This window comes from Eumetopias jubatus, unplaced genomic scaffold, assembly GCF_037043125.1.
Source record: "Eumetopias jubatus isolate StellerSeaLion01/CBP00866 unplaced genomic scaffold, mEumJub1_p1.0 scaffold_3, whole genome shotgun sequence".
Classification (NCBI taxonomy): domain Eukaryota; kingdom Metazoa; phylum Chordata; class Mammalia; order Carnivora; family Otariidae; genus Eumetopias; species Eumetopias jubatus.
The window spans coordinates 60,567,024-60,669,003 of NW_028274809.1; the positions used below are offsets into that span (position 1 = coordinate 60,567,024).

Sequence of the window (101,980 nt, forward strand, 5' to 3'; positions counted from 1 at the left end):
CCACAAAGTGACTGGCTGGTTTCAAATTAATGTAAGCTGCTTGGGAGTTAGAAACATATTTCTGTGGGTTTGTCTAGCATATTTTGGTTTTGCATTTGGGGGTAGTATATTATTTTCATGGCCAACAACTTCACAAGCATATTTAAATTCCCAGCTCAGTCAAGCTACATATTGAATCTTTTATTAAATCTATTCTAAAAAGTGGCTATTAATGGCAATATATTTGCAACTAGTCTTTTAGCCTTTAACTTCCAATTTTGCTTTCTGAAATGTCATTCTCTATAGACTGTTTTAATTATTAAGTTTTCAACTTATAGTTGTTCCATAGTTTTAAAATTATTTCTTGTTAAAAAAATAAAATAAAATAAAATTATTTCTTGTTTACAAATGTCATTTGCAATTTAAGGAAAGAGTTATAAATTACTTTATTGGCAAGTAATTTTTAAAAACTGAAAAGTTTTGGGCGCCTGGGTGGCTCAGTTGGTTAAGCGACTGCCTTCGGCTCAGGTCATGATCCTGGAGTTCTGGGATCGAGTCCCACATCGGGCTCCCTGCTTGGCGGGGAGTCTGCTTCTCCCTCTGGCCCTCTTCCCTCTCGTGCTTTCTATCTCTCATTCTCTCTCTGTCTGAAAAAAAAAAAAAAAAACTGAAAAGTTTTGAACTATTTCTACCACCTTTTCCCAAATATATTGTGAATATTATTTGACAGGTTTGTCTTTTTATACCCCATTAACTAATAAGTTTTCCTTCAACCCTGATCATCTGCAACTGAGGCAAAAGTAAGTTTTAATTTGTTTAACTTTTAATAATACCTTTCATCAATCATTATAACAGAAGGATAGATTACAAAGCTTTTCGGAGTAGGAGCTCTAACTCATAGACTTTCGTATTCCTTTAAATACTTGGTTTATTTCTGATAGTTTACAATTTTAATACCTTTATCCATTTTATTGTTTATTATATTTGGATAGATAAAAAGTCTATCAAAATCCACCTTTATTTATCGTAGCTGAGCTTTTCTATTTTCTCTGTATATTAGCCCTATTTAGTTTTAAATTATTACATCATCTCCATTGCAACTAGATTAGCACCAGTGAAGGTGTTGGATTTGCTCAAAGATCAGCTATTTTTTTAAAGAGATATATACATATAATTTTTTCAAAGATAGCCTATTTTTTAAAAACTTATTTATTTTAGAGAGAGAGAGAGCACACAAATGGGAGAGACAGAGGGAGAGAGAGAGATTCTCAAGCCAACTTGGCGGCGTTTGATCTCGTGACCCTAAGATCAGACCTGAACAGAAACCAAGAGGCAGAAGCTTAACTGACTGGGCCACCCAGGCGCCCCTCAGCTATTTTTTTATTCAAGAAAATTTTCCTTGTGGCTTGGTGCTTATTCCTAGGAATTATTGTGGTGGGCTCTGTTTTAAATGTGATGTTGTCTTCCTCTGTAGGAGTGGCCAGTCTGACCCTAAATTTTCACTTCAACAATATAGATTTGGTTAGCAACATGTTCCAATAGGTAACAACTCTTTCATTTTAAATAAATGCCTTCCTTTCCTTTAAGTACTTTTATTCAAACTGAGGAACTTTCTCCTACTAAACAGACATTCTTCCCTTGTAAAGTAATGTAAAATAAACATTTTGAGATTCCTACTTAGAGAAACTTCAGGAAAAAAGAGAGCAAAGTATCAGGGGCATAAGGTGCTAGAACAAAATATGAATTTGTAAATCCTTATGTCCAATAATATTGTTAAAAGAACTTGGAACAAACTGAATAAATAGATGTAATAGTTAAACCAACTGCAGCAAGAAAGCTCATTATAGTACTATTTAACGTAGCATTCCTTATCAACAATTTCCATTTGCCACTCCTCTTTCCTCATTTCTATAAACTTGGATACTAAACATAAATATTATGATTAGTGAGACTGGAGAAAAGGAAAGCCTCCTGTTAGATCCAACACTGAAAAGTTGAAAGAGGGTGGAGAGGGGTTACAGAACTAAGTGAGATTAAGATAAATCTTATGTTGTTAGCCTTTTTTTTTTTTTTAACAAGTATGCCTGTAGTCACAAACAAAAGAAATATACTTAAGGTTGGGGTTTGGGGTCGCATTGACCATCTGTAAGATACTAGAGGTTAGGGACTACATGTTATTTTTTGTATTTTTTACAAGCAGGACTATGTCTGGCATATAATAGATGCCCAGTAAACGTCTGTTGAGTGAATCAATCTGTGGTTCAATATAGTCATAATGGCAAAATTCGGTTTTAGAGACATTATTTTGGTTCAAGGTAGAGGTACTACTTAGGCAGGACTTGCAATGTTTATGTAGGGGCAGATTGGGCCAGGATTCAGTACCAGTCCTGTCAAAGACAAATGGATTGTTTTCCATATGCATTTGTGCCCCACCTCATTGTACAAAGGATTTGGGTGATGAGGAGTGTGGAGCGAGCCTACTAATAAAGCTTTATAATAGGACAAGAATTACAAATATATTAAGCATATTCATCTCATGCCAATTTTTTTTTTTTTAAAGATTTTATTTATTTGAGAGAGAGAGAGAGAGCACATGAGAGGGGGTTGGGTCAGAGGGAGAAGCAGACTCCCTGCCGAGCAGGGAGCCCGATGTGGGACTCGATCCCGGGACTCCAGGATCATGACCTGAGCCGAAGGCAGTTGCTTAACCAACTGAGCCACCCAGGCGCCCAATCATCTCATGCCAATTTAAGGACATATTTGTCGTTATGTTTCCTTAGGTTTTCCCCAGAGTGCATGGTCCCCCATCTTTTTTATTGTCAGTATTTGCCATTTGTTGTAATTCATTTATTATTATTATCATCAATGGGACATGTCATTCGATCCGTCGAAATCTTGCTTAATCTGGATCCCAAGCGTTCCTTTAAGTCTCAGGAGAAAACGACTTTGGCTGAAGTCGGTGCCCAAAGCCACACCCACTAAGAGGCCTTAAGAAACCTGGGGCTTTCCCGGCGGCGACTCAGCTGTAGGCAAGCACGCTGCGCGTCGGAATCCCAGGGCTGGCACTTCAGCATTCCCCGTGGGAGGCGCGTCCTCCTCCCCAGCGAGGCAGGCCGCCCACCCCGGTCCAGCTCCCTTTCTGGCGGGGATTCGGGGCCCTCTTCCCGCCCCGCCCCGGGCTCATTTGCATAGGGACGCGCGCGGCGCCGGCGAACGGGAGGGCGGGCGCGGCCGGGGAGGCGGCGCGCGCGCGCCCTGACAGCTGGGCCTTGCTCGCTCACTCGCTCGTCCCCGGCTTCCGAGCACAGCATGGCGGTCAAGGTGACTCCCAACTCTCTGCTGCTGCCTTTATTGCATAAGAGCCTTTCCGGGGACCTTGCCTTCAGCCCCTCACCTCTCATCATTTTCTTCGTTGCCTGGTTCTTAGATAGCGTATCCTGGGGCTCCAGCTTGCGGGTGGGAGAGCTGTGTGCGGCTTGGACCGGAGGGAGAGGATGCCCGGCTGGGGGAGGGGAAGTAGGAGGGATTATGAGTTGGAGGGGTTTCTGAGGACCACAGGTCGGAGAAGGAAGAGTAGTGTCCTGCTCTAGATGCATGGGTTTGTGAGCCCGGACTTGGCGTCAGAAAGGCAGTAGGAGGAAGTGGCATGTAAAGCCGGGGATACCTAAGGCATCTGTGTTTTGCAGTGGGGGAGGGGGTGAGTAATTGAGTAATTTGGGGCTTCAGTGGGGCCTGGGACAGTGGTTGGCATTTGTGCTGCAGGTGGCAGGATGTCCAAAGTATTTGGAAACATTGTCGCAGCTTTCATATTTTAGCTTGGGTGGAGAAAGAGAGGAGATAATTATTTTCTGGATTGCTTTACATGGGGAAGAAAGGCTGCTAGGCCAGGCGATTAATTTGGGTATTTCAACTTTCCCGTTGCTCTGTTCTTGATGGCCTCTTGATTTGGAGGTGGGTGGTGGCTATTGTGTTGCTAGTGGATGTGGACTAAAGTAAGAGATTGATCCTCATTGCCTTCCCTTTCCAGTCCAGAGGAAGTCTGGGAGATTTGCTATATATTAAGCTCTTCACACCTGTACTTCCCCCCTGTAGTCACAGATCTCCAATTTGACAGGTGTTATCAGTATTAGTTCTTTTGGTTTGTTTTAAACCAAACACCCTTATAAAAGATAAGAGCATTGATTGTTAGCGTCTGAGAACTCTAATCTGAAGAGATTATGTAGTCTCTAGTAAAGCATTAACTAGCTTTATTTTTTCTTACAGGTGCAAACAACCAAGCGAGGTGATCCCCATGAGTTAAGAAACATATTCCTACAGGTAAATTGGCTTATGTAGCGTGCTCTTTTATTGGGACCAAAAAAAAAAGATGTAAATTTAGTGCTTTTCAGGCCTTAACTTTCAGGATTGTTCTATTTTCATTTATTTTTAAAAACATGGATAGACAAATATAGCTTGGACTTTAAGGTTTGAATAAAGATTTTCTTTTTTATTAAGGTTTGATAAAATATTTTCCTCAAAATATTTTTTTTAACATGACAAAGTATGTGAAGAACACTAAAAAGAATTTCTGGCTTCCCTTAAGCACTATGATCAAAATTTTATTTCAAAATGTATTGACACTCTTGTGTAATTACTAGGTATGGTGATTAAATTTCTTTCTTGAAAGTTGCAAGTTTATAGTTTTCCTCCTTGTAAGCATTTATGTAATTTGTTACAGAGATAAGAATATTATAGTTATTGTTCATTTGTGTCTGTCTTTTCTCCCTCTACTTATTTATATTCATCAGCTTTTAAGGTTTGTTACAAAATGTTACCGTCTGCAATTCTTGCAGAGATTCACCTGCTAAGTTTTTAAGATCAGCAACTTGGCTGTAGACTTAAAAAGTTGGCTTAGTTTTTTTGTTTTGCTTTCTTTTCTTAAATTTCAGAAGTTCCTTAGGCAGGAAGTTGTACTTAAAGAAATAGACGAAAAGGGAGACAAGCTAAGATGTTCCACCAAATATGGTGTTTTTCTCTGAAATATTCTTTTGAAAACTTTCTATTCTGGACCTACGTTCTTATATAGAAACTTTGACCTTGGGCAGGTCCCTGCTGGGTATTTGTTTCCTTTGTAAAATGAGAGGTGATCTCCAAGGTTCCTTCCAACTCCAGAAGTCTATGATTCTATATTAGGAACAGATTCTAACATATGCTGATTAGCCTGGAATAGATGACATTTTTATCTGAGGCATGGATTGCTGAAGCTTTTGTTGGGGAGGAGGCTGCCTAGATGACCATACGTATGTGTAGTTCATGAAAAAGAATTAGCAAAAAATTGGAATCTTAAATTTTACAAAATCTGATAAAGGGAAGCATCATTTCCAGAACATAAGTAATTGTAATAGAAATGATCTATTTATGGCTTGAAACCTTTATTCCTCACAAGTGTTCTTGAAAATAACGGAAAAATATGTCAGTATTAACCGCACCGTATACTTAGTTGTTTTGTGAAAAGTTCGTGTGATATAGTTAATTTTTTCTAGATTAAGTAGATATGGAAGAAATCAGTTGAAAGATGCATGATGTAGTGAAGGTGTCAGGAACGTTGGGTTCAATTCCCTGACCTGCCTCTGATTGTTGTACCTGTAGGCTACCTGTCTGGCTTTCTGGGCTTCACCTTCATATGTGGGATTCAGTGGGGCATCAGGAAATGGAAATTGAGGTCCTTTCAGCTTAAAAATCTTAGGGAGGGGCGCCTCGGTGACGCAGTCAGTTAAGCGTTGGACTCTCGATTTTGGCTCACGTCTGATCTCAGGGTCGTGAGATTGAGCCCCATGTCAGGCTCTGCTTTCCGTGGGGAGTTTGCTTGAGTTTCTCTTCCTCTTCCCCTACCCCCTGCTCTCTCTTTCTTTAAAATTAAATAAATAAAAAAATTTTTTTTTTAAGATTTTATTTATTTGACACAAAGAGACAGCAAGAGCAGGAACACAAGCAGGGGGAGTAGGAGAGGGAGAAGCAGGCTTCCCGCTGAGCAGGGAGCGCAATGCCAGGCTCCATGTGGGGCTCGATACCAGGACCCTGGGATCATGACCTGAGCCGAAGGCAGATGCTTAATGACTGAACCCCCCAGGCGCCCCTAAATAAATAAGTCTTAAAAACCCTGTGGGGAAAAAATCTGTAATTCTGCATGGATTTGGTTTTTTGGGGGAGGGAGGATAGAAATATAAGGAGAGAGCTGGGACTATGCCTAGCTCTTTGACTTTTAAATCTTATTATCTTTTTTTTTCTTAAAGATTTTATTTATTTGACAGAGAGAGAGACACAGTGAGAGAGGGAACACAAACGGGGAGTGGGAGAGGGAGAAGCAGGCTCCCTGCTCAGCAGGGAGCCCGATAAGGGGCTCGATCTCAGGACCCTGGGATCATGACCTGAGCCGAAGGCAAATGCTTAATCAACTGAGCCACCCAGGCGCCCCATCATTATCTTCTTTTTAAAGATTTTTATTTTTAAGTAATATCTACACCCAGTGTGTGGGCCTCGAACTTAACAACTTTGAGATCAAGAATCGCATGCTCTACTGACTGGGCCAGCCAGGTGCTCCCTTACCATTATCTTTTTACACATTATTTTGGATGATGACCTTATTTTTATATTGAAAAATTGAGGAATTCATAACAGTGTATTTAGCACTAGTTATAAAGCATTGACCCAAGAATTCTTGATAGATAAGAGATCATAGACATTTATCTTCAGCAGCTAGAAATATATAATAAATTTAGTTGAATCAATTTGAGAACAGTTACCAAGTAAGAGCAGATTTTTTTTATTCCTGTCTTGAGTACTTCAAACTAGTTACTTGAAGCTATAGGACATTGTTTAGAAACAGTTTTATTTTAGAAGCATATGGTTTATTAATATTTTAGAGATAATAGGCAAAAATATATACTAACTACATATTTCTTTAGCATTTAATATATTTACCCAAAAAATATTTACTAAGGACTGTTTGCTGTGTGCTGTGTGTGCAGTTGTATTTAGTTTAGCAATAGACACCTGTTGAATAATCAAGAGAGGATTGAGCCAAGACGTGAATGGTAATGGACATGTGACTAACTCCTCTCTCAGACCCATTCAATTTCTAACAGGTTGTGGTTGAGGGAGTCAAGAATAATGAAGTCAAATGCATAGCCTCTGGAAGAGCAATCAAATTGGCTTGCCTGGATCAAAGTGGCTGTAATAATAATGACAATGGCTAACTTATTGATCATTCTGCGCTGTGCTGGGCAATGGCCTAATGCGTTAAGGGTATTACATTAATTTTCCTAACCACCCTAGGAGGTAGGGTTAGAGTCCCTGTTAAATAGACAAAGTTAAATGACTTGGTTAATGTCATTTAGTCCTTAAGTGGTGGAGGCTGGATTCCAATCAAACTGCAGAACCTGTACTCTTAACCCTTACACTAAATCACTTGTGGGTTCTCAAAATGGGGGGCAGGTAATATTTTTTAAAAAGATTTTATTTATTCTTTTGACAGAGAGAGATAGCGAGAGCAGGAACACAAGCAGGGGGAGTGGGAGAGGGAGAAGCAGGCTCCCCGTGGAGCAGGGAGCCCGACACGGGGCTCCATCCCAGGACCCCGGGATCATGACCTGAGCCGAAGGCAGACGCTTAACAACTGAGCCACCCAGGCAGGGGGTGTAGAGGTATATGAGGGGCTAATGGCAGCTGTGTTTGTTAAAGGAAAAAAATCTGGTTACTTAGGTGATGAAAAAAAAGTGCCTTTACACTGTAACTACCTAGAACCTTTGGCCAGTGAGTTTGGATTTGAAACAGTAGGGAGGCACTATGGGTTTCTGGGTGGGCAAATTGAAGTGGTGAATTCTGAAAGCTCTTTGTGTATGTTGGATAAGGTGTGGAGAGGTTGGAAGTAGGTAGGCAGATCAGCTAAGAGGCTATTGAAATAATACATGTGGGAGATAATGATCTGGAGTGGCTGATGGCTGGGGAAAAGGAAAGGAAGGACAATACCAGGGACTTTGTAAGGGATGAATCCATTGAATTTGGTATTAAATATAAAAGTAAAGGAAGAAGTAGTGAATCTGGATAGATGTTAATTGATAAGGCATCCATTTTGGGAATTTTTGCCGGGGGGGAGCAGTTTAAGTTGGGTTGTTAAATAAATATGTCCCAATACGTTAAATCTGTCAAGTTTGGGGAGAGACAAATTTATACAGGTGGTAGATAAATCCTTGTGGTGATGGGATTAAATATAAAAGAAGCAAGACCAGGAATAAAGGACTGATTTATAAGTGATATCCACAATTGAAGTGGGAAGGAGGAAGAGGAGAACTAGGGAGAATCGTCCCAATGGAATTTGAAGTAGTTTCAAAAAGATATAGTCAAAGATTAAAATACAGATTATTGTTATTAGTATAATTTAGTTTTGGTAGGATTTTGGGGCCGCTTGAGTTTAGGATCATTTGAGCTGTTTAAAGACTACAGAGAATGTTTAATTTTGAATTTTGGAATACAATCGAAAGCTTTTTTTTTTTTTTTAAAGATTTTATTCATTTGTGTGTGAGAGAGAGTGCATGTGCACGCACGAGTTCGGGGAAGGGTAGAGGGAGAGGGAGAAGCAGACTCCCCGCTGAGCAGGGAGCCTTATGTGGGGCTCGATCCTAGGATCCCAGGACCCGAAGATTGTGACCTGAGCCGAAGGCAGATGCTTAACCATCTGAGCCGCCCACATGCCCCTAATTGAAAGCTGTTTTTTGTAAAATTTAGATTAACTCTCTAAATCACCAATACTCATTTGTTTTTGTCATCAGCAAAATATTCCTCTTTGAAAGTGCTGATCTCTCTATATTTAATGGAATTATGTGTGCAAGTTTGTGAGAAGGGCTTTATAAAAGTAAAGTGCGTTATCATTTTGAATATAGGGAAATAGGTTTATTTTTTCTGTGTTCATTGCCTCTCAAATTTTGATGAGCTATATTTTCAATTAAAAAAAGAACAATAGTATTCACTTGGATTCTGTTTTTTCTTGTCCCCTACAAGTTCATAAAATTGGAGCACAATAAATGAATTGGTATGTGTTAGATTGGGCTATAATTTTACAACCGGTTGTCAAGTTAAGATCTTACTATTACTATCCTCACAACCGTCATTTCTTGATTTATCTCTTCTTTTACCTCTCTCACCCACACACTATCATTGACCCAATTTCGCCACATCAGAAATACACAGTAGCAAAAGGAGACAATAGAAGCAATGAAGAAGGAGGTAAGGTGAGGATAACAGGAATGTCACAGCCTGTTATAAACCTGACAAACTTCAAAATGAGGAGTTAATCTAGTCTATGCTTTGTGGCAAAGTAGGTTTATCAAAAACTGTTTTAAGTGAATTGTTTTTCAAGGTCTCTCTTTTTTTTCAGTGGGTAGACTTTTTGTTGTTTATTTATCAAGGTATGGTACGGTAAAAGCAACACATGTTGAGACTGTATCATTGCATGTTAGACTAGAAACATGCTGCAATATAGAACTCAAATATTATTTCCATCCTGTTCTTTTTCTCTTATTTATTTATTTATTTATTTGAGAGAGCAAGAACACAAGCAGGGGGAGGAGTGGAGGGAGAGGGAGAGAAACAGATTCTCTGCTGAGCGTGGAGCCTGACATGGGACTCGGGCCCAGGACCCTGAGATCATGACCTGAGCTGAAGTCAGATGCTTAACGACTGAGCCACCCAGGTGCCCCACCCTGTTCTTTTTCTCATTGTCACCGATGTAAAAATGAAGATCATATCCCATACAAAAATTATGAAAATTCATTTTCTTTGTTATTTTAGAGAAGTGGAAGAAGATGCTGCTAATGTAAAGCAAAGAGTGATTCTTCCTTAGGGATTTTATGATAACATTTAATTTTTAATTGAAAGAAATATTCTTTTTTTTTTTTTAAAGATTTTATTTATTTATTGGACAGAGAGAGATAGCAAGAGCAGGAACACAAGCAGGGGGAGTGGGAGAGGGAGAAGCAGGCTTCCCGCTGAGCAGGGAGCCCGATGTGGGACTCGATCCCAGGACCCTGGGATCATGACCTGGGCCGAAGGCAGACGCTTAACGACTGAGCCACCCAGGCGCCCAAGAAATATTCTTTTATTCAATAAATAATTTGTTTACGTATTGCGTATTTATTTTGGGCAGTAACCTGGAGCTGAGAAGGGAGGTAAGGCAGGACTTTTAGCAGGAGACACTTCTACTTTGTTGGAATAGGCATTAGGGCTATGTTTTCAGAAGCATGGAATGTGGACTACAAATGATAACATCTACTGAGGCTCAATGTGGAGGAAAAAGGTGCTCTCATAGGGTATTTGTGGAAACAAAGACTCTTTGGAAAGCAATTTGGCGATAGTTTAAAATAGAAAGAAGATACCATTTGAACAAACAATCCTACCTTTGGGATATTTATCCCAGAGAAATAAAAATACTTATAAGAATATATATATGTACAAGGGGCGCCTGGGTGGCTTAGTCGGTTAAGTGGCTGCCTGCAGCTCAAGTCATGATCACAGGGTCCAGGGATCTAGTCCTGAATCAGGCTCCCGGCTGAGCAGGTAGTCTGCTTGTCCCTCTCCCTCTGCCCCTCCCCACTGCTTGTGTGGGCATACTCGCATTCTCTCTCTCTCAAATAAATAAAATCTTAAAAAAAAAGAAAAGAATATATGTACCAGGTTGTTAGTTGCAGCACTCAGTTGTTCCTTGAGGAAAAAAAAAAGTAAGAAACAAGAGAAATGTTATCAAAGGGGAGTAGTAGAAAAATTGTGGAATAACCATCCCATGGAAAATTATGCAGAACTGGAAAGAATGAGTTAGGCCTATTTCAGCTGATTTAGAGAGATTTCCAATGTACTATTAAGTGAAATAAGAAAGATGTAAATAAGTGTATATAGCATGATTATAGTTTTCTGAAAGTCATTTTGTATATGTTGTATTTATATTTACACATATTTATGCTTATAGAAGAATTAGGGGAAAATAAAAACAAAGTCTTGATGTATATGTATTAGATTTTGATCAAGTGAATAATTTAAAAAGAATTTAGCAGTTCAGAACTTGAAGTTAAAAGAGGACTTCCCAGACTAAATTGGGTTGAATAAACCCAGTATGAGACACACAAAAGGGTATCTAACTGATTAAGTTTTTACCAGTTCTTTATAATGTGGGCATTGAAGATGATAGCCTTTATCTTTAGTATATTATTATTTTTAAAAATTTTATTTATTTATTAGAGAGAGACATAGCGAGAGAGGGAACACAAGCAGGGGGAGTGGGAGAGGGAGAAGCAGGCTTCCCGCTGAGCAGAGAGCCCAATGTGGGGCTTGATGCCAGGACCCTGGGATCATGACCTGAGCTGAAAGCAGATGCTTAATGACTGAGCCACCCAGGCGCCCCTATCTTTAGTGTATTAGTACTTGCCATAAACTATATAGAGTTTTTATAAAAAAAAAGGGGGGGGTTAGGCATTAAGGGCATACTCATACCATAGATTTTATCCTTGAGCTAACTGAAGGATTGAAAAATAGTTGAAAAGATGAGAAAATTAGTTTTATTAAATGCCATGTTGTGTTCTATTACCCATCAACATATTTTTAATTGTCTACCATGTGCCAGGCTAGGCATTGTGCTAGGTTCTACCTTTATAGATTTTAAAGATTTTTTTAAAAAATGTATTTATTTGGGGGGTGCGAGAAAGCAATCATGAGCCAGGAGGAGAGGCAGGGCGAAAGGGAGAAGCAGACTCCCTACTGAGCAGGGAGCCTGCCGTGGGGCTTGATCTAGGAACCCCTTGATTTTGACCTGAGCCAGAGGCAGACACTTAACTGACTGAGCCACCCAGGTGCTCCTACCTTTATAGATTTTAGATAGAGGATTTTCAGTGAAGGTAAAACCTCACATTCTAGGTTGCGGTGAGATAGACAATAGCAAAGCCCACAGACTTGGAAAAAAAACAAAAAGCAGCTGCAGAAGGTGATAAGTCTGATAAGGAAATAAACAGAATGATGGAGAAGGCCATCATTTTTCAAGGGGGTGGTCAGGAAAGACCCCTGAGGAGGTGATATTAGAGATGAGACTAAAAGGTGGGTAGAGAGAATTCTGAACAGAGGGCTCACAAGTCTAAAGGCCTAGATATAAATAAGGGTTTGTATGTTCAGCAAACAGAAAGGAGGCCAGTGTGCCTGAAGTGTCAGTTAGTGAGAGAGTGAATGGCCAGTAAGAGATGAGGCTGAAGGAGAGCCATATCAGGCATGGCCTTGTTTGCAGGCCACAGAAGAGTTTGGATTTTTTTTTAAGAGTGTTGTTGAAACTGAAGGTCTTTCACCTTGGAAGTGGAATAATTCAGTTTACATTTTGAATAGATCATATTGAAGTAGATCATATCGATCTATTATGTAAACTTTCTTATACATTTCTGTGCTTTCTTATGCATGACTGCTTTGAGTAGACTGTGAGTCTTCCTATTTAATTTCCTCCTGTCCCTGGGGTTCTTAGACTACCTTGAGTGAGGCATCACTGACTCCTTTTCATCCCAAAGGCCAGTAGCTGGAGCCTACGAGGGCTTTGTAGTCTGACCTGGATTTGAGTCCTTATGTGCTGCCTTTTTGCTGTATGACTGTAGGCATTTACATAAGCTTTGAGTCTGTTTCCTCATCTGTCTGAGAAGGGATAACTACACATAGTGCATAGGGATGTTATAAAGATTAACTGAGGTAATTTGTAAATGATGCCTGACACATGGAGCTTAGTTCCTTGTTCCCTTCCTTTTCTTCTAAGATGAGATGAAGACTTTTCTTTCCTGAATAAGATCCGAGTCCCTTGTCTTTCCCAGATAACTGTGCTGGACCTATAAAGTGACTAAGATGTTAATATGTGTTTATGATTATGTATGTAATCAGCTAATTACTCACATTCTTGAGACATACACCTGAAGATCTTTACAAATCCCCACATTCAGAAATACCACCATAAGAGGTGACTTCTCGCAAGTTTATAGGTTCTGAGAAGAGATATAGCCATGGTCTAAGATTGAGAGACTATGAAAGATGTGTGCAGAATTGTTTTTGGAAACTTCAACTGCTCAGTCTGGACCAGAGAAGGAATAATAGTCCAAGTAGGCTCTGAAATACCGAGACACAGACCTAAAAGACTTGTAATTCATTCTTTAGTGTGTAACTTAAAAATCATTTCCTTGTGCTGTCCAGCTCTCTTTTACTTAATATTACTGAAGTTTCTGAAGCATCATTCACTGAAACCAGTGCCATAGCCACTATTGGGCTTCCAGAATGTGCCATTGCTTACTTAATCACTATTATGTGTCAGGCACTATTGTAAGTATTCTATACAAATCTTTATAGTTAATCCTCAAAACAACTCTATAAGATAGGAACCATTAATATTCCCATTTTCATAGATGAGGAAACTGAGCCCTAGAAGGGTTAAGTAACTTGATCAAGGTTATACAGTAAATGGAAGAGACTTGCTTTATGTATTTCAAAGCAACTTGGCTTTTCTCGTTAATCTTGTTTGGAGATATGGGTATGTTAGTACATACAGAATCATCTCATTCTTTTTCTGTCTTTTAAAAAGACTTTTTTAATTATGGAAAATTTTAAACCTGTATAAAGCTAGAGAAAATAGTATAATGAATTACCATATATCCATTACTCAGCTTCACCAACTGTTATGGCTAATCTTGCTTCGTCTGTATCACAGCTGCATTGGATTATTTTGAAGCAATTCCCAGACATTGTATCACTGCATACACAAATACTTTAGTATCTCTAAAGGAGATGACTCTGAAAACCATCAAACCATAATTCAATTATTACAGGTAAAAATATTCCTTACTAATGTGGATTTACATTCAGTGTTGAAATTTCCCGGATTGTTTCATTTTTTAAAGATGCTTTATTAAAATCAGGATCCAAGCCATGTTCATACATTACATTTGGTTGATCTGTCTCTTAAATCTTTTAATATTTTCCACTCCCTACCAGGATAAAGGTCCTTCTATCTCTGTGGCAAAAATTTTGGTATTTAATCAAGGTTTACCAACATTAAAGCATTCTGTCCCCCTAGGAGCTGCACCTTGATTGTCAAACGCGTGATTTGCCCAGGCTTACAAATACATATGCTCCTTGTATGTTCCCATGGTTACTTAGACCAAGAGATTGAAGTATTATTTTAAGAACAATGCAAATTAATTATACAACTTAATCTGTCCTGAGAAGCATTCTAGTTTGAGTTATTGAGTTCTCTGGGGTCATTATTTTATTTCCAAGGTTTTTGGCCATTTTGAGGGGAAAATTGTTTTGGTAGACCTCGTTTATTATGGAAGTTTCGGTTGATTTCAGTGATTAACAAGGGTCTTGTACCTCCATGCTCTGTTAGGACTTGCATTGTTTAGTAGCTGACAGTAGGACTTGATATAATGGACAGTAAAAATACATATACTGAAGCAAAAAGAAAAATAAGCACATAATATTTCATGGAAACGAGTTAGAAACCAGACTTTTGGAGAACTTTTTTTGTAAAATCAAATAGAAGGTTTGATTCTAGTGTTTGTGAAATATGCAACAGAATGTGCTAGTTAAAATTAGATGGATGGGACACCTGGGTGGTTCAATCAGTTAAGTCTCTGCCTTTGGCTTGGGTCATGATCCTGGGGTCCTGGGATTGAGTTGTGCATCCGGGCTCCTTGCTCAGCGGGGAGCCTGCTTCTCCCTCTGCCTACCACTCCCCCTGCTTGTTCTCTCTCTCTCTCTTTCTCTCTGGCAGATAAATAAATAAAATCTTAAAAAATAAAATTAGATGGATAAAATTACTTTTTCCTAATGCATGTGTAGTTGATTTTAGTAAATATCAAAAAAATTTTGCATCACTAATTAAAATCTTTTAAAAAATTGGCTGTATGTGTTAAAAGTATTTTTTCTTACTAAAATATTACTTATGATAGATGAATTCCACATTGTACTGTTGTAACAGGGTTTGTGTGTCAGACCCATTGCAGTTTGCTCCTCATGGAGAGTGCTCGTGTAATGAAAGGGCATATATTCCTGACTAAATTTGGCTTCCGTTAGGAGGAAGAACAGTAAAAGTGAAGGACAGCAAGAGGATTAACTTTGTATGCTCAGCTCTTCCATTGTTCATGTATTCATTTTTATACATGGGAAATGCTTTATGTGATATCTGTAATTACCAAACTTTGTGACATTGTCATTTGAGAGTTGCTGAAATTAAAAGGATACTGAGATCTAAAAAATGTCAGTTCATCTCAGTTGGAACAAAGTCATGGAGCAACAGTGTGTTTTAACTCATATTACAGCCGCGTGTTGGATAAGCAGAGATGAGGCTGGCTAGACCAGTTAGGACCGATGTGGTAAACCCAAGAATAGTGGAAGCCATCCCCAAGGAAACCTTGGTTTGGAGGAAGATGAAGAGTTAGAACAATAACTCCTTCATGCTTGGGCAAAAGCAGAATAATTAAATAATCAAAGGAGGGAAATTGGGCCCCTATGCTTTTCTGTGTTTCTAAGCATTTTAGAAGAACTACAGTATTTCAATATGCATTAGTTTTACAATTTCCAAGTACTTTGGTGTTCAGGATCTCATTTTTTCCCTTACATCAAGACAGCTATCTTTCTGTATTGTTTTATTAGAGAAGAGGCTCAAAGAAGCTATGTTTCACTCAAGAAATCACACAGGAGATTAGAACTCGTTTTCTGACCCTGGTTTCGGTGTCCATCATGCTACCGTCTCTGAGCTATGTGAGGGTAGGAATTATGTTTTTGTGATCTTTGCATCCCTAGTACCAGGCATAGTGTCTACCACACAATCGGTACTTGATAAAATTTTTTTAAGTAAATGCAAAATGACCGGAAGATTTGAAATTAGCAGATTTTAAGTAGTGCTTCTAAATATATTACCTTTGTTTTGGTGTGCATACCTAAAAAGAAAATCCTTGATACAGCTACACTTTTTAAAAAGTAACCAGCTTTATAGTTACAGCAGATCAGAATTTTTCTTTATAATCTCTGGAAAGTCTTTTAGACATATAAAATATCAAAGGATCTATTTGTCTTTGAACTTAAACCATTTTAACAGGTAATTTGTGTTGTTTAGACTATTTGGGTTTTTTACTCATTTGTGTCATTGAATTTTATGTTAACCTTCTTTTCCTCCTTACTCAATAGAAATTTAGGATTGTGTGAAAATTCTTTGTAAAGTCTGCTTTATAGTAACCTGTGATATAGGTTAAAATTTGGTAAATAGTTAAAGGAGTTAGTTACTACTATCTAACTTCAGTCAAGTGAGACCTTGATATGTTGATCTATTGGCTTGGTAGGCAAAACATTTCTAGATAACATGATCTCATTTGGAGCTAGAGGTAGTTCAGTGTAAGTACCATAGTGTAAGTACATATATCTATATGTGAAACCCTACCATCTTTCATCAGCAATAAAGATTCTAATCTTTCATTAAGATCCATTTTATTTCTCAATCGTCAGAATGTAAAGACTTTTTCAAGCACATGTGAACTATACTCAATGTAAATTTAAATATTTCTGGAAATGTCAAATCTATGTGCACTTTTACATTCCAAAACTTGAATTGGATTTGGAAAAAGTTTAATCAAGAAAATAAGTCACTATTTTTGTTTGGATACTGTCAGCTACTTCTTGTCAATGTCTTTCATGTGTCCTTGACTTCCTGCCCAAGAGGGATTTACAACTGCTTAAGAGACATCTTTGAAATGGCAAATGATTAACTCTAAAGTTATTTGGAGTATGGATATAATATTTGGTCAATTTCATTTAAAGTAATTTTGGTTCACTCTTTGAAATGACAGGAACAAAATGGAAATGATACTATGAAACGAATAAGTTAGTTGATAGATAAAATTTTTAGCATAACTGTTAGCATGGGAGACCCAAAACTTTGTTTTACATTACTTTTTATTGTTTTTAGTATAAATATGTGAGTCATTTTGGTTAGCAGGAAGAGGTCTCAAAATGGCTACTTAATCTTTTCTGATTTCTAGCCTTTTGTGTTACTCAAGACCATGTTTACTTTGTTTAAAACATTATTATCCAGTCAATTAAAATAAGCATTGAAAGTAATGAAGCTGTTTAAAATAAATGGGTCATTCTTATTTTAAAAGTATTTAAAAATATACTTTTGGTTTAAATATATCATGTGTTTTTAAGGTACCTGCTTTTCTTTGTTAACATAATATCTAAAATGTTTTAGCATTTTGACTGACTGTGGGTAGATTCTAGTTTCAGTTCTATACTCCCTCTTCTGTTCTGTCTGTTCAGGCAAACAGACTCACTGACATTGCCAAGTAATTGTCTCTAATTTAATGAGTTAATTAGTTAACTGTCTCCTGCAAAAGTCAAGTACTAACTCCTTATGGATGAGAAGAGTTGTTTTTTTTCCCTCTGAGCTATACACTTTATCTTTCAGTTCAAATCAAGTTAAAATAGACTAGGAGAGTTGGGGAAAACACTAGCAAAATACCTCAGGGTAAGTGATTCTCTGGCATCATTTATAACCCCAGATACTGGCAAAGCCTGTTCCAGTACTTGTCAACAAAAGCATTTGTTTTCCTTGTTGGCTGCTGTGTCCTTGGTTTGTGCTAAGGCTGCTTTATTTCCTGATAAAGTCAAGAATGTTGTGAAATCCTGGTGATTCTGTAAGTACAGTATAATTTCTGTGTGTGTGTGTGTGTGTGTGTGTTTGTGTGTGTGTGTGTGTTCGTTCTGTGTGTAGTGGTGGTAATCCCGGCAGTCAAATTCAGGTATTAGTGTTAGATGTGAGACACCTATGTGGCAAAAAGAAATGGAAACTTAGTTGCCACATTTTGTTAATACTAACTCTGAAATGTTTTCATATTCTCTTATTTGAAAACTGACATCTGATTAAGGAAAGCAAGCAGCTCTCAAACCATTGGAGAGAGAACAAAGATCTCCATAACCCATCTCTAGTATTTTTTTTATTTTGTACCTTGTGTTTAGTTCTTCCTTCTTTTAAATTTTCATAGGAGTCAGACCCAGGATTCCTTGTCAAAGGACGTGAGCATTCATATAGTTCTTTATATATGATGTATATGTATATATATTGCTGAGTTGCTTTTTTAATATAAGTTGCTTTTTTAAATGACTGAATTGGAAAAAAGCAAGATGTACAGAACAGTATCTATATTTATGTTACCATTTGTGTAAAAAGAAACGGGTAAGAATATTCATGCGTATTTGCATGTATATACATTATCATGTGTATGCGTATATCTTACATGTGTATAATCATTTATGCGTAAAACATCTGGAAGGATATATAAGAAATTGATTGCCTCTGAAGTGAGGTATTGAGTGACTGGGGATAGAGGTGTTAGAAAGACTTTTCACTGTATACCCTTTTGTACCTTTTGAATTTTGAATGGTGTGACTGTAACGTTATGAAAATCATTTTTTAGGGCGCCTGGGTGGCTCAGTTGGTTAAGCGACTGTCTTCGGCTCAGGTCATGATCCTGGAGTCCCGGGATCGAGTCCCGCATCGGGCTCCCTGCTCAGCAGAGAGTCTGCTTCTCCTTCTCACCCTCCTCCCTCTCATGCTTTCTGTCTCTCACTCTCTATCTCAAATAAATAAATAAAATCTTAAAAAAAAAAAAAGAAAATCATTTTTTAAAAAAGCCATTAGCAAGGGGTGAAAATACCCATTGTTTTCTTTTTTTTTTTTTTTAAGATTTTTATTTATTTATTGAGAGAGAGAGAGAATGGTAGAGAGAGAGCACGAGAGAGAAGAAGGTCAGAGGGAGAGACAGACTCCCTGCTGAGCAGGGAGCCCGATGCGGGACTCGATCCTGGGACTCCAGGATCATGACCTGAGCCGAAGGCAGTCGCTTAACCAATTGAGCCACCCAGGCACCCAACCCATTGTTTTCTTATTTGCACTCCCACCCCCTTGGTTCAGGCCTCATCCTCTTTCATCTGGATCTTCAGTAGGGGACACTTGGTCTCCCTGCCCCCAGTCAGTTTCTGACCTCTCCAAACCATCTTTTCCCTTGCCACCAGAGAGAGCACAGGTTAAATCACATCTTTGTCCTCCTCTAAAATTTTTAGTGGCATCCCAAGGTGCACAGAATGGAGTTCAGACTATTCAGCTTAGCCTTCAAAGTCTTCTATCATCTGGTTTCAAACTGCCTTTGTGGTCTCACCTTCTGTATGCTATCTTTGTATATATCCTCTCTTCATTACCATTTCCTTTTCAACTAACTCTCTCCCCCCCAAAAAGGAAAAAAAGTATTTTAAAATTTCTATATGTGTTCACATTTTCTTTTTTCTTTTTTAGCCTGAAAGACCCTGTCTGTTTGCAGTTAAAATTGAATTTTATTTTCAAGGCCTATTCTGAACGTTACTTTCTCCTTCCTACTGCAGCCTCATTCCACCTGTTCTTAGAATGAACCACTCTTTTTTGAATCCCATAGTATTTCCCATACAGTTGTTTGGCACTCATGTTCTAGTGAGTTGTTGACTTGTCAGTGTCTTTATTATTCTATTTTTAGACCTTCTTGTGTTGATTCCTCTTTTCAATTGCAGTAGTCTTCCTGACATTGTGCCTTTCCCCACTCCTGCCTATTCTTAACTCTGTTGTTTTCTGATTTTGGTAAAACATGTCAGATTTTGAAGAACACTGAAGAACAAAGGGCAAAAGAAGTAGTTGACAAGAATTGGTAGAATCCACTCACTATTAGTATTAATACTATACAGTTTATTTTTTCTTTATCCTATATTCGCATACCTATTGTTTTGAAATGTCAAAGATTATTTGGTCTTCATTTTATAGATGTGTGATATATCTAGAAGCTTGGGAGGAAAATGGAGTTGTTGAAGGACTCACTGAGTTAGTGGTAGGGCCAGGACTTAAACTTAGGACCGTTTCGGGAATGACATTTATAGCATGTAGAGAGAACATGACTTTATTTTGAGGTGATATTTGTTAGTGTTTTTGGTAGTACAAGCTAGTAAAAACGTGTCTACCTTGGGCTACTTCTTGTGCAGGCTAATAAAGCATTGGCTGTGATAGCCTCTGTGGTATGTTTTAGAATATGATAAAAGAAACATGTTTAATTCTTTCCTTGTTGAAAGAGCTGGTTGCTTGGTTTAGTCAGATTCACAAATGAGAATATTTGAAATGCTTAACCAAAAAGCAAACCAATAGTCCTTTGCTTTGATCCTTTCTATCTCTGTCTTGTTTCCCAGAAGCAACCACTTCTAACTCTTAGCTATTTATTGTGGTATTTCCCTTCATATTTCTATACTGCTATTTCTAGACATTATTGACTTCCTATGATAGTAGTTGAGGACTTCCTTATACTTCTTCCTCCTTCCTTCTCCCTCCCTTCCTCTCAGTATGTTTATCATTGTTATTAAATTAATATTTGTATCTATATTAGTATGACTATAAATACTGTTTATTTTGAGCCAAGTCATGTATTATATTTCCTGTTTTTGTACAACAAGAATACCTTTTCATAAGGTATTCTTTCTAACTTTCCATTTACTTAGCAATTTGTATACCTAATACCAATTCATTAATTTAACAAATATTTACTGAATGCCTATTGTGTGCCATTATTCTTGGTGCTTGGGATACAACAGTGAACAAACTAGACAAAGATTCCTTCCTTTTTTGGGAGATAGACAATAAACATAATAAAGAAATAAAATACGTAGTGTGTTAGAAAGTGATAGGTGCCAATGGGGGAAAAAGAGCAACGTATGGGGGGTTGGGAATATAGGTGCAGGCATGGGTTGCATGGGTAATACTAAATAGGATGATAAGAGTAGATCTCATTGAGAAGGTGACATTTGAGCAAAGATTCATACTCCTCCCAGTGTTATTTTTCATATAGCCAAATGCCTTGGATAATTTAACATTCCATTTTTCCCAGTGGCTTTCCTTCTTGGAGCCCTTTGTCTGCTCCCTGCCAGGACTATGAACTCTAGAGGCCTACAGCACAGTTGTTGTCCTGGGATTTCTCTTGGCCACTTTCCTGGGTTGGATCATCTGATTCCTGGATCCCACATCTTCCTCTGACTTGGTTCATGCCCTCTTTTTGATGGAGTAAATCTTCCTATAACTTCCTGAGAAGGCACATGATGAGAGAAAAAATATTGAGAACATGGATATCTAAAGTACTTTTATTTTATTTATTTTTAAAAGATTTATCCATTTTAGAGAGAGAGTGAGCATGCATGAGCAGGGGGAGGTACAGAAGGAGAGGGAGAGAAGCAGCGTCTGCGCTGGCCACAGGACTTGATCCCATGACCCTGAGACCATGACCTGAGCTGAAACCAAGAGTCGGATGCCCAATTGAGTAAGCCATCCAGTCACCCCTCAAAGTACTTTTAACCTACTCTTACAATTGATTGAAAGTTTGGCTCAGTTTAGAAATTTGGGCTGGAACTCATCTTAGAATTTTCAAGGTCTTACTGCATTGTTTTCAAGCTTTCAGTGTTTCTGTTGAGGAAGCATTGATGCTTGTGATGCATAATTCTTTATAGGTGACCTTTTATTTTCTCTCTGAAAACTTTTAGGATTTTCTCTTTATTCTGATGTTCTATAATTTTATGATGATGGGCCAGGTTCTGATGTGGGTTTTTTTTTAAATTTGTTTTAATATATTGTGCTTGGCATTTACTGATCTCTTATATTCTTCAATTCTGGGAAAATTTTTGATGTTACTACTTTGATATTTGACTGAAGTAGCTAAATTGATCAGCTGCAACCCAAAGAGAAGAGCTTTGGTTGTTCATGTTTGATAATGCCATAGTACATAAAACCCTTAAAATAATGAGGTATTTATTTGATAGGCAGGTATTATTATTTTCTTTGTGAAAATTAATCACATAAAAGCAGAATATATTTGCTTCTTTTTTCCAGCTACTGGAACATAGAACAAATACCTGTGATGGAAGGTCATGTTTTTCTCGTTCATTTCACTTTCTGAGGTTTGGTAGTCTGTCCTGCACCGCTTCCCTCCCCTCCCCGCCCAGCTCCCCACTATTGGAGGTGGAAAGCCTCTGGGAGTTTACAGGTGTCATCTTCTCACTCTCAGGTCTTGGTCACCTCGGTTGCCCTTTCACCTGTCTTCGTCTGTCTTGTATTTCTTCTCTTACATATTATATGTTTCATTGAGATAAAAGTCACATAACAAAATTCAACCATTTTAACCATTTTAAAGTTTACGGTGCAGGGATGCCTGGGTGGCTCAGTCGTTAAGTGTCTGCCTTCGGCTCAGGTCATGATCTAAGGGTCCTGGGATTGAGTCCCGCATCGGGCTCCCTGCTCAGCAGGGAATCTGCTTCTCCCTCTCTGTCTGCCTGCTGCTCCCCCTGCTTGTCCTCATGCTCTCTCTCTCTTTCTCTGTCAAATAAATAAAATCTTAAAAAAAAATCTTTAAAAAAAATAAAGTTTACAGTGCAATGTCATTTAGTATATTTACAATATTGTATGGCCATTGCCACAATCTAATTCCAGGACATTTTCATTGCCCCCCAAGAGAAATCCCATATATGTTTAAGCAGTTACTCTCATTTCTCCTTCCTCCCGGTTCCTGGCAACTATGCCTCTGCTTTCTATCACTGTGGATTTGCCTATTGTGGACATTTCATGTAAAAGGGGTCATACAATCTGTGGCCTTTGGTATTTGGCTTCTCTAACTTACAGTGTTTTCAAGGTTTGTCCATGTTGTAGCATGTATCAGTATATTAAATCAGGCTATGAGTATTTTTTACTATCCAGAGAAAAGTCCTGTGTTTATTATCTTTATTATGATTTTGATACTTGCCTTTAATTTACCTTTCCACAAACATTTTTTGGTTACAAGATGTTGAATAATTTTAATTTTTAAGTATACATTATTTGTTTTTTAGTATGCCAGTACTGAGGTTGATGGAGAACATTACATGACCCCAGAAGACTTTGTCCAGCGCTATCTTGGACTGTATAATGATCCAAATAGCAATCCGAAGATTGTGCAGCTCTTGGCAGGAGTAGCTGATCAAACCAAGGATGGGTAAGAACCTTTATACGTTTTTTGAAAATGAATGTTCCTCAATACCTTACTAGAAAATAGTAAACTCTAAGTTTACCTATAACCATCTGGAATTTTAATATTAATAAACCATATCTTTTCTTAGAAGTTTATAAAAAGTGTTACTTCTTGCCATTATCAAGGATTTGGCATAATTAGCATTTCTTTCTTGCTTGCTTTTTTTGGGGGCGGGAAGAAAACTACACGTATAAAACCATATTTTATATTGAATAATCTGAACGAATGGTTTTCAGATAACAGTGTATTTCTTTCACTCATACAACAAATACTGAATACCTTTTATGTTTTAGGCAATGTTCTAAGGGCTAGAATTGCATGAGTGAATAAACTAATAAATGTAAAAGCAATATACAAATTTAAAAGAAACTATAGCATGTTAGGTTATAAGTGCTATGAAGAAAAATAAATCAGGGAAGAACTTAGAGAGTGGTATTTATTCATTTATTTGTCTCCTCATTTATTTGACAAACATTTATTGAACAACCACCATTAGCCAGGCACTGTTGGGCCTTAGTAATACAAGCGTAAGTAAAATGGGGTTCTTGGCCTTAAGAAGAAATTCATGGCCTAGTGAGAAAGAGGAGGAGTAAACAAAGAAAATGATACTTTGGGAATAAGGTGCTATAATAAAAGTATGTAAAAGATACAAAGGACACCCAAGAAAGCATGGTTAACTCTGTTTTAGGTGATCTAGACAGCATTGTAGAAGAGGCGATACTTGAGTGAAATCTGGCAAGATGAACAGGAGATTGCTGGTGGTTGGAGAGGAGGGAGGAGAATTCTAGGAAAGGGAACAGCAGTGGTATGAAACATCAAGGGGAGTGTGCGTGTGTGTGTCTGCATGTGTGTGTTTTGGGGAGTGACATTGGGGAAGTTGTGTTAGGGGTACCTTGGCGTGGCTGTGGTGTTGCTTTGTTGCTCCTGGAGCTGTGGTTGGAGTGGAGCTGGGGACCTTGTGTGCTAAGTTTTGACTGTATCCTGAAGGCTCGTGACTTAGTCTTGGAAGTATTTTTAGCCTGGCAGTGTGTGGGTGTGTGCAGACACAAATAGCAAGATGCATCTTACTAGAGTGTCAGTTTACTCAGGGGAAAAAGCACACCATTTTTTTATTAAAATCAAATATGATTGTATTATGGAGCAAATGAATTATTTTTGTGAATTATAAGGAGAATTTTGTCGTGCTTTGTGAGTTCCAAGCTACATCCTCAGGCCTTCAAAGGCCCAGGTTCTTTCTCCTACTTATAGAGGTAGTTGTGTGAAAAACTAGGCAATGAGGAGTTGTTAAAAGTTATTTCTATTACCAAAGATATGATCAGATTTTAGAAAAATGGTAGGTGGGAATAGGGCAAGACTTGCATGCAGTGAAATCCATTTAGGAAACTACTGTAGTAGTTAAACTAGAAATGTTGGTATCTAAGTTGTTTGAGTCCAGTGTTAGTATTGTATTTTCCCACAGAATCTAGTACAGTGCATGAAATCTATGAGTATTTTGTATCTTAGATAAATATTTTATATAATTTATCAATAGTAGATATTGGGGAACTTGTATACATTTTGTGACTGGTCTCTAAAAAAGTCAAATGAGGGGCTCCTGGCTGGCTCAGTTGGTAGAGCATTAGACTCTTGATTTCAGAGTTGTGAGTTCAAGCCCCACATTGGGTGTAGAGCTTACTTAAATAAATAAATAAATAAATAAAGTTCTAAAATTTAATCAAATCAGCTGATAAGTTACTATGGACTATTCAGTCATTGGATTTCTCAGTAGTGATTAGGCAGTAATACATATGAAAATCAATTATTTTTAATCAGAATTCATTCTTCAAAAATTTTAAAGGTAACATATACATTTAGATCTTTTAGAAACTCTGAGAGCATTTATTGTCATTAATTTGGCCTGAGACCTGCTTTCAGAGTACTCATATCTTTTCAGATGCTTCTTTTGTGACCATTTGCTCTGGTCCATCTCAGTAAGTGTATTTTTTTTGAAGCTTCATGTGGTTCTCCCAGACTCAGGTGCATTGTTAATGTGGTTGAGTGGAATCAAGGGTTTAAGTTGCCAGAGTAGATCAAAGATGGGTTTTGGTTAGTGAAGTATCTAATAATGTTGATAATGTTCACTTAAAACAAACCTGTTTCTCTTTGTAAAAGGTAAATCTTTTTTTCCCCCTCCTCCTCAATGGTAAATCTTTTCTATTTCAGATTTTAAGAACTTTTTAAACTTACTTTTTTCCTCTCTTTGGAATGAGTCAGATTGGGATTAGATAGGAAATCTGATTCAAAGAGTTCAGAAAAATTAAATGAGTTTATGAAACATATAGGTTGTTTCTAAAAGCAGAGAAAGGTGGAATTTTCTAGAAGCACAGCAATTCTTTTTTTTTAAGGGGGGATAGGAGCAGAGGGAGAGGGAGAAAGAGAATCTTAAGCAGGCTCCACACCCAGTATGGAGCCCAATGCGGGGCTTGGTCTCACAACCCTAAGATCATGACCTGAGCCAGAATCAAGAGTTGGACACTTAACCCAACTGAGCCACCCAGGCACCCTGAAACACAGCAATTCTTAACCTCCTATTCATGACTTGTCTTCAGGGGTTCCTGAACTTGCTGAAATATAATGCTAAAAGAGAGAATTTGTACCTGCATTTTTCTGGGGAGAAATTCCAGGTTTTCAGGAGGGGGGTTTATGAATTCAAAAAAGGTTAAGTATTCTTGTTAACATTTCTTTAATACTTGTAATTCAAGAGAATCAGAGCTGTTTAATTTATTCCAAGTAGTCAACCCTTGCTCATTTAACATTTAAGGAAAATGAGACCTAGAGAGGTTGATTGATTTGCCCAAGAACATCAAATTCTCTTTTTAGTCCATTTTTCTTCTTATAATCATTTTTTTAAAAATGTTCTCCCCACCACCACTCCTTTACCCACTCCTTTATCCAGAGCAGTGATGAAAGAATAGAATAGTGCAGTTGGTACATTTTTTTTATAGCCCTGAGAGATATTCATTGGTTTTACTGTAGTTTTTTTTTTTTTTCTTAAGATTTTATTTATTTATTTGAGAGAGAGCATGAGTGGGATGAGGGGCAGAAGGAGAAGCAAACTCCCTGCTGAGCAAGGAACCCAATGCAGGGCTCCATCCTGGGACTCAGGGATCATGACCTGAGCCGAAGGCAGATACTTACCAACTGAGCCACACAGGCACCCCTCTATTGTAGTTTTTCGATGAGAATCTTATAGGTACAGATAATTTGAAATAGCATCACATAATATTGTTTATAATTGCCCAAGACCCAATCTCAATTAATAGAACTAGTATAGGCAGGCCTAAGTGATTTAGTTAATAAGCATGTGGGAAAAGCAGGTTTAGGAGTAGTGAATACCATAACTTTTTGTGTTCTGGACTCCCCCACCCCCTGCTCCATGTTTTCTTAGCATGTAAACTGCCCCTTTTCCTCTTCCCCATTCCCTTTCCTCCAATAGATAGTAAAATAAGCAGGAGTGTTTTGATATAGGTGTTTGCTGTGCAAAGCCACGTAGAAGCAACATTTTATGGTATAAATAGCATGATGGATTGTCTAAAACTAAAGGCCATTAGCCAAGTATTTGTGAGATTGTGGCTTAAACTTTGAAGATGTGGTTATATAATGAAAAGCAAAATGATATTATGCATTAAATGCAGATTTGGGGAACTGTTATTGTGCAATCTGATCTTAAATGTTTAGACAGTTGCTTGTTTGAAACTAACTTCTAGAATTGTAGTTTTTATATTTAGCTCTAGTCAGAATTTCATCTGGAGGCTCTATTCTATAATGTGTAAAACTTATTTTCTCCCAGTTTTTCACAACTGTTTTCCTTTAATGTTCTACATACATATAAAAATATATTTCTTAAAAGATTGATTTTAGAGACAGAGAGAGAGAGAGAGAGAACCAGGCGGCTGGGAGGGTGGAGGCGATGAGGAACAGAGGGAGAGGGAGAGAGAAAGCCAAGCAGACTCCCCACTGAGTATGGAGCCAGATGCCGGGCTCTGTGTCAGCACCTGAGATCATGACCTGAGCCAAAACGAGTCGGATGCTTAACTGACTGTCCCACCTGGTGCCCCAAAAGGAAAGTATTCTTCATGCATATAGAAAAATCTTTTATACAGAAATCTCGGTTGTTCTAAAAATTGCAAAATTGACATATTAATATTATGAAATTTTATTAGTTTCCACTTGGTAAATTTAAAAGGAACTTTGTAGAAAAATTTAAAACATGCAATTCATAAAATACATTATTTCAGAGTTATAAAATGAATATATGTTCTTTGTAAAAAGTCAAGCAGGAGGTATGGTAAAAATTGAAGGTGCCACCTCATCCTCATTAAAAGAAAACAAACCATTTATTAAAGTATGAACTAAGCAATGGTTTCTTCACCCCAGAGTTAGTGGCTTGTGGTTTGCATTTGTTCTGCTTAAGTCTTGGTCAGGACCTTCCAACAATAGGGAATTCATTGCAGGATATGGGGAAAAGAGCCTTAAAAATTATTCTGGAACATGTTTGCTTTATGTTCACAGATAAACAGGCTTTTCTTGCTTTATGCAAAGTATAGTTACAATATCATGTGGTATAAAATGCCTGTGGGCTAAAAATAGATAAGGGGCATATCAGAGAGACGTTGTCCATGCCCCCCACTCCCTACTTCTTCCCAGTATTTTATAATGAAAATTCACTTATATACTTACCATAGTCTACCATTAACATTTTTCTGTGCTTCCTTTTTCATATATCTATCCCTCTATTTTTCCATCCATCTTATTTTTTCACACATTTCAAAGTAAATTCTAAATATTGATACTCCTTAAATATTTCAGCATGCATATTATTAACTGGATTTCAGTATTTGTTTTGAGTGTTTTCTTTAGATGTAAAATTTACACACAGTGACAAATATAAAACTTAAAGGTACATTTGTGGAGTTTTGATAAATGCATATCCCTGGGTAATTTCAGGTGACTTTTTTATTGTGTTAAAATATATATAATGAAATTTACCATTTCAACTATTTTTAAGTGTACAGTTCAATGGCATTAAGTATGTTCATTTTGTTGTACTACCATCACCACCATCCATCGCCTCCATTGTTTTCATCTTCTCATACTGAAACTCTGTACCTTTTAAACAATGAGTCCCTGTTTTGCCTCAGTACCCAGCCCCTAGTAACCTCTATTCTAGTTTCTGTTTCTAATGCATTTTACTATGCTAGGTATTTCATATAAATTGAATAATGTAAAATTTGTCCTTTTGTGTTTGGTTTATTTCACTTAGTCTGTTGTTTTCAAGATTAATCCATGTTACAGCATGTATCAGAATTGTATTCCTTTTTAAGGCTGAATAATATGAAGTGGCTTATTTTTAAGTTGCTGTTGCTTTTGTGTTTCTTTTTTTTTTTTTAAAGATTTATTTATTTGAGAGAGGGAGCGTGCACAACTGTGGTGGGGAAGGGCAGAGGCAGAAGGAAGAGAGTCTCAAGCAGACCCTGTGCCCGGAGGGTGGTCGGGGGGTTGTGCTGGTGGGGGATCTCACCACGCTGAGATCAGGACCTGAGCCAAGATCAGGACCTGAGTCAGAGGCTTACCTGACTGCACCACCCAGGCACCCCTGCTTTTGTATTTCTTAATTGACCTTTCTTCAAATAAATTGCTCTGTGTAACAAAGGTAACTGTGAGTATTGTGGATTGGCTGTGTATCCCCCCAATACCTTCTTATAATGTCTACTTAGTACAAACACCAGGTACCCTTTCTATTTTTCATCTATAACTTTAAATTTGGGGAGGGGGAAGGAATACATAGACTGAATTGAAGGCAGGAATTGAGAATCTTCCACTGACTTGCTGAGTTTCTTTGAGCATATCACTTGACTTTTGGATTTGCCTTTTTGAATATACTGATAGAGAAATGTGTATATATATATATTTATTTATTTTTGAAAAAACATTTATTTATTTGAGAGAGCGCACGTGAGCGAGGGGGAGGCACAGAGGGGGAGAGAGAGGGAAGAGGAAAGAATCCCAAGCAGAATGGGTGTGGAACCAGACTTGGGGCTTGACTTCATGGCTTGAGCTGAAACCAAGAGTCTGAGGCTTAACTGACTGAGCCACCCAGGCACCCCAAGAAATGTAGATATTTCAAGTCCACAGACTTTATATTTTAGACAAAGGTCTACTTAGTTGGAAACCTACATGAGGGTGGGTGTAGATAACTGATGGGCCCTGGTCTCTGTGAAGAGGCGGCTTCTGCTTTGGCTCCAGGGGGCTGGTGCTACGTGGGATGAGAAACCTGTTGCCCACACTTGCAGTTTAACAAGGGAAACCAGAAAACTGGATATTTGTGTGAAGTACTTATTATGATTTCCTAATGTTGACAACTAATGTAACTAAAAAAATTATACTTTGCCTGCCAAAGAAAACGTGGGGGCCAAATTCCGTCTGCCAGCCAACTGTTTATAACCTTTGCTAGTTAAGGAAAAAGTCTTTTACCTCTTCTCATAAATACAGAAAGTTTTGCTACTGAGTATGAAAGGTGTTTGAAGCCTACATATTCTGTATTTCAGGGTGTTTGTATTTTTGATGTTAGATTCCTGAGGCTGTTTTGGAAAAGCCAAAGTGTTATGGATTGTGTTTTTTAATCCATCATCAGCCTAGTTACTTTTTATTTTTTAAATTACTCTTATAATCAAAAGAAATAATGCTAAATAATAAAAATTTCAAACATTTCAGAAATACATACTGTAGAAAATGAAGGCCTTCTTTAAGTCCTCCCCTATATCATTATTTTATTTGTGTTATATATTCTTATTAAAACCACATAATACTCATTGCTTTTTCAGGGTGTGTGGATGATGATACCTGATATGTTATAACTTCATTTGTTTTTACTACTCTAGAATTTGTGTAATGATAACCACACTTTTGAGTTTTATTATAGTTTTTAGTAGTACACCAATGCATGAAGTGTATTATGACTTGTGACCTGATAAAGTTTGATTATTATTCTTCCCAGGATTTGTTAGTCAATCAAGCTCCTAATTTCACCAAAGATTCTTCAGCAGGGGTGCAGTGAAGGCATAGTCTTTAGTGTCCTGAATAATATCACCGCAAAGGCCTTTTCCTCAATAAAGGGAAAAGGCATAGAATACACCATTGCTTTGGATATGATGTAACTTGTGTAACTTAAACATATTTCAAAGTATTTTATTTAATAGAAAATGAAACTTTGAATGTAAAATATGTCCTTGATGAGTGGGGGCATAAAATGAAATGTAAAATGTAGTCATTCCTAATACTTTGTTGAGAAATATGGCTCTCTAAAAAGCCTTGTATTCTAAATTGAGTTTATTCAAGAATATTTATAAATTCCTATCCTGAATCAAACCTGTGCTCTGTGACAAGCCTACCTTCTTGCAGGGAATTAGACTTTATTTTTTATTTTATTTTTATTTTTGAAAATGATTTTATTTATTTACTTATTTGTCAGAGAGAGAGAGTGCGCACAAGCCGGGGTGGGGGGGCAGCCAGCAGAGCAGGCAGAGGGAGAAGCAGGCTCCCTGCTGAGCAAGAAGCCCGATGGCGGGACTCGATCCCAGGACCCCGGGATCATGACCTGAGCCGAAGGCAGACGCTTAACCAACAGAGCCACCGAGGCGTCCCGGGAATTAGACTTTAAACAGTGAATTACATAATTACTTTAATAAAAATTTTGCAAGGGGCACTAAAAATGTCCAGTGTGTTGCTGTAGGGGTGTGAAGGGTATGTAAAGTCATCTGGGGATTCTGAGATGGTTCTCTTGAGGAAATGATACTTGAGCTGAGCTATGTAAAGATGGGTATAAATTAAATGGGCAAAGGTTTGGAGATGGTGGGATGAATCCAAGGAGAATGAAATGGTCCTGAGTGGAAAGAGCATGGATTTAAGAATGAATGGGTTGGAGTGCAGAAGAACAAGGGGGAGGTGTGCAGAGATCAGATCCCGAGGGACTTGGAGCCATGTTAAAGATTAGGTCTGTTCCTTTCTATAGGGTGACTGTAAATGTGTTGTCTAAACCAGGCCATTTGAGAATAAAAGGCAGCACCATTACTAATATAAATAAGTAATTAAATTGGTATATGTATTTATATATTTATAAAAACAGATTTTTTTAAATTTTATTTCAAGGACAATGACCATTTAATGTTTATTTATTCATGAGACTCAGAGAGAGAGAGAGAGAGAGAGAGAGAGGCAGAGGCAGAGAAGCAGGCTCCCCGCCTAGCAGGGAGCCTGATGCGGGACTCCATCCCAGGACCCTGGTGTCATGACCTGAGCCGAAGGCAGATGCTTAACCATCTGAGCCACCCAGGCGCCCCTAAAAACAGATTTTTATAATGCTGTTACTTGGATACTAGTCACTTACCAATAGCAGCAACAGGGTGTGGGATCTTTGCAGCAAGCTTGCTATGGAAGATGACTCTAAACTAGCATATGCCAGTCTGTAAGATCATTGAAGGTGGGGTGCCTGGGTAGTTCAGTTGGTTAAGTGTCTGGCTCCTGATTTTGGCTTAGGTCATAATCTCAGGGTTGTGAGATTGTGCCCCAAGTTGGGTTCTGTGCTGGGGGTGGAGCCTACTTGAGATTCTCTGTGCACCTCTGACCCCTACTCATGCTCCCCCTGCCAAAAAAAAGATCATTGAAGACAATTTTAGTATAATTTTGACCACTGGCTAATTTCACAACCCTGAGTATTCTAGGACTCAATATGTTTTAGTTTTCTCCCCTTTTGTTTTGAATTTTCCTTTAAAAAATGTATTTTCTTTAAAAAAATTTTTTTAAGTAGGCTCCATGTCTAGCGTGGAGCCTAACACAGGGCTTGCCCTCATGACCCTGAGGTCAGGACCTGTGAGCTGAGATCAAGAGTAGGATGCTTAACTGACTGAGCCACCCAGGTGCCCCTAAAAAATGTATTATTGACATTTCAAACATATAAAACAAACTAGTGTAGTGAATTCCCCAATATCCTCATCACCAAGTTTTAGTAATTATTAAAATAATTATTAAGTTTGTTTTATTTATACCTCTTCCCATTCTTTCATCCCCTGGATTATTTTGAAGCAAATTCCAGATGACATTTTTTGTTTGTAAATATCTGGGTATATCTCAAAAAGATAAGAAAAATTACCAAACAAACCTCCTCAAAAACATTAGTATCAATGTCTTAATATCATCAAGTATTTGTGTTATATCATTATTACCATTTACTAATTTTCTTATAAATTAAAAAAAAATTTCTTTGCTTAAATTCCCCAGAATCCAAATAAGATCTGTATCTTGTAATTAATTACTATACATTTTAGGTCTTTAATGAAGTTCTCCTCCATATCTTCTTTCAAAGGTTTTTTTTTTTCAAGTACAGAATGTTCACCCTGTAATTTCCTACAGTCTGCATTTATGCTGATTGTGTTTCTGTGGTGATGTTTTAACATGTCCTTTGTCCTTTGTATTTTCTGTAAATTGATTACATGGAAAGCAGTGGGTCTTAACATGGTGGGTTGGCAATTTGCAACTTGGTGGGTAGAGGCCAGGGACGCTACTAAACATGATATTGCCCGGGAGGCCCCTACAACAAAGAATTATCCAGCTTAAAATGGTAGTGTTGAGCGCCACAGTTGAGAAACTATGATCTAGAGACTTTATCAGCTTCCGATTTAATTATCTTTGGTTTAGTTCTTTCTCTTTTTGTGATTTTAGGAGTGATTGATTATTGCCCAGGTCCATTAATTTATTAGGGACTCACAAAAGGGTAGTATTCTAATTCTTTCATTCCTTCCTTCTTTCTTTATTATCTGGAATACCTCTATAAAGAGAAATTTCCCTTTTTCAATTATTTGGTTACCTTGAGCTATAGCATATATTAAAGGCAGGTTAAATGCCTGATATTTTCCTTTTCTTTACCAATCAGTAACATTTTATATTTTATTTCAGATTGATCTCCTATCAAGAGTTCTTGGCATTTGAATCTGTTTTATGTGCTCCAGATTCTATGTTCATAGTGGCTTTCCAATTGTTTGACAAGAGTGGAAATGGAGAGGTGACATTTGGTAAGGAAAAAAAGATTATAAAGGATAAGTGAAGTCAGTAAGGCTGGTCCAGTCTTTAAATGCTAAATCTAGTAACTGCATATAGATTGCTGCTTATTCAGGAGCTAGTCAATATTAATTTCCTAAAAGAATTTACACAGATAAAATTAAAATGGTGTATTTTCTTCAAAGCTTTAGACTGTTGCAAAAAAGTAAGGAACCTAGGAATGCCTTGCTCATTGAGTCACTGACACTTTTACATTCCTAAAATAGGTGGTGTAAAATTTTCTTGTTCTGGGCTAGCCTGGGCAAAATTCTTTATGAAACAGACCATGAACAACATGGAATAATCATGTCATTCTTCAAGGAATTTTTGGGTAGAGAGTGCAGAGCTTCTCAATAGCAGTTTGGAAAATTGCTGCTTTGTCATTGTAGCACCAAGAATGGAACTGAAGGAGGGAGCTGAGAATAGTTAGCATTCTCTAAACCCCCATTATAGTTTTTTGATTTTAGGAAACAAGCCTAGTACGTTGAAATTGATATCTGTCTTAAATGTACAAATTGATACAAATCCTTTGGTAGGCACATAATTTAGCACAATGTCATTGTTTGACAAGCATATAAACTAGAATTTCTATTTGTAGCCATGTGTTAGTTTTTAAAGATGCTTATTTGTGGAAGTTAGTTTGTGTTTAAAGTATCTGCTAATTTTTCTGACAACAGGCTTTTCAGTAAATCAATGCAGTGTTTTCAAGGATCTTGAACTCTCTTCCCTTTTTTTTACATTTACATTTTTTATGGTAGTAAACACATAAAATCTTAACCATTTTTCAGCATGCAATTCAGTGATGTTGAGTATATTCTTGTTGTTGTGAAACAGATTTCCAGAACTTTTTCACCTTGTAAAGCTGAGCTTGAGTCCTTTTATGGTGTGAATTGGCATCAATATGTGATAGAAAAACTCTTGAAAATCAGGGTTTCCCTGACTATAGTGCTAAATATTTATTCACTGCAGTATTTGTTACATAAGAAGCATCCTTCAGTTAAACTCAAAGGAAGAAGTGTCACTGCCATGGAAAGAGAGAAAGTATAGGTATTCAGAAGAACTGGTGGTGCCTTTACTCTGGTTTTAGTGGGCATATTTTCTAGCTTGGCATTGACTGTTTCCTTTTGCCCATTGACCCAGTTATTTTCTGTATAAAAAGATTTTCCCAAATAAATACAAGTGCAGACAGAACTTCCTTAGATTTTTGCATCTCTCTTGGCATGCTTCCTGCTTTGGTGCAAGCTCTGGCCATTCTGCCTCCTAAAGAAGGTTGACTTTCCCCAGAAGCACCTAGATTCTATAGTTTAATGTATAAAACCTTTATCATCTCATCATTCAGCATTTACCCTGGACCACTAATCTGCATTTTCTATTTTCAGTAGGTACCACATATTCTCACATGTCTCACTTCCAAATGTTGTGCAGCAGTGCTTGGGAAATACCTTGATACACGTATCTGCATTAAGAACAGCATACCTGTGCTTCTAGCATGTGTCCATTGTTTAAGAATTAGATTTTCCTAAACCAAATTGTGGTTTCTTTTGTCCCTCCTACCTTGATATCTTGGTTCTTTGTGTCTCCTCAATTTGATTGCTTTTCCCAATTTTATTTTAAAAAACAAGTCACTCAAGTCATTTCATCCAATAGAATAACAATAGAGACTCATGCCAGTGTTGATTAGTAGATTAAAATGAGTATAGAAAATAGCTGAGAGGTTTATAAACATATTTATTTCGTGCAAATGAAAGCTTGTAGTTATTAGATCCCAACTTTAGCATTTTAAAGATCTTTTGTCTTCCCCAGACTATGATGTATGAGTTAGAATTTTAAGAAAATATAATTAAGATTAAAAGCCAAACAAACCAGTTTGCGTTGTTATAACACCTGATATGAACTGAAGAACATACAAACCCTCCAAAACTCTGCTGTCATTCTTCTGCTTCATAATATATAGAGAGAAAGATTCTTACGGAATGATAGAAAGCTGAACGCCCTTTCAGCATTGTTCTTGGAGTCCCTGGCCAGCTGGATGGTTGTCTTGATGTTCACATATTTCCTGGAGACCATAACCATTTTCCCTTCCTGCCTTGCCTCCCTAGTTTTGAGGATCCATTTTGGACAAATTTTCTTAAATAAAAATCATAATGAAGGAGAGGAAGTTTAATTTTATATTTTTAGGAGGAAAAGCATTGAAACTGTTACAAATGCCATTTAACAAGATTTCTAAGGCCTACTCATTACAGGCTGTTCAAGACGACAGAATTTCAGCATAAGGAAATAATTAACTTGGAGTTTATTTTTATAGGATTTTGGATCTGTGATAAAGGTCAGTTTTCATGTTTGTATCCACTTAATAAAATGAATTATGCTTATGTATTTATAGATAAATGCTTAGGTAAAAGGAAATTTTAGATCCATAGTAACTCTAAATTCTTTTCACTAAATGGCCTTATGTTTTCTAGTTTGGAACTTGTTTATAGTTTTCTCTTGAGCACATCAGGAGAGAAAGGTGGGAGAGAATATTGGATGCCGGGTGTAATGGAGTGGGGAAAACTGTTATGCTATTGATATCTTGTGGACTATGATGATGATGTTATCTGTATATTTGTATATATTATTCTCATCTGTGCTTTTTTTAGATAATGCTTTTTAATACACATCAGATTAGATACTTAAACTGTGTATGTTTTTGGAAGTATATAAATAGAAATATTGAACAACTTGAGTGCTGGAAAAGTTTTGTTTTATTTTTTTAATTGTTAGAGATGCGTCTACTTTGGGGGAGAGGAGTTACATTGAGACCTCAGTAATCCATTTCAGAATATGAAAGCTCAGGAGAGGGTTCTGGAATTTTTAAAAGAGTGAATAAAACCATTAGTTGTTTCCTCTTCGATGTTCTTTTATTAAAACTTCTAATGCATGCTGTGGATAATTACTTATTGGCTTGTGTATCTGTTACTGCCTGGTGGCATGAGCCTTGTAGAGGCCGCTGCATGACTGGTGTTTGCTAGATACATTATAAACTTGCCTTGGTGTCCCTGCTAGCCACTAGAGTACTGGATATTCTGCTCGATAGAATTAGGTTAAGGTAACCTGGATAACCAGTATACTACATTGTGTTCTCAGTAGCTGCCTTGCATTTGTCCCACATTTAAAAAATCAAAGCCTATTGGTTTAACAAAGATGTAATCCTTCTAAAAAAAAATGAAACCCAAACTCCTGTCTATTAACTAATAAATGAATATAAGATACATTATACAGTCTAAGTTTTCTATTAAAATCTCATCAACATTGTGTTCTAAACTGCTTGCCTAGGGATGGGAACTCTTCAAAGTGAATTTTTTTTAAGGGCCTATCTTCATCTCCTCACTGTAAAACCCTCAAAAAGCAAGGATTCCTTTTGATTTTATACTGTTTGGTCATCATTAGATACAACAAATAAATATGATGTGTTCCATTTGTGCCTCTAAAATAGGCTCTTTTTAGGGAAGAATAGATTGGGTTTGGTTTAGGCATAAGCACGACTGTTATTAAAAGGTTCAGGAGATGGAAGTCTAGATATGAAAAATGTACCCTCATGGAAACAAAGCTGTAGACATGGAGTAATATGAAAATCTAATAGTAACAAATACCTAGTTTAATCTGGTAAGAATTAGAGCTTCACTTGGGTGTTCAAATTAAATCAGGAAGAATTTTGAGATTCCTTTCAGATACTACAGAGAAGGTCGTATTAATACTCAAAGCTACTAAAGTAGCTTAGTTTGAGGTAAAAAAAAAAAAAGGATATGGCATTATTAGTTTTTATGCCATTTGGTGATAGACTCTTGAAGCATCTAGTTTCTATAGTAATAGATGCTCTTTAAATGTAAACTTATCTTTCCTGAGAAATGGACCTTCACATGTATTTGGCAGAAGGACTACTTTATTGACTGATTGTATGGTAGTCCCTTCTGGAGGTAGGTAAAGGGTTAATAGAAATACTTTCTTGCTTGGAAAAACAGAGGAAGTCACCTAGGAAACTCATGCCCTACCTGGAAATAGAACCTAGCAGTCTGGGACTGAGTACATGCTATGTTTGTTGGGACTTCCTCTGCTAAGTTCCTGTTGTTGAACTTTTTGTTGTTGTTGTTTGTTTTCCTTTGTTTTCCTTTTTGGTCTCTTAGTTGTTCCTCCTCTTTCTCCCCAAGTTTTCCTTCACTGAAAAACTCTTTACTTCCACAAGTCTCACCATTGTTTTTGTTCAGTTATACACAAGGAATTCATTGTTTTGGTGGGAGTCCTTCTAAAAGCCTCTCTGACTTCACTTTAAGAACCGTGCAGGTGAAATTCAGCCGTTGAGGACCTTTTTTTCCCTCCTGACAATAAAAATGTTTGGTCTCAAGCCTTTTAAGTTGGAAGCAGTGGTTCCTGCTGGGCTGGAATCCTTGGAGTCAGGGTGTCGTTGGGCTGATGGTAGGTGGGCTGTGTCACAGGGCTGATGGCTTGTATACCTACAGGAGGAGTTCTCTGGCCACACCGTTGGTACAGCAGCTCCTTCCAGGCTCATTCATGGAACAGGCATGGCGGCAGTCTTGGAGAAGAGTGCCAGCCCCGGTCAGAGGTAATTTTGTACTGCAGAAAGGTGAACAAGACCAGTAGGAAGCTCCCATAAGGACCAGGGGAGGGATGAGGGTGGATGAAACGGGGAGACACAGTGTGGGCTGTCGGGGAAATTGAAACCTCTATTAAGACATATTTACATAATATATATGCTTCAATGTGTATTTCATCTAGTCCTATTATCATAAGTGACTGATACAGCTAAACTGACTAATGTTATACGTCTGTGAACATTTTTACTTAATCACAGTTGTCACCATTACCTGCCCTCCTGACAAAGGAGCAAAGAGAACATATGACAGGCTACTTTTGTATCTGTCCCCAATTCCCTTTTCAGAGGAATTATAAATCTTCTCTTTCATAAGCCCATGCTCTGCAGGAAGTGAAAAAGTGGTCTACTGTTTCCTATATGTCAGAAAACGAATGGATTCCTATATCCCATAGCAAAACCAGCCTAGTATAAAACACTAGATCATGATCTTGCTGCATAAGATGTGACCGTCATAGCTCTTTCATCCAGGCCAGAACTATGGCCACTGAAATAGCACTCCAAGGAGTGCTGCTTAGAACCAAAGACCCTTGTTTGCCACTGGAAAGACGGGATTCTCTCTGGGGGGAAAACTTGCTATGTAGTTTCAGTTAGATGCCCTGGGAATATTTGAGATTACTGGGGTTTCCTTTCATGTCATGCAGAATTTGATAAAACTGGGTGAGAACAGCATCTCTGAGCTATTGCCTCACACAAGTAGAAGCTCCCCAGTTCTGGAGCTTTTGCATAACTTTTTTTTTTTTTTGGATAAGCACATCCTGGTAAAGTAGTAATTATGAATTGGACCTTAAAACAATAGTTGTACTAATTATTTTTGTAAGCTTCTTGAATTAGCCTTAGGCAGTCGGTAGTGACAATAATAACAGAAGGGAAGTGGGACACATCAAGAGGTGCCAAAGTAGGTTGGAAATTTTGTTATTCCTAGTAACTATAGTTGTAGCCTGTGACATAGTTAAAATAATTAAAAGTGTCTAGGGGTGGTTAATAGAATACAGCACATATTAATGGTCATAATAAAACCATATACAAAGCTGTCAATGACCACTTTGCGAAAAGTAGGAAATATTGAAACAAATACTCATAGAAAAGGACACTTCAGTATTTGGGGAGATTACTTTGAGTAATTTGAGCTATCATTTGAATTGTTTCAAAGATATTCCAAGATCTTATTTAGAGGTTGTTAGGAAGTTTACAAAATAGGATTTTAGTTAAAGTTTTGTTTTTTTTTTTAAGATTTTATTTATTGACAGAGAGAGACACAATGAGAGAGGGAACACAAGCAGGGGGAGTGGGAGAGGGAGAAGCAGGCTTCCCGCGGAGCAGGGAAACCGATGCGGGGCTCAATCCCAGAACCCTGGGATCATGACCTGAGCCAAAGGCAGATGCTTAGCAATGACTGAGCCACCCAGGCGCCCCTAGTTAAAGTTTTTATTATAGAACTTTTTTTGAATGTAAATCAGACATTGTAGTTTTGGTTCATAAGTATCCATTTTGTGATAGTAGAAAACAGTTCATAATTAAGTAAACTTTCATAGTTTGAAAACTTTTGAATCTTTGTATTTGATTAGGTCACACTAGTATTCTAATATTTTCTGATTATATAAAGGGAATTCAGTTTTATTCCACCGTTATATAAAACTTCTCTAGGTAGTAGTATGTACATTTCTTATTAAATAGTTGAGTTTTAGGACTTGTGACCTTTAAAATAAAGGTTATCATAAAATAACTTATTCTCTTTCATACTCTTAATATTTAAAATAAATATATGTAGTAACTTAAGTTATTCTATTCTGCTTCCGATTAATTTCTTCATGTTTCTTTAGTTTAACACTCTGTTAGACCTTAAAAATAAGAAATTAAAGTAATTAATTTGGGAATAGAGCAGCTAGTTAATTAAAGGAGATTATAAAAAAATCTTTGCTGATCTCTCATATTTAGCTCTAAATATTTTTTGTAACCCTTACTATTTTCATGACCTTGTAAACTTTAACATATTTTACAACTGCTGAAATTCCACGTAGATTTAAGGGTAAACTTTTTGTATTGGTTATAAGCCAGGATCCCATGAATTGCTACTGAGTTCATTCTTTTTGTTTTTAGAAACAAAAACCCATATATTTAATATGGGTTTATGGAAGGTGAAAATAATTTAACATGGTTTGAAAACTCTGACACAGTGTTGCTAACTAGGCAAGAAATAAATGCTACATTCCATCTGAAAGGAAAGATGAGAATCCCATCTCCCCAGTGACATCCAATGCCTTCTTCCAACTTACTGATAGCTGTGACCTATTCGGAGCTGTTACATTGAGTCCAGACTGGTAGGATTTCCAGTTCAGAATTCTTCTACCTTCTTCCACCTTCTCCCAATAGCAATGCTTTTATCAAGAAAAAAAGGTACATAAAACTAAAGGGAATCCATTAAACCATTTACAATGTGAGATCGGTATCTTATTCAAAGAATTTGCAGAAATTAGAGAAAAGAGTATAGTTGGAGATTATAAAACATTAAACTTTTACTAATTAGTAAAATTGATAGCTATGGATGGTAAAACACTTCCACTAATATAATTGGCATAAACTTGAAAATAATTTTGTTCTTAAGACATCAGTAAAATAGGCTTCCTGCTTTCTTAACTTTGCTAATGATTCTTTTTTTTTTTTTTTTTTTGGCATGAGCTTCTGAATTAGGCTATCCAGTCTATGCTTGTTAAAGTACCAGTCATTTGTGAATTGACTTTTATAGTAAGTGTAGAACTGTGTAAAGAAAGTGACTGACGTTGTTAGTGCCTGAAGACAAGCTGTCATAGGGTTTTGGTTGTATATTACAAGCTTGACTGGTTCCTATCTAAAAGTTAGTGTAGTGTGTTTAGTCCTTCTTTATTTAAAAGTGAATCACTAATTTCACTTATCTTAAAATATTTTTAATAGTTGAGACTAATAATCATGCTTTTTATGGGAATTTTGAAGCTTTGTGTCAAGACCATATTTTTGACAATATCAGAAGCTTTTAATAAGGTGCTTGCTGCTGAGCTAATGATATGCTTTTGGTAGTATTTCTTATACCTATCTTCAATAGATATTCAGGCTAGTGTGAATGTAATAATCAAGCCTCAATCAAACCATACTTAGTATGACAAATATTGCATTATACTGTAATTTAGGTATTCATGCTTCTGATAAAGGGCTTAATTCGACTCCTTGAGGAATCGGGAAAACACTATTGATTTTATACTGGAATGCAAAGTAGCAGCCATTTATAGTGCAAGATAGAAATCACTTCCTAATTAAAATTAAATCAAGAGAAATTAAGAATCTCGTGGCCTTATATGTAATGGTACACAATCTTAAGTGTAAAATTATATTTTGTATCAATTGTGTTCCTGTGCATGGGTTTCTGGGCACAAAAATTTTTGCAGCTAATCTTAATAGAAGCAGATAATATTGACTTGAAATTTCTCTTAATTTCTTTCTGTAGGAACATTGCAGTGGACTAAACTACTTATTCCAGATATAATTTATTTATTTTTGTTTTCCCTTTTAAGAAAATGTCAAAGAAATTTTTGGACAGACTATTATTCATCATCATATCCCTTTTAACTGGGACTGTGAATTTATCCGACTGCATTTTGGGCATAATCGGAAGAAGCATCTTAACTACACAGAATTCACACAGTTTCTCCAGGTGAGCTTAGTTTTCCTAACTGGTGTAAATACATACCTTTTCTCCTCCACTTCCTTTTTAGTTTTAAGTTTATTACCAAAAATAGCAATTCCTTGTGGCATTACACCCCCATTTTCATTTCCCGCTCCCAGAGGCAACTTTTTAAAACTCTTGTAATTGTTTCTTTCAGTGATTACTTCCATAGCTTTAAGTAATAAACTTGCATTGGCACTTCTACAAGATTTTATTTATTTGACAGAGAGACAGGAGAGAGGGAACACAAGCAGGGGGAGTGGGAGAGGGAGAGGCAGGCTCCCTGCAGAGCAGGGAGCCCGATGCGGGGCTCAATCCCAGGACCCTGGGATCATGACCTGAGCCGAAGGCAGACGCTTAATGACTGAGCCACCCAGGCGCCCCAGCACTTCTCCTTTTTTTTAATCTATTTTTTTAATTGAAGTATAGTTGACACACAGTTTTAAATTTTGATTTCTTGGTCTGTGCTCAGCACAAGTGTAGCTACCATCCGTCACCATACGATCCTACTCTAGTACCATTCATTATGCTCCCCATGCTGTGCCTTTCATCTCTGACTTATTCATGCCATAACTGGAAGCCCATACACCCCACTTTCCTTCACCCATTTTGCCCATTCCTCCACACGCTTCCCCTCTGACAACCACCAGTTCTCTGTATTTATGGGTCTGTTTCTGCTTTGTTTGTTCATTTGTTTTATTTTTTAGATTCCACATATAAGTAAAATCATATGGTATTTGTCTTTGACTTATTTCATTTAGCATAATACCCTCTAGGTCTGTCACTACCCTTGTAAATGACAGGATCTCATTCTTTTTTTTTATGGCTGAGTAATATTCCATTGTATGTATATGCCACATCTTCTTTATTCATTTATTGAGGGATACTTGGGTTGCTTCCAGGTATCTTGGCTATTGTAAATAACATGGCAATAAACATAGGGGTTCACATATCTTTTCAAATTAGTGTTTTCATTTTCTTTGGGTAAATACCCAGTAGTGGAATTACTGGATTATAAGGTGTTTCTGTCTTTAATTACTTCGAGGAACCTCCATACTGTTTTCTACAGTGGCTGCACCAAATTACATTCCCACCAAGAGTGCATGAGGGGTCCCTTTTCTCCACATCCTCAACAGTACTTGTGATTTCTTGTGTTTCTAATACCAGCCATTCTAACAGATGTGAGGTGATATCTCATTGTGTGTGTTTTTTTAAAGATTTATTTATTTTAGAGAGAGAGTGGGGGGGGGGTTGAGGGGCAAAGGGAGAAGGTGAGGGTGTCTTAAGCAGACTCCGAGCTGAGCAGAGCCCGACACGGGGCCCAATCCCATGACCCTGAGATCACAACTTGAGCTGAAACTAAGAGTTGGATGCTTAATGGACTGTGGGGGCTATCTGGATGTCTTCTTTGGAAAAATGTCCATTCATCTCCTCTGCCTGTTTTTCTGCAAATATTTTCTCCCATTAACTACATTGTCTTTTTCTTTTATTGATGGTTTCCTTTGCTGTGCAAAAGCTTTTTATTTTGGTGTAGTCCCAATAGTTTACTTTTGATTTTGTTTCCCTTGCCTCAGGAGACATATTTAGAAAACTGTTGCTAAGGCCAATGGCAGTGAGATTACTGCCTATGTTTTCTTCTAGGAGTTTCATGGTTTCAGGTCTTACATTTAGGTCTTTAATCCATTTTGAGTTTATTTTTGTGTGTGGTGTAAGAAAGTGGTCCAGTGTCATTCTTTTGCATCGTTTTGTCCAGTTTTCCTAACACCATTTATAGAAGAGATTGTCTTTTCCTCATTATATATTCTTTCCTGTTTTGTTGTAGATTAACTGACCATTTATGGTCAAATTGTGGGTTTATTTCTGTGCTCTCTATTCTGTTCCATTGATCTATGTGTATTTTCGTGCTAGTACCATACTGTTTTGATTACTACAGCTTTGTAGTATATCTTGAAATCTGGGATTGTGGTGCCTCCAGCTTTATTCTTCTTTCTCAATATTGCATTGGCTATATGGGGTCTTCTGTGGTTTTGTACTCTACCTTAAAATTTTTCATTTTTAGGTATTTTTCTTTGAATTTGAACTGTGGAAGATTAGGAGCTGGTTCTTTTACCCCTTTCCCTCTCCCACAGACTTGGATATTTTCTCTCTCCATCACCCATATAATTATGTTATGATTCTACTTAGATCAATAATCATATTTTAATTACTATAATTTTTAAATACTACACATGACTGAAATGATTACTTTTCTTAGGGTTTCTAGTTTTTCTTGTTTAGTTTTCTATGTATTAATGCTAATTCATTCTTAAATTTTGCCTCCATTATTAACATCTCATTTTAATATGTTTAAAACGTATTAGGTATTCATTCTATCAATTTCGTCTTCTTGGAGCTCTCTAGGAGCTTTTTCTTTTTAAAAAATATCAAGGTAAAATTCACTTAACATAAAATTAACCATGTGAAAGTGCATAATTTAGTGGCATTTAGTACAATTCACAGCGTTGTGCAACTACTACCTTTGTCTTACTCCAAAACCTTTTCATTACCAAAAAAACCCCTCTGTACTCACTAAGCAGTTATTCCCCATTCCTGTTTCTCCTCAGCTCCTGGCAGCCACCAAACTACCTTCGCTTCTGTGGATTTACCTATTCTGCATAGTTCATATACGGTAGCTCCCCTATTATTTACAGTTTTGCTTTTTGCAGTTTCAGTGTACCTGCGGTCAACCGCGGTCCAGAAGCAGATAATCCTTCTGATGTATCATCAGAAGGTTAATAGTAGCCTAATGCTATGTCACAGTGCTCACATCACCTCACTTCATCTTATCACTTCGACATTTTCATCTCATATCGTCACAAGAAGTGTGAGTACAGTACAGTAAGATATTTGAAGAGGGCAAGAGAGAAAAAGAGACCACATTCACATAACTTTTATTGCAATGTAATGTTATAATTGTTCTATCTTATTACTTTAGTGATTACTGTTAATCTCTTACTGTGTCCAATTTAGGAATTAAACTTTATCATAAGTATGTATGTATGGGAAGAAACAATATATATATAGGGTTTGGTTCTATGTGCAGTGTCAGGCGTCCCTTTAGGGATCTTGGAACATATCCCCCTTGGATAAGGGGATATAGATACTGCTGGTGAAATTATACAATATGACTTTTTATGTCTGGACTTTTTTTTACTTAGCATAATGTTTTCAAGGATTATCCATGTTGTAGCATGTATTACTACCTTATTCCTTTTTATGGCTGAATAATGTTCCATTGTATGGATACACAATATTTTGTCTACCCATTCATTAGTTGATGGACACTTGGGATGTTCTCACCTCACCTTTTGGCACTTGTAAACATTGGAGTACATGTATTTGTTTGAATACCTGTTTCCAAATCTTTTGAGTATATCCCTAGATATGAGATTGCTATGTCATATGGTAATTTTATGTTTAACTTTTTGAGGAATTGCCAGACTGTCTTCCATAGCCCCTGCACCGTTTTCTTGGAACTTTCTGACTTGCTTCATGGCTGGAGGTTGGACTTTGTACTTTTTGCATAGCTGTCAGTCTGTCATCTCCCTTCACCTTCATTGTGGGGAATCCATTTGTCTTTATTTTATGTTGAATCTCCTGTTTTCTGGATTCCATCTCTTCCTTTATTATGGTTTACTTCCTCTTTTTGGTGGAATGCTTCCTGCAGGAGCTTCTTGAGGAAAGTAAAATAATTTTTTGTGACACTTTTCATATCTGAAAACCTCTGCTCTGTTTACACTTAGTGTGACTGGGGGGGTATAGAATTCTTTTTTTTTTTTAAGATTTTATTTATTTATTAGGGGGGGAGAGAGAGAGGGATTGAAAGATCGGGTGAGAGGAGGGGCAGGGGGAGAAGCAGACTCCCCACAGAGCAGGGAGCCTGATGTGGGGCTTGATCCCAGGATCTGGGATCATGACCTGAGCCGAAGGCAGACACTTAACTGATTGAGCCACCCAGGTGCCGGACTGGGTATAGAATTCTTGTAGGAATTATTTTCCTTCTAATTTTGAAAACGTTTCTCTTTTGTTTTCTTCCTGTTTTGCCATTGAAGAATCCAGTGCCATTCTCATTCTTGATTCTGTTTTGAAACATTTTTTTTCACTCTGGAGGGTTTTCAGATTTATTTTTTTTCTTTTCTTCGGTATTTTGAAATTTCATGATGATACTCCTTGGTGTGGGACATTCAGTGGGCTCTTTGAAAACTTTTGTCCCTCAATTCTTGAAAATATTCTTACTACTTTTCTTTCTTTCTGGGACTGGTCAACATATTAAATGTATGATTTAGTTTTTTCTTCTCTTCTACTTTTGAACCTTTTATTAAGTTTTTAATTCTGTTATATTTCAAATTTTCAGTTAAAAAGAACTGAACATTCCTTTTAAAAAAATAGCATATTATTTTTTCATGGATGTGCTATTTCTCTCCCTTCCCCAAAGATATTGAAGGCAGGTGTTTGTTCCCCCCCGCAAAGTGTCTGTTTTCTCCAAGTTTCTTTCTTTTTCTTTGTTTGACTTTACTCATGTCTGATTGTCATTGGTCCTCTGCTCATATTTAAGAGTGAGGCTTATTGGGAGCTTTGAGTTCATGGTACTACTTATTAACCTTATTATAAAGTTCACTGGCTCAGCTGTTATATTGGGGACCCTCTAATGGCTGTATGTCCAGGTCTTTTCTTTTGCATCCCACCTGAATATTCAGTCTGGCTTTTGACATTCTGGTTGCTGAATAAGACAAGGGGGTTGGAGGTCTCAACATTCAGTATGGAGATGGACTTTTCATTAAATTCCTCTTTTCTCTCCTTTTTTAAAAATTTTTTAAAAAACATTTTTATTTATTTATTTGACACAGAGAGAGAGAGAGGGACAGCGAGAGAGGGAACACAAGCAGGGGGGAGCAGAAGAGGGAGAAGCAGGCTTCCCGCAGGGCAGGGAACCCTGATGCGGGGCTCGATCCCAGGACCCTGGGATCATGACGTGAGCCGAAGGCAGACGCTTAATGATTGAGCCACCCAGGCGCCCTGAATTCCCTCTTTTCAGCTGCACCTGGGCTCCCCTAGTCCAGAGATGCTCTGTTACATTCTCAAGGCAGTGAACTTCTAGTCTTCTGCCAGCCTTGGGAAAGGGCAGAATCCTGGCCACAGTGAGCAATGCAGGTGATTAACTGCATTTGAAACAGACTTCCATCTAAGCCTCCTGTTTGTAGTTGCAGTCTTACTGTCACTTCCAGGGGTACTAGTGTAGCCAATTCCTGAGTGTTTTGGGGGGTGCTGTCATGTATACATTGGATTGCTTTTTGGCTTTTTCCATGTCCAGTTTTCTTGAGTCTGCTAAGTCAGTTGTCACTTGCCTTTCTGCTCTCTAATCTTAAAAATGTAGTTGCTATCTTCTTTTCTGTTCTCTTTGTCCTTGAGTGTCTGTTTTTAGTTCCTTTACTGTGATTTTAGTGAAGAGTGGAGTTTTAGAAGACAGCAGAGTTACATGTACTAGGTCATTCTCCTTCACTCCCACAGTTTCTGAAGCTCAGCTGTTTTCATCTCATAGATGAAATGCATTTTAACTTGAGCATAACTTCCCTTTTTTTTTTTTTTACCCTTTCCTTCAGTTCCCCTATCCACACTTGAAATCTGAAAGCAGACTTATTTTTATCTTTCATTTATTAGAGTATCTTTATCTTTTTAGATAAAGTATCTTTTTAGAGTATCTTTATGTATTTTATCTTTTATAAGCCTAGGGTATTGTTTCTCTTTATGAGTGTGATTACAGTTTGAAAACTATATCCTTTTGGTGTGGTTGTAGAACCCAGTGCTTGTTCTAACACTTGCACAGTTAGTGCCTACCTGACTGACATTGTAAAGTGCTCAAACTGGAAAAGTTGAAAATATTATTTATTTGAGACATGAATATTTAAAAAAGGAAATGACCCCTGAAACTAATACTACACTACACAAATTTGAATTTGAATAAAATCTTGAAAGAAAAAACATAAAATGAAAAAAGGAAATGTTCTTCGAACTAGGATTTTTAAGATTTCTCTAAAGATGGTTTGTTCTTGTCATTGGTTCCCTTGCATTTACTGAGTATATTTTACAATATCTACTTCTACCCTGATATATTAATTATACTACATAAACTGGAGGGCTATAGATAGGAAACTTCTTTTTTCCCGCCTTTGTTTTGCTTCTCATTCAAAGCCCTTAATGTTAATTTTTTTAAACTTTTTATTTTGAAAGATTTTAAATATATTTAAAAAAAGAATAGTGTAATAAACTTCCATGTACCCATCAACCAGCTTTAGCAGTTATTAACTGTTGGCCACTCATTTTGTCTATAATTTCCACTGGCTTCCTCCCTCATTTGGAAGCCAATCCCATACACTCTCTGGGTTCATCTGTGATACTTTCACTATGTATCTTTAAAAGATACATAAGAGTTCTCCAATTGTTAACCTAATAGAAAATAGAAAATCTGTTCTTCCAGCATTACTCTTGCAATGAAGATTCTGCTTTGTCTTTAACATAAAGGTCCACATTTTCTTCAGTACTGAGTGTCATTAATAAGGCTTCATTATGTCCATGGTTGCCACTGGATATTTCTGAGAGACTAAGACATATACATGGAGAAGACAAAGACATGACAAAAACATAAAGGAGGAGGGAAAAAAGGGGAATGAGTAAGGGAAAACATATATAAGACAGGGAGTGGACCTGTGTCCGTTTCTGATGCTGCTTAGGAATATCCTTTCTGTGGGGAATACTTTCAACAATATTTTAAGGTTGAAATAAAGACCTAAAATTCCTGCTTCATTTGAAGGGTGATATGTTTGGAGGTGATAGGAAGGATGGGGTGAGTAGGGACAATGAAGAAAGTAGAAGAGGACAGAATTCACGAATATGTGAAGATTACACAACACACTCCTGAACAGTTAATGGATCATAGAATAAATCAAAAGGAAAATCAAAAAATGTCATGAGACAAATGAAAACACAACGTACCAAAATGTATGGGACACAACAAAAGCAATTCTAAGAGGGAAGTTTATAGTAATAAACACCTACATTAAGAAAAAATAAAGAACCTACCCAAGGAACTAGAGGAAAAATAAACTAAGGTCAAAGTTATCAGAAGGAAGAAAATAACAAAAAGTCAAAGCAGAAGTAAATGAAATATAATGACTAGGGAGACAATAGAAAAGATCAGTGAAACTAAGAACTGTGTTTTTTTTTTTAAGATAAACAAAATTGACAAATGTTTAGACTGAGGAAAAAAGACTTAGAAATGAAAGAGACATTACAATTGATAAGAGAAATACTAAGGATCATAAGAAACTACTGTGAATATTTGTATGCCAACAAATGAGATAACCTAGAAGAAATGGATAAATTCCTAAAAACATACTCCCTACCAATTCTGAATCATGAAGAAATAAAAAATCTGAACAGACCAATTACTAGTAAGGAGATTGAATCAGTAATTAAAAACCTCCCAACAAAGAAAAGTATAGGACCAGATGGCTTTCCGGGTAAATACTACCAAACATCCAAATAAGAGTTAATACCAATCTTTCTCAAACTCTTCCAAAAAGTAGAAGAGGAGGGTACACTTCTTCCAAATTCACTTTACTAGACCAGTGTTAGCCGTGATACCAAAGCCAGATGAGGACTCTGCAAGAAAAGAAAATTACAGGTCAGTATTCTTGATGAAGATAAATGCAGATAGCCTCAACAAAATATTAGTAAACTGGATTTAATAGTACATTAAAAGGAGCATACACCAAGATCAAGTGGGATTTATTGCTGGAATGCTAGGATTCATCATATGCAAATCATTAAATGTGGTATACCACGTTAACAAGATGAAGAGTAAAAATCATATGATCATCTCAGTAGATACAGATAGAGAAAAAAAAATTGACAAAATTCAATATCCTTTCATGATAAAAATGCTTAGCAAATTGGGTGTAGATGGAACATACCTCAACATAATAAAGCGCATATATGACAAGACCATAGCTCACATCATGCTCAACAGTGAAAAGCTGAAAGCTTTAAGATCAGGAACAAGACAAGGATGTCCACTTATCATTTTTATTTAAAAAAGTACTGGAAGTTTTAGCCAGAGCAATTAGTCAAGAAAAAAAATAAAAGACATCCAAATCAGAAGGGAAGAAATAAAATTGTTCCTTTTTGCAGATGACATAATATATATAGAAAACCCTAAAAATCTACACAACACACACACACACACCAAAAACTATTAGCACTAATAAATGACTTAAGGAAAGTTTCAGGGTACAAGATCAATATATAAAAACAGTTGCATTTCTACACGTTAATGATGAACTATTAAAAAGAGAAATTAAGAAAACAATCCCATTTGTAGAACATCAACAAGAATCAAATACTTAGGAATAAATTTAACCAAGAAAGTGAAAAATCTGGTCACTGAAAACTGTAAGCCATTGATGAAAGAAGTTGAAGAAGACACAAATAAATGGAAAAATAATTGTGTTCATTTATTCAAAGAATTAATATTGTTAAAATGTCCATACTACCCAAAGTGATCTATGGATTCAACAGAGTCACTATCAAAATTCCAATGGCACTTTTTACAAAAATAAAAAAACAGTCCTAAAATTTGTATGGAACCACAAGAGACCTCAAATAGCCAAAGCAGTTTTGAGAAGAACAAAGCTGGAGACATCACACTTTCTGAATTCAAACTGTATTGTGAAGCTATAGTACTCAAAACAGTATGGTATTGTCAAAAATAGACACATAGATCAATGGAACAAAATAGCCCAGAAATAAACCCATGCATATATGGTCAATTAATTTCTGACAAAAGAGTTAAGAATATACAGTGGAGGAAGGGTAGTGTTTTTAATAAACAGTGTTGGGAAAACTGGATATCCACAAGCAAAAGAATGAAACTTTTACACATAAACTCATACACAAAAAGCAACTCAAAATGGATTAAATTGAGCATAAGACCTGAAACTGTAAACTCTTAGAAGAGAACATAGTAGGTAATCTCCTAGACTTCAGGTTTGGCAATGATTTTTTTTAATTTGACACTGAAAACAGAGGCAGCAAAAGCAAAAATAAACAAGTAGGACCACATCAACGTGAAAAGCTGCACAGTAAAGAAATCCATCAGCAAATGAAAAGGCAACCATTGGAATGGCAGAAAATATTTGCAAACCACTTATCTAATAAGGGATTAATATCCAAAATATACAAGGAATTTATACAACTGAGTAACATACATACATACATACATACATACATACATACATACATACATACATAAAAATAAAAATGGGCAAGGGACCTGAATAGTCATTTTCCCAAAGAAGACCTACCAATGCCAGGAGGTATATGAGAAGTTGTCCAACTGCACTAATCATCAGGGATAAGCAAAATAAAACCACAATGAGATGTTACTTCATATTTGTTAGGATGTCTATTATCAAAAAGACAAGAGACAACAAATGCTGGCAAGGATGTGGAGAAAAGGGAACCCTTGTACATTGTTGGTGGCAATGTAAACAGGTACAGCCACCATGGAAAACAGTATGGAGACTCATCAGGAAATTCAAAATAGAGCCACCTTATGATCCAGCAATCCCACTTCTGGGTATGTATCCAAAGGAAACAAGAAGTCACTATTTCAAAGAGATAGTTGTACTCCCATGTTTATTGTAGCATTATCACAATAGCCAAGGTATGGAAACAACCAGAGTGTCCATTGGTGGGTGAATGGATAAAGAAGATGTGTATGTGTGCGCACATGCACAGACATACACGCGAGAATATTATTCACTCAAAAAAAAAGTCCTGTCATTTGCAATAATTTAGATGAACTTGGAGGACATTATACTAAGTGAAATAAGCGAGACAGAGAAAGCTGTATTACAAGATATCACTTCTATGTAGAATCTTAAAAAAAAAAAGTTGAACACATAGAAACACAAAGTAGAATAGTGGTTGCCAGGGGCTGGGTTGGGAAGAGAGGTGGTGAGAGAAAGCAGGAGAAGCTGGAAAAACATTACAAACTTTCAATTATAAGGTGAGTAAGGTCTGAGGGAGGATGTACTGTGTATCATGGTGACTGAATAATACTGTGCTGTATAATTGAAATTTTTAAAAAAATTTTATTTTAGAGAGTCGGCGGGGAGGGGCAGAGGGAGAAGAGAATCTTAAACAGACTCCACACGGAGAGTGGACCCCGACATGGGGCTCAATCTCAGGACTCTGAGATCACAAAGCGTTGGGATGCTTAACCGACTGCACCACCCAGTGCCCCTGTATAATTGAAATTTGCCAAGAGAGTAGAACTTGAGTGTTCTCATAAAAAAAAAAAAAAAAAAGATAACTATGTGACGTGAAGGATGTGTTACTTAACTTGGTGGGACTCCTTTCACAGTGTATGCATGTATCAAATCATGTTTCACACTTTAAATATATTATGATTTTGTTATTTTTATCTCAATAGAGTTGAAATTTAAAAAAAGTAGAAGAGTGGGAAAAGAAAACTTTGTCAAATCGTGCTGGTTGTTTATTTTGTACTTACCAGTTGAGTTTTAGTTTCTCCACTCCTGTTGCTCTTTTTAAGAAAATCCAAACATTTAGATGTTTGATGATAGATGTTACAATGTTTAGATGTTTTCCTCAGTGTTATCATTTAATTTTTTTAAAGTTATGACTATTGAAAGATTTAGTAGTTTTGATATACTTGTCTCTAGCCTGCCAACCTGCTAAGAAAAAATATTTTAAAAACTTGTTTTGTTGCCGGGATGCCTGGGTGGCTCAGTCGGTTAAGTGTCTGCCTTTGGGTCAGGTCATGAACCCAGGGTCCTGGGATCATGTCCCTCGTCAGACTCCTTGCTCAGCGGGGAGCCTGCTTCTCCCTCTCCCTCTGCCTGCCACTCCCCCTGCTTATGCTCTCTCTCTCTCTGACAAATAAATAAAATATTTTAAAAAAAAACAATGAAAAAACTTGTTTTGTTGGAGAGAGATAATGAGCAAATGTATTGCTTCTTCTAGAGGAGGGGGCAAGCACTTTCTCATATGTGAATTTGGTTATTTGGTCAAACCACGCATTCCTCAGCTTTCATTTGAGCACCCACATGTAGAAAAGATGTCTCTTGGGGCTCCTGGGGGGCTCAGTCATTAAGCATCTGCCTTCAGCTCAGGTCATGGTCTCAGGGTCCTGGGATCGAGCCCCACATTTTTTTATTGCCATGCTGTGCTTCGTTCTTCCTGAGGAACAGCGTGTAGAACATTTTCAGGAAAACATGTTCCTTTTAAAAGAAATCAAAAGGGATCGAGCCCCACGTGGGGCTCTCTGATCAGCAGGGAGTCTTGCTTTTCCCTCTCACTCTCCCTCTGTGCGCACGTGCTCTCTCTCTCTCAAATAAATAAAATCTTAAAAAAAAAGATGTCCCTTTAAATTAGTAAGAAAATTAAGTTTTAAATAACATTAAATATTTTAATCTGACATCTAAAGCATATTGAACATAGCCTACTTCTTGCTTGACTTAATATTCATTTAATTCTGGTTGTCCAAATGTATATTACTTATTCCAGAGGTAACCTTGTCCATAATAATTTGTAAATGGTGTTATAGCTTAATACCTGTGCAAGGAAATGGGAACTTTTTCATATTTACTTATAGTGCTATGGAGTCCAATATGTACAGTATTAAAGCCAAGACATGGATGTTTAAAAGAAATTTAATGTTCACAGTTATCACTGATGCTTTCACACTATTAATAAAATCATATTGTGAAAAAATTGTTTTAATATCATACAAATACAGAAAGTCACATACAACAAATAGTTTGATGAGTTATTATGAGACAACTTAAGGTAATTTAAATGTCTTTGAATTACCACTGATCTATCACAAGCCCATAGGAAAATAAATTAGTAAAATGGTGAGACTTCTGCCAAAAACTATTTTAATTTTTTTTAAAGATTATTTATTTGAGAGAGAGTTCACGTGCACACATGTGCGCCCAGTGGGGAGGGGCAGAGACAGAGCAAGAGAGAATCCCAAGCAGCAGAGAGCCTGACCCGGAGATCACGACATGAGCCCAAACCAAGAATTAGACGCTCAACTGAATGTACCACTGAGCACCCCCCAAAAACCATTTTAAATGTCAGAAAAAGCAACATTGATTTGTAGGCTTGCATAAATAAATTACAATGAAAATTGCAGTATGGTATCTATGAATAATATTTATATATTGAGGTATGAATTTTATTTCTGGAGTTGCAAATAGTGTGAAAATGGCATCCAAGAGCACCATTTTTATGTTGTGATAACAGATTTATTTGAATTATGTTATGGGTCGTCAGGGCAGAAATGCTCCAGTTTTGACTTTTCTATAGTATTTAAGAGTATTACTGGCACATTTTATTGTTTTTGTTGATATCATTTATGACAAAAATTGGCTGCCCAGTAGTTTAAAAGTTCAGTGATCTTTTGGATTATTTTACAGTTTATGAGTAACTGCTGCTCAAAGCCAGACAGAGTGATAGCTGAACACTAGTTATCAGTTTGTTATTCATAACTTTCATGTTAGAATTACTAAGTATTGCTCTTAACAGTCAGTAGAGTTTCTCACGAAGTTCATTTTTAAAAATTGAAAAGTAGTCTCTAATTCATTGAGAGGGAGAAAGAGACATTATAATTGCAGTATTTAAATTGAAATACTGAAAATGAATCTAAACTTTTAATTCAGAAATTACCCTTGGATAAGAGTGCCTTCAAGCAGGAGAGAATACATTTTAAAAGTTGAAGGAAAGCACAGAACTGTGTGTTGGAAACTTTTCAAGTAAATGAAGGGTTTTTTCCTCCTCCCTTTTCTTTATTGCCATGCTGTGCTTCGTTCTTCCTGAGGAATAGTGTGTAGTACATTTTCAGGAAAACATGTTCCTTTTAAAAGAAATAAAAAGTTTTATAAATTCAGAGCTCTACTGTGTTGATTTCTGTAGTAAGTGCATGTAGGGAAAGAATGTCCTTCCTTTTCAAAACATGCAATTGGGATGTGCTTTGACCAATATAATGTCCTATTTCTAACTTTTCTCTCTAGGAGCTACAGTTGGAACATGCAAGACAAGCCTTTGCACTGAAAGACAAAAGCAAAAGTGGCATGATTTCCGGTCTGGATTTTAGTGACATCATGGTTACCATTCGGTCTCACATGCTCACTCCCTTCGTGGAGGAGAACTTAGTTTCAGTAAGTAGAAAGCAAGTATTTCATTTTGTATTTCCTTAAAAATTTTGAACCATTGGGTCCTGGCTTGCCTCCTTGGACCCATCGAACTCTCTAGTATTCTAACTTTATGTTTGGTTGTAGAAGGTAAACAAGTATGTGTAAGGGAGGTGGGGGTGATGGTGAATAGTCTTTCCCCAGATCATAGCTTTTTCAGAGCCACCATCTTGCTCTCATAGATTTCCAAATTGTTTATTTCCGTTTATAGAGTTCAACTAAAGAAAACAAGGGAGTTTGTAGACAAGGGTGTGTAATTACTTTTTCCAGCGGCAGTACCTCTCCCAGACACTACTGCCTTCACCTTGGCCTCTTTCCATCCTCCCAGGCTCCCAAAGCCTTGCTATAAAGATGGCTCCTTCCTTTGTTGCCTGCAGGGTGCTGTTTGCTAGAGGAATCATCACTGGCCTCTACACTGTTTTAATAACCATGGCCGTGGCAGAAGGTATGGAGGAAATATGTGGGCATCAGCCTCTGTGGCTCCCTCCTCTCTGCCCCTTCACCTGTGTATTCAGTCTGCATGGACCAGACGGATTTTTTTTGTTGTTGTTCTGTCAAACTGCTAATCTCTACAAAGTAATCATCTGGGCCAATAGCAAACTGATGTCATTCACTTCCTCACAAAGAGTGGTGAAACTTTCTTCACTTACCAGTTTTCTTGTTCATGCATTGTACTTATGTATAAGTTTTTGATTGCTGCTTGTTTTAAATGGGGGGAAGCCAATGAGTGCTTTTGTTGTTTCAGCTGAAGATCATTATCCCTGATTTAGACTGGGGTAGAAAGATCAACTTCTGTTCTTTTTCTTCAGTGAATTTGAACATGGAGCATGTCACCTTGTCCTACACATTTCACCTCCTTGACACCCGTCTCCCACTCCCTGAACCCTTACCTCATACCCCAGCCAAAAAATGAGAGAAGGAAGGGAAGAAAGGGAGAGAGGGAGGAAAGTGGTGGTAGTGGTGGGGGGATATCCTAGAGGGAAGGACTCAGCTCAGTGCCTCGGAGTGAGGGGACCCATTTAATCTTTTCCACTTGGGTTACATAGACCTGTTTTAGCTTCAACTTACCAAATGGCATTTCAATTCCTGAAGGAATGTATTAAATAATTTGAGTTCTGCTTTTGGGTCACTGGCATCCAAGTTCAGGCTAATACACATATCATCTATATTTGGGTTAAGGCATGTATGTGAGGGATGAGTGCATTTGCCTATCATTACCTACACTGTTCTTAGTAGACCTTTATGATGAAGGTCACGCTGGCATTTCCATAAGTATTTCTTTGAGTTTTTAATGGAGAATGTTTTCAATCATATGGGTTCCTCTGACTCCTGGCTTAGAAATTAGGCTTTTACAAACTATGAAAAATATTCTCTCTTGAGTTGATGTCCAACTGGTAGGCAGAGGGAGAACTTACCTCCTCACCTTGCAGAAGTAATGAAGGCCGCATTGCCCCGCATTGCTCCGCAGGCATGAGCCTCTTCTGCACCATTCCACTAAAGATGTAATTCATGGTGAATAAATCCTCTCTAGATTTTCTCTACATTTTTTGGAATTTTTGGTAGTTGTACCTGTCATGATGTAGGTTCAGAGCCCAGCACAGACTGTTAAATATCTTAATTATAACAGTGGCCTTTAAAAAAAAAAAAAGATTAGGAGGTTGATATAGTGAAATAGTCTTAAAATCTACAGTTAGCACTGGTTTTTGTGTATGTGTATGGGAATAAAAGCAAGTTTAAAAACTCCTTATGTTGTACATTGATGTTTGAATTATGCTGGACTAGCAAGAGTTCCATAGTTGAAGATCTTGAAAATCCTGTTTAAATAACTATTGTTTTTGATCTGTGATAATTGTATTTGTTGTTTCTGACCTTATAGGTAGAGGAACCGTGAAGTCCAACTTCCAGATGTTGCTTTCTTCCTTAAAACCTAAATAACATAGACCTCCCTGAGGGCGTGAAATGCACTGTTTCAGTACGATACTTTCTTTGTATTTATGGACTGGTTGTTAATCACTTTAGTAATGAAGAGTCCTTTGGATCTTCTTTGGGAAAAGTGTAGTATCCTTAAGCGTGTTTTTTTTTGTTTTCATTTGTTTTTTAAACTTTTTGTGTTGTCATTTCCTAGGCAGCTGGAGGAAGTATCTCACATCAGGTTAGCTTCTCCTACTTCAATGCATTTAACTCCTTACTGAATAACATGGAGCTTGTTCGTAAGATATATAGCACTCTAGCCGGCACGAGGAAAGATGTTGAAGTCACAAAGGGTAAGATTTTAAAAATATGTATTGATTTAAATCTGTGTTTTTACTTTTCTTTCTCTAGGGCATGAGGTTGGTCTAAGTTTACCACTCTGAAGCCAGATGCAGAAAGTATGTTGCTGTGTGTATGTGCTTCACTCGGGCCCTAGTGGTCTCCAAAAATCCAGGTGGAATTAATGGGATGCTGGGGTCAGGAATGGAAAAGTGGCTTTGACAGTTTTGAAAAGAACCTTGGCCCAGTCTGTCAAACTGGTCAGTGACAGTGTGGCGCAGCTTGTTTGTTCTAGGAAAGAGTTGCCACAGAAAGACGGGCAAGCCTATTCTTTCTGCTATATCGTAGTAGGGTGTTTTAGGTGATTGGAGAATAGCCAATTCTTTTATCTTGTAACCCTGGAGACTAAAGCAAATAAACAAGGTAAAAGGGAGGATTCTAAAGAGATTGCTTTATCTTTGAAATTAATTTATCTGTTTTTGCTGTTCACGATGTTAACATTTTATCTTTTGCCAGCTTTCAGAATTACATAGTTGAACTTATGTATTTAAATTAAGTTTTAGATTTTTAAAATAATACTAAGATGCCTTTAGCTTGCAGATTATAGTTGGTAAAGTAGAAGCATATTAAGGATTTTTAAGATTTTAAAATACTTTCTTTTTCTTCTAGAGGAATTTGCCCAGAGCGCCATACGCTATGGACAGGTCACTCCACTAGAAATTGATATCCTCTACCAACTTGCAGACTTATATAATGCTACAGGGTAACTATTTCAATAATTCTTTGTGTTATTTATGATAAGACAGTTCCTTTAACATGTAAAGCAGGAGTATGCTTTTAGTTCATTTTAACAGTAGTTAATCCAGTCTACAAATTCCAAGAAAGAGAGATAGGCGATACGAGAAACAGGAGGAGGGAGAGACAGAGGAAGACAGACCCTTAGGTCAGGGAGATGGACAGAGAGAAAGGGAGAAAGGAAAGGGAAAGGGAAAAGAGGGCGGGGGGAGGGAGGGAAGAGATGGAGAGAGGAGGTAAAAGAACAAGGTTAGCTTAAGGGGCCTGAGAGGAAAATGGGGGAAGGAAGAAAAATGAGAGTAAGGGGGAGCGAGAAGCAAGAGACGGTTGGGAAAAATTGATTTCATCTGGACTCGATTAAATGTAAGAGACTTGTGAAAATTTGCCTAATTTTATCAAATAAACTGAAGTACATGTTCAGGAGACTTACAATCTTTTTGGTTCATTGTAAATGGTCATTTTACTGAATAGTATATATGTGTTAGAGGGTATCATTTTTGTGAAATATGCCTGTGACATTATCATCATAGTTATCATCACGGACAAGCTCAGATGTTTTATGCCTCCACATCATAGACTAAAACAACCAAAGCACATTGAGAGTTTTTAATTTGCAGAGTTCTTTTGCAAATCCAAAAGAAAAACCTTCTTCTCTGGCAGGATTTGTGGGATAGGGGACATATGCTTTATTAAGTAATAAGATTTTTTTTTAGATGCCTTTAGAAGTTATTTAAGTGTAAGAATATCTGAAAAATGGGTTTTAACCGTAGAGCTGAGGACTAATAGAAGCTGTGTATACCTGGGTGATTTATTGCCTTCATACTACATAATGAATTGTTGGGCTGGAGATGATACTGAACATACCACCCCATCTTTGGTGATTGACGTGAAATATCAGGCCACGTCTCATCCATCTAGAATTCACATTTTTAGCAAAGATTCTGAGCCTCCTTCATGATAATAAATGGTTTCAAAAAAATGCTTTTCAAAACTGGATCTGAAGGACCTACCTTGTTCATGGAACATACTTATTTTTAAGTAAATTTTTTGAATACAGTAGTGCATGGTTCAAAACTCGCAGTTTAAAAGAGGGTGCCATAAAAAGTCTCTCTTCTACCTTTGTGCCTTTCCTTAAAGGCCACCAGTAGTATTTATCACTTTTGTGTTTATCCTTCTCAAGGTACTTTGTACCTACGCATTAAATATGTACGCTAAAGAAATACCTTTAGTATATATGAACTGTCAATGTCTATACTTTGTTTCTGGTAATTTTAGTTCTTTACTTTTATTATGTATCATTGGGGAGTCTTATTAAATTTATGTACTCCACATTATTTTTCTGGGGTCTTTTGCTTTTTGTTGTGGGAACCTGGGCCTGGAGATTTTTTTCTCACTAAAAAATTATCTGGGTAAATAGAGAAATACTATTTTTAAAGCATAGTTCTTTTCTCCAGTCCTTTTTTCCTGAAGAAATATGATATTGGTATGAGGAGTTTGTTGGTGTCTAACCATTTTCCTTTCCCATATTTTTGCCTGAAGGCGCTTGACTTTGGCAGATATTGAGAGAATAGCCCCATTGGCTGAGGGCGCCTTACCTTACAACCTGGCAGAACTTCAGAGACAGGTAGGAGGAGTCTCATAAATAGAATCACCTTCAAAAATGCTGAAATCATATGTACACCACAGCCTAGAGCCTGTGAATGCTATGAAAATTAAAAACTACTTTCCAGAAAAACACTCTACTTAGCTCAAAGATTACCTTTATAGAACTGTTCCCCACCCTCATGGAGTATTTTTATGGGGAACTAAATTTATGGGGTTTTTTTCTTTTAGCTATTAAGGAAAATAAGAGTGCAAACATACATGGGCTTGACTTCCTTCTTCCTAGAACTAGCAGTCTTTTCCTTTCATTTGTATAGTGACATTTAGATATTAGTGTTAAGTTCATTTTGAATCATTGGACTGATATTTATAGGGCTTTTAAAATGTAAAACAGTCTTCTAATGAAGTAAATCTTTCACTGAGATTGTGTTTGATAGATTACAATAATAACACAGGAAAACTATGTAATTAATGAACCAGAAAGAAAACCTTGACTATTATTACATTTTTGATAAAATATTAGCAGTTTTTCTTAAAGGATGATTTAAACAATAGCTCTGAGTCCCATAAAGTTAATACAGTCCCATTTCTGATTTCAAAAGTGGGAAAATAAACCCCGTGATACTACGTGGAAGAGTAGAATGGAAAAGTATTTTTTTTTTAGGTCTTGTTTTATTTTTTATTTTTTTTATTTTTTAAAGATTTTATTTATTTGACAGAGAGAGAAGAGACACAGCGAGAGAGGGAACACAAGCAGGGGGAGTGAGAGAGGAAGAAGCAGGCTTCCCGTGGAGCAGGGAGCCCGATGTGGGGCTCAATCCCAGGACCCTGGGATCATGACCTGAGCCAAAGGCAGTTGCTTAACAACTGAGCCACCCAGGTGCCCCTTTTAGGTCTTGTTTTAAATTGAAACCCTTAACTTCTGTAGTACTTGGAGGCAGCCTCAGTTGTAGTGATGGTCACATGGCTTTGTGTGTGGGGTGAAGGGTGAAGGTGTCCTCCTGCTGTTTCCCTGCTCTAATAGATGAGATGAGGCCTGTGTCCCACATGATTCCTTAGGAGACTGTGGTGCCCTAGGAGACATTGAAAGGGTGTGGGGAGACAGGGAAGAAGACCAGAAACAAGGAGAGAGAGAAAAAAAAACTAAATGGGCATGCCACAGAAAGAGCCCAAGTCTGCTTTTTCCTCATTGCTGCCACATGGGTGAATAGCCATCTGTGCTAGTGAAAGATCAGGCATGTAAGTGGGGTTCACTTTGGGAAATTTTGATAGGAAATTTTTCTTTACTTGAGCTCCATGGAATGATGATTCTGCCTCTGAAGCTAAATACAATTTCTAGTTCTACTTTACATAATAAACAAGAACTTTTTAGTTAGATAAGTAGATTGAAAATGGAAAATATTGCTTTTATTTTATTTCATTTTATGTTAATACTTTCTTTGCTTGTAATGCAATAAAGCTTCCTGCAGATGTAAATATACCTGTAACCCATTACAGTTTAGCTTCTTTAGTAGCAAAAGATTATTATCTGCTGCCATCAAAGTTTATTTCCATGAATGTTCTCAGATCCTTTAAAAAAAAAGGTGGATTTATTCCAGTTCATTGATTTATAAAATTTAATAAATTTATTAAATAATTGAGACATTGAAATATTTAAAGAGCTTAGTGAATTTAATTTTGCATTATGTAGTGTACATTTATAAAAATTTGCTCTTGAAGTTTAAAAAAATGCATTTCAAAGGGAGATAATTTTCGGTGTTAATGTCTATTAATATAGCTTACAAATTACTGATTATATTTCCTGTGCCATACTTTTCATCTCTGTGACATACTTAGTTTATAACCGGAAGTTTGTACCTCTTAATCCCCTTTATTTCGCCCATCCCCTACCCACTTTCCCTCTGGCCACCATTATTTACAAAAGCCAAGACATGGAAGTAACCCAGATGTCCATCAGTAAATGAATGGATAAGAAGGATGTGGTACGTTTACAAACCTGCACACGTGCACGTGCACACACACACACACACACACACACACAGGAATATAATTCAGCCATAAAAAAGAATGAGATCTCGCCATTTGTGACACCATGGATGGACCCAGAGGGTATTATGCTAAGTGAACTAAGAGAAAGACAAATAGCATTTCATTTCACTTATATGAGGTAGCTAAATAACAAAACAAACAAAAAACCCACAGACACTTAATCTTGTTTTATAAGGCCAAGAATATTGAATTCAAATCCAGTTGTGATTTATAGGTAAAGAATTTTGTTTTATTTTTCCTGGACTTATTTTGCCATTCCAATCATACATTTCAGTAGGTATTAAAATCAGCCTTTTTCTTCCCCCCTTGTATGCTTAGTACAAAAATCTTCAGCTTTTCCTTCCTTTTCTTCTCTCCATTAATAGTGTGCTATTTTGAAGGGGCAGTTCTTTTTATTGGGTGGGCATACAGCCTGAAGCAGCGTGTTTTGGGCAGGTAGTTTGACTTGTTCACTGGCATGATCTTGCCTTATCTAATTCTCATTGATAGAATGAGATGCATTCAACAACAAAAGCACAAGAACTTTATACCATCAAATGAGGTCTCAAGTCATTTCCTATCATACACGTATGCTTAGGGAGCAAGTTAAAAATCAGTTAAGATTCTCAGCTCTTATTTTGCTTTGAAAAACAATTAATCTTTTAAATATCACCTTCATGATCATAATCATAACCTTAAGGGAAAAAGTGCCTTTTCCTTTGGCCCATTTGCTCACAGTAGGCGATCTTCTTCTTAGGGCTGAGTATTTACTTTCAGCCTAAATGCTAAAAATTCGGTACACAGTCATTGATAGGAATGACAGCTACAGTAGCATTTCTACGTATGAATATTCATGAGGTGAAATTCATAGCATTAATTAAATTAATTTACATACCTGAATACAAGTGAACCGTAAGTTACAGTGCTAGCCAAGCTTGAAAAAACCTTCTTACTGACCATATATTGTAATTAAAAAAAAATAAATAAATGCTATTTAATAAGGAGGGAGCCCAAAAGGCATTTAGGCATTTATAGAGATGTTTTTAGCTAAGAATTAAAGCACACTATAATCCTTCAGTTTTCATAGGATTTTGTAGGGGCTTATAAACATTCTTTAAAGGAAGAGAGGGTAAAGAAAATATATGTGGTTGAACACAGGAGAGACTTTTCATATGAATAAGAATTAATGGTTACTTGATTCTTATTTGGGATCATAGTCCTTTTATTCTATGAGTTTTGGTTCAGCATATTCTTTTGAAAGGAGACATGGTTAAAAATAACAATCTATGAGAATGAGGCTTATTTTCACTCCGTTTTGTGATTGAGAAACTCCATTTTGGAAAAAAGCTTTATGTGCATGTTTTTAGACGTTAAAAATATATTTGCCATCCAAGAAAGAGACTCTTAACTATAGAGAACAAACTGATGGTTACCAGAGGGGAAGTGGGTGGGGGAATGGGTGAAACAGGTGATGGGGATTAAGGAGTACACTTATCACCATGAGCACTGAGTAACGTATGGAATTGCTGAATCACTGTATTGTACCCCTGAAACTAATAGTACACTGTATGTTAACTAACTGGAGTTTAAAAACTTAAAAAAAAAAAAAAATCCATATTTGCTGTGTGTTTAAAAGGTAGCATAACAGCCCCATTGATTTTATTTTTTATTTTATTTTATTTTTTTAAAGATTTTATTTATTTATTTGAGAGAGAATGAGAGAGAGAGAGCACGAGAGGGAAGAGGGTCAGAGGGAGAAGCAGACTCCCTGCCGAGCAGGGAGCCCGATGCGGGACTCGATCCCGGGACTCCAGGATCATGACCTGAGCCGAAGGCAGTCGCTTAACCAACTGAGCCACCCAGGCGCCCAGCCCCATTGATTTTAAAAAATTTTTAAATCTAAGCTAAAATGCCATTACTTGAATTTCTTCAAAATACGTGATGTTAAAAACATCATCTTTGCCGTGAAGATACCCATTGTGTTTTCAACTATGTTATCATTGAAACAGAGTATCAGAATTAACTGGTTAGCTTCACTTTGTTCAGTGTTTAAAAAACTAACAAGCATATTTCGTCAATACATTGAAGTGATGCCAAAAAGATTTTTGGATTAATAAATGAAAATAAAATTTTTAAAAAACCATTTTATTTCATATCATTCTTTTATAATTTCTACTTTTGTATATGTTTAAAATGCATACTCTGTAATTTAATAAGGCATATTACTTAGATTTATATAGATATTACTACTACAATGGGAACTATGTATATGATTTATAAATGAAATCATATATTGGGGTTAGACGCTTAAAATCTTCCCGGCAGGAGTGTTCAATCCCAAAGAGTTGCCGGAGCTGTTGACTTAAAGAATGCTGGAGAGTTGCATCATCCTTGGGTGGGCAGGAAACTGCACCATTGCTCTGCTTATTCCCCATCTCACGATGGGACCCGTAGCAAGTCTTTTGTCCTGTCTCTTGTATGGCCATCTTACCTTTGTGTGCACAGGGGACCAACTGACAAATTAGTACAGAAATTGCTGAAAACATCCTCCTGATGGTCTCACAAAGGAGTTTATTTACAGAAGATTGAAAGACACTGTGCCCCCGAGGGCTGCATTAGGGCACAGGTCTTGAGTACTTGGTAAAGTACTTTCACCCTTTGGGAGATAATAAATCTCAACACGGTCTAAAATTAGTGTTATTATAAAATAAATAAAATTAGTGTTATTATTATAGTGATAAAGAGAATAAAAAGTAATTATCTTTTTGGAAGGCCCATTTTTTGCTATTCTATGAAAGAATCAAAATTAAGCTTATACTCAAGGTTTTGTTAAACTATCCTACTCTTTCCCTTATTAGATTTCAAATAAAAATATCACTTTGCAATTATTAATTGCTCACTTTTGTTGCAGCATGTAAATTAAACATAATGGATGACTGTGTAGTTGCTTGGGCTAACTTGATAGGAAAAAATGTATTTCCTACAAGATCATGATAATGTACTACTCTGTAATTTTCCACCTTTTTTTTTAAAGATTTTTATTTATTTGAGAGAGAATGAGATAGAGAGCATGAGAGGGGAGAGGGTCAGAGGGAGAAGCAGACTCCCTGCTGAGCAGGGAGCCCAATGTGGACTCGATCCCGGGACTCCAGGATCATGACCTGAGCCGAAGGCAGTTGCTTAACCAACTGAGCCACCCAGGCGCCCAATTTTCTACCTTTTTGATGATGGTTTCTCCCATATACTAAATTCAGTTTTGTATGTAATAGATGTATACTTTCACCTAATTGGATTATAATAAATTTAGCATGTTGTGATAGTTGAGATTTATAAAATATGTACTGATATTATTTGAAATAATGGTGTACCAATTTTTTTTTGCCGAGGGTCTTCCGAGGGTTTCATTTTGACTTTTCATCAAACATTATTTATTTTCCTTTTTACTATAAAATTTATTGAACTACAGTACTGGCAAACATAATGAGCTTTTAAAAGATCTCTACCTACAGAAATCACAATCAAACATTAAATATTTAGGTATCAGATGCTTTGGTTAAAAACTGAAAACACGCTTATTGTGGTACAAAATTTACAAAACAAGCAGATAAAACCTTTCTACAGGCTGTTTCTCAGATTATTTGTAAATATCTGGGTTTGCCATATTTAGCTTGGTTAATTGAGCTTTGAAGAGATTGTACAGATGAAAGCAAGTCAGAGTGGACTAGCTTTTTTTCCCCTTCTTTTAGATTTTAGGTATGGATTCCCTCTCCATTAAATTATTCTAATGAGTGTATCTATTTTTATTATGCTGGTTTCTAAAAGCTTATTCCAAGTTAATATGTTTCAAGTTTCCTTTATGATAAGCCAAATATTTTATTCTTTATTCTTTCATCTCAAACTGTTTATAGAGCATAACTGCTGTCTTCATGAAGAAAATATTAAAGAACAAGACTGACAGACAAGTATAGACCAATTATTTTAGATCCCTTATGCTGTGGGATTACCTATGAAATAATATTCCGAGTCACAACAGGGTTTTTTTCCTTTGCATTATTATCATTATAGATTCTATGGTGGAACTATAAATGTGGCTAGGATAGTGGTTTTCAACCTAACTGTATAGCAGAATGATTTGAAGGCTTTAAAAAATAGATAAGCTCCAGGCCTTAGGAATTTATTTTTTTAAAGCCCCTCAGCGGCTTTCTTTGCATAGGTATAGCTGGAGAATACATAGGTCTGGGAGAGGAAATGCTTGGTAACATAGGTCAGAAATACTGTAGTTAAGTAGTGATAACTTCAGTGGTGAGCTGTAAAGCCAGAAATAAGGGGGCCAAGGCTCTGAGCACTTGAAATAGTCATTATTAAAGGTTTTCACTTTGGCCCCGAAGAGAAGCATTTGGCTTTGCTTTACAAATATAATTCTAACAGTTGTAGTTACGTGATTTCTCCAGCCCTAATAAGAAGCGGCAGAACCAAACTAGGAGGCTGTTAGTAAAAGAAGTAAAGTCTGTGAGGCCTGGGAAGATAGCACAACCAGCTGCATTAGGTCTTGATGCAGTAACTGATGGACCAGGAATAGGACAACTTTCAGTCATTAGAGAAGGTAGATTATAATCAGTATTCTCTGATTTAGGAATGAAGGTACTGTTGGTTTTTTTTAAGATTTTATTTATTTTAGAGTGAGAGAGAGCATGTGTGAGTGAGCAAGCGGGGTGGGGAGAGGGAGAGGGAGAGGGAGAGAGAGAGAAACTCAAGCAGGTTCCCTGCTGAGTGTGGAGCCTGACACGGGGCTCGATCTTATGACCCAGAGCTCTTGACCTGGGCCAAAATCAAGAGTCGGACCTTAACTGACTGAGCCACCCAGGCGCCCCTCAAGGTAGTTCTTGTATATTTTAGAAATATTTTAAAATTTTAGGTTGGCTACAGTAAAGAAGGGGGAAAGGATTTTATACCTGAAATGTTTATTTACCTCTCTGGAGTGATAGTGTATTCCCCAATAGTAGCAGACAAATCAGCTATTAATAGGCTTGTAAAAAAAAAAAAAAAATGGAGAAAAAAGCAACGGTGTCTATTTGGCTGGATGTGGTTTTTAAATGCTAATTGAGGTATCTATTTTAAAAATCTTAAAATAGCTGATTTGTAGCTTTTTTTTTGCCTTATACTTTTCCAAAATTTTTTTTACATGTTTTCCTCCCCACAGCAATCTCACGGTTTAGGCAGGCCTGTCTGGCTCCAGATAGCCGAGTCTGCTTATAGATTCACTCTGGGCTCAGTTGCTGGAGGTGAGTGACATGGCTCTGTGCTGTTCCTAGCTTGTGTTGTTGTAATATTATCTCACTAGACCGAGACAGATCAGAGGTGCAGTTCATTGTTCCTGCGGGACATGACTGCAGAGCTTTCCGAAGTGTTCTTGATTTCTACCTGTGATCAGAGGACTTGCTGCAGCACAGCCGTGGCCCCTCGGGCTCCAGCCTGTCTTCAGGACAAAAGCTCTGTAATAAAGTGAAAGTCTGGATGTGTGCTGCCCTCACCTTAATCACCCTGCTGAGAACCAGGATGAAGAAATGGAAATGATATTGTGTTAATGGTGCTGGGGGTAAGGGCAGGTAGGAAATCAAGATTTGGGATAGAAATCCCAGGACCTTAGGAAGTAAAACAACCTCCTAAAGCGGTTCACTTTGGCTTTTCTACTTGTATTTTTTTCCTCTCCCTTTTTTACTGCTGGAAGAATATCTAGGCTTGTAGGTAACTATTTGCTAAAAGGAACCTCCCCTCCTGGCCCCTGGGCAAAATTTGGGAGGCTTTTTTGGCTTAAATCTCTCCATAGAAAATGTGTAGAATCTGAAGTTGCTTTGTTGAGAAGAACCTAGGAGGTGTGATTAAAATTTTATGATTTTTCAAAATAAGCCTGAACTGATGAAACTATTTTTTTTTCTTTTTCAGTTTCAGTTTTAGAAGTTGCAGAACATGTTTTGGTTTTCAACAGTTGAAAAATATAACACTCTAATTCATTTTATAAATTTCTCAATCTCTGAAAAATTCTAAAGCCTGGCATTTTTTTTTTTAAAGACCAAATTCTGTACAAAGTGATAAAGTCATGTTGAGATTGGTTCCGATATTATGCTCATAACAAAGATTAATTTACCAAAATGCTTTAGTAAACTAAATTTTAAAATTACAGCTACTTGTGTGAACATATATGGTTATTTTAAGGGGTAAATGGTATTATGTTTAGGCACTGAATAGAAAATATAAAGAAATATGTTACATATAATAGTTTCATGTTGTTACAAAAAATCAAGTGTTGGTTATTTAATGTTGGGGATGACTTGAAAATCCACTGCAGTTGTACTCTGAAGCAGCTGTATTTATGGATCCCAACTGCTAGCCTGTCATCCTTCAGTGGTGCAGGGTGTATGGGAGAAGGAAAAAACACTTAGTCTCTTTTTTTGTGAGAAATAGATAACTGAGTTTTGTTTTCTAGTCCTTTGAGATGAGATTTGTCCTTAAAGATCCTTCATTTAATTGTGCTCTCGTTTAAGCCTAAAACCTGTTTTGTTTGTAGCCGTGGGAGCCACCGCAGTGTATCCTATAGATTTGGTGAAGACCCGCATGCAAAACCAGCGTGGCACTGGCTCGGTGGTTGGGGAACTGATGTACAAAAACAGCTTTGACTGTTTTAAGAAAGTCTTGCGTTATGAGGGCTTCTTTGGACTCTACCGGGGTGAGTACAGCTGCTGAAGTTAGTGATTTTATCTCCTCAGCAGCAGATTTTAACTCCATCATTATGAAGATCAGTGTGTACCCTCTCCAGTCAGACTAGAGCTGTTTCTCTCTTTTTATTTTCTTGTTGCTTGCTTCCCTTTTGACATCCTTGCTGGTAGCTAGCAATATTAGTCTGCAGACAAGCCCTTCATTTCTTCTTCCTGATATTTATATTTCATGGAATCCAAATCCAGCATTTGTCCCAGCATGAGTCTCTGGTCACTGTGCTCTTAGAAACTCAGGCACATGTCTGCAGGTTGAATAAAGGATGACAGCTAAGAAGTAGAGAGCTGCTTTTCTCAGAGAAGAGAGATGCACCTCTTCTCTGAAACTGAAGCCAGGCTATTACTTGAAGGTGGTGAGTTTACCCTCTGTGCACTTGTTTCAATTGAAAGAGATATCAGATGTGTTTGTCTCTTCCAAGGAGACCATTCATAAGTTTTTTTTTCAGTGAGTCATCTGAAGTTAAAAAAATGAGTAAAAGAAAACCTTTGGCTTCAGGTCTCATTCTCTCTCCTTTCCTCCCCTTAGCTCAGAGGCACTGAGTAAGAGCAGAGAGATTTTCTTTCGCAGGGAATGTTACCACCAAGTGGAGGCTGAGCACAGTGCTGTCTGCATCAGAGGCAACAGCCTCTTGTAGAATTCTCCCCACCCCCGTGGGCTTTGTAGGAACTTGTTCTTTTTAGAGAGGGAATGACTTTCATGTACATGTTTTCACATAAGAATTTAGGGTTTCCTTTGGGAGGGAGATTAATTTTTTAATCCCTTTGGGCGCCACTTGGAATTCTTTGAAAATATTCTATACATGTTCAAGTCCATAGCGTTTATGTAATTTACTGTACTTATTTGTTTGCACACACGATCTCATTAATCCCTAGCTCACTCTGAGCTCTGTTGAACTGTTTGGCTTAGAACCTCTTCCTTGGAAAGAAGGATTGGAACTGCACAAAGCTTCTGCTCACGGAAAGGAGAAAAAAAACACCTCTGGTTAGCGTTATTTGCAGATATTCGAGTGAAAAATGTATCTCTGATATACTTACATTTAAAGGAGAGGGTCATGAGGATGTTCATTTTTGGCATTATATATAGACTAAGAAAAGAGTCAAATCAAACTAGGCTCAAATACCCTGCTCCTAAGAATGCATGTAGTTAATTTTACTCAGATATTCAAAACTCTAGCCTCTCTAAATTCTAGCTATATAACATGTACTTACTCCATAGGAAAAGGTGTGTGTTGTCCAGAATGCAGATCTGTGCATGGGAATGCTTACTTTAAGATGTATCAGACCTTGCATATCTAGATTTTATTCAGTGAGGAATTTAAGGAGGGTTGAGTGGTGCTAAGGTTTTTTTTTTTTTCCTTTGTCATCTCCAGTCTTTCTTTATTGAATAACCTTTCTTCCTCCTTGGTATACTTTTAAAGGGAATGTTCCCATTAGAAGTAACCTGGATGTATACTGCACAGTTTAGCCTTCTCAATGGATGGATGCTTAGAGAAAATTTCATTTCGGAGAGATGCCATGTTAATTAAATGGGTCTGATATGGCAAGTTTGGGGGTGGGGAGAGGTGGAGGGATTGTTAGCTTTATTCAGGATGTGAGCTGATAAAATCAGTTCTTTAAATGAGAGACTCTTGTATCAGGGAGAAGATTGTAGGAGTCCTGTATGTGAACACTATGATTATTGAGATTGTCATATATTGCTTAGAACTGGTCCATTATTCTGTCAGATGATTGACAGAATTGTTGACAGATTAGCTTAAATTTCTTTGCAGGCAATAGTGATAAAATGACATAAATCAGTACTTTATTAAAATTCCATGAGCCTTATTGAGGCAAGTTGTAAAACAAATACACACGCTGACATGGTTGTATGGAAGTTAGATTAAAAGTAATAGGGCCTCATAATCATGAAGGTTAGAAAGTTAAGACTGCCATCTGCTGATTTATTCTTTTAAATCAGTCTGCTACCCATTAAAGGTGTGTGCAGATTTGTGTTTGTCATTGATAATTCACTTTGACTGACAGTAGCCTGTATGTATGATTACTTGCTGGCTCTCAACTCATAGAAAATCACTCAGCAGTATCCTCAAAGTAGGCTTAAGATCAGCAGTGAGTGTGCAAACACATACATAACTCCCCCATGGCTGGGTGATTTAAAGGGTATAGAATGTTTATTGTTAGCATATTTAAAAAATGTATGCAAAAAATGTACGCCAGCAATTTGGATAATCTGTGTGCTTTTAGAAAGCTGAGCCTTATGAATATCTACAGATGTTGAATTGTTTATATATTTTTACTTTTCCAGTTTGCAGCCAACCTGGGTAATTTAACTTTCTAAGAATAATGATTTCCTTTGTTGTAAGAAGATTCTTTTGAAATGTCTTAAGTTTGACATATATTAGTAAATAAGAATGCAAGAGGCATATGTTTTTGCTTGTAGAAGACACCCGTTAAATGATACTTAAAACTGCATTTTTCTTTGCAGTTTTGGCTTCCTTCAAAATAAATGAGTACTGAATTCTGGTTTTCTCTAAAGAGAAAATTATGGGAGTTGGTATTCTGTAATAACAAAACCACCATATGCTATTACATAGGTAATAGCGTCATTTGTGGCAAAATCTGGGTCTACTCAACATCATGCTTTGCAGAGGTTTTCCAAACACAACATTGACTTCTCTCTAAAGTGTTTGTGTATGTTTGTATGTTGTTGGTTGTAAAGGGAGGGAATTTGGTTACATTGTTATTGGCAGGGTTTGGGAGTAGAGAAGATCATGGGCTCCATCCCTTCCTCAGGTACTTTTTGGGAGATGTTAGATAACTAGGCTTTGAAGGAAGCATGCTTAAGAAAAGGATCTATAGCCTCAAGAAAGTATAGCATTATATTTGACATAAATAATTATTACATACATGTGCAGACTTTTTAGGATAATCCATTTTTCCATATTCTAGTGAAAACCCTAAAAGGTTTGATAGGTAAATAATATGGGGGAAACTATTACTTACTGGGTTTCTATATTCGTGTCTAGTACATTCATATTGCTAATGCTTCTCTCTCTTTACGTAGGTCTGATACCACAACTTATAGGGGTTGCTCCAGAAAAGGCCATTAAACTGACTGTAAGTTTCCTTTTCACTGAATTTACATGTCATTTGTTTAGATTATCATTAAGTCAAAAATTAATGCTGATGCTGCTGAGACTGGCACACTATTAAGACATTTGTAAAACTTTCAACTTATATGTAGACATTTGATAATTATTTTATCATGAGACAGGTATTTTGATGACCTGGAAAACCAATAACATGCCAGTGGAGGAAATGGTTGAGAATTCCGGTTAACTGATGTTCTTTCTGATTAGGTTAATGATTTTGTCCGGGACAAATTTACCAGAAGAGATGGCTCCATTCCACTTTTAGCAGAAATCCTTGCTGGAGGTTGTGTAAGTATTAATACTGGGCATTTCTCATGGCAAGTATGTTCCTTTAACCTTTTTGCACATTAGATATAATACCTGAGTGACGTTCCTTCTGAACTCAAGGGACTCTAGGGTTTTCTCAGTAATCATAAAGAATGCTTTTTAATTTCATTGCATGATCTAACTGATTTTAAGTGAAGAAAAGAGGTAGTATTTTTATCAGCTCTGACTCTTAAAAGCCCCTGACATTACCTTCCACACTTTTAAAAGTTCTAATCCTGATTCTTAAATATCACAGAATATAGAGTAGTGGGTAGAGTTCCCATACATTTATATTGTCTGGAACTTTAAAATAAGTGTGAGATGACTGATTAATTGGGTTCTTAGATTTTAGGTGTAGGACTGAGTAAACCATTGTGGTATAATTATAATTTTCCTTCTTTAGGGACCAGAGGTTATAGCAAACAACCATAATTATGTTAAGGCTATTACAGTTCTGAATGCAGAGATTCAGATTATATTCACTTAGAGCACAAAGGTTTCTATCTTTAAAGGGTGAGCATGACATTGATTTAGACCAATTCTCAAATTTAAGTTTGTAGCTCAACTGATTTTATTTGTGGTGTTCATTTCAAATTTGTTAATACATGATTTGTTTAAGACTTATTTAGTCCATTTTGTCCCTGAAACCCTTAATAACTTCCAGTTGAATTGGCTGACAATCTTGGCTAAACCCTCCTCAGTTGCTTGTGGAACTTGAGGTGATGAGGTCAGTGACCTTTGCAGCTTTTAATTCTGCAAAGATGCCCCAAGGGTCAGAGAGAGCGGCTGCTCTGGATTCTTTTTGATGAGATTTGTCAGCCTGGTACGTACCTGTGTCCTCACCTTTGTGCAACCAAAGTTCCTATTGAAAAGGTGACTTGGGCTGTGTGTGTGTATATGTACCATATATATGTGCATTTGCATGTATGCTTGCACTCATGCCTGTCCAGGTGCATTCTCAAGAAGCAAATTCACCTCTTTGGCTGACTTTGTTTTTTCATGAAGGACAAATAATAAACAGAATAAGACCTTTGTTTAAGCAGATCACAAAAAAGTAGTTTCTCCTCTTCCTTTACCCCGATTAGATGCTGTAATTATTTCTCTTCAAATGAGAGATGTTTGCAAATCATAAATACTCTTTTTCTCAGTGGTTTTAGTTTTAGTTTGGTTAAGAAGTTTCCAAACTCAGTTTTGCCACTGCTCATGCATATATCTGCCAGAAATCTCCTAAGTCATGCTCTTTCTGTTCCACATAGTTAATTATTTCTGTTTCCCTTAGTAATACCCAGAGGTTTTTGCCCATGAAACTGACCTGTTCCCATGTCTGACATGTGACCTAAGTGGTTAAACCGTAACCAGATCTTTGCTTCCTTTGTTTTTCCTATTATGGACCCTGTTTCTAGGTTTGAACTTTGGGAATTTCTGTTGAAGTCTAGGGTGCCTTGAGGGTTGTGCTGACACTCTAAATCTCTTCTTTAATCATGACTCATTTCTGAGAACTTTGATGGATTGTCTAGTTGGAAACCGACAGCATGAGAAATAGACAGGTTGGGCTCTAGGCAGAATGATGAGGTTGTCTGCCGTTCTTCACCTCAAACATTTTCTGCTTCCCTCTTTTTTTTTTAATCTCTTCATTCAGGGAGGAAAGAAAATGTGTATTTATTGAGTGTGTACTGATGAATTCAATCACACCACAGGGTAAATGATTGTTAAAGCATAATCTGCCACTTCTCCCCATGTCTGCCTTAAACAAAATGAGTGAGTCTCCGTTTAAAGAATATCAGGCACTGTGGAATATAGGAATGTTCTCTTTACTGAATGAAACCTTGTAAGCAGCCACTGGATAGACACCGGGAAGAGTGGCTGCCTGTGAGCCTGATCATGAGAACCCTCACCATCCTGCATAGTGGTGGTGATATGATGTGCAGGGTCCCTGTTGGTGTTGGGCTAAATGCTGTCTGTATCACCAGCTGAGATCAGTGCTGCTGTTTTCTCAAAAATCACTCAATTTTAAAGATGTGCCTTGTGTTAACCTATTGCAAAATGTGTTAAGCTAATGCAGATTAATTCAAAAGAAATGGCTCAAACTGAATCAGTATTGGCGTTATAGTTTTTTCCCAGCAAAGGGATCATCTAGGACCTGGGCCTTGAGTTCCCTATATATGGGAGAGAAATTCTGCTATGAAAGTGACTGCTTGCCCTTTAGGAAAAATGGTGTTCATTGACCTAGATAATGAATTGACCAAGAAATAAAAATATCCAGTCCTCAGACCTTATTTTTTTTTTGGTTGTTTGTTTAGTTTTATGATCTGTTTTTAAGAGTATGTGATATTTGATATATGCAGAAGAGTACACATTATAAATCTAGTACACGCTATAATTAGCATCTGTAAACCTATCACTCAATTAAAACATTACTGTCATTGACACTGGTTTTTGCTTCTAATGTAGCTCTAATCTGCTAAGATTGCTAATGAGCAGTAGGGACTTTGCCTATTTGAACATTTTATTTTTTTATTCATTTTAGAGAGAGAGGAAGAGAGAGCACAAGCGGGAGAGCACGAGTGGGAGGGGCAGAGGGAGAGAGAACCCCAAGCAGACTCTGCACTGTGCACGGAGCCCACTTGGGGCTTGATCCCATGACCGTGAGATCACAACCCGGGCCGGAACTGAGGCGGATACCCAACTAACTACACCGCCCAGGCACCCCCCACCAAACATTTTATAGGCATTATCTGTCTCATTATTTTTCCCAACTAGAGTTGAAGAAAATAAACCTAAGTGAGATCCAGACTTAGTAGGTGGTAAAGTTAAGATTTAAACCACTTTTGTTTTAAATCCATATTTATTCATATTTGGTATATTTCCATTCATTCTTCCATTTATTCATTCTCATTCAACAAGCTGTCAAGTCTTAGAAGGATTTACTTCTTTTTTCCTGTGAAGGGAACCAGACTTAGGTTATGTTACATCTCATAGAAAAAAAGGTAGTTCCTGATCATTCTCCCCAGATAAAACTTAAAGTCTAATCATATTCTGTGGTAATTTGAAAGCAGAATTCTTTATTGTGATTTGCTTCATTTCTGCATATCACCAAAGAAAATACATGCTTATGATTATAAGTCATCATAATAGCTACCATTCCTTGAGCATCCTACACTGGATTTGCACTTTATAGGCATCACCTCATTATTCCCAGCTAGAGTTGAAGAAATTAAAAGCTCAGTGACGTCCAGTACTTAGTAAATGGAAAAATTGAGATTTAAGCCACTTCCGTCTCCAAATCCATATTCTTCATTATTTGGCATATGCTTCTATTCATTCATTTTCTCATTTATTTATTCTCTCACTCATTGAATGCCTGCTATGTTTCAGGAATATTTTAAAAAACAGCAGCTTTACTGAGATAAAATTCACATACCCTACAATTCCCCCATTTTAAAGTGTACAGCTCAGCAGTTTTCAGTGTATCCACAGAGTTGGCAACTATCACCACAGTCGATTTTAGAACATATTTATCACCCGAAAAAGAAACCTGGTACCCTTTAGCTGTTGCCCATCAGTTTTTCCTATCTCCCCCCTGCCAAGCCTTAGGCACCCACTAATAAACCTTCCGTCTATATAGATTCACCAATTCTGGACATTTCATATAAATGGATTAAAAAATGTGTGGCCTTTTGTGTCTGGCTTTTTTTACTCAGCACAATGTTTTCAGGATTTAGCCATGTTGCACTACGTATCAGTACTTCAGGCCTTTTTATTGGTGAGTAATACTCCATTATATAGTTATATCACATTTGGTTTATGCATCAACAACTTCAACCAGTTGTTGAACATTTGGGTTGTTTCTAATTTTTGGCTATTATGAATAATGCTGCTGTGAACATTAATGTAAAAAGTTTTGTTTGGACATATGTTTTCACTTCTCTTGGGTATATACCTAGGAGTTGAATTGGTGGGTCATATAGTAACTCTAATTTGTATTTTGAGGAACTGCCAGACTGTTTTCCAAAGTGGCTGCACCATTTTACATTCCTACCAACAATGTATAAGGGTTCAGATTTCTCCACATTCTTGTTATTGATTATAGCTATCCTAGTGGATATGAAGTGTTACCTTGTTGGAATCTAATAACTGATACAATGAGCATCTTTTCAAGAATGTATTGGCATTTGTATATCTCCTTTGGAGACATGTCTATTCAGAACCTTTGCCTGTTTTTAAATTGGGTTGTCTTTTATTATTAAATTATAAGAGTTCTTTATATATTTAGAGTCCCTTATCAGATATGTGATTTCCAATATTTTTCACTTTGTGTCCTTTGAAGAATTGGACTTTGATTTTAATTAAGTCCAATTTAACCATATTTTGTTGCTTGTGCTTTTGGTGTCATATGTAAGAAATTATTGTCTAATCCAAGATCATGTAGATTAATACCTCTGTTTTCTTCTAAGAGTTTTATAGTTTTAGCTCTTATATTTAGGTCTTCGATCTTTCACACAAATTATTAACCTTAATTTTTTTAGGGTCTTTTGCCTTAAGCATAGAGATTACCAAATGACAGTTTTATTTTTCTTTGTCAACATTTTGGTATATTTCCTTCTTCTTTTTTTTTAAGATTTTATTTTATTTATTTGAGGGAGAGAGCACAAGTGCTATGGGGGGAGAGGGGCAGAGAGAGAGGGAGAAGCAGACTCCCCACTGAGCAGGGAGCCCAATGCGGGGCTCAATCCTAGGACCTGGAGATCATGACTTGAGCCAAAGGCAGATGCTTAACTGACTGAGCCACCCAGGTGCCCCAGAATATTTCCTTCTAATGTTCTCATATGCTTGCTCACATATGTGTGTCTGTACATAAACACACACACACACACACACACACCTTTTTTAAACCAAATGGAAATTTTGTTGACTCTGATTTCCTGATTGGAAATGCAAGCTGCTCTCACTTCCTAAAGGCAGCAGAGAATCACAGCAGAACATCTCACTTTAGAAATAGAATGAAACCTTTCTGATGACTGAGTAATATTCCAGTGTATATATGAACCACATCTTCTTTATATGCAACTAATGAATGAATCATTGAACACTACACCAAAAACTAGTGATGTACTATATGTTGGCTAATTGAATTTAAATTAAAAAAAAACATGAGATAATAAATGTGCATTATGGTAAGATGCTAAAAAAAAAAGAAATAGAATATAACCTTTGGGAATATAGAAGTATATACTTCTAGAAGTATAAACAGAGTGTGCATTTTCAAATTTTAAGTCTTCATTGTGAACATTAACCGACCTTTTTTTATATCAGAACTTTCTCAAAAAAGACTTAGTTCAGAATTTATAATATAGAGGTGTTAGCATAAATTTTTTTGTTGTTGTAGTATCAATAAATTGACCTTTAGGCTTAACAGTTGCTTGACCCTTCTTTAGGTGGGGTTGGGGCAAGATTGTATTTGTATATACAGTTACTCATAAATACATGTTATGGATGCTGTATGTGTAGTGTATATATAGCAGTTGGTTTCAAATAATTTTTCCCATTGTTCTCATAGATAAGCCATTCTTATCAGGCCATATGTTTTTATTTTTCTATTAAAAAGTCTCTCTTTGTATATGTATGAATACATACATATCTGTATACACATACATATTACATGTGCATATCAGACATAAATATAATTGAGTGCTTAATTATGATACCTATTGTGAGCAAGAAATAATACTTTAATGTCAACTTAGAATTTTCAAAGTACTTTAATATGCACATTGTCACTTCTTGGGTACATGAGGAACAGAAGCTCAGAAAAGTTAACTCTCACTCTGAATCACGTAGCTAATATATGCTGGTTTTATGTGAGCACCAAGTATTTTGATTTTAAGATCAACTCCTTTTGTTTGATCATGTTCTCTTGGAGAGTCAAGTCCAAGCCTTCTTCATGTGTCAAAATAAATCTAGATCAACTTTGTAGTGGCTTTTGTTCTTTTTTAAAATCCTATTGTTGTATATGTAATAAAAATTTATCTTCTATCTAAATATATATACATATATATGATCATTTATTTAGGTATAATTAAGATACCAAGAAATGATCAGATCTTAGAGGTCAGCTCAGTGGGTTTTAACAATTGTATACACCCATGAAATCACCACTCAAGGTAAGGTATGGAACATTTCATCTCAGAAAATTCATTCATGCCTCTTTCCAACCAATCACTCCTCTGTTCCCCCAGGCCACCACTGTTCTGGTAATAGTTTTGTTTCTTCTTAGATTTCATATAAATGGAATCATACAAATCCTTTCATGGCTGGTCTCTTTTGTTTAACATGTTTTCAAGAGTCATCCTTGTTATTTTGTGGTTATCAGTTGTTGGTTTTTTGTTTTTAATTTTACTATTCCACTGTATAAATTGACCACAATTTGTTTATTCATTCACCTCTTGATGGACATTTGAGTTGTTTCCAGTTTGTATCTGTTACAAATAAGGCTGCTATAGGGACACCTGGGTGGCTTAGTTGGTTGAGTGTCCAATTCCTGATTTCAGCTCACGTCATGATCTCAGGGTCATGAGGTCAAGCCCTGTGTGGGACTGAGTGTGGAGCCTGCTTGGGATTCCCTCTCCCCCTCTGCTTTTGGCCCTCCCACCCTTCCCTCCCTTCCCTCCCACCCCCACTTGTGTGCATGTGCTCTCGCTCAAAAAAAATAAAAATAAAAACAAGGCTGCTATAGACACCGTCTTTGGGGTGATCCGTGGTGGACATTTTGAGGGCAGCTGTCCTGCGGCTTGCACGTCCCAGACCGCCTCCTGTGGAAGCCTGAGCCGGCTGTGTAGCTTTCTCCCTTTGTCTCATAACCGTGTCCACCAACGAGAATGCTAATTCACCAGCTGCTCGCCTTAACAGATTCAAGAACAAGGGGAAAGACAGTACAGAAATGAGGTGGCGCCGAATAGAAGTTAATGTGGAGCTAAGGAAATCTAGGAAGGATGACCAGATGCTGAAAAGGAGAAACATAAGCTCGTTTCCTGATGATGCTACCTCTCCACTACAGGAAAACCGCAACAACCAGGGAACTGTAAATTGGTCTGTTGATGACATTGTCAAAGGCATAAATAGCAACAATTTGGAAAGCCAGCTCCAGGCTACTCAAGCTGCTAGGAAACTGCTTTCTAGGGAAAAACAGCCCCCCATAGACAACATAATCCGGGCTGGTTTGATTCCAAAATTTGTGTCCTTCTTGGGCAGAACTGATTGTAGTCCCATTCAGTTTGAATCTGCTTGGGCTCTCACTAACATTGCTTCTGGGACGTCAGAACAGACCAAGGCTGTGGTAGATGGAGGTGCTATCCCAGCATTCATTTCTCTGTTGGCATCTTCCCATGCCCACATCAGTGAACAAGCTGTATGGGCTCTAGGAAACATTGCAGGTGATGGTTCAGTTTTTCGAGACTTGGTTATCAAGTATGGTGCAGTTGACCCACTATTGGCTCTCCTTGCAGTTCCTGATATGTCATCTTTAGCATGTGGTTACTTACGTAACCTTACTTGGACACTTTCAAACCTTTGTCACAACAAGAATCCTGCACCCCCGTTAGATGCTGTTGAGCGGATTCTTCCTACCTTAGTTCGTCTCCTGCATCATGATGATCCAGAAGTATTGGCAGATACCTGCTGGGCCATTTCCTACCTTACTGATGGTCCAAATGAACGGATTGAAATGGTTGTGAAAACAGGAGTTGTGCCCCAGCTTGTGAAGCTTCTAGGAGCTACTGAATTGCCCGTTGTGACTCCTGCACTAAGAGCCATAGGAAATATCGTTACTGGGACAGATGAACAGACTCAGGTTGTAATAGATGCAGGAGCACTTGCTGTTTTTCCCAGCCTCCTAATGAACCCCAAAACTAATATTCAGAAGGAAGCTACATGGACAATGTCAAACATTACAGCTGGTCGCCAGGACCAGATACAGCAAGTTGTGAATCATGGATTAGTCCCATTCCTTGTTGGTGTTCTCTCTAAGGCAGACTTTAAGACACAAAAGGAAGCTGTCTGGGCTGTGACCAACTATACAAGTGGTGGGACAGTTGAACAGATTGTATACCTCGTTCATTGTGGCATAATAGAACCTTTGATGAACCTCTTAACTGCAAAAGACACCAAAATTATTCTGGTTATTCTGGATGCCATTTCAAACATCTTTCAGGCTGCTGAGAAGCTAGGTGAAACTGAGAAACTTAGTATAATTATTGAAGAATATGGAGGTTTGGACAAAATTGAAGCTCTACAAAACCATGAAAATGAGTCTGTGTACAAAGCTTCATTAAACTTGATTGAGAAGTATTTCTCTGTAGAGGAGGAGGAAGATCAGAATGTTGTGCCAGAAACTACCTCTGAAGGCTATACGTTCCAAGTTCAGGATGGCACTCCCGGGACTTTTAACTTTTAGATTGCACAGCTGAGGCAGAAAGTTGTTTGTTGTGTACTCTGTTTGGTAGAAGTTTGTCTTACTGTTTCTCTACTAAGAACTCTTTTTAAATGTGTTTTGTTATTTGTAGCACTTTTTACAACAAAACTCTACTTGACCAGTTCCAAACTGTACAACCTGTATGAAGCTCCTCCTCAGAGTGGGTTTCTTATTTCTATGTAGAATCTCCTCTCTTGCAGTGTCCTGTAAATAAAGATTAAATTCCACTCTTTTCTTTAAAAAAACAAAAAAAAACCCAAAAAAAACAAAGCTGCTATAAACATTCTTGTACAAATGTTTTTGACAACATTTTTTATGGGTGAATAAGAGTAGAATAGGCTACAGGTATGCTGAATTTATTTTTTTAAAGATTTATTCCATTTATTAGAGGGCATGCATATGCACACATGAGGGGGGGAGGGGCAGAGGGAGGAGGAGAGAAAAAAATCCAAGCAAGATACCATGCTGAGTGGGAGCCAGGTGGGGCTTGATCCTAGGACCCTAAGATCATGACTGCAACTGAAACCAAGAGTCCGATGCTTAGCTGACTGAGCCACCCAGGTGCCGCAGGTATGTTCAATTTAAAAGATACTGCCAGGGGCCTCCTAGGTGGCTCAGTCGATTAAACATCTGCCTTCAGCTCAGGTCCTGATCCCAGGGTCCTGGAATCGAGCCCCACCTCGGGCTCCCTGCTCAGCGGGGAGCCTGCTTCTCCCTCTCCCTCCGCCCCTCCCCCTCCTTGTGTGCTCTCTCTCTCTCTCTCTAATAAATAAAAATCTTAAAAAAAAAAAAAGTACTGTCAGTTGGTTCTTGGAAGTGGATGGACCATTGTGCAGTCTCATTAGCAGTATATGAGTATTTGTTACTCCACACCCTCACCAACGTTTGAGGGTCTTAGTCTTTGTTATTTTAGTCATTCATGTTGGTGTGAAAGGATACTTACTGTGGTTTTAATTTGCATTTCTCTGATGCTTAAAGACGTTGACCATCTTTTCATGTGTTTATTGGCTCTTTCTATATCTTTTCTTGTAAAGTATCTGTTCAAGTTTTCTACCTATTTTTTATTAGGTTATTTATATTTTTTATTATTGACTTGTAGGAGTTCTTTATCCATGATAGATGTAGTCCTTTGTCAGATATATGTATTATGAATATTTTTCCCAGTCTGTGACTCACCTGTTATCTTAATGTGTCTGTGTTGTTTTTTTTTTTTTGAGTTATAAATGGCCATATAACATTTTATTAGTTTGAGGTGTACAACATGATTCAGTATCTGTATACACTGGGAAATGATTACCACAATAAGTGTAGTTACCCCGTCACCATAAAAAGTACGTAATATGCAGTATATTGTTGACTGTAGTTACCATGCTGTACATTACGTCCCCATGACTGACTTATTTTATGACTGGAAGTTTGTGTGTCTTGACCCCCATCTCCTATTTTACCCAGTCCTCTAATCCCCCTCCCCTCTGCCAACCACCAATCTGTTCTCTGTCCTGTGAGTTTTGCTCATTTATTTTGTGTTTTAGATTTCACATATAAGTGAAATCTTACACTATTTGTTTTTCTCTCTCTGCTTTATTTCACTTAGCATGATACCCTCAAAGTCCATCTGATGTTGATACAAATGGGAAGATATCATCCTTTTTTATGGCTGAGTAGTATTCCATTGCATACATATACCACATCATCTTTATCCATTCATTGATCAGTGGACACCTTGGTTGTTTCTGTGTCTTGGCTATTGTGAATAATACTGCAATAAACATAGGGGTGCAAATATCTTTTCAAATTAGTGTTTTCTTTTTCTTTGGATAAATACCCAGAAGTAATACTGCTGTATCATATGGTAGTTCTATTTTTAGTTTTTTGAGGCAGCTCCATACTGTTTTCCCTAGTGGCTGCACAATTTACATTCCCTGCAGCAGTGCATGTCCTCACCAACACTTATTATTTCTTTTCTTTTTGAGAATAGCCATTCTGACAGGTGTGAGATAATATATCATTGTGGCTTTGATTTACATTTCCCTGGTAATTAATAATATTAAGCATCTTTTCATATGCCTGTTGGCCACTTGTATGTCTTTTCTGGAAAAATGCTATTCAGATACTCTACCCATTTTTTAACTGGATTGTTTTTTTGTTGAGTTGTATGAGTTTTTTATATATTTTGGATATTAACCCCTTGTTGGATATATGATTTGCAAGTATCTTCTCCCATTCAAGTAGGGTTGCCTTTTCATTTTGTTGGTGGTTTCCTTTGCTGTGCAAAACCTTTTCAGTTTGATGTAGTCCCATTTGTTTATTTTTGCTTTTGTCGCCTTTGCCTTTGAAGTCAGATCCAAAAAGACATTGCCAAGAGCAATATCAAGGTGCTTACCACCTACATTTTCTTCTAGGAGTTTTATAGTTTCTGCTCTTATATTCAGGTTTTTAATACATTTTTAGTTAATTTTTGTGTTTGGGGTAAGATAGTGGTACAGTTTCATTCTTTTGCATGTGGCTGTACAGTTTTTCCAACACCATTTATTGAGGAGACTATCCTTTCCCCATTGTATGTTCTTGCTTCCTTTGTTGTAAAGTAATTGACTATAGATGCATGAGTTTATTTCTGGACTCTTTTTATGTTCTATATGTTTTTATGCCAACACCATACTGCTTTGATTACTATCATTTTTAAATATTGCTTGAAATCAGCGAGCATAATGTCTCCAGCTTTGTCCTTCATTCCCAAGATTGCTTTGACTACTCAAGATCGTTTGTGGTTTCATATAAATTTTAGGGTTGTTTGCTCTATTTCTGTGAAAATGCCATGGGATTTTGATAGGGATTGCATTGAATCTATAGATTGCTTTGGGTAATACAGACTTTTTAGCAATATTAATTCTTCCAGTCCATGAGCACAGAACATCTTCCCGTTTATTTGGGTCTTCTTCCATTTCCTTTATCAATGTAGTTTTTTATGTACAGATTTTTACCTCCTTAAACTTATTCATAGGTATTTTATTCATTTTGATGCAATTGTAAATGGAATTTTCTTCATAATTTCTCTTTCTGACAGTTCATTGTCAGTGTAGAAAAACACAACAGCTTTTTGTATGTTGACTTTGTATCCTGCAACTTTACTGTATTTGTTTATTCAGTTTTTTGGAGGTGTTTTGGATTTTCTGTATATAAAATCATGTCATTTGCAAATAATGAGTTTTACTCTTTCCTCTCCAATTTGGATGCCTTTTGTTCCTTTTCCTTGCTGAATTGCTCTGACTAAAATTTTTATTTCTATGTTGAATAAAAGTGGTGAACGCAAGCATCCTCTTGTTCCCGATCTTTGAGGAAATGCTTCCAGTTTTTCACCATTGAGTGTGATGTTAGTTGTGAGCTTGTCATTAAATGGATGCTGAATTTTGCCAGATGCTTTTTCTGCATCTATGGAGATGATCATGTGATTTTTAGCTTTCATTTTGTTGATGTGGTGTATCACAAGGACTGATTTGCAGATGTTCAACCATCCTTTTGGGTTTTCCACATAGACTGTCATGTCCTCTGCAAAGGGTAAGTTTGACCACTTTGCCGATTCGGATGCCTTTGATTTCTTTTTGTTGTCCCATTGCTGAGGCTAGGACTTCTACTATGTTGAACAGCAGTGGTGATAGAGGACATCCTTGCTGTGTTTCTGACCTTAGGGGAAGAGCTCTCAGATTTTCCCCATTGAGAATTATACTCGCTGTGGGCTTTTCATAGTTGGCTTTTATGGTATTGAGGTATGTTCCCTCTATCCCTACATTGTGAATCATTTTAATAAAGAAAGGATGCTGTACTTTGTCAAATGCTCTTTCTGCATCTATTGAGAGGATCATATGGTTCTTGTCCTTTCTTTTATTAATGTACTATATCACATTGATTGATTTACGGATGTTGAATCACCCTTGCAGCCCAGGAATAAATACCACTCAGTGGTGGTGAATAATCCTTTTAATGTACTGTTAGATCCTGTTGGTTAGTATTTTGGTGAGAATTTTTGCATCCATGTTCATCAGGGATATTGGTCTGTAATTCTCCTTTCTGGTGGGGTCTTTGTCTGGTTTTGAGATCAAGGTAATGCTGGCGTCATAGAAAGAGTTTGGAAGTTTTCCTTACTTTTTTTTTTTTAAGATTTTATTTATTTATTTGACAGAGAGAGACAAAGCAAGAGAAGGAACACAAGCAAGGGGAGTGGGAGAGGGAGAAGTGGGCTTCCCGCGGAGCAGGGAACCCAATGCGGGGTTTGATCCCAGGACCCCGGGATCATGTCCTGAGCCGAAGGCAGACGCTTAATGACTGAGCCACCCAGACGCCCCCCATTTCTATATTTTGAAACAGTTTTAGAAGAATAGGTGTTAATTCTTCTTTAAATGTTTAGTAGAATTCCCCTGGGCAGCCGTCCAGCCCTGGACTCTTGTTTTTTGGGAGATTTTTGATGACTGCTTCAATTTCCTTGCTGGTTATGGGTCTGTTCAGGTTTTCTATTTCTTTCTGTTTCAGTTTTGTAGTTTATACATCTCTAGGAATGCATCCATTTCTTCTAGATTGCCTAATTTGTTGGCGTATAGTTGTTCATCATATGTTCTTAAAATTGTATTTCTTCTGTGTTGGTTGTGATTTCTCTTTCATTCATGATTTTTATTTATTTGGGTCCTTTTTCTTTTCTTTTTGATAAGTCTGGCCAGGGGTTATCAATCAATTCTTTCAAAGAACCAGCTCCTAATTTCTGATCTGTGTTTCTGGTTTCTAATTCATTGATTTCTGCTCTAATCTTTATTAATTCTTGTCTCCTGCTGGGTTTAGGCTTTATTTGCTGTTCTTTCTCTAGCTCCTTTAGGTGTAAGGTTAGTTTGTGTATTTGAGAACTTTGTTTCTGAGAAAGGTTTGTATTGCTATATACTTCCCTCTTAGGACCACCAAAGATTTTGAACAGTTGTGTCTTCATTTTCATTTGCTTCCGTGAATTTAATTCTTCTTTAATTTCTTGGTTGACCCATTCATTCTTTAGGAGGGTGCTCTTTAGCCTCCATGTATTTCAGTTCTTTCCAAATTTCCTCTTGTGATTGAGTTCCAGTTTCAAAGCACTGTGGTCTGAAAATATGCAGAGAATGATCCCAATCTTTTGGTACTGGTTTAGACCTGATTTGTGACACTGTATGTGATCTATTCTGAAGAATGTTCCATGTGCACTTGAGAAGGATGTGTATTCTGTTGCTTTAGGATGGAATGCTCTGATTATATCTGTGAAGTCCATCTGGTCCAGTGTGTCATTCAAATTCCTTGTTTCCTTGTTGATCTTCTGCTTAAGTGATCTGTCCATTTCAGTGAGGGAGGTGTTAAAGTCCCCTACTATTACTGTATTATTTTGAATGTGTTTCTTTAATTTTGTTATTAATTGGTTTATATAATTGGCTGCTCCCATGTTAGGGGCATAAATATTTCCAGTTGTTAGGTCTTCTTGTTGGATGGACCCTCTAATTATGATATAGTGTCCTTCCTCATCTCTTATTACAGTGTTTGGTTTAAAATCTAATTGTCTGATATAAGAATTGCCACCCCAGCTATCTTTTGGTGTCCATTAGCATGATAAATAGTTTTCCACCCCCTCACTTTCAATCTGGTGGTGTCTTTGGGTCTAAAATGAGTCTCTTTCAGGGATGCCTCAGTGCCTCAGTCAGTTAAATGTCTGCTTTCGGCTCAGGTCATGAGCCCAGAGTCCTGGGATCAAGTCCCTCATCGGGCTCCTTGCTCAGTGGAGAGTTTGCTTCTCCCTCTGCCTGCTGCTCCCCCTGCTTGTGCGCTCTCTGATAAATAAATAAAATCTTTAAGAAAAATAAAATGCAGACAGTATATCTATGGGTCTTGCTTTTTTTTATCCAATGTGATACCCTATGTCTTTTGATAGAGGCATTTAGCCCATTTACATTCAGAGTTAACTATTGAAAGATAGGAATTTACATTCAGAGTTAACTATTGAAAGATAGGAATTTAATGCCATTGTATTACCTGTAAAGCCTCTTTTCCTTTTTGGTCTATATTACTTTGGGGTTCTCTCTTCACTTACAGGATCCCCTTTATTATTTCTTGCAGGGCTGGTTTAGTGATTACAAATTCTTTTAGTTTCTTTTTGTCCTGGAAGCTTTTTATCTCTCCTTTTATTTTGAATGACAGCCTTGCCAGTAGTTGTTTATCCCGTTTTTCTCGGCTTCTTCATTCTCCATCATTTGGTCTTCTGTATCACTAATTTTCTTTTTTGCCTCTTTTATCCTAGCAGTCAGAGCCTCTAGTTTTATTGCATCTCATTAATAGCCTTTTTGATTTTAACTTGATTCGGTTTTAGGTCTTTTATTTCTCCAGAAAGTGATTTTCTCGTGTCTTCTATGCTTTTTTCAAGCCCAGCTAGTATTTTATAATCGTTATTCTGAACTCTAATTCTCACATCTTATATCCATACTGATTAGGTCCCTGGCCGTCAGTACTACCTCTTGTTCTCTTTTTTGAGGTGAGTTTTTCCATCTTGTGATTCTTGCAGAATGTGGTCACTTTTCTATTTGTAGAGCTGCAGCAATTCTTTTTGTCACTCTGGGTGAGTTTTACCACCTTGTCTTCCAGGTCACTGAGCCTCTCTTCTCTTTCATCTGGTCTGCTGTTGAATCCATTTAGTATATTTTTCAGTTCAGTTATTGCATTTTTCAGCTCTTCTTTTTTGTACTTTTTTACATTATATGTCCCCTTATTGAAGTTCTGTTTATTCATACATTCTTCTCCCAAGATTGGAAAGCATCTTTATGACCATTACTTTGAACTTTTTATCAGGTAAATGACTTCTCTCCATTTCATTGAGATTTTTTTTACTGGGCTTTTGTCTTGTTCTTTCATTTGGAACAATTCCTGTTTCCTCAGCTTGACTCTATTTGTTTTTCTATATTAGGCAAAACAGGTGTCTCTCCCAGTCTTGAAGAAGTGCTCACAGGAAGATGGGGGTGTGTTTCTGTCTGTTGCCTGTGTACCCTGGGGGTGGTAGCCTGTTAAGAACTGTCTCTCCAATTGTTTCAGTCCCATGGGCCCCAGAAATGCCAGTCCCATGACTACAGATGCTCAAGGGGTATCCCCTGTGTGGACTGCATGCACCCACTTGCTTTGGCAGGGCCTCATGAAAGTGCTGGGCCAGGGTAAGCTCACCTGCCAGGGTTAGCAGGGCTGGAGTCACAGGAGAAGGCAGGGCTGGGGTAAGCTTGCCACTGGGTTTAGTGGAACAAGGCTCCGGGAGAGTGCAGGGTTGGGGCAAGGAGAGGAAGAGTAAAAAATGATGCCTACCAGTGCCAGCACCACCAAGGCAGGAGAAGAGTGCAGAATTGCTCCTGTCAGCACCCTCATCCTCAGGGAGGGTTCCAACAGACCCCTCTTCTTCCCGCAGATGCCTTATGTCTAGCCAATGAATCTCTGTCACATGTGGTGTAGGTGCCCTCTAACCTGCTGCTTTTGCGCTGGGTCATAGCTTGAGTGTGTGCATGAACCCTTCAAATGGGGAGTCTCAGTTTCCTTTAGCCCTTTGGATCTCTTGGTTTTTAAAGCCAGATATTTTGGGGACTTGTCTCTCTGGTACAGGTCCCAAGAGTTGGGGTGCCTGATGTAGAACTTGAACCTGTTGCTCCTCATGGATGTTCTCTGTATTTGTGAAATCACTCTTGCTTGTGGGTCATCCCCGCACAAGTGGGGTTTTTGGCCATACTGCATCTCTGCCTGTTTCACCTGTCTCATTGTGGTCTTTTTATCCGTTGTTGTGGAGGAGCTGTTGAGCTAGTTTTCACGTCTTTTTCAGAGAGAATTGTTCTATATGTAGGTATAGTTTTGGTGTGTTCTGGGTTTTTCTCTACCATGTTGACCTGCCCTCTCTGTGGTGGTTTTTTCAAAGAAAAGATTATGTAGAGTTTCTTAGACTATCTATAAACTTAAACAGGAAAAAACTTTAATATCTTTCCAAGTCAAAAAAGCAGAAAGTTAATAGTCTAAATGGACTGATCTATATGTATTTTTAAAAAATCCCATTGATAAGTACCTGTTTTTATGTTAAACTCTAACCAGAGCACATACCTGCCTGATCACATTACCTCTTTCAGAGAGTGTATTCTTCTGAATGGGTAGAAGTTTTTGACTCAGAACAGATTTAACGCTCAGCAAAAGGCTAGTGTCATCTTAGCATGTTGCAGATGTTCTTAGCCCTGTGTGAACATAGCTCCTGAAGAATACATCCCTTCCCTTCAGTCTGCACAGTGCTCTCACATTAGTGCACAAGAGCTCTGTGAGGTATATGGGGGCAGTTGTTGGGATCCCTATTGTCATATTAGGAAACCAGGGACTGGAAAGGTTTTGACCTATCCAAGGCTACAAAGTTAATGACAGTATAGATCAACAAATCTAGAATCTTTCTACTCTTCCATGCTTCCTCCCTTCGGCCTATGGGTGTCCACACCCATAGGTGCAGCAAGAGGTCCACTTGTTAGTTGGAGCATTTACTAATCCTAGGGCCGTGATTTGTAGCTGACCAGCCCTTATGCTGTGTCTCCCTCAGCAAACTGAGTTTGCATATCTCCAAAGAGTTGTTGGAAATAGTATCTACACCCACCGTCCCAGGAATCAGTGTGCTCCCCAACTTGATGCGTGCATACTTGTGTGAGCACATATACATATGTGAACAAGTTCAGAGTCCATATATCAGTGACTCAGCAGTGAGCAAATTGCAACTTACTCCTTTTAAGTTATCATGGTCCTAGGCTATTTTAGAAAGAACCATTGCATTTCCCATTGCTTTATAAAATATCTAAGAATGCTTGGTTGATGGCATGTGAGAGAGAGTCACTGTTCCTATTCTTCTGGAGTCAGTCCTGGTGACAGCTAATTCTGTGGCTTTTATTAGCTTGGTTATTTTAAATGCACATATTTTGTACATCTGTTCAAGTTCCTGGTGTGGCCTTAAATTGAAGTTAGATTTTCATCAATCTCTGTAAGGGAAGACTATAATGAATTGTTCAGATTGTAGTAGGAGGGAAATAGTTCCAAACGACAGGAGAAAACAGATCAAAGAAGAAAGTAAACAGGAGACTGGGCACAAGCAGGGCCAGGTCGCCCGCCTCTTTGTGGACTCTGCCCCTGGGGTAGGATTTTAAGGGCAGGAGGTTGAACAGGCCTAATCCTGTGTGCAACCCCTTGGCCTCAGGCACATCAGAGGCCTGGTGACATCTCAATATTACATACTTTTTCCTCCTAATTTTTACTGCCCACTTTAGTTGGTTTATTTTCTCACTAAAAAAATAATTATGTGATGCAAGATTAAATGGAAGTGTTTACATTCTTTCCATTTCTGTCATATATAGATAACCTTCATTCAAAATGAGATTTGTTCTTTTTTTGTGTCACTTGTAATTCATTTCTAGAACAACGAAACAACTTAGTAATGAAAAATGAAAGCCTCTAAAAGTTTTAATAATGTTTGCCTCTCTTTATAAGAATAAGCAGCAGATTTGAAGAGGGAAATTTCACCATTAGAAGTTTAGAGGCTAATTTTGGTAATTTGGTAAGGGGGAAAAAGTCACCAAGCGTGCTGCATAGAAGGGTATTATCTAATGTAAGCATCAGGATGTCAAATTAGACCAAGTCCACTAAGAGTATAGAACTGTTTATCATCATGATGTAATTTGAAATTGTAGATATCTTTGTTATTTCAAATCACTAGCTATAATTGCTTAGATTTTTTTGATGTTCATATTTACATAGATGGATAAGCCTGTTTAAAGTTTTGGATCTGCAGATAACTAGTGCTAGTTTTTAAAATGCATTTAATGTATATAAATACCAAATTTATCATGGGGAAGAATGTGAGAGAGGACCTAGTCTATAAAGGAAGCCATTGTTTCTAAGACCAGTTCTGTTTCTTGTTTTTTGGTTGGTTTTTTTGAGTACTTAATACATTTCATGATTCAGAATTTAAAAGGAACAATAGGGTATGCTTTAAAAATTCTTTCAGGTACTCATTTCTCTTTCCAGAAGGCAACCAATATTTTCATGCCTCAGCCATTCTAATTTTGACAAACTAATTTTGATCAGTGCATACCTATGTTTTATGTTTGGTTTATGTTACTTGGCATAATTTTATTACCAGATCTTATTGCTTAAGAGCTTATAATTGTTTCTCCTTAACTATTACCTTGTTGGGCATGTACACTTTTTTGTTTAACTTTGTTGCTCTTTAAACTAGCAAACATATTTGCATATTTGTAGAACAGCAAACATTAGCATATTTGTAAAAATACAGATACTTTTTTCCATTGAAAAGTTACCATATTTTTATTTCACAACTTGATACTTTCTGAAATTCATTATGTTCATTGATTATGTTTACTGTGTTTTTTCCCTGTGAAAAGCTGTTTTTAATGTAATAATATCACTCACAATCAGTAGAGCCTTAAAATAGAAGAGAAATGCTATTTTCCTGTGTTAGTTTTTCAGAGAGGAAACAGTTAAGAATGTGATAAAACATAATCCTTGTTCTATGTCTCTAGATTTCTCACTAGAAGGATTGAATTAATTGCAGATTTTCTTCCCCCATCCCACTGTCCCCAGTTTAACATGTGTGAGATAGTGGTCAATCTCAGAGTTTAGAAAAGGACAGTGCGTATTTGCTGTGGATGTTGCCCTGTAAGTGTTACCAAAGTTTTAGACAACTTAAATAACAATCTTTATTTTTTCTAAAATTATTCAATGTTTCTGGATAGTTTTGGCCTATATAGTCCTAGGCCTATCATAAGGTTCTTTAAAATAGAAATTTTTAAGACATATACAGACTATGCAATTGCTAGACGTTTTCTCCCTTCAAATATAGTAGAGTACATAAGTGTGAACCACACTCATAGATGTGTGCCTTGCTACAGTGTCATTGCTTTCTTGTTTACATGCTCACTTGTCAGGTGTATATATAAATGCAAATCAGTTTATGTCCATTGCATTCTCAGGACTTAGTATGCATTCTGGGTAACAGATCTTCAAAGCATACAAGAGTTAACGTGTTAGATGTTACATGTACACTCAGAAAGAAATGTGGAGAGTTGTTGAAGGAGTACGAATCTCAATCAACTGGCAATTATTTCCGAAGGGCCTGGTGAGGAGAGCAGGAGGAGCTGTGGGGTGGGGTATGACCGGCTGGAGAACGCCTGCTCTGTGGGACATTATACTTTACTTTACTAATGATTAAAAACATGGAAGAACTTTGTATTGTTTAAACGTGATGTCCATAATTAATGAATGGCATCCAAGGTTTGACATCATCTGATGGTGGCAAAGTTTGGGGATTATAATCAAAATTTGTGTTTCTGTCTTTTTTTTTTTTTTTTTTATCTGCTTTAGTTTAGAACATAAGGTGCATTTTCCCAAAGGTAGTCTTCGCAACCATTATTTAAACATGAGGTTTCAGGGAAGTAGTAAACTTTTTCAATTGGTTTGGTCCTTAATACTAGCTGTGGGAGCAATTATTTCGATTATCATTTTAACATAATTTTTCACCCAGCAATCCTTTTGAAAGTATTGTTTGCTTAGATTGAAACACTGAAATGCTTCCTTCTCCCTGCAGCACAGTAAATTAAGAGAAGGAAACTCAGGCAAATCAACATGTAAAATTGGGTCAGTTGTCACTCTGGGGTTTGTGTGCCAGTGGTATGGATTGTGGAGTTGGGAGTCACGGGAAACCCAGAGAGAGACAGCACATTGCTGCACCCCCATGCCTGGTGGACAACAAAGGGATCAGGGCTCTGGGGAATCCAGGATAGTAAGCTTCCCACAGAGCCGAAAGGGCTCTTGTATCAGTGTTGGCACTTGGGGACGGCGTGGTCTGTAGGAGTAAGGGGTCAAGGTTGGAGCAGGCAGAGTTGAGAATGGGCTGAGACCTGCTACCCCTTGGAAGTAGGACTGGAAGGACTGTGGGTTTTAGAAACATGAACGGGAATGTGGGTGAAGGTAGAGTATTGAAGTGTCATTGAATGCTGCACATGAGTTTTAAGGGTATCGTTTGTAGTGTTTCTGTACCTGTGGAATTGGCCCCAGTGAGGCCTTTCCTAGTTCCTGTTCCACATGGGACATGGTACTGCAGTGAAGTTACGATTATATAGTATAATATGATTATGTGACTATGGTTATGATTGTGTAATCCAAACAGCTGCAGTTCAGATGAAGATGTGCAAATGAGATTTTTTCACTTCGTGGAGATACATATATTTATGTTTTATTTTTTTTTTTTTACAAGATTTTATTTATTTATTTAAGAGAGAGAGAGACAGAGCCATGAGCAGCAGGGAGGTGACAGAGGGAGAGGGAAAAGCAGACTACCCTCTGAGCAGGGAGCCTGATGGGAGGACCTCGATCCCAGGACCTGAGATCATGACCTGAGCCGAAGGCAGACACCGCCCATGCGCCCCTACATTTATGCTTTAAAAATGTATTTTTATATATCCTATATACACACACTCATACAAACACATTTTTTCTTACAAAAAACTAAAAGAAAAAAAAGAATTGGTAGCAGTTTTGTTACACATTCTCCCCCCCCCACTAGTTAACAGATTTCAGATTCAAATACACCCTTATTATCCAAATTCAAATCCCTGTCACTCACTACCATTGTGGAGTGTAGCTTTGATTTGCCCAGTTTCCTACTCATGGTAACTAGATGATCCATTTCCCAGCAGAGTTTTTCTGGTTTTGTCTTGATACTGAAAGTATCTTTCTAGGTTCTCTCCTTTTAGCTACGTATCTGTCTCAAGAGTTTTGCTCAATTTAATAGATTTTAGAATTTGAACGGGGCGGGGGGAGATTTTTCCCCTATGACTTAGGCACCTCTGTGGGGCGAAATTGTGTTAATTGTTCTACAATCCAAGGAAGCGGAAGCGGATGGCTGAGCTAAAATGAATCCTTGGTAAGAGAAGGAAAGTGACGCTTGTAGATCCACATTTTACCTCCAGCTTACAAAAGATACCAACCAGTCTTTTACCATCTCTTTCCCTTTCATTGGGAAGCTCCCTGCTGCCTCATCTGGCTTCACTTTTGTTTTCCAAATGTGTTTATTAGTTTTGCCATTTTGGATATGGCTGGGTTGACCCCGGAAAGACTGGTTTGAGAAATACTCTTGACATTTCAAATCAAAACAAATCCAGACACAGATTAGCTTGAAACTGAGTTTGGGACCATCCCTGTGAGCCCCTCTAGCATTGGCCGAAGTGTGGGCCTCTCATTCCCCTGTGAAGAGGGAGGAGTAAAGCGGTGCCGTGTAGAGGCTTTTCTGGATTTTTCTTGGTAACGCTCCCGTCCGTCTCTGATTTGGAAATCTGCTTCTGTCTCTCCTCCCTTGCCTGCAGGCTGGCGGCTCTCAAGTCATCTTTACTAATCCACTGGAGATAGTAAAGATTCGCCTGCAGGTAGCTGGAGAGATCACCACAGGACCCAGGGTCAGCGCCCTGAATGTACTCCGGGACCTGGGACTTTTTGGTCTGTATAAGGTGAGTAGATTTCCTTGGGTGATCTCAGTAGAGAGCTTGTCATGTACTCAATAGAACCGTGAAAGAATGTGGAAACCAGGCTTCTCCCTGCAAAGTGGAGAAGCAGTTTTGTCCAGCAGGGTAGTTCCTCGAGTACAAAATCGGACAAAAAGACAAAATCAGGACACTTTTATTAGAGGCAGTGGGCTATACAAACACACTCTCCTGTTGTCGCCTTCAGCCTTTCTGAAGGTGCCGGCAGGGAGGCCCACCTCACAGCCTTTGATTTGATGGCAGGTTTGGGAAAAGTTTCTTTGGTGTTCTCTTTGGTCTGTTTTTTAGGGCTTCAAAATAGTCCTGTGTTTATTTTGAGTCTGAGTTATCTCTATTGTTATCTTCCCAGTAGGAGCTTCTGTTTGTCTTAATAATTTGACCACAATGAAACAGTAGCAGAGTTTGGGAGAATTCAGGTTTTTAAGAAGTTAAGGGGTGGGATTTGTCAATAATGAATTCCATTAAAACACACACACACACACACACACACACACACACACACACACCCACAGAGTGTACTGTACTTTAGCAAAATGCCAGTCAACAGACTCCTTCCCTGCAGGTATACTTACTCCCATCATTACAGATCGGATGTAATGGAGCAGAAGCTATTATATTTCTTAAACAAGGAAGAGTATTTCTTTCCATTCTTTTGCCTGGCATAAGGGGGGAATACGTAAATTTGGCTGCTATTAGACAACAGTGTTTCTACAGCATCTGATTTATTTACAGATCTATCACTGTAGAAATGTGTAAATTGGCTTCTGTAGCTACGAATTGGAAATCAGAAATACTCTAGATTAGAATCATACAGGTACAGGGCTCTTAGGAGACCAGTAAACCAATGATGCTTATCTTGAGAGAGTTCTGTACACATTTCCTGCCCTCCGCCCCCAATTTCCATCCTTTTTGGAATTCCTTTTGAGAGCTGAATTTATTAATACTGCTTCTGTCTATATCATCCTTCAGAGATTCTTTGGATTTTTTTTTTTTTTTAATGTTTTGAGTTTGTCTTTTCAAAACAGAACCATTAGGGAAACAAGGGCCAAAGATGGAGTATTCGGCTGGAAGATGAGTATTCAGGTCAAGCCCTGGGCAGGAGAATAGCCTGGGTGACTGACCAAGTTGAGGAAGGTGTTTATTGTTCCTCAGTCACTGAGATGAGCTATCCCTGGGTAGCTTTCTATTCCAGTGGAAACTTCTGCTAAAATAATTTGTCCCAGTTCCCCCAATCCTCTGCTACCCAAGAGTAGTTTCTTTTTCCCATTCCCTCGAATAGTCACCTTTCTTTTCCAGTGTCACTGCCTATAGCTTAACTGGTACTTCATGGGCTCTATGCTGTGTAGATCGAACGGATGAATTGTTAGTTTTGTGGACTGCCTTTGCCGGTTGCTTTGGAATCAAGGTATTAACATTAGGTTCCCAAGTCTGTTCCCACCCATGCCCCTCTCCCTCGCATCCACCAAAGCCACACAGAACAAACAGCCTGGAGGTTTGAGAACTGAATTTTTTTTAACCTTAAAATCTGAATCTATATTGCAAATGCCAGAAAATTCTTAGTTCTCAGGATAACATCATTACCCAGTTAACTAACTCTAGGTCTCCAGGGTCCGCCAGCCTTTCTCAAACTTTGAGTCAGGTATATTTCCTATGCCCATCTTGTTCCCCCCCCCCGCCATTTCCATTCCACTCAGTCCCCATGCTGTTTGAGGGAACACTTAAGGCATCCGTTGTGGGCATTCACGGCCCTGTTTACACAACTGTTTTGCACTGTTTCCTCACTTGTGACAGGGTGCCAAAGCGTGTTTCCTCCGAGACATTCCCTTCTCTGCAATCTATTTTCCTGTTTATGCTCATTGCAAACTACTTCTGGCTGATGAAAATGGACACGTGGGAGGTATAAATCTCCTTGCAGCTGGAGCCATGGCAGGTAACTACAATTTTTTTTTTTTTTAAGCCAAAGAACCCTACCCCCATTCTCTTTAAGAAGTACACAATTTCTGTGCACTGTCCGCCTTTATTTCTGGGAGGGTTATTGTTTGTATCTGACTTAGTTTAAATATGATCGCTTTTTCTCCTTTGTGGGATGTGCTGTAATTCTGATGAGAGTTAATTACATTTGCATAATGTGGATAAACAGCGTAATGCAGCTTAGCAACTCAGAGCCAAATTAGATCTGCCCATCTAAATTGGGCTTTCATCATTAACATGCTTCTTAGCCTCCCGTGCCCCTGAAACCTTGGGTGCAGCCAAGCTAAGCATAAAGGTGGAAGAGTTCTTCATCAAATCAGTTGCTTCATTGTAACTCATGTGATGCCCAGGTCTAGCATGCCTCACTTGCTATTTCTGCATGATGGAGTCTACATGATTGGCTCAAAATTGAGCTTTCTTCATGATACTGTCAGTGTTCCTTCTATCATCGTTCTCGTTAGATACAAATATGCAGTACTTGCCCGGCAAACGACCCTATACTCAATTGGCATCTCTTCTCTGTCCCTTAACACTTTCTTTAGTAATAGTTGTTTGCATAAGTTTTATTTTCCGTACTAGGCTGGGAGCTTTTTGAGGGCAAGAGTTTCATTTTTTTCATTTTTGCTTTCCCTTCATGGCCAGCATAGTAATAATAGGAGCTCAGATGTCAGTGGAACAAGTGAAAATCTTCATTTGGTCTGAGTTCCCAAGTTAGACACAAAAGAGATTCCATTTGAAAGAGGAGCCTAACAAATGTAGAAAGGTACTAAGTTTTTTCCTTCCAATCTCACAGGTCTAGCCTTCCTCTTGAAGGAGCTAACTTGGGATAGAAGGGGAGGACCAGGTGTTCTTGGCTGCACCAGCTCTCAGAAATGACAGAGGAAGGAAAGGGTGTGTGTTTGCTCCCCATTACTGCTGGTCCAGGATAGAAAGGTGAAGGGTGAACACCCACTCAAACGTAGTATCCAGATGCTTGGTGTCAGTCTGCCTGCCTGGGCTCATGGTACTGTGTAGCTCTCACTGGGTTCATTCTCCTCTGGTGCCCTGGCTGGACAGCCGGACAGCCTGGGCACTTCCAAGAGTGTAGTGTGTATGGTGGGGTTCTGAGGGTGTTGGGATGGACCGTGTTCTTATTCTCACCCATGATGACAGGGAATGACTTGTGATGGTTAAGAAACTCTCCCAAGGGAGCTCTGAGCCCTTATTTGGGGTCTAGCAAATCCCATGTTCTCTGGCATTTGTTACTTCCGTCCTTTAAAAGCCAGAAAAGCTACCTGCTCCATGTTGGCACTGAGTGTTCCTCCAGCCCCTTTTCCGTACTCAGCAAAGTCTCCCACTTTTAAATGGGGCCAGCAAATTTTCCCCCCAAGCGTTTGCCTCTGCTTTCCAGTCAGCAGCAACAAAACAAAACAACACAACAAAACAGCAACAAAAAAAACCAGCCAAAGAACAGTCTAATTATGGACAGGTATTTTGCCAGTGATTGATGGAACCAAGTAAACATTTTCATGGAACTGTCAGCGCCATGAAATTTGCCCCCAGATATTTGATGTTGGTTTTCAGAATGAGAGGTGATTTTTTCTAATTTTTACCAGTAAAGCCTTGCTGGCAGGCCCTAAGAACATTTAGAATTCAGAACATTCCAAAGACAGGCAGTTTACCTAGTTTCATCTGACTACGGTGCAGGGCCGCGTGGAGCGGAGGTATTTGCATCCTCCTGCAACAGCGGCTCCCATTGGTCCCACAGGTCCGCCAGCTCCATCTGCCTAGTGATGATTCAGTGATAGTCATAGACCCAACTGAATATCATCCCTCTGAGGAAGGTTATCTTGCTCCTTTGTCCCCAGCTTTGTTTTATAAGGGAAAGATGTGGTTGTGAAATCTGTCTTGGGTGTCCCACTGCTGATCAATCTCAGCATGACCCCAGGGAGCTCCGGCACAGGGGATGGATGATGAAGCCTTTTGATGACCAGTTCCCCTATTGTTCCTTAACTGGTTGCCTGGCCGCCTCAGCTCCTGTTGTAATGACTTCTGTCATGTAAGCATGTCTGAAAAGAGTCCCAGCCAACTCCCGAGTTAGCCCCTCAAACAGGTGAGTGGATATGACTATTGACATTCACCTTGTGCAGTAAGGCAACAAGAATCAGCAAGAAAACACTACGTTTAGCATTCATCAAATGGGCAGTGTCCTCATTTCTTATTATATACAAAAATACTTGTATCTTATTTGCTGAAAAAAAAGGAGGTAAAATCATTGAAACCTAAAAGGGAATACTTGGGAATGTCCTAGTAATATTGCTGCATTTTTTCCTCTCCTAGTTCTTTGGGATCACGCAATGTAGAGTGATTTTCCTAATTCAGAAAGAAAAAAGAATGTTGTTCCACACTGAAGCAGCTAATAGGCTTATGTATCCTTTTTCCAATGAGTGCCCAGGCACCTATTTATTGGAGTTAGAGCAGTTAAAGTTGCCATTTGTACTGTTGGCTGTTAGCAGTAGTTCTGCTCCTTATAAGGTACTTTGGGTGACTTCAGTGTGCCCTTCTCCTGAAAGGTGTGCCTGCTGCTTCCCTGGTGACCCCCGCTGATGTCATCAAGACAAGACTGCAAGTGGCCGCCCGTGCGGGCCAGACGACATACAGTGGTGTCATTGACTGTTTCAGGAAGATACTCCGGGAAGAGGGGCCCTCAGCATTTTGGAAGGGGACTGCAGGTAAGGGCTACGGCCATGCAGAATGGCTCGCTAGTGTTAGGGACCTGCTCCCATTACTCACCGACTGGCTTTGCCACAGTCATGTTCAGTATCCTCACTCCGGTCTGTTTTTCAGCTCGAGTGTTTCGATCTTCTCCCCAGTTTGGTGTTACCTTGGTCACCTATGAACTTCTCCAGCGATGGTTTTACATTGATTTTGGAGGCCTGTAAGTGCAGCTGTTCAACTCCTTGTAAAAGAAAGCACCGAAACCAAAATAGGTCTTTGTTCGGCCTGCGGAGGCAGTTTTGGAACTCCTAGAACTGGGTAGGACAGAGAACCCTACAGGACCAGTGCATTTAAAACAGTGGGCTCGAGAAGCTTCGGTATGAGGGGACCATCATACGCAGTGTTAAGCAGTGACTTGGGGAAAGTGAAGGCAAGCAGCAAATTAAACTGTTACGTGAATAAATTATCTTTTTTAGTGTAAGCAAATACAGAGCTTCATGGATTTAGGTCCTTATTATTTGAATTCTATTAGATGGCCTTTTCACCAGATATAAGGTAAATTTGTTTTAGTAACGTTTTATGAACTTTGTTTCCAAGACTCAATCAAGACTTTTCACACCTCCGAGACTTCATTATTTATTTTTATTTATTATTAGGTAGGTATAGATGTTCTTAGAGCTAACAGAAAAGAAAAAAAACGTTCAGAGAGAGGTTATGCCTATGGACATAATTACTGGTGAAATCTAGGTCAGAAATTGGGCCACTTGAAGCCTGGGAAGTGCTGGGAAGAAAAGGAATTACTTGTTGAATCTACTGGGTGGGCAAGGTTGTACCTAAAGCAATTAATTGTCAGCTTTTCAGCAGGTAATCAAATCCCATTTCTGGGTGTTCCGCTCATAAACCTTTGACCCCCTTCCTTGCTTAAAGGCCAAACATGGAATTAGCTGCTGAACCCTAGGAACAGAGAGACTTCTACAAAGTAGGAAGTTAAGAATAGCAATCTTACAATTCCAGGCTTTTCTGTGCTTTCACATTCTTTAAAAGTAAGAATTATATCTGTGTCTCTTTAAATTTAGTAATAACCATCATGAGTCTAGCACTTAAAAAGTTAACTTTTTAACTCTGTCAAAATAAAAGAAAAATGTAAACTTTTTATGACTAATTTATGCTTAATGCAGAAAACTTGGAGAACGTAAAAGTACAAAAGAGAAAATCACTCACAGTCCTACTTCCCTGAGAATGTTAATATTTAAGTGTATTTTCTTCTGATCTTTTCTCTGTGGATCTATTTATAAATTGAGGCCATTTCTCTTCCAAATAAAAAATATGAATGTGTTGCTTTCCAAGCAGCCATAAATCCTAAGAAATGTAGCATAGATGACAAGGAAGTAGCTGGACAAACACTCCTCTTTGGGGCACATGGGTGAGACTGAAAATGTTCTGTCCGCATGTGCCATCCGCATCAGTCTTGAGCACTCTAACCATTGGCTTTTTCCTATCAACAGCAAACCCTCTGGCTCAGAACCAACACCCAAGTCACGCATCGCAGACCTTCCTCCTGCCAATCCCGATCACATCGGTGGATACAGACTTGCCACGGCCACTTTTGCTGGCATTGAAAACAAGTTTGGCCTTTATCTCCCCAAATTTAAATCTCCTAGCATTGCTGTAGTTCAGCCAAAGGCAGTGGCGGCGGCAGCTCAGTGATGAGACAGCCGTTGAGCGTGGCAAAATGGTGCCCTGGAGAGAGAAGCCTAGAAGAGCAGCCCTGTAATGTATCCCGTCAGCTGCATGGTGCTGACTGAGCTGAGGAGTCAAACTATTCTTTCTATATGACATATACATATATTTGTTTATAAAGTAACCATTTGCCCAGGAAAAAGCAACAACGCAGTTTTGAGCTTTAGTGTTAAGTGTTGAAATGTTTTCTAAGCCTTGGCATGGATTAGTGTTCTAGACTGCTTTGCACAGCTTGCACTTAGAGTGACTGTACATATTGTACATCTTTGTACAGAGACATCTTGGCACCTCATCCCAGCAAATCACATTTATAGAATGTACTGCAGTTCTAAGTGGCTTGAAATGTACAGAATGTTTTGAAAGTGTTTTATTAAGAGTCACACAAAAATAAATGTATTAAAATTAAATTCATTCTCTTATTGGTGACTTACAGCAATAAAGCATCAATATTGGATGTATTTAATTCCCAGCTCGTTTTCCATTCTGGAATAAAAAGGTATTTGCTGATAGGAGGCATAATGAGACCAAGTGCTTACACCATTGAATAAGAGATCCTTTGGAAAAGATGCATGCTCGTGGATGCCAGAGGACCAGGCTAATGACTTGTGTGTGCTGATGTGTTTCCATTTGTATTTAACATGTGTGTAGATTCTCCTCTGTTCATCAGTCAAAAGGCATTTCCTCGATAGCTCCTCTCCTGTCAGTGTGCATATGGAAAGAGTGGTGTCCCCAGCATTACTGCCTTAGTTTTGCTTTCCTCTGACACAGCAAGGCAAGGGCCTAGCTTTCAAGATTAAAGGATACTTTGGCTATTTTTCTTCATATGGATATGATTCCAAAAAAAATAAAATGCACACCAAAATGTATACATGTAGTTGGATTTTCCTTCATAAATACACTGATAGTGCTTTTTATTTTGATTCACTACCAGTTCCAAATAACTCATCATTAGGTTTCCCTCTCTCCCACTTCTGTAGGAAATTATTTGATTTGGAAAGGGCTATGGAAGTGAGGGGGGAGGGAAGAAGAAAAAGAGAAGCTGTATCTTGTGATTTTTAGTGGGTCTAGGTTCTTCCTTATGAATCCACATCCAAATCCAAACTACTTATTCCAAAAGTCACTCACCAAGGGTGTGATTACTAATTTAGATCTAAACATGCATCTTGACAGCCACATCTGCACTTTACTATGGTTGTGATTTGATGTGTACATCACAATTTACTTTAGCAAAGTGCTTTGGGAAAACATTATTGCTATTGCCAATGAGCCAGGATATGAGAATGTATGCAAATATTTTCAAGGGGCAAACTTGGAGACAGACCCAGTCACTTAGAATCCTCCACGGCACTTATCACTTGATGGCTCACAGCCCTGTAACACAACCACAGGCTCTCAAGCCCTCAAGAAACGAAAGACTTAGCTTTGAAAGCAAGTTATTCCCAAATGTCTTCAGTTCTCATTGGAATGGACTAAATAGTAGTACAGTTGTTTCACTATTACCACCTGTTAAAAATATTCAAGTAGTCCACAGATATGTTCTTACAAAAGATTCATAGAATATCTGTGTATATAATTGACCCTTGAACAACTTGGGGGCAGGGGGCACCGACCCCCAGCACAGTGGAAAACTGGCATATATTGATTCCCCGAAAACTTTACTAATAGCCTACTGTTGACCAGAATCCT

General features: G+C 37.7%; 1 protein-coding gene and 1 pseudogene across 1 annotated transcript; both read left to right on the forward strand.

The window, feature by feature from the left end:
* Positions 1-3,224: 3,224 nt before the first annotated feature.
* On the forward strand, positions 3,225-101,160 carry SLC25A12 (solute carrier family 25 member 12). The gene is made up of 18 exons (XM_028122767.2): positions 3,225-3,300; positions 4,243-4,296; positions 22,951-23,093; positions 33,120-33,235; positions 41,454-41,593; positions 54,742-54,888; positions 57,047-57,185; positions 57,841-57,934; positions 59,506-59,590; positions 66,797-66,878; positions 68,162-68,320; positions 71,428-71,480; positions 71,723-71,803; positions 93,713-93,853; positions 95,678-95,816; positions 98,410-98,568; positions 98,684-98,774; positions 100,060-101,160. Exons 1-18 carry the CDS (start codon positions 3,289-3,291, stop codon positions 100,259-100,261), a joined length of 2,037 nt encoding a protein of 678 aa, XP_027978568.1. The 5' UTR covers positions 3,225-3,288; the 3' UTR covers positions 100,262-101,160.
* LOC114224845 (importin subunit alpha-1 pseudogene) lies at positions 75,527-80,358 on the forward strand (annotated as a pseudogene).
* Positions 101,161-101,980: the final 820 nt, after the last annotated feature.

Coding starts and splice junctions, on each gene's coding strand:
- SLC25A12 (XM_028122767.2), top strand. Junction 41,594..54,741: donor AATTCACACAGTTTCTCCAG/GTGAGCTTAGTT, acceptor TTTTCTCTCTAG/GAGCTACAGTTGGAACATGC. Junction 98,569..98,683: donor ATTTTGGAAGGGGACTGCAG/GTAAGGGCTACG, acceptor TCTGTTTTTCAG/CTCGAGTGTTTCGATCTTCT.